The following is a 144,179-nucleotide window of genomic DNA, read 5'->3' as shown; positions in this document are numbered from 1 at the left end:
AACTGTTTTTCATTTCTGCATAATAAAAAACAATATAATGCTACATAATTTTACATTTGCAATGCCTTCAAAGTCATGTGTAAATCTAATTGCTCTAAAAAAAAAACAGTAGTGGTCTAGCTGTTTATATTCTCTGCACTAGCGGTTCTGACTAGTAAAACAATTCAGCAGAAGCCACTGATTCAGACACTTGGAGGAGAGCTGACTCCTGCTACATTGCTTCAGGAGTCAGAACACAAGTGAAAAGCACCCATATGCTGTTGCCCTTGCACCTTCAGTAGCCCTTGCAACCCTGAGTTCTTTTCTTTACACCCAGCAGCACCCACTGTACTTGGCACCCACCCTGAGGGTGACAGCAAACATCCCAGTGAATGGCGCCCCTGCACATGTTCCGTTGGGGGTGATAAATACAAATTGATTTCTGGGTTTACATAAGTTTTTCCCTGTCGTCGGGTAGAAGTGAAACTTACTAACGGCCGAGTGAATAAATGAAGCCAATGGCCTGTGCCGCACAAACGTTACCCTGTAATTATGCAAATTAGGGATCGCAGGAAAAATGTTCCAAAGCAATTGGGAAAATCTGGGCACTTAATGTCCCTAATCTAATTCTCAATGAATCCTAATGGATTTATTTTAATAAATGAAACATACTCTGGCACATCTTATTTATTACTTTGGTCTTAAAGTAGAAGGAAAGCTACCGAAGCAGTTTATTGCCAATAGATTAGCCACAAAAGTGCAAGCTATAACACTATATTTATTCTGTAGAATGTTTAACCATACATGAGTAAAAATCTATAGAAGCTCTGTTTTTTCAGGATAGCAGCTGCCATATTAGCTTGGTGTGACATCACTTCCTGCCTGAGTCTCTCCCTGCTCACTCATAGCTCTGGGCTCAGGTTACAGCAAGGAGGGGAGAGGGAGAGAGAGGAGCAAACTGAGCATGCTCAAGCCCTAGCCCTGGAGGTTTAAGCTGAAAACAGGAAGTCTGATACAGAAGCCCATGAGTACACAATAGAAGGAAAGAAATGTGCTGTTTCTTTTGACAGAGGACTCAAAACAGCATTACTTTTATTTACTGGTGTATTTATATCGACATTCTGATAAAGCTTACTTAGTTTTAGCCTTTCCTTCTCCTTTAACTCCAGCACCCTTTTAAAAGCCTTATTTATGTCCAAAGTTGGCTGTTTTTTAAATAAATGAAGGAGATATGTATTCTTTCATTACTAATGCCAGCCTCCACCCTGTAAATAACTATTATTAATGTATTGACATATATCTAATTATTATAATGAAAAATATATTATACTCACTGTAAGCAGCAGTCCTGTCCTGCTTTATGGTTGAGATTCTAGCTATGTGTATAACAGAGCATTCTGTCCCTGTTGCACCGATTAGTGATGTGCAGGTCAGGAACAACTACAGTCATATGAAAAAGTTTGGGAACCCCTTTCAGCCTGCATAATAATTTACTCCACTTTCAACAAAAAAGATAACAGTGGTATGTCTTTTATTTCCAAGTACCGGGTGTAGTATTCAGTTGTATGAAATTAAACCAAATGTGAAAAACCCGACGGTGCAAAAATTTGGGTACCCTTGTAATTGTGCTAATTTGAATGCATGTAACTGCTCAATACTGATTTCTGGCAACACTAAATTGGTTGGATTAGCTCGTTAAGCCCTGAACTTCATAGGCAGGTGTGTCCAATCATGAGAAAAGGTATTTAAGGAGACCAATTGCAAGTGGTGCTTCTGTTTGACTCTCCTCTGAAGAGTGACAGCATGGGATCCTCAAAGCAATTCTCAAAAGATCTGAAAACAAAGATTGTTCAGTTTCATGGTTAAGGGGAAGGCTACAAAAAGCTATCTCAGAGGTTTAAACTGTCAGTTTCAGCTGGAAGGAATGTAATCAGGAAATGGAAGGCCACAGGCACAGTTGCTGTAAAACCCAGGTCTGACAGGCCAAGAAATATACAGGAGCGGCATATGCGGAGGATTGTGAGAATGTTACAGACAACCCAAAGATCATCTCCAAAGACCTGCAAGAACATCTTGCTGCAGATGGTGTATCTGTACATCGTTCTACAATTCAGAATAAAAGAACATGTGTATGGCAGGGGGATGAGAAAGAAGCCCTTTCTGTACTCACACAAACAGAGTCGCTTGTTGTATGGAAAAGCTCATTTAGACAAGCCACATCATTTTGGAACAAAGTGCTTGGCAGAAGAAGAACATCGCATTCCAAGAAAAACAACCGCTACCTACTGTCACATTTGGTGGAGGTCCCATCATGCTGTGGGGCTGTGTGGTTAGTTCAGGGACTACTGGGGCTCTTGTTAAAGTCGAGGGTCAGATAAATTCAACCCAATATCAACAAATTCTTCAGGATAATGTTCAAGCATCAGTCATAAAGTTGAAGTTACTCAGGGGTTGGATATTCCAACAAGACAATGACCCTAAACACACTTGGAAATCTACAAAGACATTTATGCAGAGGGAGAAGTTCAATATTCTGGAATGGCCGTCACAGTCCCCCGACTTTAATATCATGGAAAATCTATGGGATGATTTGAAGCAGACTGCTACGGAAGAGCACTGGGGCCAGCAAAAAAAAAATGATGGTGAATTATGACTTTTAAAAGTCATAATTATGACTTTAAATCTCATAATTATGACTTTTAAACTCATAATTATGACTTTAAAAAGTCAAAATTATGACTTTTAATCTCATAATTATGATTTTAAAAAGTAGAAATTATGACTTTTAATCTCATAATTATGACTTTTAAATCTCATAATTATGACTTTTAATCTTATGACTTTTATTCTCATAATTATGACTTTAAAAAGTTGAAATTATGACTTTTAATCTTATAATTATGATTTTTAATCTCATAATTATGACTTTAAATCTCATAATTATGACTTTTAAATCTCATTATTATGACTTTAAATTGTCGAAATTATGACTTTTAAATCTCATAATTATGACTTTTGCAGTCCTGCTTGCAGGATATAATTATGAGATTAAAAGTCATAATTTCGACTTTTTAAAGTCATAATTATGAGTTTAAAAGTCATAATTATGAGATTTAAAGTCATAATTATGACTTTTAAAAGTCATAATTCACCATAATTTTTTTTTTTTGCTGGCCCCAGTGCTCTTCCGTACTCCTCCAGCAGAATCATGCATTGAAATCTGTTTTTCAAAAGGGCAAACTGATTTTATTTATATTTAATTTTTGGGGTTAAAGATATTGTTGGTTTCCCAGGTGCCCCCAGTCATGTGACTTGTGCTTTGATAGACTTCAGTCACTCTTTACTGCATGTTGGAGTGATATCACCCAAACATAGAGAGAAAGCAAAAAAAAAAAAAAAAGATGTTCTCCCTTAGGAATCATGGGTAAAATCATCATTTCCATATATACACTAGAAAATAAGGGTAACATTTAGATCCAAGTGAGGATTTAAAGAGCATATTGCAGTTTGTACACATTACATTTATTTCTAACAGCAGTGTAAGGACACGAAGATGGAAATCATTAGCGGCAAAACTTTTCCCCTGAGAAAATTAAGAGAATTAAATAACGAGGCTTCACGTCGCCGAATCTAAAGTAAGTAATAGGAATTTCGGACGTTGTCGCTGCGTGCATCAGACAATCGGATGCGAACGCTGTGTGCATACAATTGTGATGGGGAAATTGGATTGCAAGCTCATCTTAGCGCGTGTCGGAACTGAAGCGATCGCACTTAAAATCGCCCATGGAGTTCTACCCTATATGATCTTTGTGAGATGGGTCAGTCCCATCTGATTCAGGCCCAGGGGCTGACTGAATAGATCTGATTAGGCAAAAATCCATTCATTTGGAGTTGTCCAACCTGTGGCCCTGTAGCTGTTTCTCCCTGATCCAGGATTTCAACAATCTTTATTGGCTAGGGCCTTTGTTGTCCAACCCCAGCTCTAAGCAAATGATTCATTATGAAGGCTAGATACACACACACACACAGTACATAACAAATTATGCAAATAAGTTAAGAAATTATCATTAGGAAAAATGTACAACAATTTGTCTTGAAAGGTCCTTAAAAGTAGTGTTCCATGGAGCGGCTGGCAGGATGCTTTATGTTTCCCCGGCTTTTTTAATTTAATGCATAATTAAACTGGTTTGCAAACTTCTCATGTCGCCTCTTGTCCACTTGGTTCATTGCACTTATCACGCGTTTCACTGATCCTCTGTAAAAGGGGGGGGGGAGCGAAAAGAAAGTTAGCCGAAAATCCAAACACGCACGAGCTGTGCTGAAGTCATGCTGGAGAGTTTATGGATAGGCTTAAAAGGGCGGTATCATTAATTACTGGTTGCACCTTCTAACGTTGCACTGATGAGGCAGAACAAATGAGACATGTTCCTTAAATTAAGTACTGGAATACAAATAGTTGCAGTCCAACAAGGTTTTAATAACAGGAGTAAACAAACGGAAGGCTTGAGTTAATGTGCACACTCTACCTCTGTAATTATATTTAACAGTGACCTTACAAGACAAATAGCCTTCACCCAATGGTCTCTGCTACCAGCACTGCCCAACCCAGTGACACAGCAGTTCAAGCTTTAGTTGTGCTTAACATGAGTGCAACGTTGCCCATATATGCCCAGATTGGGTTGGGTAGTTTGGCTGGATCTGCCTGTCGGTTGGAGGTTCACTTTTAAACATCCTGCAATCTCACTTGATCTATCCAAATTGGAAAGCAATCTCCTGATCAACCATGCTACTAGATGCAAGATGCCGTACTTTCTGGGAGATCCAAACGAAAGGTTACCCTGGAATTCCACTGGATGTCGAGACTCGGAATTTCATCCCCTGAACATGTGGATGGGGCACTGTCAATCTAGGAGTTTGTGCCTCTTTTCTTATTAGTTTGTAAACTATTTTCAGTTCAAGCCCGCTTGGAGTACAAATCTTTGTTTAGCTCCCCACCTCATTGACAAGGTTTCATATACACAAAAACATTGGTGGAGAAGACATGAAGCCTCTGTTCCAAAAATATCTAGGAGAGCAAACATTGGCACCTATTACTCTGTAAATTTCTTCAGATGGGCCATTGTGATTGGATTAGTGGAAGAGTTTATATGCCGAGAACTTCCCACACCAGTCAGTTGTACTGAAGAAGCTGCTCGGATGAGTAGTGAAACGTCTTCATTGATTACTCAGCAAGTCCAGTTGTTTTTAGATTTACCTATACTAGATATACAATGACCTGGATGAATGAAAATCATAGGAAAGCAAACTTTGGTTCATGCTAAATGTCAACTCAATTGACTTAGCTGGGAATATACTGGTATATATGGGACCAAACAGGCATTCTACCCAAAATCTCACCATATTGGGCTTTCAGGGTGAGCCCCCCAAGACCTCCCAGGTGGATGAGCCTCACGTTCTGGGAAGACACTTTTTTGTGTGATGACCAAATAGGACATTACCCAACTTTTGGATCAGATGACAGCCAGCTCCTTATACCTATAAATAAATGACATGAGGTGACAATGTTTTACTGCTATTTTGTATAAGATTTTTTTTTTATGGCTATCAGGACCTTTAAATCATATTAAGGAGAGTCACACTGGACACATTTTAAAATGATGGGGGGGGTGATTCACTAATGGCCAATAGACTGCATAAGTTTACTGTAAATGCAAAATTTTTGCAAAATAAATCCGTCAAGGAGAAATGAGACCTTCGATGAAGTGTTGCCTGGTTATCTTTTGGTAAGTGGAGATTCTTTACTTAAAAAAATCCATGTTTTTTGTCCTCAGATTATTCCAGTTTGTTACAATTAACACCAAGCTATAGATGTAGAAAAATCATAAAGAATCTTAAAAGTTGAATACTTTCTTCTCAAGCTGTGATCAGGAGGTGTTGGCTTTCTGCTTCAGATCTGTCAGTTTTGGGTATTTCTTCTTTGACTTTCTCTTTTGCAACCTTTCCCTTTCCCGGGACACTTGGATGAGCCGAGATCCATCTATGTAGCTTGCTCGATCTCTCTCATCAGCTCTGGGTCCCTCCAGTCTGAAATAAATCAATATATATTTATTCTGGTTGTCTAGAATGTAAGCTCATATACATATATGGTGAACTGAGTTCTGAGTAACCAACCAGAGAACAAGTTGAATGTGTTAGATCCTTTCAGCCATTCTGCTGCTGCCCCTATTAAAGTTGGCATGGAACACTGCTGCAAAGAAACCCAAAACATAAGCACAAGTTCAATTAAGAACTGATATTTGGGTTTAACAAACATGCTCTATATGGGAAAGGGGATCCCATAGTTTTCATGGGAAAAGTAAGCATGGGAGGCAGTTGAGCAATTCTGTCATTGGTGGAGATTGCACCTTTGTGTTCATATTCAAAATAGTCTGAATGTCTGTAAGATACCTTAGCGTAAGCCTTTACATTTTGGCGTTTTTATAAATAGAATGAATTGTGATATTTTAAGAGAACTGTGCAGAAATATATAAACATGGGGTCTACTGGTCTCTCCTCTTGAGTTATGGACACAATGCAAGGCAGCATCCAAGTCTGCTATGTAGGTGGAATCCCAATGTACAGAACTGATGAGTCGCTAAAGCCCATTGTGAATAAAGAGCTTACTCGGCAATAATAAAAGGCGTAACAGTTTAGGAACTTGAAGAAATGAATCAATGGCTTAACCCTGCAGAACTAAAATACACAATCTTATTAGATTTGGACTTGACTTGGAGTAAAATGAAGGAGCAATTTAAAAGCCTTTGCGTGAAATCAATAGAATTCTGAACGGGAGCTTTTTGGCGCTGCTGAGACCCTAAAGCTTTTCCTTTATTGTCCGAGAGTTTAGCGGCTGGGAAAAAGAAAATTGGCAACTGTTGGAAGGCAGGTGAGAATCAATGCAGGAGTTATTAAAAAGATGCAATTTCTCAAGCGGCTGCACAGGGACCTGCCTCCTCTGGATTGTCCTCATCCCTGAGCACTAACAAGTTACTACAGGCTGAAAGATCCAATGCCCCAAGGTGCCCGCGGGTAACACTGGCTCTGGCCTTGCTTTACTGTAAGAGCAGAATGTGAAACAGAGAAGATTAGGAGGTTGGAGCAACTTAACATCAGGGATCAACTCCCAAAAGGAAGAAGAAAATGACAATCTTATCTTATCTTAAAAGAGTAAGGCATTTTTTAGAAGCTTAAGAAGGAAAGGTTAAACATAAATACAGGTCTACATAAATACACCAGTAAACCGTCAAAGTAATGCTGCTCTGAGTCCTCTGTCAAAAGAAACACCACATTTCTTTCCTTCTATTGTGTACTCATGGGCTTCTGTATCAGACTTCCTGTTTTCAGCTTAAACCTCCAGGGCTAGGGCTTGAGCATGCTCAGTTTGCTTCTCTTCCCTTCCTGCTGCAATCTGAGCCCAGAGCTATGAGTGAGCAGGGAGAGAGACTCAGGTAAGAAGTGATGTCACACCAAGCTAATATGGCAGCTGCTATCCTAAACAAACAGAGCTTGTAGAGCTTTTTACTCAGGGTTGGTGAAGTATTCTGTAGAATAAATATAGCGTTCTATCCTGCACTATTGTGGTTTACCTATTGGCAATAAGCGGCCTTCTTCTCCTTTAGGGTGGTGACACGCTAAAATTACCGAGGGAGATTAGTCGCCCAGCAACAAATCACCTCTTCTTCGGGCGACTAATCTCCCCTAAATGCCTTCCCGCCGACTAGAATGTAAATCGCCAGCGGGATGACACTCGGAGCTCTTCATTTTCTGAAGTCACACGAAGTTTCCTCGTGAGGTAAAATATAGTCCTCACTGAGAAAATTCAGCCAACTGCCTTGCATTTGTATATGAGATCCTCAGTGACTTCTAATATCCTTATAATTTACAGTAGGGGGTACATTATCCCTTATAATACACGAGTGATACTCAGAGTTCCCTGTATAACTCAGCCTGCAGCCTTGTGCCTTTATATGGTCACAGAACAACCCCTCAGTGACTTCTAATATCCTTATCCTTTACAGTAGGGGGTACATTATCCCTTATAATACATGAGTGATACTCAGAGTTCCCTGTATAACTCAGCCTGCAGCCTTGTGTCTTTATATGGTCACAGAACAACCCCTCAGTGACTTCTAATATCCTTATCCTTTACAGTAGGGGGTACATTATCTCTTATAATACATGAGTGATACTCAGAGTTCCCTGTATAACTCAGCCTGCAGCCTTGTGCCTTTATATGGTCACAGAACAACCCCTCAGTGACTTCTAATATCCTTATCATTTACAGTAGGGGGTACATTATCCCTTATAATACATGAGTGATACTCAGAGTTCCCTGTATAACTCAGCCTGCAGCCTTGTGTCTTTATATGGTCACAGAACAACCCCTCAGTGACTTCTAATATCCTTATCATTTACAGTAGGGGTTACATTATCCCTTAAAATACATGAGTGATACTCAGAGTTCCCTGTATAACTCAGCCTGCAGCCTTGTGCCTTTATATGGTCACAGAACAACCCCTCATTGAATTCTAATATCCTTATTATTTACAGTAGGGGGTACATTTTCCCTTATAATACATGAGTGATACTCAGAGTTCCCTGTATAACTCAGCCTGCAGCCTTGTGCCTTTATATGGTCACAGAACAACCCCTAAAATAATATCCTTATCATTTACAGCAGACAATAGATGATTATCTGAAACATAATTGGCAGTGTCTGTCCTCTTAATCACAGACTGGCTGTTGCAGGTGCACTACTGATGTTTTTGATATTAATTATTAAACATGAAATTTTGACTTTTATCACATTTTTTCCCCAAAGGGGCCCCTGTGATGCTGGCGGCCCAGGTCAATGAAAAACAAAAGACTATATTAAAAATGAGCTTTCAGGGGTTTTTGTAAGAAAAAAAGGACTATTCTGCTATTTAACTAGTACATATAAGTGGGAGGTGAGAAACCTCTAAGAAACGGTTTGTGCATCTTCTGGAGCCATAAAGTGGTCGCCTTGTGACTTTGCAGAAGTAAATTATCTTTCGTTAGTTTGGCATATCTCTAGTACAGGTATGGGACCTGTTATCCAGAATGCTCGGGACCTGGGGTTTTCTGGATAATGGATCTTTCCGTAATATGGGTCTTCATGCCTTAAGTCTACTAGAAATTCATATAAACATTAAATAATCCCAATAGGCTGGTTTCGCTTCCAATAAGGATTAATTATATCTTAGTTGGGATCAAGTACAAGCGACTGTTTTATTATTACAGAGAAAAAGGAAATCATTTTAAAAAATTTGGATTATTTGGATAAAATGGAGTCTATGGGAGACAGCCATTCCGTAATTCGGAGCTTTCTGGATATCGGGTTTCCGGATAAGCGATCCTATACGTAATATAGCTGTGTGGTTCAGAGGTATGCCCTCTGTTTTATGGCAGAGTATAAAAGCAATGCAGTACAACAAGAGACATACCATGAAATATGCTTTTGATTTCACCTGTGACTTGAATAACTCGGCTGTAAATTAAAAAGAGTTTGGACAACTTCCAGGCTCCAGCTTTCTGTCCATTGGCGCTAGCCTAAAGGATAAGTAAACTTTTAAAATAAGTGAATGTAAAAAAGCACTTTTGCGGTGTACATTCATTATTTACATGTACTGTTAATATGAATGAATTTTATTCCAACAGCGCCACCTGCTGGTCAGTTTCCCACCAGTCTGACCACCAAGTAGTCAAGGAAGTTGTCAGGAGAAAGAAAGAGGCTGCTCTGATGTTCTTCTGCTTAGGAAAGATTTGAGAAAGGTTTCTAATTTTATTCCTAAGCAGAATTTTATTCAGCAGCTCTCCAGTTCAACCATCTGGTTGCTTGGTTCCAAATTACCTTAGCAACAATGCATTGATTTGAATTAGACTGGAATATGATTAAGAGAGGCCTGAATAGAAAGATGAGTAATAAACAGTAGCAATAGCAATAAATGTGTAGCCTTGCAGAGCATTTGTTTTTTTTACATGGGGTCAGTGACCCTCATTTGAAAGCTGGAAAGAGTCAGAAGAAGAAGGCAAATTATTGGAAAAAAAATAGAAAAAATGAAGGTCAATTGAAAAGTTGCTTAGAATTGGCCATTCTGTAACCACCCTTTTAAAATTAAAATTTTTAGGCCTTTCATTGGCTGCCATAAGTGCTAACAAGTGGTTTCCATCTACATGGCGTTTCTCCACTGTCTTACATATACCGGTGGTAAAATATTACATGTGCTATGGGCCTGATGCAAGTTAAAGGACCAGCAACATCCAAAAAAAAAAAAAATTAAAAAAATTTGTTAGTATACATAGAAAAAAACCCACCAAGACAAATTAAACTTTAAAATTGCAAAGCCTTTATTAAGAAATAACTTTCTGAAACTCCACTTCGGCTCCTCTTCAGAAAAGGCGACAGAGCTACAATCCATCATGTGGCGCTCGATTTCTCCTCCCTGGCTATCTTCTAGGAAGGCAGGGAGGAGAAATCGAGCAACGCACGATGGATCGTCCGACCACTTTCTAAAGAGGAGCGCAAGCAAAGTAACGATGTTACTGGTCCTTTAAATTGTGATTGGTCACTATAGGTCATTACTTGTTTAGTGAAGATCATCCCAGACAGCTTGTGCCACACACAAAAATAAGACAAAGAATAAAAACAACAACAAAAATAATCCCTGTGTGTCTTTGCGCTAGAATTTCCCTCATTACTGGCCGTACCTGGGGTGCGTTTGGGTCCTGAGGAAGGATACAAAGTAATGAGTAGATTCTATAAAGAGATTATTGTTAATGTTCAATTTTAATAATAAAACGGTCAAAGGGATTTTTTTTGATTCCTCAAATGACCAAATGGCACCGATTTGCTGGAAGCAATAAAGCGGAGAGCGTTGAGGGAATCAATCGATGGCGGGAAATAGAGAGGCCGGGCTCTGGGCCAGGGAAGATAGGCCACTGAATGCTGACGTTATTGATTTTACCCACAACAACTGGCCTGGTAATTAAAATGTAAATTTGAGAAAGAGATTATGTCCTGACAGAAATGGTGGGATTAAAATGGGAGATAAAAGCTCCTCCGTGAAATGAAGTGAAAGGAGATAAAAGGAGACTATGGAGATGGCTTATTCTTACCAGCTGTGTAAGCTTACGCTAAAATCTAAATATGTCTTCTCCGCTATTATACCGGGATACGGAGAGGCAAAAAAAGGAATATTACACCTCAAGTCTATTTGCTCTAATTAGATCAGACGCTTAATCTACGTTTCCTGCTCCGGAATGAAAATCTCTTGTGGAACGTGGAGGAGCCTACGCGCAGCGCCCGAGCAGTCTATTGGGCAGCCGCCAAGGATTTCACGCTCTGGTGGGATTTTCATACATTTACTATTTAGGTGGGAATTGTGCCTTTCATTTCAGACACTACTCTCTTGTAATTAGTCTAAGGGGGTTAATCATTTAAGTCCGACTGCTAAAAACTCAAAAAATCCACGTTTTTTTTTATATGTAGTGAATTTTTTTTTTAATTTTTTGGGATTTATTATGCCCCGAGGATGGGAAAAGTCAGAATCTCAGACTTCATGTAGAAGTCAATGGGAGAAGTCCTGAACATATCCTGATCTGCAAAAATCTGAGGATTTTGTGGTTTTCGGGCAAAAATCCGAAAAAATCTTGAGTTTTCGGGTAGAAAATCTACAAAATTCGTTCAATTCAAAATTTTTCCCAAACTGGAATGTTTTGGCAAAATGTATAGATAAATAATGGTAAGTAACCAGTGCGGACTTGGTCAGAGTATATTTCAGAAAATAATGGGATAAATTCGGATTTTGATAAATAAACCCCTATGAGATGCACCAATTCTTTATGCCTCTAAGGCATGCAACTAATTCAGACCGGTGAAGGGAAAACTTGTCCCATTTTGCTTCGCAAATTTCCCGCGAAATTCGCAAAACAGCGGGGGAAAAAAATCGCAAAATGAGAATTTTGACTCCGGCTTCAATTCACAGGCATTAAAATTGACGTCGGCGACAATTCTGCCGCTGGTGACAATTCGACGCGCATTAAAGTCAATGGACGTGCATTTAATTGTTGCCGGCGTCTAAATTAGCGTCGGTGTCAAAAACAAAAAAAAAATTGACGCAGGCAAATTTTAGCTGCAATTTCACAAATTGCTGAAATTCGCTGCAAATTCGCGCCCGGCTAATAAATTAGCCCATCACTAATTCAGACTTGTGGTGTAACTAGATATTACTGGGCCCCACAGCAGATTATTTTTCAGGCCCCCAAGGTTGACCAGTTTTACCAATATTTATTTAAATTGTATATCAATTAGGACCTTGTGAGGCCCCTATACCTCCTGTGCCCCCCTGCAGGGTCTGCTTCCCCTATAGATACACCCCTGCTTGAGAATGGAATGCTCTAATTCTGACAATTTTTTTTCCTTTTCAAACAAAGTCCAGCTCACTACCAATCTGTCCAACTTCTAGACATTTACAGGAAATTATAGATTGTAAAACAATTCTGCCTTTATTATGTCCTTAACTTTGTTATAAGTTGTCTTGGGTTCAGCAGTAATGGGACTTTTCATGCAACGGACTGCGGGGCAGATACATGTGTTCACTAGTGATGATTAAGGTTGCCACGTGGCCGCTATTTTACTGGCCTGGCCGGTATAAATGATCTCAATGTTATTAATAGGGAAAAATGATAAATATATAGGAAGGTCGGTATTTTTTTTACGGAAAAAGGGACAACCTTAGTGATGATAAAAAGTTAAAACGCACCGAACTTGGAAGAACCTAGGCCTGAATGGGGTGGGGAGGGGCTGGCAAGTGCCTATAAACAGTGGCGAATCGAGGATTCGTACGATTTTCGGACCGTGCGTGTAGAGTCCCGACATTTTTCGTCCGGCGGAGATCGGTCGTTTGGTCGATCGGACAGGTTAAAAGATTACTGTCGGCTGCCGATAATATCTCTACGTGTATTGCCGATCGTATGATTTTCAGTGGGAGACTGTCACCAGCTTTGGTTGGACATAGATATTGTACAATTGCTGTCAGGGGCAGAACATTCGCTGATCTGTTCTTTTATACTTTATTTGATCTGAATGGTAAGACTTTGATCTGAATGGTTAGTGGAGGGTCAGGAGATGGCACTGAATGATCGTTCGTCCGATGTAAAGGTAAATCTGCACATCTATGAACAGCTTAATGCCATAAAACCAGGATGTGGTCCCCTTTTTATAACTCGAGACTTACCATCTCCCTCTAGTGACTGAGGAGTATATTGCATCCACACTTCTATTACCTTCTTGCACCACCTAGTGGCCGATTTATCAAGTTACACTTAAAACCCTGTATTGCAAAGACACTTAAACATAAATTAACTAATTTTAGATATCACACAGTTTCAAACAGCACACAGTAATTTTCTCCTTTAGCTATCCTGATTTGGCCACCCACATGCTGAGCCAAATTTGCTTTTTTGATTATTTGGCACCTGGGCCAAAGTTTAGACACAATGGGGGTCTATAAAGAGATTTCTGGTTCTCTTCAATATCTTCTGATTTCCCCATACTTTAAGGTGGCCATAGATGCCTAAACAATATCGTACAAAACAAATCTTCATATGATATTCGCTGCGTGTCTGGTGGGAGACGAGCCGACCGATATCAGCAGAAGACTTGGATATTGGTCGGCTCATCGATCGGGCTGCCTGGAAATTTTTGATTGGGCGCCTTTGAAGGAACATCGGCCATTGTTAGTGCTGAATCATCAGATACAGGTAGAATTCTATTGTTTCTGTATATCTGAAGATTCAGCTCCACACGTGTGTATTGAAACGAACAATCTTTCCTGGAAACATCTTTTCTAGGACGTGACATGATCCAACCGTAGCATTAAGGTGGCCATGCACAGGGAGATCCGCTCGTTTGGAGATGTCGCCAAACGAGCGGATCTCTCCCCGATATGCCTACACTGAGTTGGGCGATATCGGGCTGATCCCTAGGGCCCAACTATCGGATCAGAATGGAGGCGATATGGGAGGTTGAATCGCGGGACCACCAAAACGAACAGATGCGGCCTCAATCTGACGAGATTTTTCACTCTGCCCGATCGGCATTTAGCTGACTCTCGGGCCAGATATCGATTGGGGACGCCCCTCAGATGGCCAATAAACTGCCGCTTCGGTCTGTTGGCCACTTTTATCGGCCCGTGTATGGGGGCCTTTAAATGTTTCTTTAAAGGGAGAAGACCTCAACCAAGACAGGCAAAACGGCAGCTTCCACATGTAAGTATGACCTGATCTGAGACCCTTCTCTGTCTCTCATCCATTACTGTCCTTTAGAAATATAATTACAAATATGGAATCTGTTGCTGAGAAATTGAGAAGTTGAATAAATTGTGTTTCTTGTATAAAGGCTGCACTTGTACAGAGTTTAATTCCAATGGGCAGTGGTGCTGAGACGATGGTCTGAGATATGTGGGGACTCAGTAAAATACTTCCTAGTGATGAATTTATGAGTCTATTAGTCAACGGTCTGTGTAAAACAACATCCTTAATCAGAGTCTCTGAAACTTTGCGTCTTCAAAATCCAATTACTTGTTTGTTTTAATCATGTTTTATATCCTACTAATGACATGGGTAAAATAATCACTTCTCAGGCCCGGGATTGTATGCGCACCTCTACACTGATTAATGCTGGAATTCAGTTCGCTTTTCAATCAATGGTAACGGGAGATTTATCCAATAGTACAAGTATGGGACCTGTTATCCAGAATGCTCAGGGATCTATCTGTAATTTGGATCTTCATGCCTTAAGTCTACTAGAAAATCATGTAAACATTAAATAAACCCAATAGGCTGGTTCTGCTTCCAATAAGGATTAATTTTATCTTAGTTGGGATCATGAACAAACTACTGTTTTATTATTACAGAGAAAAAGGAAATTCTTTTTCAAAATTTGGATTAATGGATAAAATGGAGTATATGGGAGACAGCCATTCCGTAATTCAGAGCTTTCTGGATTACGGGTTTCTGGATAATAGATCAAATACCTGTACTGCTTATACCGAACATTAAATACTCAAAAGTGGAAACTGCCACTGATGTTTCACAGGCTCTCTAGAATCTCTAAAATAATAAAAAGTTTATATTGGAGCTTGGAAAGTGTCTTATGCTTAATAATGATTGGGAATTAAATGAGATATACTTACATTTTGCAAAAGTTACTACTGCACTTGCATGGAGAGCAGAAGTCCTGTCCTGCCTCTGGCTGACATTTGCCTGTAAATATGGGACCTGTTATCCAGAATGCTCAGGACCTGGGGTTTTCCGGATAATGGATCTTTCCGTAATTTGGGTCTTCCTGCCTTAAGTCTACTAGAAATTGATTTACACATTAAATAAAGCCAATAGGCTGGTTTTGCTTCTAATAAGGATTAATTATATCTTAGTTGGGATCAAGTGCAAGCGACTGTTTTATTATTACAGAGAAAAAGGAAATAATTTTTTAAAAATTGGATTTTTTAGATAAAATAGAGTCTATGGGACTGGGAGCCATTCCGTAATTTGGAGCTTTCTGGATATCGGGTTTCCGGATAAGGGATCCTATACCTGTACTTATAAAAGCATATTCTAATCACAGTGCTGAAAGCCAGTGTTCACATCACTATAGCATTGTTAGTCCTTAGTTTTCTTATGACCCTAAGCTTAGCTTCTTACCATAAACCCAGAACACACTGAGCATGTGCAGCTCCATTGACACTCTAAACATGGCCTAACAAGATCCAAGATGGCGAGCTCCTGTGAACAACTTTAAAGACCTAAATCATTGCTGTTATACGGCTACTGAACCACTTTGTTCGTACAGCAAGTTGAGTTATGTAAAATACAACATTACTAGCCATGTTCATTTTTAGGTTTTAGTTTGCCTTCAACATGATTCATTTCTAGTATGGCATCCAACTGATCATCGACAAGAAAAACAGGCCTATCCAGCACTCAAAGGAATCCACAGGGCCAAAAGTATAATTTAAAAAATGACTATTAATCAAAGTTAAAAAATATTATATAAGCCCTATGCCAGGGGTCCCCAACCTTTTGTACCCATGAGCCACATTCAAGTGTAAAAGAGAGCAACACGAGCATGCAAAATAAGGGCCGTGATTGAGTATTGGTAGCTTCTATGTGGCCTTGCAACCAACAGGAGGCTTTTTTTGGCATTGCACATGGTTTTTATGAAACTAAACCTTGCCTTTAAACCAAGAATTAAAAAATAAGCACCTGCTTGGAGGCCACTGGGAGCAACATCCAAGGGGTGGGAAAGCAACATGTTGCTCAAGAGACACTGGACGGGGATCACTGTCCTATGCGTTGGCTGTCATCTGATCATCACATTTGATGAATGGTTGGACCATCCACTCAATTGATTTGTTTGCTTGGGCCGACTGCCCGACAGCACAGACAATTGCAACACATGAAGGAATAGAGAAGCTGCAGCTCCACCATCTGTCAATGTACTTACCAACAAAGTACATCAGCAGATGAAGTTTAGTACATGGATATCCAAGGGGATTGTACAAAACAATGCATGCACTGGGAGCTTGAGTTTACGAAAACAGAATATCTAGTGCCAGAAATATTTTTTAAAAAGATCAGCCTCATTTGAAGGGGCCTCAGCTGCCTTCAAGCATTTTGGAGCCCTTTACACCTGACCACACTAAGGGCTCTTACAGACTAGCGTTTTTACCTGCGCTCCCCAGGAATTAGGAATTAGGGATGTAGCGAACTGTTCGCCCGCGAACTAGTTTGCGCGAACTTCGACCGTTCGCGTCCGCCGAATGTTCGCGAACGTTTGGGAACGTTCGCATTTTGAGTTCGCGTTCGATCGTTCGACCATTCGACCATTCGAATTCCTTCGACCGCTAAAAATCGAACGATTTCCATTCGTTCGAGCGATATTTCTAAGTCCCAAAAAACGCTGGCGACTTTTCATTTTTTTCAGGGTGATAGGCTACAAAAGAGCGTAATTTTTTTTGGGTAACCGGGTTCCCCCCTACATTTCCTAACATATGGCACAAACTATACACTGGGCTCATGTATAGGGCAATATAACAACTCAATTTTATTTTATTAAGGTTTCCCGGGCTTGTGTAGTGTAATGTATTTGCTGCAACATATACGTCCATTGAAATTTAACTTCCTGCGTATGCAAATTAGCCAACGCTAGCGCAACTTTGCTTCACTTGGCTCAGTAACGCTAGCGCAACTTCACCATCATTCGGCGACCTGGACGCAACTTCAGATTTTAGTGAATTAATGTTGTCCTGGCGAATCTACGCCTGGCGAAGTGTTGTGCAGTGAGCGAAGCCGTTGCTGGTGAATTTTCGGAGGTTAGTGAATTTGCCCCCAAGTAGGTAAGTCATTTCTATTAAAGACACAGCAATAATGCAGCCAATGTTCTACAGATTTAATGTAGAATTATGGAGTCAAAGGTCCGTTATAAAGATAAGGTCTGTTCAAGTTTGTCACTCAAACATAATCTGTATAGAGTGCAAGTCAAACATCCACAGCTTGAGGAGATCTCAAAGTGCCGCACAAGCTTGTGTATAAGTTGTAGGTGATACATTAGAGATCATGGATATCTGAGACTGGGGCGTCTGGAACTCTGCTTCCCTAATTCTTGGGGGGTTGAAGGTCTATTAAGGTGAATATAAAGGTAAATGCTTATCCTTGGAAGTACTGAAGAACGATTGCTGCAACCATATTTTCCCATACAGTTGTGTTCATAATAATAGCAGTCCAACATCACTAATCTGATCAATCACTGTTTTTGGCCAAAATTATAATTCTACATGGCAAATCATTTACTAGTAGGTGTAGTAGAGTAATAAATACCCAACACACCCAACAGTCATGACATCCTGCTGATTCTGTATCATTGAATCACTCGTTTGAGGCTTGTTCCAAATAATAGTGTGGGGTTCAATAAGTGAGCTCAGAAAGAAGTGCAGAAAATGGAAATCAAAACCTGAAAGACTTTAAAGGAAATGGAAAACTGTCACTGGAATGGATAGAATAATAGCCAAAATGGCAAAGACTCAGCCAATGATGAAAGAAGGAGTAAAGTTACCTGTGATACTGTTATAATTAGAAGACGTCTATGTGAAGCCAAGCTATCAGCAAGAAGCCCCGCAAAGTCCCATTGTTGAAGAGCTGAAGAGCTTACAATCTCAAATTTTTCTGAGTTTTGGCAATTTTTTGGCAAAGCGAAACGGTATAGATTCACTCATCACTAATGGTGGCACAAGCATCATGATATGGGGATGTTTCTCATACTGTGGTTTTGGGCCTATTTATCTCATACCAGGGATTATGGATCAGTTTCAATCCAAATACTTGAAAAGGTCATGGGTTTCAACAAGACAATGAGCCCGAACACACCAGTAACTGAGCAACATCTTTGTTCCACACCAACAAGATTAACGTTATGAAGAGGCCCAATCCCCAGACCCCACAATAAAAAACTTGTGGGGTGACACCAAAAATGGTGTTTATGAGGCAAGAAATGCAGAAGAATTGTGGAACAGGTTGTTGGAAGTTGGTGGAGTCCATGTAACACAGATGTTCAGCACAGAAAAACTGATTATACAACTCAATATTAGTTCAGTCAAGGAAAGCAAAATCTTGAAACATGTTTGTTTACCCTGTTCCACATTTTACAAGAAACCCATGGAAATATTAAGGGGACTCTTTAAAAGAGGCAAACAGTTTTGGGTAAATAAAAATATAACTAAGCAACTGTAAAAGTAAAAGCCAATGGCATTTGTCCTCTTGGGACAATCAGAACTAAAGAGCTGTGACTCCTCTGCTGATGTCCCATGAACCGGGCGACTAAATATTTAAACCCTGAAGTAAACTAATAGCCATGGTACAAAGATTTCAGTCAGGATTGTCTTCCCAACACACGCTTACCAAATATGTTACAAAATAATATCATTGGCACATGTGTTGGCTTGAACCAGGAAGATCTTCAAACTTTATAGTTCCCAGCATAAAGTCCTACATAGGTCCTACATAGCTCAGACCTTTAAGGTGGTCCTACATTGCTCCAGCCTTAAGGTGGTCCGACATTGTTCAGACCTTTAAGTTGGTCCTACATAACTCAGGCCTGTAAGGTGGTCCAACATACCTCAGGCCTTTAAGGTGGTCCTACATAGCTCAGGCCTTTAAGGTGGGCCTACATACGCAGGCTTGTAAGGTGGTCCTACATAGCTCAGGCCTTTAAGGTGGTCCTACATAGCTCAGGCCTGTAAGGTGGTCCTACATAGCTCAGGCCTGTAAGGTGGTCCTACATAGCTCCAGCCTTTAAGGTGGTCCTACATAACTCAGGCTTGTAAGGTGGTCCTACATAGCTCAGGCCTGTAAGGTGGTCCGACATAGCTCAGGCCTTTAAGGTGGCCCTACATAGCTTAGGCCTGTAAGGTGGTCCTACATAGCTCAGGCCTTTAAGGTGGTCCTACATAGCTCAGGCCTGTAAGGTGGTCCAACATAGCTCAGGCCTTTAAGGTAGTCCTACATAGCTCAGGCCTTTAAGGTGGTCCTACATAGCTGGGGTCTGTAAGGTGGTCCTACATAGCTCAGGCCTTTAAGGTAGTCCTGCATAGCTCAGGCCTTTAAGGTGGTCCTACATAGCTCAGGCCTTTAAGGTGGTCCTACATAGCTCAGGCCTTTAAGGTGGTCCTACATAGCTCAGGCCTGTAAGGTGGTCCAACATAGCTCAGGCCTTTAAGGTAGTCCTACATAGCTCAGGCCTTTAAGGTGTTCGTACATAGCTCAGGCCTGTTAGGTGGTCCAACATAGCTCAGGCCTTTAAGGTGGTCCTACATAGCTCAGGCCTGTAAGGTTATCCATGAACACAAAGGTGCCCATATATAGTCAGCCAATCAGCTTAGCCCAGTGCATTTTGCATGAAAGATCAAAAAAGTCTTTTGTCCAACTGTTGAACTGCCCCAGAAAAATATTAGACACCGTTCTGAGATTGATTTGAAGCACTAGAGACTCGCATGTGGCCTAAGCACTCGAATACAACAGATTTGTTCAAACAAAGAACATTAACCAATTTAAAACAAAGCAACAAAGAATATTTATTTGCACCTCTTGTTAAAGGTTTGCTTAGTAAGTTACCCTTTAACAAGAGGTGCAAATAAATATTTTCTGCAGTTACAATTCAGCAAGGCAGCCCTATGCAGATATCCCTTTCTGGCTAATGTCTAGTATTCTATTTCCATTTATAAATTACTTCTCGTAGGATGCCTCGTAATAATGTTTTATTCTTTTGTATACCCCCCCCCCCCGAGACCTCCTGTGGAAAGTAATTGTGTGGGTGTCATCTCATCGTAGAACTGGATTTAATTAAACAGATTTACTGTGATCGCAGAGCACCAAAAACCCATTTAATACAAAAGGCATTTAAAGCTGTATATTTTTCATCCAGGGGAAAATAAATAGCCTTTTATAAATATTCCTTTGTAGTCGACATAACAGCGGCACTAAACTACACGACTGGATGAAATAAGCCGGAGTCTCTTCTTCTCCTACAAAGTATTTGTTTATCGAGGGCCAATCGCGGCTTCCCGATCTCTCTAATAACTTCCTCGCAGCAGTCACAGAGATTACCCGCTGATCACTTTATTACTTGATAATGGCTGTTTATTTACTTTACTGCTGCAGTAACAGACAGGCATAAAGCTTCTCACAGCTGGGCAAACTCGCAGTTCTCTTCCCCAAGGTGGTCTGGAATGTGAACCTCCTAACCTTCCTTCTCGGGGACCTCTTCAAACTCATCATCATCATCATTACTAAGGCGGTTATTTACGAAGATCCGAATTTTTCTGATTAATTAAAAAAAATAAAAAATCCGACCAAACTAGAATCCACAATTTACCCTTATTTATAACTAAAAAACCACGGAAAAATCAGATCAACAAAAAAAAAGAAAACCGTGACTTTTTAAGAATGTCGCATAAAAACCTTTCTTAGGATGATCATATACAAGGTCTCTGGATATTTAAAACCCCTTAGGGTCCATCAACAGGGTGCCCATTGGGCTTAAAGGGCAAGGAAAGGCAAAAAAATAAAATCCCATTTTTACATTCTTTAATGAAAAAGAAACCTATTCCCAATATACTTTAATTAAAAAATGTGTACGGTTTTTATAAGAAACCTGACTGTATGCAGTGAAATTCTCCCTTCATTTACTGCTGTGGATAGGAATTGTCAGACGGTCCCTAACTGCTGAGCAGGGAAACAATCATACTTATGAACAGCAGGGGGAGCCCTCGCCTTACTTCCCAGCCATGCAGAACTCAAGCAGCTTTGTTTGTTTCCCTGTAGAGCAGTTGGTGACTGTGTAGAGATTTGTATTGGATTTTATTTTTGCCTTTACATCCCCTTTACTGTTTCCAACTCCAGCTGCAGGGACAAAGATCATGGAGCCAGATTTAAACAGATAAACTGAGATTCTATTTGGAGGATTATTTTGCTGCAGCCACTGGTTCTGCAGAGTTGGATAAAGTTTGTATTAAACAATACAAAAACTATAAAATCCACATTAGTTTACATGACAACACAGGACCCAGTGCAGTCTGTATATTCTGATTATTAATCAGTCTTGTTGTATCCGCTTCTGGCAGATATTATTTGACTTGTGCTGTTTTGATAATTTATGATGATCCCTAAGCAGCCCAGACCACACTGAGCATGTGCACAGTCTTGGTCTTGCAAAGATGTATAACAAAGTTACAAGATGGTGACCACCTGTGGCCAACTTTGAAAGCATAAATCATTTGTTTGATTAGGCTTGTGGTGCAGTAAGTTTGTTTATATTTAGTATACAAAATACAGCATTTCTAGCCTTATTCTATTTTAGACTTTACTTCCCCTTTAAAGACAATCCCACTTTAAAATATGAAAAGACGCCAGCGTTTTTTGTTTTTTTTAATAATTTTTACGACATTTCCGCATACAGGATATGATGTCACTGACATAAGATTGAGGAGGATGTCGCTTCATCTTATCAGCTCGACAGGTCTAAGCTGGGGAAGGAAACTCTGGCGAAAGGGGTAATGTAATGAAAAATTCTGACTTTAGTAACGATTGTTTGGCGGAGCGAAAATTCGCCTGGCGAATGGGCACAAAACTTCATTATCGATGTACTCATTCACTAGTGAATTTTCCTAAAGTCTGTTAGTAAATTGGCGATGTCCCTGCGGATGAGATTTCTGGGAAATTTTCGCTAGCGGCAGCCACTTTGTCCTTTAGTGAATCTGCCCCATTCTCTTGCTTTACTACACACACTATCCCACAGCTGTAGCCCTTGACTTGGGTGAATATTATGGAGATATAAAGGCACACACACATACGTACTAGGTATGCACCGAATCCAGGATTCGGTTCGGGATTTGGCCAGGATTCGTCCTTTTTCAGCAGGATTCGGATTCGGACAAATCTTTCTGCCCGGCCAAACCGAATCCTAATTTGCTTATGCAAATTAGGGGCAGGGAGGGAAATCTGGTGACTTTTTGTCACAAAACAAGGAAGTAAAAAATGTTTTCCCATTCCCACCCTAATTTGCATATGCAAATTAGGATTTGGTTCGGTATTTGGCCAAATCTTTAGCAAAGGATTCGGGGGTTTGGTTGAATCCAAAATAGTGGATTTGGTGCATCCCTAATACGCACTTTCATAGCTATTGATTGAAAGGATCAGTTCTTCATATCTTTGCCTCCTTTAATAGGAAGAAGCAGAAGATCAACGCCGAGGCTCATAATCGGATGCAAATTCATTTTGTTCAGGTACAATGCGTGACCGCTGCATTTAGACACTAAGGGGCCCATCAATCAGGGGAAACTGTAATTTTTGTTATCAGTCTAACACTAATCAAAAGAGAAACCCTGCCACTATCACTGACCTGTGAAACGTCCCAATTATACTCTTGGAAATGACAGCGGCACTTAACTTCCTCGCCGGGTAAATGACGACCATCAATCAAGTTTGAATAACAATGAGCCGCGGAGCTGAAAATTATTTTTTTTTTGGTATAAGAAAATCTCACCCGGGAATTTATGAAAGGTGAAAAGCAACCCAAGGTTTTAGGGGGCGTTGCGGCTGGGGGAGACAGCGTTGCATATCAAACACTAAACTGAATTTATGGGTTTTAATTTCCTAAAAAGGTGAGTTTGGAGCTACAATGCATAACATATAGCGCCAGGCTGCACATATGGGGGTCATTTTCATAAAAACATTATGATTAGTCTTCGTGTCTAATACTTATAATTTTAATTGGCAAACACAGGCCATGCACCTTGCTCTGACCTCTACGGCAGGAGGAGACGGTTACATTTGGGGGTACCTGCAGTGATTTGGGGTGTTTTCTTGAGAGAATTCAATAAACTTTAAGTTTGAAGAGTTTTATGACAAACCTCGGAATAGGCTATGAGCAAATATAAGAGGTTATTTCTACTAGGGATGCACTGAATCCAGGATTCGGCCTTTTTCAGCAGGATTTGGCTGAATCCATCTACCCGGCCAAACCAGAATCCAGATTTGCATATGCAAATTAGGGTAAGTAAAATGTTCTCCCCTTTCCACTCCTTATTTGCATATGCAAATTAGGATTCCGTTTCGGTTCGGTATGCGGGCAAATCTTTCATGAAGGATTCGGGGGATCGGCCGAATCCAAAATAGTGGATTCGGTGCATCCCTAATTCCTACTGAATAATAGTTTGAACAGAAGAACAACCTATGCCGGCATTTCCCTCCATGTCTATTACAAAAAAAAAAAGATCTGGTGTGCACACCAAATAAAATGTTTTGACCCTGCCCACTTTGTGGCTACACCCCTAAATACCACACCCATTTCACACGCCCCACAGCCGCCAGTATAAATACTACAGAGAATGGAAAGTGATGGGCAAATTTATTCGCCAGGCGCGAATTCGCTGCGAATTTCTGCGATTCACCGCCGCATAGATTCGCGAAAGCGCCACGATAATTCGTTGGCGCCAAAAAAAATGTACGCCGGCGTGCGTTTTTTTGGACGCTGGTGCATTTTCCAAAAACCGCCCGTTTCGCAAATTTTTAGGCGAAGCAAAACACCCCAAATTCACCCATCACGAACGGATAAACAGCATATAAACCCTATATGTGCCCCTAGACTTTTCAGTATAATCACTAAATAAAAGGGACAACCTAACCCCAGATGTACCAGTAAGATCACTGCAAAAATAGCCATTCCATGATTGATCTTTTTTTTCTTGAGTTGCAGGGAGCAGAGAATTGTCTGGGTGGAACCAAAGTAAAGCAGGGCAACATTCTAACTACAATTTGGGACAGCTGTGCTCTGAAAGTTGGGAGGTATGGGCTATGGCCCTAGTGCTCTGATATGTCTGTGTGGGGTTTCCCATTAACAACCACTTTGGAGTAGCCCTGCCCCTTATTGGAACAAGTGACAGCCCTAATTTCCCTGATCCAATCAGTGGGTTATGAAGAAGACAATGTTACAGCCAGTCAGTAATAGAATAATGGGGGGGACCTTTATACAAGAAGAAAAAAGGAGAATATTACTTTGTGATCTAGTGGGGGTGCAACGGGGACCCCCGCCATGTTCTTGTACTCAAAGTTCTTGACGTGTGAGCTGCGTCCTTCTGGCATTTCCGGGTATGCACTGCTCATGCCTTTCCGGCTTTTCTCCTGCATCCGCGTCTGATGTCATCGCACTGGCGCATAATTCAAATATTTAAGCTGCATGTCCCTGTTTTGCATTGCCCAACGTAAAGGTCCTTTTATAAGTTCCTGGGTGTGCTTCCAGTTATATTATTCAGTTCCTTGCTTGTCCCTGACTTTGCATTGCTGCTGCCTGCACTGACCCTTGCCTGTGTTTGACTATTCTTTGGATCATGATTTGGTGCTGCGCTATTTCTCTGTGTTTGACCTTGGCCTGTGACGCGGACTTTGCTTTTGCTTTCCAATTGGTACCGCATTGCCTGTTTTTATTGACCCGGCCTGTTCCTCGACTTCGACCCTTTCGTACAAGTTCGTCACCCTGAACTTCCTCCCTGGTTCTCCCGGAATAAGACCTGGAGGCATCTGAGTAGCGGAAGGCTCCTCCCAAAGCCAAAGACGACTGCTATAGGCAGAAGAGTGGGCTGAGACCGGAATCTTGAAATTAGTTCTGCGTTTGGGATACCGTATGTTACACTTGGATAGGAAATGTTAGAAGAAAAAAATTACATATTTACAATAAATGTGTCAGTGCCACAGCCAGTGTTGATCTACATTGTCTTTTTGCAGCACTTCTTGCTTAACATATAATTGTACAGATGACTACATCTACTTTCAGACAGATCAAGTTGTGAAATTCTACATTTCAGGGTTTAGGACACCTCATTGTGGCAACTGATGGAAATACAGAGACCCATAAATCTGTTCACTTGCCTGCCCCACAAATATCTATTATACAGGTTACAATCAGGCAAAGACTACAGTGATGTATCTGGTCCTCTCCAAACTGAACTCCCTACAGACCTTATTAGGAATCCAAATCAGGTTAACCATTGATAGTTTGGTAACCTCACCAAACAAGAGTATGTCCCAGGGGCTTAACTACCAGGGGTGCAGGGGGTGCAATCACACCGAGGCCTGCACCCCCTTGTGGCCTCCATACACTCGTGAAAATGCAAAGACGCACGAAAACTGCGTCCAGTGGGGGGCCCAGCTGCACGGCCTGGACCAGGGCCCAACTCTCCTTATTTACATTACTGGTATGTCCATTAGTGATGGGCGAATCTGTCCTGTTTCCCCTTCGCCGAGAAATTTCTCGAAACTCCGGAAAAATTCACGAAACTCATTGAAGTCAAAGGGCATCAAAATTATTTCGTCACGAGCGACAATTTTTATACGCGCAACTCTTTTATGCAAATGCATTAAAGTCAATGGGCGCCCGAACAATTTTGACGAGCAACTATTGTTTTGTTGCAGAGAATTTTCCACTTTCTCTAAAACATTCATCGACTGGTGAAATCTGGAAATTCGCAGTGAATCCATGTCTGGCGAATACATTAGCCCATTGCTAATGGCCACATTTATTCTCCCTTCTTTCACTATAAAACGGCATCTTCATTATGAAAATAATTGATTGGTGTGTTGTTTTGCCCAAACAGCTCTCACATCTCCCGATTGTTACACAATGGAATTATTTGGTGGTTTCCAGGCATTTTGGGTTCAGACACCGACTGTGTTAATGATTTTACTTACTCAGCCCTACACAGCCGTCTGCTCAAATTAAGAAACAAAACTTGTTCTGAGCAAGCGTTCGACCCCACTACTCCTTGTGCCTGTCGTGGCCTTGCCCAGAACTAGTGATGGGCGAATTTGCGCCGTTTCGCTTCGCCGAAAAATTTGCGAATTTCGCAAAACAGCGAAAAATTTGCGAAACGGCGCCTGCGTCTCGTTCGCGCCTGGCGAATAAATTCGCCCATCACTACCCAGAACATTCCCTTTTCAACTGAATTGCTAAATGGTAGGATGATAAATAATCACACGCAGAATCCACGATGGGCATCGGAGTAAACATGAGATTATCACAGAACAGCTGAGCCAGGCCGGAGTGTTCCGCACCCATTCACTTGCCATAAAGCACAATTACAGTGAGAACATTGAGCGACAAAGTGTCCAGGGGATCCCTTATCAGGAAACCTGTCATCCAGAAAGCTCAGAATTACAGGAAGTCCTTATTAAGCAATTTTTTTTTAATGATTTCCTTTTTCTGTGTAATAATAAAACAGTAGCTTGTACTTGATCCCAACTGAGATATAATTAAGCCTTAATGGTACTGATGGGCGAATAAATTTGCCAGACACGAATTCACGCAGAATTTCCACGCAAGCAAATTAATTCACGACAATTGTCTCACGCGGCAAAATTAATCGGACACCCATTGACTTTAATGTATTTGGACCAAAATGTCGCGTTCATATAAATTGTCGCTCACGTCAAAATTGATGCACATCAATTATTTTGACGCCCATTGACTTCAATGCGTTTCGCAAATTTTTTGCCGTTTCACGGATTTCGCAGTAAATGGCTCAGATTCGCCCATCACTACATATTGGAAGCAAAAACATGATTTTCTAGTAGACTTAGGGAGTTATTTACTAAACTCTGATTTTTTTAAATAAAATTGGACTTTTAAAAAAAAAAATCACAAATTTTTCGAAATTTAATAAACCCAGAGGATGGAAAAGTCTGAATCTGAAAATCTGGCATCTCAGACCTGTCGAGGTTGTATATAAGTCAATGGGAGAAGTCCCAATGATTTTTTAATGTGCACTGGGTTTCATGCAAAACCCCAACGTTTTTGGGCAAAAATTCGAGTTTTCGGGTGAAAAATCTGAAAAAAAAAACGTGAAAATCAGATTTCTAGCGTTTTTTTCCCACAAACAAAATTTTCGGGAAAGTGTATTAATAAATAAGCCCAAAAAACCCGTGCGGATTTGGTCAAGAGTTTTTTTCAGAAAATATTGAAATAAATTCAGACTCTGATAAAAAAAAAAAACCCTTAATGTATGAAGATCCAAATTACAGAAACCCCAGGTCCCGAGCATTCTGGATAATAGGTCCTAGACCTGTATTCAAATAAAGAAACAAAACATTTTTTTTCTCTGCCTATATGTTCGGGCAGGGTTAGGGCATCCCAGTAGGTAAAAAGCAAGTTAAGGGATCCCTTATCAGGAAACCTGTCACCCAGAAAGCTCAGAATTACAGGAAGTCCTTTTTAAGCATTTTTTTTAGCAACATATTTCCTTTTTCTGTGTAATAACAAAACAGTAATTTGTATTTGATCTCAATTAAGCTGCAGAAATCCATATTGGTGACAAAACAATCCTATTGGGTTTTTTCCACACTCAAATGATTTCGATTTTTACCAGATCCCTTATTTGGAAAACTGCTGGTTTCAAGGATTCCGGTTAATAGATCCCGTACCTACTCTAAGGGCTCTTACACACGGGCGGTTTTTCCTGCGCTGCGCTTTCTTCCGTTCAGCCGCAGGGGAGCGCAGGAGAAGACACACTCAATTATTGTGAAGGGGTCTGTACTCACACAGACGCTGAATCAGGTAAAATGCAACATGCTGTGTCCCACCTGCGTTTGGCGCCTACATGCGCCTGCGCTCCCCTGCGGGGGTGATGCTCATGCCACGGTGACGCTATAAAAAGAAGATAAGAAAAATGAATGTAACCATTTTGGACGCCGCACACTTAGAAACGACCGGGGTCCTGGCAATTAAACAAGCACCACGGTCGGGCCATAAAAACATAGAATCTCATCAGCTGACAGCGCAGAATAAAGTAAATTGAACTAAAGTAGGAGATAAAGTAGCTCCAGCTCCTTCTATTAAATACACTTCCCAATTAATTTCCTCCGCTATCTGGAGCTCTAACAAAACCTCTTTATGTGCCGGCCGCTCCTTCTGCTTTGCTGCAAATAAATAAAGAACAGGAACGTGAACTCTAAACTTCATTTGTCTTTCAGCCGGGCTTGATGGCTGTGCATTTAAAAACCCATTCTGTCTTATAAAGTAAAAATGAAATGTACTCAGCTGTGATGGTCACCATTGCATCTGCTATTTATATGCTAATCCCCAACATGGGAAGGACTTACAAATTATTCTGCCATGTCAATATCTCATGTGCATCAGCCACAGCCTGGCGCCTTCTTAATGGAGAATCCTCACAGGCTGTATGCCGCAGTCTTAAAGGGAAAACAGACCCTATCAATAGTACAGGTATTGGATCCCTTATCCAGAAACCGTTATCCAGAAAGCTACAGATTACAGAAAAGCTGTCTCCCATAGACTTCATTTTATCAATTTAGAACAATTAAAGAGTCGGCGATCCCCCCCCCCCAGAGTTGCTTTAGAAGGTGAAAAATATAACTTTACACTTCAATATTAGAAAAACGGTCACAAATAGAAAGTGATTGGAAAAAGTCTTTATTTCTGGTGAACAATCTGTAACCTAAGAGGCACATTTACTAAGGGTCGAATATCGAGGGTTAATTAACCCTCGATATTCAACCATCGAAGTAAAATCCTTCAACTTCGAATATCGAAGTCAAAGGATTTACCGCAGTAACTTCGAACGATTCTAAGGATTTTAATCCATTGATCGAACTAGTTTCCTTCGATCAAAAAAAGCTTAGAAAGCTTATGGGGAAGGTCCCCATAGGCTAACATTGGTGCTCGGTAGGTTTAAAGTGCCGAAGTAGGTAGTCAAAGTTTTTTTTAAAGAGACAGTACTTCGACTATCGAATGGTCGAATAGTCGAACGATTTTTAGTTTGAATTGTTCGATTCAAAGTCGAAGTTGTAGTCGAAGGTCGAAGTAGCCTATTCGACGGTCGAAGTACCCAAAAAAAAACTTTGAAATTCGAAGTTTTTTTACTTTGAATCCTTCACTCGAGCTTAGTAAATGTGCCCCTAAGTGTTTGTAACACAAAACGCGTAAGGTGTGGACATAAACTGTGGAAGATTGCCTTCATTTTCACTTAATTGGATTGGGGACAAACTCGATAAAATGAAGCGAAAACCTGAATTGCATGATTTTTTCTGTGTTTTTTCCTGTATAACTAATTCCAGCGTAGACCACAAAAACTTCCGAATAGGATAGGGACCTCTCCCATTGACTAATATACAACCTCGGCAGGTCTGAGATGCTGGATTTTTCATATTGTGATTTTTTTGCAGTCTCAGGGCTTATTAAATCCTGAAAATCCTGAGAATTTTACAGTTTTATAGTTTTCGGCATTCTGACTTTAATAAATAGCCCTCTAGGGGTTTAATTGGGATAAAATAGGGTGCAGCCCAGTAAATGTGTGGGGAAACTTCATTTGGATTGTGAATAGGGGATGGGAGAGGGACGGGCAGATTGGGCTTCCATGTTATAGGGGCATATTGTCACCCTAAAAGCCGTTTCACTACAAACCAGGCAGTTTAACAGCATTGTCTATGTCTAGTTTTCGGGCAGCGCATATCTTGTTACTATTTCCAAGCGGTGACACCAGCCACATGGGTATCAAGGGAAAGCTAACATTCAAACATATCCTCTTAATCGTTGTAACTGGATTATAATTATTTTTCATGCAAAATAAACAAAAAGTTGCCGTGGCTCCTGTCTCACATTTAGTGGTCCCAGTATCACGACTGTAGAACGTCTGTCTGTGAGAATATAACCTGTGCTATGTACTCCCTCTAGTGGGCAAAAACCAGATTTAACATGATCGTTCCTAGAATCACTGGAACATTTGATTTAATCTAATAATCAAATACCAGCGATTATCAATGGGAAAAAACAAAGACTTTTCAGATAAAGGATACGTTTTGTATACTCTATTATAGTCCTGCACTAAGGGGAAAAAATTATGCTTTAAAGTGGTTGTTTACCTTCCAAATACTTTTTTTCAGTTCAGTTGTTTTCAGATTGTGTTCCAGATTTTTTTCAATTACTTTCCATCTTTTATTTTTTTACCAGTTTCCCAAAATTGAAGTTTAAAGGTTGTTTCTCTGGTGTTTCAGTCTGGCAGCTCAGTAATTCAGGTGCAGATTCTGAACTTACAATTTGCTACATTTAGTTGATCCATTTCTCAGCAGCATCTCTGGAGTATCAGCAACTATTGTATCAATTCTAACAGCTGCCTGTAATGAAACTCAGGGATTCTGCTCAGCAGGGACAAAGATAAGAAATGTATCAACTGAATGTATCAATTTAAAACAGTTTACAGGGTCGACGACCCCCCCTCCCAGAGATATTTTAGAAGGTGAAAAAAGACACTTTATGCTTCAATATTAGAAAAACGGTCACAAACAGAAAGTGATTGGAGAAAGTCTTTATTTCTGGTGAACTATCTGGAACCTATGAACACATTTATCAAAGGTCGAGGTGAATTTTCGAATGAAATTTGAATTTCGAGCTATGTTTGTGTACTTCGACTAGGGTATAGTCCAAATTCAATTCGAATTAGATATAATGTGAAAATTTGAATATCGAAATTTATCATGTACTGTCTCTTTAAAAATCCAACTTTGACCATTCGCCATCTAAAACCTGCCGAATTGCTGTTTTAACCTATGGGGGACCTCCAAGAACATATTTGGAGTCAATTGGTTTTTTTGGGGAAAAACTTCAAATCATACGATTCAAATTCGGGCAAATATGGACCTATACGATCAAAAAAGGTCATATTTGACCAAAAAAAGAACTTTGTCTTAATTTCGGCTGGTCTTTTTGAATTCGATTTTCGAAGTTTTTTCAATTCATAATTCGACCCTTGATAAATATGCCCCTAAGTGTTTGTAACATGAAACGCGTAAGGCTGTGGACATAACAAACTCTGGAAGGTTGCCTTTATTTTGAGTGTCTGCTCCATTGTATTTTTGAACAACCTGAAACCAACTGAACTGAAAAAAGTGTTTGAAGGTGAACGAACCATTTAATCTAAGGATTTATGTTTCCAGTCTGCAATAAAGGATTTAGGAGTACACAAAGCGAGCAGATTTTTCGTCTGCGAATTGTCGCCACAGTTTAGTGAATTAATTTGCTTGAGGCAAAATGTGGAATAATTCACTCTACAATATAAAATGTCATTCCTGAACCAGCAAGTGTATTTAGTTGTAATATTGGTGTGTAGGTGCATCTCAGGTCATTTTGCCTGGTCATGTGATTTCAGAAAGAGCCAGCACTTTAGGATGGAACTGCTTTCTGGCAGGCTGTTGTTTCTCCTACTCAATGTAACTGAATGTGTCTCAGTGGGACCTGGATTTTACTATTGAGTGCTGTTCTTAGATCTACCAGGCAGCTGTTATCTTGTGTTAGGGAACTGCTATCTGGTTACCTTCCCATTGTTCTGTTGTTAGGCTGCTGGGGGGAAAGGCAGGGAGGGAGATATCGCTCCAACTTGCAGTACAGCAGTAAAGAGTGACTGAAGTTTATCAGAGCACAAATCACATGACTGGGGGCAGCTGGGAAACTGATAATATGAAATCAACTGGACCAAAAAATGTGTTTGAAGATGAACTACCCCATAAAGGGGCTATATAACCACAGCTATTGTTACATTGCGTGGATCCCGTCCAATCCAGGTTATTTGCTCTTGTTATTAACGTCAGGAGCCGTTGATGAGCAGTGGTGTATACGTTACATACACACACAGCAGTTCGTTGCTAGATATATTACCATATATATCATTTAGCAGAGCAAGCACAGGGCACAATCATGAGCACAAGGTGGTGAGCTGATTTGTTAAAACTGAGAGCAAATCTTATGCTATTGGGTTGAAAATCTTCGGCCTTTTGGAGTGGTCATTTCTGGTGCATCAACGTGACTTCTGCTCCCAATTCTTTAGGTGCAAGTTTGGTGTTTCAGTTGACCTTTGAGGAAAGTATTAGCTCCAGGGAATCACTGCATCAGTATTGAGCAAAACTATGCAAGGAGCAGCTTTAGTTACAAGTATCCTTTAATGAATATATTTTTGGGGGGCACCAATTGCACCTGGAGCTGAGAGTCATACATGACCGAATCACCCCACATTTGAGACCCACTGATCTGCCATATACATTTCAGCGAGATCAACCCTGGGCTTTTAGGAAATGTTTACACAATATTCTGATCTTGTCCTCGGTTTCATGGAAAGATCTGTATTTAAGATCATTTTGGAAGGGTTTAAATGAGGAAAGGCATTTGTATTTGAGGGTGCCAAATGTTAGGCACCCCAAGTGATTGCATTTACTTACCTGACACCCTGGGCCGGTGCTCCTATCAGCAGAAAACTCCACCGGCCGGGGGTTATACCAGTGAGCACCACGGAGTGATCCTCTTCCGGCTTCTTCTTTCTTCATATTTCCTGGGGCAGACGCATGCGCAGTAGAATGAAATAGGCGATTTCTTTGTTAAAGTTCGGCTTTTCACTGTCCTGTGCATGCGCAGTTGCAAAAAGAACCTGGAAGAGTGCAGTTTTCTGCTGATAGGGTTGTCTTGGGTGTCAGGTAAGTCAATATAATCACTTAGAGGTGCCTAACTTTTGGCACCCCCAAGTAAAACATGACTTTCCTTCTGGTTTAAGGCCTTTACAATTGAGGAGGTTATAATGGGGCCACTTGTGCTGCTAACGTTATACATTTGCACATATTGGGGGCTTTTACTGTTACCAAAAACTTTCAGCATTTCTTTGCCCCAAGAGCCTACAGATATTTTACCAAATTGTGCCATAAATGTGGGATGGAGGGGGGGGGGACACTCCAGTCTAGGTTTGCCCCTTCTTCTGTAAATAAAAATACTGACCTTTCTATTCCAGTCCCTATATACAGTGCCTCTGTACAGTACCTACAAACAGTTACACCCAAAACATTGTGAACATGGGCCGATAAAAGCCGACTAGGCCCCTCCAGACTGAGTCATGCACTTATTGACCCCTCTATGGGGTTCTTGGGAACGCTTGCCTGATACTTGCCATGGACTTCCCCTGACCAGCAGACCTTCACTATGATCCAATTGTTGGCCCCCACATGATTTAAGGTGGCCATACACATTAAGAGCTGCTTGTTTGGCGAGGTCGCCCAACGAGCGGATCTTTCCCCGATATGCCACCAACGGCAGGGCGATGGGTTAATCCGAACGTTAGTCCCTTTCCAATATGGTGCTTTATTTTAAATTACTTATAAACTCTACATTTGTTTGATGCTGTGATCCTGGGGCCTCTGCATTAGGGGTAGGGGCACTTTCAAAGAGTGAGTGTTGTGGGGCCCAGAGATTGCCAACAGATTATTTATTAATCCACGCAGTGGTAGCGCTACAAGAAAAACGAGTTCATTGTAGAATCAGTTCAAGCTCAGGTCTGATGCTTTGTACAGCCCAGGAGATGGCGCTAAAACAAAACAAATTCTGCTTATGTGTTAAACACATGGAAAAAAGCAATTTCAGTTATTTAAACCAATATGTTAGCACTGCAGCGGCACCCAGTCACCAGGTATGAGAAATGGAACCGAATTCATTCTTGTGGAGCACATGTGGTTCTAGGTACCGGTTCTTTACTCCAGATTCCCATTGCGGATTCCAAACTAGAGGGGTTGGTGGGCATGCAGATAGTCGCCCCTGTAGTCGGCTCTTTTAAAAGGCCAGTGAACAAAAATTTAGGCTCGGTGGATGTTGGCAGTTTTACCTTTCCGCTTCCAGTGCACAGATCATATGTAAAAGGAATACATCTTATTTGGATCCAATCCATGTTTATGTCACCACCAAGAGTTATTTGTAGAACACGATCCTTGATGAGAATTCTTATCATATTCAATTGTGCCCAAGATCTGGAGGTTAATAGATTTTGCAAAACGGTTCTTTAATTGGCCTTTTTTTTTATAGGAAAGTGTTCAAAATTTTGTTTAGTGGCAAATGTCTGTGCATTTATTTTTTTTGTTGTTCTGCGAAACATATGTGTTAATTTGTGAGATGTTTCTCACTCCAACCTTAGAAGTGTAAGGATGCCAGACATAATCTTCTTTCTTTGTCTAGGGGTTTACTCTTAACTAGCTGAGAGTTCAGAGCAGCCTCTTTCTTTCTCCTGACAACTTCCTTGACTACTTGGTGGTCAGACTGGTGGGAAAATTACCAGCAGGTGGTGCTGTTGTAACAAAATTCATTCTTATTAACAGCACATGTATCCCTTAATATCTTGGAATAAAGAATACCGTATATACTCGAGTATAAGCCGAGTTTTTCAGCCAACAAAATATGCTGAAAAACTCTACCTCGGCTTATACTCGGGTCAAGCACAAAAACGGTCGCCGGCATCTAAGAATAGTAGCCGGCGTCCAAGAATAGTCGCCGGCGTCCAAGAATAGTCGCCGACGTCCAAGAATAGTTGCCGGCATCCAAGAATAGTCCAGGCGTCCAAGAATATTCACCAAGAATGGTCGCCGACGTCCAAGAATGGTCGCCGGCATCCAAAAACGAGACACCGGCACCTCCAATGGGAGCAGAAAGCCTCAATTTTTTGATTGAAACTTACCAGAAGCTGCTGCATTTCTCACCCTCGGCTTATACTCGAGTCAATAAGCTTTCCCAGTTTTTGGAGGTAAAATTAGGTACCTCGGCTTATACTTATACTCGGCAACTTCAGGCGACTATAGAAAACGCATCGCCGCGTGTAAATTAGCGCAGGCAACTTTTCATTCTAGCCTATGGGGAAAAACGCTGAGGCAGTTCGGGGAGATAGTCACGCAAAAGACGAGGCGATTAGTCGCCAGGCGACAAAATCTCCCCGAATCTCCTCGTGTGGCCTTATCTTAAAGGTCTTTACAGCTAAAATAATTAAGCAAGAAATAAAATAAAATGTAATTTAGCGGATTCATCTCCATAAGGGATGATAGAATGGAAGCTTCATGGCAAAATATTGTACGGCTCCACTATACAATGAGACTGACAAATGGCTACTAAATACTTCAACAAAAATATGTTACATATTTATAGTCCAACCTTAACAGGAACTCAGCAGCTCAGACCTGGTTCTTAACTTGGCAGAAACTGGCAGGGACTCCTGAAGGGGACACACACATTGATGGAGAATGAAAAGACATTTTGAATACCAGCAGTGTAGAGCTTGCATGTAAGGCTGGTGGTGCAACCAAGTGCCCAAACTCACCCCCGTTGCTTCATATTTGACTGGAACCCGGGGAGCTAAGTCAGACTTAAAATGACCAGTTCCAGGCTTCCATGAATTTGCTATTTAAGGGATAGACATGCCCTGTCCCCATGTAAACAGTCCCAAGCCATCAGGCAATGTTATCGGGTTTTCCCTGTAGTTATTGGAGTCCATACATTCACTGTGTATCCAAAATGATGCCCTGTGAAGTCATGCTAGTGCCAAAAGGGATGACATACAAAAAGTCAAGGAACCATGAATTAAATGAACAATATTTTATTAGTTGATGAACACCAACATGCAAAAATAAGCACTAAATACAAGTTTCTACAGCAAGGCTTCCTTAAGGTTACAAAGACTAAAACTTCCTTTGCGGCTGTTGGTTGATAACGGTGCAATACGTATCCAGGGCGGCCGGATCAGGACCACGGCTGTTGCTTATGTGCAGTTAGAATGTAGGCAAAGCTCTATCGAACCCATTCCAGGCAACTGTAGGTCCAACATGGAAGAATATGTTTTGATTTCTTTGTGAATACATTCTCAAAGCAAAATGAGGCTTTAGCAGATAGGATCCCAAGACCTCTTAAAAAATAAAAAAAAAACTGAACCCTAGAACCTCAGAACTTGAGGAACCAGTCAAGCATTGCAAGTCCCTATAGCAAATAAGTGTTAAAAAAAGAAAATGGCTAAATTCTTAAAGGAGAACTTTTCAGAAGCATCAGATGTTACAAAACTCTCAAGATCAAAACTGTAAATTTCAAGTACAAATGTTTCTTTTGATGTTTCCTTGATGCAGGTACTGTTGTTGCTCGTTAATCTTTGGTCGCAAGAAAGAATGCAACCACCTAACAGTCACTGGTGTCCCCATTGTGCGTTTCTACTTGCTCTCCACCGAGCGTTCCGGTTATGTTTTTCGGGGCAAGGTTGAGAGGTCCAAGAGGTTCCTGCATCTACATGATGTAGACTTTCTCAGCTTGGGAGAAGTTGAACACCTCTTTGGTTCTGGGGCAAACAACTTTGTCATCTTGGCGAATAGAAAGCAGAGACTGAAAAGTAAGAGGGCAGACGATGAGTATATCGGAGAAAACTCTACACATTCAGAAACAGTCGTTATAAATACTACATGAAATTACAGGGCTCGTTTACTAGAGGAGTGCAAAGAATTGCCATATAATTTATTATGTTTTACCCACAGCCAGAGATATGTGTTTTTATTTAGTTGCATATAAATGGAATCAAGGGAAGGGGTATCAGGTGGTTGAGTTTTGCTCCAACTGTGTGAGAAAGACGTGTACCCCCAAGCCCACCCATATCCATTTTTTGGCCTCACCCACCTCCACCCTTCTGTTTTGCCTGGAAAAAAAGTACATTTTAGTTTTTCTACTACTAAATATCACCAGATTACTAAACAATGGTGCTCACGGACTGCCCGCAGTGGGGACATCAAGGATTTTCTCCCAGAAGTCCCAGCTACTTTATGGGTATTCCATGGGTCTCATGACTCAATGCAGGACTCTAGTGTGATTCGTCTGGCACAATATCATGTGCCTATTGCAGTCACACACAAAGCAAGTCCTATACTAAGCCAATAACTTACACCTGCCTTAATGGAGAAGGAAAGGCTAAAACTAAGTAGGCTTTATCAGAAAGGTCTATATAAATAAACCAGTAAAGCCTCAAAGTAATGCTGCTCTGAGTCCTCTGTCAAAAGAAACAGCACATTTCTTTCCTTCTATTGTGTACTCATGGGCTTCTGTATCAGACTTCCTGTTTTCAGCATAAACCTCCAGGGCTTGGCCTTGAGCATGCTCAGTTTGCATCTCTCTCCCTCTCCCCTCCCTTTTCCCCCCCTCCCTGCTGTAGTCTGAGACCAGAGCTATAAGTGAGCAGGGAGAAACTCATGCAGGAATGTCACATCAAGCTAATATGGCAGCTGCTATTCTAAACAAACAGAAAGCGTTTCTAGAGCTGTTTACTCAGGTATGGTAAAGCATTCTGCAGAATAAATATAGTATTCTAGTTTGCACTATTATGGCTATTCTATTGGCAATAAACTACTTGCCAGCTTTCCTTCTCCTTTAACCAGGAATTAGTATGAGCTGGAGCACACTGTGCCTTATGAATCAAAGCAGACACACTGATACAGGGTGCTAGGACTGGAGAGGGCAAACAGATGTAAGTACATTGTGTATGTTGTTTTAATGGGAACATTCTGGCTTTCTTTTCTTGCCCACCCATTTACCTATAGAAAATGGCTACAAGAACCACTGTTGGCCGTCGGACGCACTTACATTGTATCCATACACATATCCATTTGGGAGCATCATGGGAGGATTGTTTTCATTCATGACATCTCCTGAAATCTTGCAGACCAGCCGAGAGTTGGCACAGTGTGCCAGTGGGAGGGGCTGTGCTAATTTATTCAGCGATTTGCTGCACACGGGGCAGTCTGGATTCTTTGAAGTCCCATCCTCTTTGTAGCACTGTCTGTTTATAGGGCAGTCAAGGAACGGCAACTTGGCCAAATGCAAAGGAAGTGTGACAATTGTTTCCGGTGGTAGAACGACCCTTCGCTCCATTTCAACTGCTCCTACTTCTCCTGCACTAGACTTGAAGGAGAATTACTAGGCTTCCTTGTCATCCTACTGGGGGAATGTAATATGTTTCTTCAGCTTTTGGGAACATTCGCAGTGTATGTAATAATACTTTGCAATCAGAAAGTGTGTTTTCTGATGAAATATTAACCAAACTCCTGAGCAGGTGTTAATGATAACCTTTGCTTAACGATGTAATATGAACAAGCAAATTCATGTCATTTTAAACATTCCTTGCAATTTTTAATTACATTCTCCCCTTATATCACTAAACCAATAGAATGGTTTTGCCTTACAAAAGTTGCTCCCAAAACTCTCCCTAACTGGCCTTTAGAGTGAAGAGTGGCCCCTCAGCCTAGAGTCCTGTGCTGAACCAATTTGTTAAACCCGAACCTCGACCCACATACTTATCAGCAAGTACCTTATCATCAACCTGCTGAAGCATGCGTGATCAGAAAAAATGGAGTAAAACAGGAAGTGCTGTCATTGTAAACTGGAAGTGACATCATTAGAAGTAGGCGTGATCAGAAAAGAAGGTGTAAAACAGGAAGTGTCGTCATTGTAAACCGGAAATGACATCATTAGAAGTAGGTGTGATCAGAAAAAAAGGAGTAAAACTCGCTATTGGGAAGACCCGCATACCCGAAGAACCGCAGCTATACCCGTTCCCGAAACGTAGGTTTTTACGGGTAACCCACGGGTACCCGACCCGCTGCAGGACTCAACCTCCAAGTGGGGTCAGACCCAGCATTTGGAATCCGTTGATCAGCACGGGACCCAACACTCCAAACCTCATTCATGGCCTAACGCAGACCTCGTATGACTGAATCTGAATCCTAAATATCTGAATGAGCCCCAATCAGACCGTCAAGGAATCTGTTGCTCTGCCTAACAGACAGTTTTCCGTACTGGCAGCTAAAATCTGGAACAATGGTGGCAGTGGGTAGAAAGGATTTTTTCCTGTCCCCCTCTCTGTTTGGGGTCTGCTCCCTTTATAGTTACACAACTGACCCAAAAATTTTTTACACTGATACGATGAATATTCCATTTGTTTTACAGAGTTTGGAAGGATACGGTGTTTTAATGGCTGAGAGGCCTGCCTGAAGAGTTATAGTAAAAACAGAGTTATTCCCCAACTGATGCAGCCTATAGTTATCATAACGGAACTGCTGGATGAGCATTCGCCACCGCGCTGGGTCCAGAAGATCCTGTTTAGAAACAGCAAAGGAAACAGATAAATCGAATCAGCGGTGTGTTCATTGCATATGGTTATGATAACATCTAATATAAACACTGAATTCACTGAAGTGACCGGCACATTGAGTGACAGCTCCAAAATGCCATGGACAAATCTCAGATCAAAGCTGGACACAATTAAAATGTGCAGTAATAATGTACTGGGCTATTAAAGGGGAAGTTCACCCTTACATTACCTTTAGTATGTTTCAGAGAAACCTATTCTAAGATTGCTTTAAATTGCATCACTGTCCCTTTCTGTATGACATAATATATAGCCAAATATATAGCCAAATAGCAGGGGACCTTTTTAAACATAAAGAGGATCACCATACCAGAGGGTCACAGTGAGGTTGTGGAATGCACTGCCGGGTGATGTTGTGATGCTGATTCTGTGAATGCCTTTAAAGGAGAACTAAAGCCCAACTGAAGAAGTAGGAACCAGCAGAAAAGAAGACGGGGAGCTACTGGGGCATCTTTGGAGACACCGATCTTTACTGCTAAAGGGCTGTGGTTGCCTTGGGCTGGTACAGAAGCACAAAACACCATGTACAACATTTCTAGCTACTTCTTTAGTTAGGCTTTAGTACTTTAAAATAAGAGTGCTTAGAGGAGATACTGGTTGGTCACTTTCTTTTTTTGGCTTGCCAGCATTGTCAATAACCCTCCTCTCCCTTTAGGCCCAACTACTTTTGATAAACGTGTGAGATGATTGCTGCAGTTTCTGGTTTGGCCATTGCTCCAAACATATTTACATCACCGTCTCAAACCGGATCTCATAAGTATCTCCAAAGAGGCCGGCTTCTAGGGAACAAGCTCCACACCCAGCGGGAGAAGGTAACAGGTCCTTGTTTAATTTAGGATGGGATTATTTCATTCTGAACTAAGTAGAAATGCACAGAATCCAGGATTCGGTACGGGATTCAGCCTTTTTCAGCAGGATTCGGATTCCGCCGAACCCGACTTTGCATAGGGGCGGGTAGGGAAATCGTGTGACTTTTTATCACAAAACAAGAATTTTTTCCACTATTTCCTTTCCTGCCCCTAATTTGCATATGCAAATTAGGATTCAGATTCTGTATTCGGCTGAATCTTTCACAGAGGATTCGGCCGAACACCAAATAGTGTATTTAGTGCATCCCTACAATTCTGACAGTACATACCACTATCTGCATGCTGCTCTCTAATTAGGCTTGTGATTATGGAATTTTTGGACTGGAGGAATATGCATGCGGCTAAACAACTAGAGGTGCATGGCTTACAGTCTAAATACATATACATCATAGATGCAAAAGATGCTAGAATTCCATAATTAAAGGCCCACAACACATAAATAATCTCATTAGCAGACAAAAATGCTAATGCTAAAGGCAGACACACTGTAAAATACATACAAGACAGCTTGTCTGCAAGATGGAGATGGCCCCAGAGAAGAGTCACATAGTGTTACCTTGTATGGAGAGATGTGGGTGTCGGAAGGAAAGGCCAACATCCCCATCACCTGGCGAACTTCATCTAGTTGGCTGCCCTCTGCCTGGCTGAAATGCTTTCTTGCGTGTCTGGGGAGAGAAGCACAACAAATCGGTCAGTCTGTCTGTACAAGTAACTGTTAGAAAATGTATCAACAAGGCAGAAAAAATTATTGTTATTGTCATATCCAGGGGTCCTCAACCTTTTCTTTACCCGTGAGCCACATTCAGTTATAAAAAGAGTTGGGGAGCAACACTGGCATGAATGGGATTCCAAATAAGGGCTTTGATTGGCTATTTGGTAGCCCATATGTGGACTGGCAGCCTATTTAGCAGTACAAGTGGTTTTTATACAACCAAAACTTGCCTCCTGGAATTAAAAAATAAGCACCTGCTTTGAGGCCACTGGGAGCAACATCCAAGGGGTTGGTTTGGGATGACTGGTCTAGGCCCTGAGCGAGAACACAGGGCCCTGCAACTGCTGTAAACCAGGGCCCCACATCCAAAAGGCAGCTGATGGATGTTCCATAGGGATGGGCGAATTTGACCCGTTTCGCTTCGCCAAAAATTCGCCCATTAAAGTCTATGGGAGGCGAAATTGTTTTGACGCGCAGCGAAATTGTTTTGACGCGTGCCGCCATACAAGTCTATGGGCGTCATTTTTTGGCGAAACGAGGCGAAAAAATTTGCCCATCCCTAATGTTCCACTATAAATGGAGATCAACAACTGGCATTTACAGTGAAGCACCTGAACTTGATTTCCAAAGTGATCAGCCCTGCATTCAGCACCCTCAAATGTACATGCATTGAACGCATTTTACAAATACATGTGTATCCACCTGTTCGCTGCCACAGAAAAGCCAGTGTACGATAATCAACTCTTTTAAAATGACACACGACCCTCTACAATTATATTGCTCCTACGCCATTACCAAAAAAGTTTCCATACCTGCTAGGAATAGGGTCTCAGTTAGTAGCTAGGTCTCGCGTATAACAGACAGAGAAATGGCCGGCTTATGCAGTCAGCTTCCATCTTTGCTTACATAGCTGCATATTTTATTGGTTTTATAGTTGTAACCATTAAAGCGGAGGGCTGCACGTATTCCAAATATGCTTTCACGCTGATCTACTGAAATGCTGCTTAATGTAATATATTTATGTAAAATTGTATATATGGCTGTTAATACATTGCATTTTTTTCTTGAAGGCTACCATCAATTGTATCTTAACAGCCCAGATGTCATGTTAGAGGGTAGTCAGCAGCCAATAGGCAAAGCTTTCATGCTTATTTAGTCTCCAGCTGTGCCACAAGAAAGTTTCGGTTCCATGTTTTGCTCACAGAGATAGGCGACCCAGCAATCACGCTTCGGCTCTTTTTCAAACAGATACCAGACAAACTGCTTGCTCAGCAAACGCATTACTTTTAGAGCAGAATGCCTATAAATAACCTAGCAATCATAAGCGAAGCTGGGTATAAACAGGCACATGTTTGTTGAGGTCAAACTGATTTTTGTTCAGTTTTGATGCCCAACTGGTGAGTGAAATTAGGCTGATCCAATAATCTGGATCTAGGGCAGGAGTGTCCAACCCACGGCCCGAGGGCCAAATACGACCCGGGATGGATATGAATGCGGCCCAGCTTGAACTTCCGCCAATCTAGGAAACGTCATGTTGCAATGTCACGCACAAAGAGCGTATGTACACGGTCACTAATTGTGTGCATGTGTGGTTTTAATTTTACATGGGGTGCGATGTTTGGCTTCCTAGAGCAGGAAAAGCGGTTAACAAGTGAGCGTTCGGTTACTTACAGAGGCAGGTAAGCGTTCTTCAGCGGTATCTCCTGCTATGCCAGGGATATACATGCTGTGCCTACATTTGTGAGCAACTTTTTCCAAGAATGAACACACTAAGCGTAAAATTAGAACCAAATTATCTGATGAGCACCTTGAGAATTCATTGAAACAACTTACATTGAACCAGATATTGATACATTAGTTTCTCAAACACAATGTCAAAAATCTCACTAGGTTTAGGATACCCGCTTTTCTTTTACTTTTAAAATAGAATAAATCAAAAGCTAGCATTGGTGTTTGTGTGTATTTCAAGTGTGGCCCCAGAACATTTTTCATCTTCCAATGTGGCCCAGGGAAGCCAAAAGTTTGGACATCCCTGATCTAGGGCAAAATGTAGGGACCTGCACAGACTGTATCCTCACCCAGTAGCATTATATACCCTTCCTGATATCTGAAGGCTTCCCAACCAGATATTGATTATGGAGATCAAGTTGGCAACCAGGCTTATTATTCTTCTCATACATGGGAAGATCTGCTAATCTGGTGATTTCTTAACTCACATGCTGATCTGATCATTGGCCTAATTTTCGGTCAGGTATCAGTTGAAGTCAGAAGCTTCAACTGGCTAGACTAAAGGTGGCCATAGATGTAACAATTATGATGTTTTTGGTGCCTTCAAAGGCGCCCGATCAAAATTTTCCAAGTCTTCCGCCGATATCGGTCAGCTCGTCTCCTGTCATAAACGCACCGAATATCGTATGAATATTCATTTAGTACAATAATATCTGTGTGCCTATGGCCACCATAAGGCTTGCTGAGGCTTATTTATTTAGTTACCCTTCTAACTTTGCTACCTGTTGCTCTGGGGAGGGAGATACGAGATAATTCCTGTTGTATATATCTCTACTTACAGTTATCTTTGAGAAGTGGCACATTATATGGAGAGCAATCTTACTTCATTAACACAATTTGATGATTCCATGGGGGAAGGAGAGGGTGGTAGATTGTGTGCAAACCAGGCTCTCATTACATTTACAGTACAGGTTATGCATAGAACAATATGGCATTTTACAAGAACTGAATCTTCATAATCCTTTATTTATACAGCATGGATATAGCCAGGGCCAGATTTATATATAGGCAACCGAGGGCAGGTGTCTATGGCTGCAACTTTAAAATGGTGGCTCTCAGGAGCCTATATAACAAATACATTTTTAAAGAAATAAGAAGCCTCCCCAGACGCCGGAAACTTGTGGGCAAATCTGGCGGGCAGGGTCTGTAGGAGTGCACTTCTAGCGCTCATCGGTGGAAATGACATCATGTCACTCCAGGTGTGTGAAAGTTCAGCGCTTTAGACATTATACATCATTCACATCAGCCCCTGCCCCAAATGACTTTACAGACTAAGCCCCAGAGTGTTAAAGTCACATGACATTAAGGGGCTGATTTATTTAAAATATGAGATCACGGTTTCTTTGCAATTAGAAGTTTTCACAGTAAAAAAAAAAAAACAACTGCAATGATTTTCTAATTGTTGTTTTACAAACTTACATTTTTCAAAATGAATTAAAATAAAACTGGAATGATAAAATTCAGCAGCTAAAAGCTAGCGGACCTCTGTAGAAGTCAATGGAAGTGTATTTTAAAATTAAAAAAAAAAGAAAATGCTACGCAATATAAGGACGAGTTTTTTTTTTTTAAATTTGATCAAGTTCTCCCGATTTGAAAGTTTCTTGTAAACACGCTGATGGAGAAAAACCAGCATTCATGCTTTTTTCAGGTTTTTTTTTTTTCTTCAAACCCGAATTTTATATGTCTCTAAGGGTTTCGATTAAGTTTTATGAAAGCCAGATGGGACAAATGCTGAATTGGGAATGCTGGAATACTGCCGATTTCCCAGCATAATTCCAAGTTGGTCTAATACAAGCAAATGTCGGATTTCTACAGAAAGAAGGAACAAGCTGTTGTAAATTACACAAGATATAAAATGTAAATGAATGTTTTTTTGCAACTTTACTAAATATTACTAATTGCTTTCTGGCACATAAGAACTACATTCAGAGGATTGTGTTCTGCTGAAATGTTGATCAGTTTATCACTCTTTAATTTCAGCACAAATTTCCTTACCGAACGGCATCCAGCCTCTTGTTCTGTCGAATCAGTTCAATAAACTCTTGGATCCTCAAACTGAATTCCAGGCAGCTCTGAAAAACAAAAATCAAGAATGGTCACTAGGGTCGACACTATTCCATATACAGCTATGGAACCTGTTATCCAGAATGCTTTGGACCTGGAGTTTTCCAGATAAGGGATTTTTCCATAATTTGGATCTCCACACCTTCACTTAAAAATAATTTACATAGTACCAAAGTAAGTAAATGACACATTAAATGGATAGATACTAAGTATAAAAGTAAAAGTAGGGAGGGGTGTGTGTATGGATGCTGGGTTTTCATTTGGAGGGGTTGAACTTGATGGACTTTGTCTTTTTTCAACCCAATTTAACTATGTAACTATGTAACTATGTAACTATAACGTTCTGCCATCAAGGAAAATATGATTGAATATATATATATATATATATATATATATATATATATATATATATATATATATATATATATATATATATATATATATATACACACACACACAACACACACACACACACACATTAAAAAAAAATATTTTAGAAACCGTAAAGTGTTTTATGAATCAAAACAAACATGAAAGATTTTACCAAAAAGTATAAGAAATCATTACGTTTATGCAAAATGAAAAATGACCAAACCATGCGGATTACATGTATTCAAAGTAAGATTCCAGAATGCCTCACAAATATTTAGTAAGCGTAATATATCTCCCCCTCTGAAGGGAGTTTGTACCCTATCAATAACTGAGTTCTAGAGGCAAAGCACCCCCTTTACTGCATAGTTTAAAATGTTTGCCAATGGGGGATCTAGAGCCACCTTTATCTATAGCATTCAAATGCTCCCTTATTCTATCCTTAATGGAGAAAGAAAGCTAATGAAGCAGTTTATTGCCAATAGATTAGCCACAATAGTGCAAGCTATAACACTATATTTATTCTGCAGAATGCAGCTCTAGAAGCTCTCTCTGTTTGTTTAGGATAGCAGCTGCCATATTAGTTTGTTGTGACATCACTTCCAGCCTGAGTCTCTCCCTGATCCCTCATAGCGCTGGGCTCAGATTACAGCAGAAAGGGGAGAGGGAGAGAGGAGCAAACTGAGCAAAAAAATGTTATCCCCAACCAAAGGTGCGGCCTAATAGAGCCTGCATTCTGGTTGGGGATAACTAATTTTTCTTTTAAAGAAAATGCCCCCCCCGCTAGCACTAGTCTATCCGCCCCGGGAGGGAGCTCCCGGTGTGAGCAGCCATGTTGTGTCACTTGCATGCGCATAATGAGCAATTCGGGCAGCTTTTCATTATGCGCAAGCGAGTGAACGGACATGGCTGCTCGCACCAGGAGCTCCCTCCCAGTGTGGATAGCCTAGCGCTGGTGGGGGCTTTTTTTTTTTTCATTCCTAATTTTGTAGCAATTTCTTGAATGGGTTTTTTCTATTTTTGCAGCTTAAGGATGGCTTATTTCACTTGCATGGAGAGCTCCTTTGGCCGCATGTTGTCTGTTCACAGGAAAATATTCCACATGCAAGCACCCCCCCTCAAATCAACTCCAGGGCTTTTATTTGCTTCATTGATAATGACATAACAAAGGAATTGCCCACACCTGCCCATGAAATAGCCTTTGAGTCAATTGTCCAATAACTTCTGAACCCCTGTCCAATTACTTTTGAGCCCCTATAATGAAGTGATTGTGCAATTTTTTTGTTCAACCCACTGAATTAAAGCTGAAAGTCTGCAGTTCAACTGCATCTGAATTGTTTCATTTAAAATTCATTGTGGTCATGTACAGAACCAAAATTAGAAAAAAAGTTGTCTCTGTCCAATTATTTATGGACCTAACTGTACTTTAGTTTCAAGCTTACCTGCACATGATATACCCATAAGTGTGGCATCTAAAAATTCAATGTCAGGATTTTGGTTTGAAGTGAAAATCAAATTTAGGGAGTTAGTGTTTTTTCCGAAAACATTTTTAAACGGTCTGGTGAACCACACCAAATAAATATGAGATCATCAATGTAGCGACCGTACCAAGTGATACAATCGCTACAAGGATTACTATGTCCAAAGACATGGATATGTTCCCACCAACCCGTATAAAGGTTGGCGTAGGATGGTGAAAAGGCAGCTCCCATTGCTGCTCCACGTCCTTGGAGATAATATGATCCATCAAAATAAAAATAATTAGGAGTCAACAAAAACTAACAAGCTTGTTTTGCCTTCAATACAGATTAATTATATCTTTGTTGGGATCAAATACATGAAAATATATGAACATGGACGCATAGTTTCAAAAAGAAAATTATAGAAATGTTAATGAAATACAAAGCACTAAAAATTCCTTTCAAACCATTGTTTACATGGTAATTACATTTTAAGAACAACTTTTTGGTCTTTTATCTCCACGTCCCGGAAGAATGTGAAAGAACGGAACTGTTCCTTTTTGTGCACTTGCAACCATCTGTGTTTTAAGAGTCCAAAACTGGCAGTAAAAATTAAAGACAACGACATACAACAAATGTCATTGTTGGCAGCACTAGTCTCAGAAAAAATAAACTGAATAAGCCCAACAACTTTATCATGAAATTCCGGAGATCTTTTTCACTTTTTCTCATCTCTTATTTTTCTGCAGTAGACAACACATGCCAGAGGGGATTAAGGGAGGTGGTTTATTAAAGTTAAATGCTAATAAAGACCAAGCAAACCACAGTACATTACTGTAATAGCCTTTGTTTGTAAGTATGAGTTGTATGTATGCCTGATGCATGTAACTTGAAGACTCCCTGTACATTTGTTGTGAGAGAGGTGAGGGAGCTGCCAACTCATTACTACACTGGGACAATTACTTCCAACTTGCACGCCAAAATAATTAGACTTAGTTCTGCCTAACGGTATAAAAGAAAAAGAAATCACAGCAGAAGAATGCATTTTATTTTTTTTAAAATAAAGGTCTCAAAAGAGAAATTGACTTTAAAGCCAAATTGTCCTGGTGAACATCATCATGTATCAGCACAGACATTTAATAACTTTGTACACTGTAGGAATCATGTGCCGATTTGGGCTAATGAACTATAAAAAGTTTAATTTGTCTTTAAACAAATTTTGCACAGGGAGCGTTTAATCCATTCCAGATCATAAACCCGACATGTCGAGTGTGATGAGGAACCCGTGGTAGAGCAAATCCAGTGTGAGGTGGTGGTAAGAAGAGAAAGCCAACGGAACATATCTAGATAAGTGCTGCCATTAGGGCAGAGTTACTTATTCTTTATTGTCATTTAAGTATAATTAACTGAAGGGCAAGTCTAAGTTTTAGACATGTTATATTGTGAGCATGTAGAATGGATACTCACAAAAAAGGTTTGTCTACTGTATGTTCTTAGCAAACAGGTTCGACCCAAGTTCAGAAACTAAATTTTTTTTGTTGTTACTCTTATTGGGTTTGGCAGCTGACTCTGCCGATATTTGAATTACGAATAATTGAATGCTTTGCTTGCCTTATGATCCTTTCAATTCTCTTTATAAAGTGTAGTCAATGATTTGACACACTACAATAAACTTACCTAAAAGGCTACTGGAATACAGTAGAGTGACAACAATGAACAAATTTGTAGGGATTAATCCAAGGCAACCAAGATAACAAATCTAAGCACAGTACGATAGCCATCACTAGGCCAATGCTTACATAATAAATATAAAAATACAAACATTTATTTGGTTTCACAAAACAATCATAAATGTATGCATAATAAAATAAATAAACACCAAAAAAGACAGAGGTACCTCAGTGCTCCTCCTTCCTAACATGTTTCATGTCATTGGATGCTTTATCAGAGTAGGTAACTCAATGCTTACCCCTAACTGACCTCAAAGTTGGGTCTCCAGGAGAAGGAACAGGTGGATAGCCTTTAGCCAGTGTCCCTATCCACTGATCTAGGACTCCTGGAGTGGGGGGGTGAGCCCTATAGTTGGAGATCTACCAGAATTAGATACTGGAATTTAGGATTATCATGAAATGGAAAACATGTTATAGACTAATATGCACCGCATATCAGTTGGTATCTCTGTTCATTTATGAGGTACCTAACTTGGCATGAAGTAGTGGGGTGGCAGAAAGTGTAGCTTGCTACATATATTTTAAAATATAAATATAAAAAAAAAAATATATATATATATATATATATATATATATATATATATATATTTATATTAAATATCTATGAACTATTTGTGAGATGTTTTTTTACCTCCCCCTATAGGTAGGTTTGCCACCAGGCCAGTATTTTACCGGTGAAAACATCTGCCAGGGCCGGTATTACACAGTTACTGGCAATGTAGTTGGCGGTAAATTTGTAATACCCCAAAGTGCAGCCCCTGATCAGCCCTCACCCCACCCCCTTAAGCCCCTCATCCAGTAAAAAGGTACCCAACTCTTCAACCTACCCAAAGACTTTCTCGACCGTCTGGTGATGTCATCCCACCCCTTTACATACATAGATTTTAAAAAGGTGGCAACCCTACCTATAGTTGATTTTATTTCTATAACTAAACCAAGTGACGTGCTGCAGATGGTTTCATAGTGAAAGATGCAGCACTCAGATCAGTCTACAATACATACCTTCATTTTCCTAAGCCTTGATTTGTTATCATGGCACCAGGCCAGGCAAGTCATGGTTTCTTGCCTTTCCAGAGACTCCTCCACTTCCTTGGCAGTCAAAAACATTTCAATGTTCACCAAGTCCTAAGGAAAAATAAAAATACAGGATAAGATTTAAGTATACTTAAAAAATATACTTCTAAATGCCCAGTCCATAGTATATATTAAAAAATGACAAACTGAAAAAAATCCATTACAACTTTAGTTAAAGGAGAACTAAAGTCTAAAAATTTAAAAAAACACGATGTACTGTATTTTATATACTGAATTAGGCATACCAACACAGAGGTTCAGCAGCCCTATAACAGTAATGATCTAGGCCTTCAACGTTGTCCCCAGGAGCTCCCCATCTTGTGACAGTGAACAAGCTCAGTAAGTTTTAAGCATCTGTTGAAAAGTTAAGCTTACGGTTTGCCGGAAATCACGCACAAAATTACGTTCATCTGTCACAACAGCTCATAATACAGGGTTAAATTTTTGATATAATGCAATATATATGTAATGTATATGCCATGTAATATGAACCGCAATGCATTACTAATTATCCCTAGTGAGGCATTTTCAGATCTTCCCTTCGAAAAGGCTGTTGAGGGTCTTGGGCTAGAGTCCTGCAGAGGGTCGGGTACGCGCAGGTTACCTTTGGTACCCTGCAGGTTGCAGGTATAAGTTTCGGGTATAGATGTGGGTCGGTGGTTCTCCGGGTTTGCGGGTCTTCTCAATAGCGAGTTTTACTCCTTTTTTTTCTGATCACGCCTACTTTCAATAATGTCACTTCCGGTTTACAGTGACATCGCTTCCTGTTTTACTCCTTTTTTTTCTGATCACGCCAACTTCCAATGATGTCACTTCCGGTTTACAATGACAGCACTTCCTGTTTCTTGATGGTTAGTGGGTCTCGGATCGGGTTGCGGATAAGGTACTTGCGGGTCGGGTAGCGGGTCCAAGTGGGTAAGTATGCGGGTTGCGGGCAGGACTCTATCTTGGGCTATACCTGCCTTTATATAAACAAGATGTTCGAGTTGATACAGGATTTTTTTTTTAAATAAAGGAAGGCAAGAGATAGTAACATACTTCAAAAAATACCCCCCCCCCCCTCCGTCTATTATAGAAATAATTCAAACCTTCATTTCAAAGTAACCACTAGGAAAGGACAGACAATTTACATCTAGTGCTGCTCTTTAGAGTTTAAAATGACTCTCTTGGCTATAGGGATTTATCAACACCCTTTATATAGCCTTTATAATTACAATTAATTGGTGTAAAGAAATATTCCGTATTACAACATCCCATTTAGAATGAACATTATAAAAACTTCATTTATTTCCTCAATATGCACAGGATAATGGATTTTGTTGCAGAATGTCACGGAGAAGGAAGCCATAAACAGCGAATAAAGCGATGGAGATTTCTGTTATTAATTGGCACCATAAAGAGACATTAGTTCCAACTTTTCGATAACTGTTGTAAATAGGCAAAAAAGGAATGGAAAAGGGCAAGTGTAAGCGGGCTGCAATACACACATTGGAGGAATTACATATACGAATATGTCCCTAATACAGTACAGTTAAGAATATTAACAGGTTAATTGAGAAAATACATGCCAACGGTTGTATCTGTCCCATGAAATAGTGTCATCTGGTGGGAGGTTTTATTACAAAAAAAAAATGGAGGAAATCTTGATTGGCCCTACCAATTAATGAAGCATCCCTCAGACAAGGAGTGCCCTGGTTTTATTCATGATTTTCTTCAGAATGTCCTTTTGAAGAAGTTGTTTGCCTTTAAAATTAACTTTTAGGGATATTTTTTGCAACTGGTTTTGCTTTTTTTTTTTTTATTATTTATGATTTTTGAGCTATTTAGCTTTTTATTCAATAGCTCTCCAGTTATCTGGTTGCTACGGGGCAAATTACCCTAGCAATTATGCATTGATTTGAATAAGAGACTGAAATATGAGTAGGAGAAGGCCTAATAGAGTAATAAAAAAAAGTAACAGAAATAACAGTACCATCATAGCCTTACAGAGCATTTGTTTTTCATTTTTTTCTTAAAAGATGATCCACCCATTTAAAGTGGACCTGTCATCCAGACATAAAAATCGTTATAATAACAATCCTTTTCAAATTAAACATGAAATCCAATTGAATTTTTTTTTAAAGCATTTGTAGCTGTTGTAAGCTCATTTAAAACTCAGCTGTCAATCAAATATTGTCTGCCCCTCCTCTATGCCTAAAGGCGGGCCAGACATTTACTTTCACTTTCCATTCAGCACTTCTTAGATGTCACTGCTCTCCCCACATTCCCCCGTTCTCTTTACCATTTAATTGTGTAGCCAGGGCCTGGTTATGGACATCAGGTCCCCCATTCTGGTGCACAAACAAGATTCTGAGATGATACAAGACTTGTCTTAATAACAGTGTGCACAAAATGGCTCCTGCCTGCTTGCTATATTTATGAGTTCACAGACTAAAGGAAACAAGATTCAAATAATTTATTTAGTGTACTTAAAAGTTAATTTTGCTTGACTAATGTGATAAAATAGGATTTCTACATTTTTTTTTGGGTGACGGGGTCCCCTTTAATAGACTTGTTTTTGGACTCATTCCTTACTATGCACTACATTATACAGGCAGGAAGCCATTGTTCTGCCCAGTGTAGTGTTTGTTAAAAGAAGCCAAGACTTCCATAGTAGCACAATCCCATTTACAATCAGTAAAATCTTTCTCCTTACAGACATAAAACCCATCAGGTTGTGCCGGTGTTGCGATGCTATAAATACGGAATAAATGGAAAAATGGTAACAGCAGCTGGGGGTGTTGTAGATGACATTTGGTATAGTCTAAACATGTTCCATATGCACCTTAATAGCTCTCCGTGCCATGGACAGAGCTGTGGAGGTCGAGTAGTGGAGCCAGAAGCAATTTTGGGTATCTCCATCTCCAACTCCTAATAACTAACTACAACCACTGAAAATAATCAAAATCAGATTTAAGAGCTTCTATGAAGGAGGATTTGAAGCAATTCTGTTTCTAAGAACAATACTTACATCTTGAATTTTATTTAACAGGTACTCTACAGCTACATGCCAGGTTCAACTAATATATATGTTGTTTTAGGATTTCCAATTGTTTTTGGTTTATGTAGATTCATTTTGATTTAGAATTAACAATGGAGGTGGTTTATATTTTTGAGCTTTGGCAGTGATACAATGCTTTGTATGTTGTGTACTTCATTTCTTTCAAATCAACATGGAAAATACATTAGGAACCGTAACACCAAAATATGAAAGCATTTTAAAGTAATTAAGATATAATATTCTGTTAGCATACACTGGTAATAAAAGCTGTGTTTGCTTGAGAAACACTACTATAGTTTATATAAACAAGCTGCTGTGTAGCCATGGGGACAGCCATTCAAGCACAGGATACACAGTAGATAACAGATAAGTACTACTATAGTTTTTATAAACAAGCTGCTGTGTAGCCATGGGGGCAGCCATTCAAGCACAGGATACACAGTAGATAACAGATAAGTACTACTATAGTTTATATAAACAAGCTGCTGTGTAGCCATGGGGGTAGCCATTCAAGCACAGGATACACAGTAGATAACATAAGTACTACTATAGTTTATATAAACAAGTTGCTGTGTAGCCATGGGGGCAGCCATTCAAGCACAGGATACACAGTAGATAACAGATAAGTACTACTATAGTTTATATAAACAAGCTGCTGTGTAGCCATGGGGGCAGCCATTCAAGCACAGGATACACAGTAGATAACAGATAAGTACTACTATAGTTTATATAAACAAGCTGCTGTGTAGCCATGGGGGTAGCAATTCAAGCACAGGATACACAGTAGATAACATAAGTACTACTATAGTTTATATAAACAAGTTGCTGTGTAGCCATGGGGGCAGCCATTCAAGCACAGGATACACAGTAGATAACAGATAAGTACTACTATAGTTTATATAAACAAGCTGCTGTGTAGCCATGGGGGCAGCCATTCAAGCACAGGATACACAGTAGTAACAGATAAGTACTACTATAGTTTATATAAACAAGCTGCTGTGTAGCCATGGGGGTAGCCATTCAAGCACAGGATACACAGTAGATAACATAAGTACTACTATAGTTTATATAAACAAGTTGCTGTGTAGCCATGGGGGCAGCCATTCAAGCACAGGATACACAGTAGATATACTTAAGTTGTTGGTGTAACTGTTCCTTTAAAAATAGAGGAGTCGAGTTGGAGTCTGAAGTACAAATATGTTATCCAGAATGCTTGGGACTTTCCGGATAACGGATCTTTCTGTACTTTTTATAGTCTACAAGAAAATCATATAAACATTAAATAAATCCAATAGGCTGGTTTTGCTTCCAATAAGGATTAATTATATTTTAGTTGGGATCAAGTACAAGTTACTGTTTTATTATTACAGAGAAAATGGGAATCATTTTTTCAAATGGAGATGATTTGGATATAATGGAGTCTATGGAAGACTGACTTTCCGTAATTTGGAGCTTTCTGGATAACTGTCAAAGGATTTTTGTACAGACTTCACAGCTCTAGCCACGGAGCAAGATTGCCAGCTCTGAAGCTTTATCTGAAAACAACAAAGGCCACTTGACTATTTTGATGGTGGCACAAAAATAGCTTTTTACAAATCAAGACCAGGCAAGTGACCATGGCGTCTCTATTTTCTCTCTTATACCACCACTGCACCCCTCTTATATATGTATTCTGCACTGGCGAATCAAGTGAAGGGGAAACAATCTGAGCCAGCAAATGACTAAAGAACAGCTGCTACAGTATTTCTAGCTGATGAGCCAAAATATCTAAAATAGCTCCATACAGGAAATAATCGAGCTCTCGCCCAGATTTGGCCAGCATCATAAATTCCCCAAATACAGAAAATGTGCTAACCACGAGAAAGTCTTCGAAGCAGCAAGAAGATAATGAAGTTTGTGCAATGCACCATAGACCTACTGAGCATCACTGACACATCTAATCCTGGTTGACCATCAGCATTGCTTTTGGGTATATAAAGGACTTTTTTTAATATCCAAAAGGGGAAAAGCTACAAAATATTTATCCAGATGAAGAGGTGAAGGATTCTGTTGTAAAAGTAGAAGTTAAAATAACTGGAAATAAGAGAATGCCTACTTGTTATAATTGATAGCCGGGTACTAGTGATGTGTAGGTTGATGCGAAACCCCTTGTCATCCACAGTAGTGATGTGTGGGCCGACTCCTGCACAAAATCTTCGGGAAGTGGGACCTAGTACTGCCGGCTTCCAGCGCTGGAATTTATAGACTTGCCCCCGACCAGCACATCACTAATCCACCGTTTGACCACTGGCTGGGCAGATTTGGATTAAAATGTGGCCAACCACTGCAGGTTAGGTTTGGGTGCAGGTCAGACTAGGGAAATACACTGCTCACAAAGATTTTGTATCTTGGAACCAGAGTCACGCACAGTAAGGTAGAGTCCTGCGCAGAACCAAGACCCAGATCCGACCCGCGACCTGAACCGCAACCGGCATATTTACCCACTTTGATCCGCTACCCGACCCGCTACTGCCTTATCCGTAACCCGACCCGAAACCCACCGACCACCATCAAACAGGAATTGATGGTGCTGCAAACCAGACGTGACATCATCAAAAGTGGGTGGTGACAGAAACAAGTTTTGTAAAACTTTAAAAGGAGTAAAAAATAGACAATATTACATAAGATAAGAAATTTAGAGGAGACCCGCAGCTGAAATTCCTCCCCACATTCCGCAGGGTGCCCGCTTTTTTTGCAGGTTACCCGCAGGTACCCAGCCCGCTGCAGGACTCTACAGTAAGGGGCAGATTTATCAAGGGTCTAATCTTAAATCTAATTTAGAATTTTCAAGATTTTTATGTAACTTGGCACTGCAATGGAAATCTTGAAAATTACCACAGCTCACAGGTGGCCACAGAAATAGGTTGCTGTTGCATTCTTAAATTTTTGTCCTGATCAGGGATGGGCGAATTTGACCCATTTCGTTTCGCCAAAAATTCGCCGCCGGCGAAATGTCGCAGACGCCCATTAAAGTCTATGGGCGTCAAAAAAAATTTGTCGCGCGGCGAAATTATTTTGTCAAAAGACGCGCGTCTCCATACAGGTCTATGGGCGTCATTTTTTCGGCGAAAAAATTCGCCCATCCCTAGTCCTGATCTAATGAGCCAAAAAAAAAAAAAAGGCAAAAGTTGGCTGGGAGCAAACTACAGCATACCGTGGCACCATACACTGTCTCGTCTCGGTCTGGAGCGGCGCTTCATATCTATATAAATACACCTACACAAACTAGATGATTAATAAATCATTATCCATATAAATTTTAATCCCCTTAAAGGGAATCTCTCTTTTATGGTGTTTACACTGCAAATAATTCACGCTACCATGTAAAATTTCATAACTCAACAACTGTATTTTTTTGTTGTAATATTGGTGTGTAGGTGCATCTCAGATCATTTTGCCTGGTCATGTGCTTTCAGAAAGAGCCAGCACTTTAGGATGGAACTGCTTTCTGTCAGGCTGTTATTTTTCCTACTCACTGTAACTGAAGGAGTCGCAGTGGGACATGGATTTTACTATTAAAGGACCAGTAACATTAAAAAAATGTGTTAGTATACTACGAAGAAAAAACCCACAACACATATTAAACTTAAAAATCGCACAGTCTTTACTTAGAAATAACTTACCAAAACTCAGCTTGCGCTCCTCTTCAGAAAAGACGACAGGGTTAGATCCATCATGCGGAGTTCGATTTCTTCTCCCTGGCTATCTCCTATAAGGAAGGCAGGGAGGAGAAATTGAGCGCCGCACGATGGATCATCCGATCACCTTTTCTGAAGAGGAGCGCAAGCGGAGTTTCGGTAAGTTATTTCTAAATAAAGACTTTGCAATTTTAAAGTTTAATACGTGTTGGTGTTTTTTTTCATAGTATACGAACAAATTTTTTTAAATTCTTTTTTTTTTTTTTATTCGTCTTTTAAGTGCTGTTCTTATATCTACCAGGGAGCTGCTATCTGGTTACCTTCCCATTGTTCTGTTGTTAGGCTGCTGGGGGGGGGGATATCACTCCAACTTGCAATGCAGCAGTAAAGAGTGACTTAAGTTTATCAGATCACAAGTCACGTTACTGCGGGCACCTGGGAAACCGACAATATGTCTAGCCCCATGTCAGATTTCAAAATGAAATATAAAAAAAATCAGTTTGCTTTTTTGAAAAATGGATTACAATGCAGAAGTCTGCTGGAGCAGCACTATTAACTGATGCATTTTGAAAAAATCATGTATCCCTTTAAAGGCAGAGTACTGAAGGCTTTTGCTTTTAAAACACAGCATACAGAGGAAAAAAAAAAAGAGGTTTGAAGCTTGGATACCAGTTGTTTACAGAGCTATAAACTTCATGGATCCCCACTTTCTCCAATGTCCACCATGATTATCCAATTTATAGCAACCTAAAGGTCTGGTTCTCCAGTTAGAATACGGAGCAATAACATTAGAAGCATTTACCGTGCCAGGTACAGAGATGGGAGGATAATGGAAACACCAGGCATCAAATCGCTGCTGCTGTTCAACCATGGGTTAAGCATCTGGGTTTACATTTGAAAACATCAAAACAGCAGAGAGTTCAAGAGGCACCGATGTACGACTGAAGGTATTTTGCTTTCAACCAAAGTAAATGTCGCCCGCTAACTGCTGCTGCGCTTCTCAGAACTGCGGCGAAGGAAAGCGGGGAGCCTTCAAACGAGCGATGAACCTGATTTATTTTGAATTGGCATCCATAGAGATTATTTGGAAGTGCATAAATATGTCACGCTGTGACAGTTCATTCTTAGAGGAAAAAGGGAAGAAAGAAGAAAACTCTGTGGGGAACTGTATAATTCAGTGTCATGAAAAACACAATAATCCAGGCCCAAGAATGTTTGTTATTAACATAAAAATAAACTTGTTCCAGCGCATTTAAAGTGGATGCATTTCCGAAGAAGAAGAAAAAACCACGTACGATTGAAATATTCTGAATATGACAGTTATCTGGAATAGCTCGGGGCTGAACAAAGAAACAGTCAGAGTATAAAGCAGCATTATCAGCTGTTAATAGAAAAGGCAAATATGTAAGAAGTTGAATTCTCAGTGGAAATGACTTTAGACCATGTTCATATTCAGCAGAGCGAAATAAACACGAGGCATCAGCCACAATGATTCAAGAATGTACTCTTATTACTGGGTGGGTCGCAACTGCCAGAACATCACCAGGCCCGTCTCCTATGCCACCCCCTAAGCAACCCAACTTTAGAGTCTGCAATTTTTTGTAGCATTGGGGGAAGACAAGAGCTCCTTCCATTTAATGGCCATAACACACAATGATCTACGCCACTAAAAAAAAGTTTAAAATACCATTGCCTCAAATGTCTGTGCTCTTCTTTTGGTCTTCTAAATATCTTTCCAATGAAAGCCATCATGGTTCTTGGGCAATGGTACAGTTGAGCCCTTGTGACTTTTAGGAATTCAAGGGGCAGTGTCAAATCAGCTGAAAGTAGGGATGCACCGAATCCAGGATTCGGTGCGGGATTCGGCCTTTTTCAGCAGGATTCGACCAAATCCTTCTGCTCGGCCGAACCGAATCCCAATTTGCATATGCAAAATAGGGGTGGCAGGGAAATTGTGTGACTTTTTGTCACAAAACAAGGAAGTAAAATATTTGTTCCCCTTCCCACATGCAAATTAGGATTCGGGGCCAAATCTTTTACGATGGATTTGGGGGTTCGGCTGAATCCAAAATAGTGTATTCGGTGCATCCCTAGCTTAAAGTCATGACTGTCATTTCAGATGGGAAATGGCATAGAAGGCAAAACCAGTTACCTTATATAGAATTAACAAACATCAAATGATAACAGATGGTGCTCTGCTCAGCTAGTTAAAAGTTAGGCACTCCCAAGTGACCAATTTTACTTACCCAACACCCTGGCCGGTGCTCCTATCAGTAGAAAACTTCACCGGCCCATGGTTATTCTAGAGAGCACCACGGACCAATGGGCTTCAAGCTTCGTCGGGTCTTCTTGCCACTGCGCATGAGCAGTAGAGCAAAATGCCGAACGTTAACAAAAAGTTGGCTATTTCTTTCTACTGTGCATGCGTCTGCCCCGGGAAATTTAAAAACCGAAAAAGCAGGAAGATGATCACTCTGTGGTGCTCGCAAGAAGAACCCTGGGCTGGTGCAGTTTTCTCCTAATAGGAGCACTGGCCCGGGTGTCGGTTAAGTAAAAGTAGTAACTTTTGGCACCCCAAGTAGAAAATTTAGATTATTGTATTATAATGGAGTCTATGGGAGAACGCTTTTCCGTAATTAGGTGCATTCTAGATAAAGGGTTTCGGGATAATGGATCCCATTCCTGTACTGCAATGTTTTCATTTTGTGCTTTTTATTTTACACTCCATTAACCCAACATTTTCGTTTTGCATAACATAAATAGACAAATAAAAAGATTTGCCAGTGACAAAATCCTTGCCAGGCAAATGCATCCTAGAGCTCAAAACTTCAGAATTTTTGTCAAATTCATCTATACAATTTAGGGCTAGGATTCTATTTTTTTTGAAGATTCAGTCTTTGGCCAAATCTAAAAGTTATACATGTGGAGCGTGTCTACCAGAATTATCTCAAAATAATATCTCAATGTTTATTTAGAAGACCTCACTTGTGAGTATGGGCCAAGTTGAAAGCAGCCTTATTGTTAGGCGTCTTATGCAGTGGGGGCCATCTGGCCTATAGCAGTTGCCTAAATCCAAAGCTTTGCTAAAGAGAAAGGAAATGATAAACATATTTCTGCAAAGACCTGCCAAGTTTATTTTAAATAATTCTTCGTTCCATTCTCATCCCCGTCACGTCGTTTATGCTCAAATCTCCAGAGATTTTCCGTTTGAAGGAAAAAACATTAATGCAAGCCATTATTTGTGTCGCTTCCTAACGATGACTGTCATCGAGAATTTTCACAGGGCCGCTCTGCAACTTTGCCCTTATCACAATTTGAAAGGAGCTGCTGTGGCACTATTTATTTCAATCTGCTTTTCTCCTGGTGCCAATCATGTCCTTGGATTTCCTTGTGTGTTTTTTTTTGTTTTTTGTTTAACTGTTTTCTTGTGTCATGTTATCCTTTTAGGATAATCTATCATGTAATCATAAAACAAATGTGTAATTCCAATACTATAACTCTGCCCAGAACTTTGCAAAATGTAAAATTAAAATGTTTGCTTAAAGGGGAACTATCACAAAAATGAAAATTTAATATAAGCTTCAGCATACTGAAATAAGAAGTTTTGTTAATATAATTAATAAAAAAATTAAAAATGCTGTACCGTTTCCGAAATAATCAAGTTTTTCTTTACTGTCCCTCTCATAGAATCTATTTCTCTTCATTCTATCTTCATGCAGGAGTTGGGTGTCATAGACAGTTAGATCCAATAGACAGATAGATCCAATAGATTTTATAGGGGAGCTCATTTTTCCTAGAAGATGTATTAGAGCTCACTCTATTAACCCTTTGCCTGCCAAGCACGTACGGCGTACGTGCTGGCAGGCAAATGCTCAGGCTGCCAAGAACGTACATTGTACGTTCTTTAGCAGCTGAGCGCTCTCTCTGCTTCGGCGGCTTTTGCCGCCTCCGCAGAGAGTGGGGAGAGAAGACAGCCCCCTAGGCAACGAGGCTGGGGGGCTGTCAAGTCGGATCTGCGACTCGATTGTCGCAGATCCGACTTCAAAGTAGCAGACGCATCGCATGGAGCGTCTGCTACTACACTCACCTTCTTCCTGCCTGCAGAGCCGCCCACGCACTTCCTGCTGCGCAGCAACTCTGCAGACACGCTGCCAGGACTCCTCCAAAGAAGACAGCGATTCTCCTGCTCCAAAAACGGTAAGTGCACGTTTTTTTACACACTTACCTGCACCTACACATACTTACAGTACATTTATGCATTTTAGTAAAGATTGGAATTTTTTTAAATTTTTTTTTTTTAATTTTAGCACACTTGGTCCCTTTTGTACAGTTATTTACACTTATTTACACTTATTTACATGTATTTGCACACTCAGATAACTTTTATTAGTGCACAAATATGTATACACAAACAGGTGTTTTTTTTTTTTTTTACGAATTCATTATACTGTTATCTTTTGTTTTTTTTGCCTAAAAACGTGTTATTTTGGCAGCGTGACTATTGGATAATCGATTTCGGCCACTAATTACGCTGTCAGAACAATTATTTTGTTATTTCATTGATTTACGCTATTTTTGTGGTTTTATTGCAATTTTATCCCTGCATTATTGTTCCCTATGTATCTTTAGTATCGTTTTGCTGTTTGGTGCTTTGGTATAGAAAGATAGATTTTACTTAGTTTGATCCGCCAAAATATGTGCTTTCCAAAAATATATGGGTTTCTGGGGGTCTTTTTACAGTTTGGGGGTCTTACGGCACATAACGTACAGTTAGGGTTCTCTTTTCTGCAGCTTAGTTGGCTAGCGTGAAAATTCATAGTTACGTTTTTCATTTGGGGTCCATACACAACACATACTTTGGTAAATCTATACATATTGGGCATCAAACTATTTATTAGACCTCTGACGTCCATATTTAGAGAGATTTTTCTTTGTACGTAAAACATTGTGTCCGATAAATGCGGCAAACTGCAACATTTTTAGGCGATTTTCAGAAATGTTGTAAAAACCTATATGTTTAGAAAAGCTTTGCAGTTTGGTAGTTTCGTGTAGAAAGACGTCGTTATCTTTGTTGGAATCGGCAGAATGTGTACTTTCCAAAAATGTATGGTTTTGGGGGGTCATTGCTGTTAGGAGGGTCTTGAGGCAAATAATATGAAGTCAAGGGTCTATGTTCACAGAAGGCGAATGGGCAGCGGAGAAAACTCATATTCACTATTTTTATTTGGGGTCCGCACATGCCAGCTGCCTTGGTATATCTATGCATATTGGGCATCAAACTGTTCAGTAGACCCTTGGCATCAATATTTATGGTGTTTTACAATTGTATGTAAGAAATTGGGTGAGATAAATGCGGCCAATTGCAATATTTTTAGGCGATTTTCAGAAATGTAAAAACAGTTGCTTTTATCGCCAAATTTAGGAAAGGCTTGCGACTTGGTACTTTGGAGTACAAAGACATGCATACCCAATTTGGATTCGCAGGAATGTGTACTTTCCAAAAATATATGGTTTTATGGGGTGAACGCACTTTTTTCTACCTTTGCCCCCCCCAAAACAATGTAAATGTGTTGATTTTGCAGTACCTGAAATGACAGACCATATGGGGGTCTTTGTTTTGGGGCCCCTATACGCCACGTGCTTGGGTACACCTATACATATTGGGCATCAAACTGTTCAGAGGACCCCAGGCTTTCATATTTGGGGTGATTTGTCTTGATACCTAAAAGTATGTGGGTAATACAATGCTGCAGGGTCGAAATTTTGAAGTCATTTTTGGAAATGTCCCCAAAATCACCAAATTTAGGAATGGTTTGCGGCTTGGTACTTTGGAGTACAAAGACATGCATACCCAATTTAGATCCGTGGGAATGTGTACTTTCCGAAAATATATGGTTTTCTGGGGTGAACTTACTTTTTTCTACATTTTCCCCCCTCAAAACAATGTAAATGTGTTGATTTTGCAGTACCTGAAATGACAGACCATATGGGGGTCTTCGTTTTGGGGCCCCTATACGCCACGTGCTTGGGTACACCTATACATATTGGGCATCAAACTGTTCAGAGGACCCCAGGCTTTCATATTTGGGGTGATTTGTCTTGATACCTAAAAGTATGTGGGTAATACGATGCTGCAGGGTCGAAATTTTGAAGTCATTTTTGGAAATGTCCCCAAAATCACCAAATTTAGGAATGGTTTGCGGCTTGGTACTTTGGAGTACAAAGACATGCATACCCAATTTAGATCCGTGGGAATGTGTACTTTCCGAAAATATATGGTTTTCTGGGTGAACTTACTTTTTTCTACATTTGCCCCCCTCAAAACAATGTAAATGTGTTGATTTTGCAGTACCTGAAATGACAGACCATATGGGGGTCTTCGTTTTGGGGCCCCTATACGCCACGTGCTTGGGTACACCTATACATATTGGGCATCAAACTGTTCAGAGGACCCCAGGCTTTCATATTTGGGGTGATTTGTCTTGATACCTAAAAGTATGTGGGTAATACGATGCTGCAGGGTCGAAATTTTGAAGTCATTTTTGGAAATGTCCCCAAAATCACCAAATTTAGGAATGGTTTGCGGCTTGGTACTTTGTAGTAGAAAGACATGCATACCCAATTTAGATTCGTGGGAATGTGTACTTTCCGAAAATATATGGTTTTCTGGGGTGAACTTACTTTTTGCTACCTTTGCCCCCCCCAAAACGATGTAAATGTGTTGATTTTGCAGTACCTGAAATGACAGAACATACAAGGGGGGGTCTTCCTTTTAGGGCCCCTATATGCCACGTGCTTGGGTACACCTATACATATTGGGCATCAAACTGTTCAGAGGACCCTAGGCTTTCATATTTGGGATGATTTCTCTTGATACCTAAAAGTATGTGGGTAATACGATGCTGCAGAGTAGATATTTTGAGGTGATTTTTGGAAATGTCACCTAAATCACCAAATTTAGGAATGATTTGCGGCTTGGTACTTTGGCGTAGAAAGACATGCATACCCAATTTGGATTCGTTGGAATGTGTACTTTCCGAAAATATATGGTTTTCTGGGGTGAACTTACTGTTTTCTACTTTTGCCCCCCCCAAATCGATGTAAATGTGTTGATTTTGCAGTACCTGAAATGACAGACTATATGGGGGTCTTCATTTTAGGGCCCCTATATGCCACATGCTTGGGTACACCTATACATATTGGGCATCAAACTGTTCAGAGGACCCTAGGCTTTCATATTTGGGGTGATTTGTCTTGATACCTAAAAGTATGTGTGTAATACGATGCTGCAGGGTAGATATTTTGAGGTGATTTTTGGAAATGTCACCTAAATCACCAAATTTAGGAATGATTTGCGGCTTGGTACTTTGGCGTAGAAAGACATGCATACCCAATTTGGATTCGTTGGAATGTGTACTTTCCGAAAATATATGGTTTTCTGGGGTGAACTTACTGTTTTCTACTTTTGCCCCCCCCAAATCGATGTAAATGTGTTGATTTTGCAGTACCTGAAATGACAGACTATATGGGGGTCTTCATTTTAGGGCCCCTATATGCCACATGCTTGGGTGCACCTATACATATTGGGCATCAAACTGTTCAGAGGACCCTAGGCTTTCATATTTGGGGTGATTTGTCTTGATACCTAAAAGTATGTGTGTAATAAGATGCTGCAGGGTAGATATTTTGAGGTGATTTTTGGAAATGTCACCTAAATCACCAAATTTAGGAATGATTTGCGGCTTGGTACTTTGGCGTAGAAAGACATGCATACCCAATTTGGATTCGTTGGAATGTGTACTTTCCGAAAATATATGGTTTTCTGGGGTGAACTTACTGTTTTCTACTTTTGCCCCCCCAAATCGATGTAAATGTGTTGATTTTGCAGTACCTGAAATGACAGACTATATGGGGGTCTTCCTTTTGGGGCCCCTGTATGCCACGTGCTTGGGTACACCTATACATATCGGGCATCAAACTGTTCAGAGGACCCTAGGCTTTCATATTTGGGGTGATTTGTCTTGATACCTAAAAGTATGTGGGTAATACGATGCTGCAGGGTAGATATTTTGAGGTGATTTTTGGAAATGTCACCTAAAGCACCAAATTTAGGAATGGTTTGCGGCTTGGTACTTTGGCGTAGAAAGACATGCATACCCAATTTGGATTCGTTGGAATGTGTACTTTCCGAAAATATATGGTTTTCTGGGGTGAACTTACTGTTTTCTACTTTTGCCCCCCCCCTAACGATGTAAATGTGTTGATTTTGCAGTACCTGAAATGTCAGACTATATGGGGGTCTTCCTTTTAGGGCCCCTATATGCCACATGCTTGGGTACACCTATACATATTGGGCATCAAACTGTTCAGAGGACCCCAGGCTTTCATATTTGGGGTGATTTGTCTTGATACCTAAAAGTATGTGGGTAATACGATGCTGCAGGGTCGAAATTTTGAAGTCATTTTTGGAAATGTCCCCAAAATCACCAAATTTAGGAATGGTTTGCGGCTTGGTACTTTGGAGTACAAAGACATGCATACCCAATTTAGATCCGTGGGAATGTGTACTTTCCGAAAATATATGGTTTTCTGGGGTGAACTTACTTTTTTCTACATTTGCCCCCCTCAAAACAATGTAAATGTGTTGATTTTGCAGTACCTGAAATGACAGACCATATGGGGGTCTTCGTTTTGGGGCCCCTATACGCCACGTGCTTGGGTACACCTATACATATTGGGCATCAAACTGTTCAGAGGACCCCAGGCTTTCATATTTGGGGTGATTTGTCTTGATACCTAAAAGTATGTGGGTAATACGATGCTGCAGGGTCGAAATTTTGAAGTCATTTTTGGAAATGTCCCCAAAATCACCAAATTTAGGAATGATTTGCGGCTTGGTACTTTGGCGTAGAAAGACATGCATACCCAATTTAGATTCAGGGGAATGTGTACTTTCCGAAAATATATGGTTTTCTGGGGTGAACGTACTGTTTTCTACCTTTGCCGCCCCCCAAAACGATGTAAATGTGTTGATTTTGCAGTATCTGAAATTACAGAACAAACGGGGGGTCTTCCTTTTGGGGCCTCCTATGCCACGTGCTTGGGTACATCTATTCATATTGGGCATCAAACTGTTCAGTGGACCCAGGATTTTATATTTGGGGTGTTTTACATTGATACCTAATGATGTGTGGGAGATATGTTGCTGTAGAGTGGAAGCTTTGAGGTCATTTTTCAAAAAATTCACCAATTTCTATAAAACACTATAACTTTAGGAAACAATTGCAACTTGGTGGTTTGGAGTACAAAGATATTTCTACCCATTTTTGATTCACCAGAATCTGTTCTTTCTAGTAATGGGTAGTTTTCTTGGGTAAACCTACTGTTAGTGGAATGTTTGGCCTTGAAATCAAAAGTATGCCGTTTGGGGAGTGTTGCTTTGGAAATTTGGTTGTGTACTGCTTGTAGATTTTGAGCTATACAAGTGAGAAATCTCCATAAAACTATATATATTTGGTATTGTCGCGTTCAGGAGACATAGACCTTTCTAAATCAGCTGTGTTCTCGTACGTAAAATGAATGATGTTTCTGATATATGTGATTGTTCTTCGTGCAACATGATTTTTTTCATTTTATTTGACACTTAGAATCCAATATTTTTTTAGAGAAGTAGAATTACACCAAAATTCTTGCATATTGTGAAAGTTCAGGTTGTCCTGAAAAAAACAATATATTGTTTTCCTGGGTTAACTAAAAGACCACCCCAGGAAAGGCCCTTAAAGTGAAAGAGTGCAAAATATCTAAAAACTGCTTGGCAGTAGATGTTCGCATCTAGGACAAAACGGCTGGCAGGGAAAGGGTTAAAATCACCAGACATCATGTCTCTCTACATGTAGGATTTGTCCAAAATGTATTTTGTTAGATTTAGTTTGTACTGAAATCCGTTATTTGAGTGAGCTCTAATACATCTACTAGGAAAGGAGCCCCCTATAAGATATTTTGGATCTAAAAGTGGCTATAGACGCAAAGATCCGCTCGTTTGGCAAACGAGCGGATCTTTCCCCCGATATTAACAAGCAAGGCTATATCGGGGGTAATCTGATTGTTCGGCCGTATGGCCGAACGACCCGATTACGATGTGCAATGGGCTCCGGCGAGATCGGTCGGGTCAAAATGAAACCTGACCGATCGACGAAAGCGGTCGGCACTCTCCACACACGATCCAAAAATCCTCGGAAAATCCTGGAATCAGTTACTTGAGTGAGCTCTAATACATCTGCTAGGAAAGGAAGCCCCAGCTATAAGATATATACTGACACCCAACTGCTGCATGAAGACAGAATGAAGAGAAACAGATGCTGAGAGAGGGATAGTGAAGATAAACTTGATTATTTCAGAAACGATGCAGAATATTTAATAATTGTTTTTAGAAAGTTTCTTATTTCAGTATGAGCTTATATTAAATTTTCATTTTTGCAATAGTTCCTCTTTAAAAAAAAAAAAGTTGATGGGACAACAAACAAGGTTAATGCCCCACCTTGCCCCAACTTTCTTAAGGTGGCCGATAAAGCTGCCGATATTGGTCGTTTGGACCGATTTGACAGCTTATCTGCCCGTGTATGGGGGCTTCCGACGGGTCCGCCCGATCGATATCTGGCCACGATATCGATCGGGAATGTTTGATTTTTAACCGACCGACCCGTCGGAGACCCTTGGCGCATCGTAATTCGATCGTTCGGCCATACGGCCGAACGTTCGAATCACCCCCGATATAGCCATGCTGTTTAGTGGCATATCGGGGGCGATGTCGCCAAACGAGCGGATCTTTGAGTCTATGGCCACCTTTAGAGTGGCATGCCCATCCAATCAGACCAGTTGCTCCTTTACCTACATTTATGTTATTTTTATTGTCTCTCACTTGGATCCATTATAAGGTTATGTCATAGGTTTTCAGTATTTTATTATTTGTTGGTCACAGAGAAAATAAAATCTGCTGCCATCTTGCTTGCGTCACGGTTACAGCTAGGAGGAAGTTCCACTATGATGTTCGATCAAGAGAAAAAAATAAAGAGCTTGGTCTCCGGTGATTAAAGGGCTTATACTTTGTTATATAACCATATCTTTTGTTGCAAGAGTTTTTCATCTAAACCTCTGATCCACAAATATGGAGATAATATTTTTTTCCGAGGACTTTCATCATAATTTGCACTACTGAACGCTCCGTAGCTTTGGCAACCTGAAATCCTGGGAGGAGTATAACAGGGTTATATTCTACTCGTTTAATAGCAGCAAAGGAGTTTGCTGCTTACGGGTCACCATCAAGAACCCCTAGCCAAGAGAAAATTGGATTTCTGCCTACCAACAACATCAGGTCAATATAATGGCAGAGTCTAAATGCAACGTTGGAATTGTACAAACAAGTTCCACGTAGCGTTTGCCAGGTATCATTGTTGCTGAGCCACAAATTCTTCCATTAATCTAATGGATAGGTTAAGAAAAAGAAATATCATGAATATATGTTCAAGTTTTGATGAAGGTATAATAAATTGGACCCACTAAAATAGTATATGGGATTAGTTATGTGGAAACCAATTGTTCAAAAAACTCTGGGATGGCTGTCTCCATTAGACTTCAAAATTTTAAAAAAGATTATTACCTTTTTTTTTTCTGTACAGGTATAGGATCCGTTATCCGGAAACCCGTTATACAGAATGTTCCAAATAATACATTTTTTTTTTAAATGATTTCCATTTTCTCCGTAATAATAAAACAGTAGCTTGTACTTGATCCCAGCTAAGATATAATTAATCATTTTTGAAGGAAAAAACAGCCTACTGGGTTTATTTAATGTTTACATGATTTTCTTGAAGACTTAAGGTATTAAGATCCTAATTACAGAAAGATCCCTTATCCAGAAAACCCCAGGTCCGGAGCATTCTGGATAACAGTTCCCATACCTGTAATAATAAAACAGTATTGTGTACTTGATCCCAACTAAGATACGACTGCTCCTTATTTGATACACTACAATCCTATTAGGTTAAAATTATTTTTAGTAGACATAAGGTATGGAGATCCAAAATACTGAATAAAAGAACCCTTATCCGAAAAAATCTCAGGTACAGAACATTATGGATAATAGGTTCCCATAACTGTAACAACATTTAAAGGGTTGTTCAAAAGAGCAAGTATAGATATGGGACCCGTTATACAGAATGCTCGGAACCTGGGGTTTTCTGGATAATGGATCTTCTGTAATTTGGATCTTCATACCTTCAGTCTACTAGAAAATCATATAAACATTAAATAAACCCAATAGACTGGTTCTGCTTCCAATAAGGATTAATTATATCTTAGTGTGGATCAAGTGCAAGGTATTTTTTATTATTAAAGAGAAAAAAAAAATTAGTTTTTAAAAATTTGGATTATTTGATTATAATGAAGTCTATGGGAGATGTTCATTCTGTAATTCAAAACATCTGGATAACGGTTTCCGGATAACAGATCCCATAGCTGCACTCAAAGTCAGTCCTACGAAGTTTTAATCTTGGAGAGTCCCTTATCTTTTAGAGCTTGATGACCCAATACTACATAAGCACAGATATTTAGCTTTCTAGATATTTTGCTTTAGGTTACTTTTCCATTCACTCATAGCCCCTCGGATTTTCAACAATGAACCCCATTTCCTATCCACTCCACCATTCCAGTCCAAAGGTTCCACCAGAAATTTGGGGTGAAAGCTTTGATGACCCTCATAATTTTGTACTATGACTTAATCACTGATAAGTTACATTAATTCTTTCCTCTATCTGTAACCTTGGTATAAGTGAAGAACTGGTACCATCACTTCTTTCCCTGCTGAGATACAGAAAAAAAATATGTTCCATGGACAGCAATAAAACAGTGCCCCTAGTGGCCCTTCACTGAGCAATGCAAAAACATCAGAATTCTATTCTCCTTCTCTCATTCTCACATTCTCTCCTTCTCATGCTCTCCTTCTCGCTCATTCGCTCCTTCTCTACTTCTCATTCGCTCCTTCTCCTTTCCTTCTCCCCTTCTCATTCATTCCTCATTCTCTCCTTCTGCTCTCCTCTCCTTCTGCTCTCCTCTCCTTCTGCTCTCCTCTCCTTCTGCTCTCCTCTCCTTCTGCTCTCCTCTCCTTCTCCTGCTGCTCTCCTCCTTCTCCTGCTGCTCTCCTCCTTCTCCTGCTGCTCTCCTCCTTCTCCTGCTGCTCTCCTCCTTCTCCTGCTGCTCTCCTCCTTCTCCTGCTGCTCTCCTCCTTCTCCTGCTGCTCTCCTCCTTCTCCTGCTGCTCTCCTCCTTCTCCTGCTGCTCTCCTCCTTCTCCTGCTCTCCTCATTCACTCATTCTCATATTCTAATTCATTCTCTCTCTCAGGCATCGAGAAGTGCACTATATTGTTCTAAAATGTGTATTTTCCCATAAAAATCTTATGGTGGCAGCACAGGAGACATCATGCCTTTAAGGCAGGAAGCAGAGGGAAATGCTGGAGCATCCGGGAAAGAATTTCCCAATATTTAATAGCATTTGATTTTCCAGGCAATATTTACTTTGATTTCCACTAATTGCAGTGTTATCCAACAGAGTCTGAGCTGCCCTCTGGGGCCTTTGAGAAATGTTCCTTTTTAACATCTCGGAAGAGAATGCTTGGAGCAAAACTAAATAACACACAGGAATTATTCATAACACACTTGGATCTGTAATGAGGGGCTGCATGAAAGGGAATAAATGACAGATTTTCCAGATAAAACCCATTTACACAGACACACAAAGCACACAGACAAGGGTATCAATTAGTCACTTAGCACTTTGTTCATTTTAGGCAAGCAATATGAAATAATGAGAATTATATATTTGCATTTGGGTTTCACATTGCCATTAAAATGCAGATGGGGGAGAAACTGTAATAATTTTATCTTGCCAGCTTAAGCGGTGAAGGCGTATTTCAAGCAAACGTCTGCATTTCTACAAGCACTTTAACATGGTGAATATACAAATTAACTGAAAAAGAAGTTACATTTGCACGTTAATGTTTTGGAAACAGTTCTTTTTTCTAAATTTCTGCCAATATTTACCATCCTTTACTCAGATATTTGTTTTATAAATGTGTGAGAATGATGAGTATTTGCATATTTACTGTATAAAACTTCTAATCAATGCCGATACCCTCATCATTCTTATTTCCCATTGTGTTTGTCTAATGGAAGCGCCGGTAAACATATCATTATTGTCATTTTTTTCCCCTATCTTTGTTTTGCTGAAAGTTTTAGGCACAGATTGTTATTTTAGTTAAGTCTAGTCTGCCATAGGCTCCTACAAGCCTCATCTATACATTGAGAGACAACTCTAAATATAATCCTGTGTAGGTGTTCCACTATGCCAAATACAACATTATCAGGGTTATTTATCAAAATCATTTTTTGGATTTTTTAAATTAAAAAAAAAAAAAGGTCCAAACTAAAATCCATGATCTGCCCTTATTTATCAATAAAAAACTGGAAAAAATTGAATCAGGAAAAACAGTTACTTTTTCAGATATGACAACTAAAAAGTCAGAATTTTTCTTGGAATTGGCGGAAAAGACCAAAATGTTCAGATTATCGCACGAAACACAGCACAGACAATAATATCTTCAAACTGCAAATAGGACCTCTGCCATTAACTTCTACGGGACCTCAACAGGTTGATGGAGTATTTTTGGATTTTTTGCAGCCTCGGGGTAGAATAAATCTCGAAAAAATTTTGCCCCACTAAAATTTCGGATTTTATAGTAAAAAAGTAAAAAAACAAAGTAAAAAAAAAAACAAAAAAACAACTCAAATTTTAAGCATTCTGACTTTAATACATAACCTCCTATAAGCATGGTATGTTGAGTCTTTCCAGGGCTAGGGGAGAGGGTCTTCAAGGGATACTGTTATGGGAGAAACTCTATTTTCAAAATGCCTTAGTTAATAGCGCTGCTCCAGCAGAATTCTGCACTGAAATCCATTTCTCAAAAGAGCAAACAGATTTTTTTATATTTAATTTTGACATCTGACATGGGGCTAGACATAATTGTCAGTTTCCCAGCTGCCTCCAGTCACGTGACTTGTGCTCTGATAAATTTCAGTCAGTCTTTACTGCAAGTTGGAGTGATATCACCCCCTCCCTTTCCCCCCCAGCAGCCTAACAACAGAACAATGGGAAGGTAACCAGATAACAGCTCCCTAAAGCTGGCCATTGATGTTGAGATTTTTTAAAGATCTGATCGTCATCGTGAGTCCATGATTATCTCGAAACGATCGTATGAATTGTCCATCAACTAAAAAGACCAATTTGCCAGGAAAACAAAAGGGAGCTGCCTGCTTGGCCCTGCAAACATAAGATAGATTGCACTGGGACCGACAAAGATTTTTTAAACTGGCTCATCAATTTCCTGACAGATGTCGGCCAAAAAATCGGAAGATGTTCGATCGTTCGAATCCCACTAACCGCACGATAATTTCGAAGGATTGGTCGGACTTCCCTAAAATCGGTCGTTCGGCAAGAGAAATCTTTGCATCTATGGAGAGCTTAACACAAGATAACAGCTGCCTGGTAGATCTAAGAACAACACTCAACAGTAAAATCCAGGTCCCACTGAGATACATTCAGTTACATTAAGTAGGAGAAACGACAGCCTGCCAGAAAGCAGTTCCATCCTAAAGTGCTGGCTCTTTCTGAAATCACATGACCAGGCAAAATGACCTGAGATGCCCCTACACACCAATATTACAACTAAATACACCTGCTGGTTCAGGAATGAAATGTTATATTGTAGAGTGAATTATTTGCAGTGTAAACAGTGTCATTTAGAAATAAAAACTACATCATAAAAATCATGACAGAATCCTTTTAAATCTGGTAGACTCCCGCCAGTTGACAAGGCTGTGTACCAGCAGGGGTGTGGCCTAGTAACCCAGCAATGAAGTAATGATGGGTGGTGGATTTGAGACACTGGGTGAAAACTAACCAGTCAAAAAGACTGGTAATGGAACATTCAATAGATAGCTATATCAATATAAATTGCTTATAGATTGCTCACAGCCTGTGCAGAGTACAGGTATCAAACTGGAACCAGTACAGGAATTCCTCTACACCAGTGCTCTTCAACATATTACACGTAGTAGGCCAATTATTTCTTTATATGAATGAGTGCCAGATTAAAAGGATGATTAATAAAGTGAAGTCTATGGGGCTACAAAAGTACTTTCAATGGCCACATTCTGCCTACAGGCCTCAAATTGGACAGCCCTGCCCTATACTATGCAATATTGCACCTTTTTTAAGGAACAGTAACACTCATAAATAAAAATAAATAAAAAGGCTTCAAGTAATGACCATATAATCTAGTGTTGCCCTGCACTGGTAAAATTGGTATGTTTGCTTTAGAATCTCTACTATAGTTTATATAAACAAGCTGCTGTGTAGCCATGGGGGCAGCCATTCAAGCACAGGATACACAGTAGATAACAGATAAGTACTACTATAGTTTATATAAACAAGCTACTGTGTAGCCATGGGGGCAGCCATTCAAGCACAGGATACACAGTAGATAACAGATAAGTACTACTATAGTTTATATAAACAAGGTGCTGTGTAGCCATGGGGGCAGCCATTCAAGCACAGGATACACAGTAGATAACAGATAAGTACTACTATAGTTTATATAAACAAGCTGCTGTGTAGCCATGGGGGCAGCCATTCAAGCACAGGATACACAGTAGATAACAGATAAGTACTACTATAGTTTATACAAATAAGCTGCTGTGTAGCGGTGGGGTCATTTATCTGTTTTTTATAGTTTTTTTCAATATTTGCCTAAGTTTACAAATGTTTTTGTTATTGCTACTTTTTATTACTCATCTTTCTCTTCAGGCCTCTTCTATTCGTATTCCAGTTTCTTATTCAAACCAATGCATGGTGGCTAGGGTAATTTGGATCCTAGCAACCAGGTTGCTAAAACTAAAACTGGAGAGCTGCTGAATAAAAAAAGTTAAATAACTTAAAAACCACAAATAATACAAAAATAAAGTCAAATGCAAATTGTCTCAGAATATCACTCTTTATATAATACTAAAGTTAACTACAAGGTGAACAACCCCTTAAAGCCCCTTTTTAAGAGGAATGTCTGAATCTGCCTCCATCCTTATAATACTCTTAAAATAGAACTAAACCCTAAAAATGAATGAATGTGGCTAAAAATGCCATTTTATATAGTGAACTTATTGCACGAGGCTAAAGTTTGAGCTTGTCAATAGCAGCAATGATCCAGGACTTCAAACTTGTCACAGGGGGTCACCATCTTGGAAAGTGTCTGTGACACTCACATGCTCAGTGGGCTCTGATTGGCAGTTGAGAAGCTAAGCTTAGGGCTTGTCACTAATTATCCAGCAGAAAATGAGCTTCCCTGGCTGTAATATAAGCTGATGCTACAGGTTTGCTGATTATTCAATTCTGATGCTAATTGCACTGGTTTCTGTGCTGCCATGTAGTAATTATCTGTATTAATTACTAATCAGCCTTATATTGTGACATTTCTATTCTATGTGTACTGTATATTGTGAGTGGGTCCCTAAGCTCAGTAAATGACAGCAGTACAGAGTAGAGTCCTGCACGGGTCCATTTTTTGGAACCCGTACCCGACCCGTATCCGCAACCTGCAATCCGCAACCCGGACCCACAACCCCCATTCTTATCCGATTGGATCCGCTACCTGACCAGCAAGTACCTTATCCGCAATACGGACCCGCTGACCATCAAGAATCAGGAAGTGCATCATTGTGAACCGTAAGTGACATCATCGGAATTAGGCGTGGTCAGAAAAAAGGAGTAAAAATCGCTACTGAGAAGACCCGCGGCCCAACCCGCAGAACTGCCGACCCCCGTTTATACCCGGAACTTCTACCCGCAACACCCAGGGTGTCGCATGTTTTTGCTGGTAACCTGCGGTCATCCGACCCGCTGCAGGACTCAGCAGAATCAGCAGAAAAGAAGATGGGAGCTACTGGGGCATCTTTAGAGACACAGATCTTTACTGCTAAAGGGCTGTGGTTGCCTTGGGGTGGTACAGAAGCACAAAACATCATGTACAACATGTTTACCTACTTCTTGAGTTAGGCTTTAGTTCTCCTCTATTACATACCTCGAGTCGCAGCTGAAAAACCGCATACTGCAAGGAATCTAACTTTATGTCTCTTCAATTGCACTAAAAGAGTTTCTCACTTAAACCACCTTACTATGTGCATTATAGCAGAAATAAAATAACTACAAACATGCACCTGTATATCTGACAAGCTCTAGCCACTGTAATACATATAAACAACAGCAATAAACTGACAAATACCCCCATCTGAAAACCTGCCGTGTGTCTGTCTACATTATTAAAAACTAAAAAAAAAAAAAAAAAAACACCTCTGATTCCAGTGCTGGAATCCAAGGTCATAACGAAATTCAAATTTCATCATTACTCAGTCTAACAAGCCTGTGCCGATGAGCCATCTTTATGGACCATTCTATCAAAATCATTTGTTATGGCCGCTTCTATTTCTCCAGCTCTGTTTATCACCTCATTAGAGAGCTGAAAGCCATTAACAAATTACTCCAATAGTCAGATTTGATTAGCACAGATTTTCCTGTCGGCACCTGTTGACGTACGGCTTCCAGCCTCATTATTTTCACAGGAAAATCTGATAACTACACAAAGGAATTCACAGAGGGAAAGTTCGTGTTTTTTTTTTTTTTTTTTTTGAAGCAGGTTGTTCAAGAAGGTGATGAAATGAAACGTATTAAAACTTGATGATGTGGAGTTGGGAAATGAAGTGGAGGTGAATAATGCAGGTTTTTGTGAGCTTTGGGTATAGGCTGTTTTTGTGTATGTTACCGCAGTGCCTCCGCTAATCTTAAAGGGATACTGTCATGGGAAAAACGCATCAGTTAATAGTGCTGCTCCAGCAGAATTCTGCACTGAAATCCATTTCTCAAAAGAGCAAACAGATTTTTTTTTATATTCAATTTTGAAATCTGACATGGGGCTAGACATATTGTCAATTTCCCAGCTGCCCCAATTCATGTGACTTGTGCTCTGATAAACTTCAATCACTCTTTACTGCTGTACTGCAAGTTGGAGTGATATCACCCCCTCCCTTTCCCCCCAGCAGCCAAACAACAGAACAATGAGAAGGTAACCAGATAACAGCTCCCTAACACAAGATAACAGCTGCCTGGTAGATCTAAGAACAACACTCAATAGTAAAAACCCATGTCCCACTGAGACACATTCAGTTACATTGAGAAGGAAAAACAGCAGCCTGCCAGAAAGTATTTCTCTCCTAAAGTGCAGGCACAAGTCACATGACCAGGGGCAGCTGGGAAATTTACAAAATGTCTAGCCCCATGTCAGATTTCAAAATTGAGTATAAGAAAAAAACATGTTTTCTGATGACAGGATCCCTTTAACAGTAAGCACAATCATAAAGCAGTCTCTACCGGTGTATCGCACATAATGGGGGATATTTAAAAAAATCCTAATGTAAAAAAAAAAAAAAAAAAAAAAAAGTCTGACCAAACTAGAATCCACAATTTATCCTTATTTATCAATAAGAAAACTTGAAAAAAATGGAAAAAACGCATCACAGAAAAAACAGAATTGTTTGTGTTTAAAGCGTGAAAGCCATAATAATTTTTTTTTTGAATGTTTGTAGAAAAACTAGCGGCAAACCCCAAAAACGCAAAACATTTTGTGAGGGTTAAAACATCTTCAAATGGTTAAAAGAAAACTATACCCCCCAACAATGCAGGTCGCTATAAAAATATACTGCATAAAACAGCCCATGTAAAAAACTGCTTCATGTAAATAAACCATTTTCATGATAATATACTTTTCTATCATAAATAGAAAACTGCCATTTTAAAAAATAAAGACAGCCCCCTGGGATTGTATGATTCACGGTGCATACAAACAAACTATACATATTAGGTCACATGAGCCAATTAACAGACAGAGTTGTGTCTTTTGCTTCCACACTTCTTCCTGTTACAGTTAGAGCTGCAGTATTTCTGGTCAGGTGATCTCTTCCTGTTACAGTTAGAGCTGCAGTATTTCTGGTCAGGTGATCTCTGAGGCGGCACACAGACCATCATGAAATGGTGGTTCAAGGCAATGTAGAAGAGGGCAGTTTTTAAACATACATACCAGTTTGGTAAGATTCTTTAATATACCACTTAAAGAGATACTGACACCAGAATTTTTTTTTTTTTTTTTTTCCAATATCTATCATAATATCATCTTTGAATACTATTTATAATTTTGCCATAAAAGTATCTGCCTGATGCTTTTACATTACCTTTCTTACCCCCTGTTCCTCTATGAGGAAGCTGCCATATTTGCGCAGCAGGAGTTTGTTAGCATTCGAAACTCTAACTGGGAAGGGACAGTCAGGTTGACAAAACAGTCAGGTTTAGGAATTTCAAGTGACAATTACTTACAAAAGCAGAACTATCAGCGAAAAATGATCAACATGGCCTATAGGTAACTTTTCATGATTCATTTTTTGAAATAAAATGTTTAGTGTCAGTATTACTTGAAATTAATTTGTTGCTTAAGTATTCATTTTGGGGTATAGTTTTACTTTAAGGGGACAGCTGCCACTAACTTTTACAAGAATTCGGCAGGATTTACATGGAGTATTTTCAGATTCGGACTTGGTACAGATTTGGGGCATAATAAATCGCAAAAAATTGCATCTTTTTTTTACCGCAACTTTTTTGGGTTTACGGTGTCAAAACGGACGCAGTGGGGGGGGGGAAAATAAATAAATAAATCACACCTTAATAAATAACCCCTTAACAGTATGCTTTAGAACAGAGGTCTCCAATCTTTTTTACCCGTTAGCATGAAAAAATTCCTGGGGGGGCAACTAAGAGCTGTGATTGGTTATTTGGTAGCCCCTGTGTACAATGGCCATCTAAATGAGGCTCTGTTTGGCAGTACTAACAGCAACAATCTCACATTCAGAGCGCAGACCGATTTACACTGGAGTCGCTTGTAATAATATCAATTCATCTTTATTTTAGCATACAATGTGATCCAAACAGTGGGTGTGCAGAAAAATCCTACGCGTTTCGTGCCTCTATACCAGGCACTTCCTCAGGGTAGGTGTGAAGTAGTTTTACAGGGAAGGTGTTTAAGTAGCTTTACAAGTCAATGTCAATAAACATTTAAAGGTAAAGTGCATATAAAAAGAATTTATAAAAGTGTAAAAAAAAAAAAAAAACATAAAACCATCAATCAAGTTGTTATATGTGATATATAAAGTGCTAGTGCTATATAATGACCTTAGAGATCTATAATTGTGACGTATATGGTCATAATGACCTAAATATTCAAAATTACAAGGTGAATCCATTATAGATTTCATATGAAATATATAAAGGATTCACCTTGTAATTTCATATGAAATATATAATGGATTCACCTTGTATTTTTATTATTTAGGTCATTATGACCATATATGTCACAATTATAGATGTCTAGCACAGGCCAGTGAGCTTTTCAGCCAATGGGAGCACTGACCCCGGGGAATCAGGTAAGTGATTATAATCACTGAGGGTGCTTAACATTATCCCTTTGCTTTAACCTGTGATCTCAATGCCACAGAAATAAGATAACTTCAACGCTTACCTCGATCTCACTTTGTCGGGCTAGTTTCACAGCCGTGTTGTAGTAGCCACAGCGCAGGAGATGTTCCACCATCATTCGGTCCATACGCTTCTTTTTCCACATATTGATGGCCGCCGTTTGGTCACTGCTGTGCTCCTTCAGGTGTTCAATCCGCCGTTTGCACAGTTTGGCGCTCTCATCCTCTGCCTGGATCGATTCCATAGCCTGTTTTATAGACCACCAAGCACACAGATGTTAGTACAATACAGTTCATGCGCTTCCCCAAGGAAATTCTTTAAATACAGACTAGGAATCTATTCTAATAGAGCATTGAGCCATTAATTAGAAAAACAGAAAAGTTAAGTCTCATTCTCTAGTTGGATGAGACAGCTGCCTACCCTAATTTGCATATGCAAAAATTTGCCTGGCCTTAAGAGTGCGAATGAGCGAGCAAAGTTACGCCTGCGCACGTTACTAAATTGTCGAAGTGCCTAAAAACGGTAACTATGGCGAAATGTTGCCAGCGTTAGTCACTTTACACTTTAGTAAATCTGCCCCTATATGTCCATGAAGGTTTTCATTCATCCAGGTCATGGTATATCAAGTAGAAATAAATCTAGAGCAACTCAGTTGAACTGAAGAAGCTGCTCGGATGAGTAGTAAAACATTTTTAATGATTAATCAGCAAGTCCAGTTGCTCTTAATTTACTTCTACTAGATATAATTACTATATTTATCATAGAGCGGATATAACACACTTGCTATAGTAATCAATCATCAGGATCACGCGGAAAGGCATTTAAAGAATCTGGAAATACCTGAAATTCTAGTTCATCCCATTAGCTGCACAGTGATAGAATTATAGGCATGACTTGTGTGCATAGGCAGCACTGATGGATTCTCAAAATATTTGGAAGGCTGTTAGGTTTAGCAAAAAAATGTGGGTTCCCATGACCCATGACTGGATAACAGGTCCCATACCTGTACTAAAACCACTGCATTCTACAGAGAGTTTATCTGTTAACTATATTCAGGTTTCTAAAGCAAACGCGCCGTTTGCACAAATGAAAAGTATAGAAAACACTTTGTTTTGGTGTTACTGGCCCTTAAAACTTTCCCTTTAACCATTTATTCTAGCAAGCGTCAGTTCAGCTATGCCTGTAGCAGATGGCTAATGGACGGTCAAATTTCCAGGGCTGTCAAGTTCAAATAATATAAAATAAGGACTTTGACAGAGCCCTCCGAGAAAATAAATGTTCCCTTGTTAAGCTTGTTGGCTGTTATTTTCTGAAACAATGTTCAGTGTACACAAAGCACCATTCAATCACGCACAAAAAGCACTCGGAATGGAATTCTGCAGCCCAAAAATGTACTTGTTTTGACGGATTCCTTTACAGAATTCAGGTACACAGAGTGCAGTACAGACACACCAAACACAAGATTTCATGGGCTGAATCATTATATGAAGAAGGAAACCTGGTTCACCGTGTATAAAGTTTGGCAGAGAAACTATGGGGCAAATTCACTAAAGGGCGAATTTTAAACAGCAAATGATCCGCCACATTTCGCCAGATGAAAATTCGCTATCACTACACTAGTTCACTAAAACTGCGAAGTTGCGTCTGGGCAACCGAACGCTGGTGAAGTTTTGCTAATATTAATTCGTTAGCATGACCATTTCATAGTGAACTTTCGCTAGCGTTCATTTCTGCCTAGCGAAACTTCGTTAGTACTCTAACGTTTAGGTCAATTTGAATAGGGTGGGTACATATAGATCATATATATGTCTTTATTAGAGATGTTGGTGCAAATGCTTGAAGTGGCCACTTATTATTACACATGTCCAAGGAAGCAAAATAAAGACAAAAGAGATCCTCTAATGCCCTAGACATGACCGCACCCTATTAACAAATGTGACATGCCCCTCAAATGGTTATAAAAATGTTAAAACAAATTTTTAATAGTTAAAAACTTCCAATTTTAAAATATGAAAAAACGCCAGCGTTTTTATGACTTTCCAGCATACAGGATATGATGTCACTGACATAAGATTGAGGAGGATGTAGCTACATCTTAATTACCCAGGTCTAAGCCTGTGAAGGAAACACTGGCGAAAGCGGTAACAGTCTGTAAAATTGAATTTGCGGAGTAATGATCGTTCATCTGAGCAAAAAAAAGCACCTGGTGATAGCGATGGTCTCTTTTGCTAGTGAATTGTCCTCTATGGCTTTAAGTTAATTGGAGGATGGGATTTCACTCTACAATACAACATTTAATTCCTGAACCAGCAAGTGTATTTAGTTGTAATATTGGTGTGTAGGTGAATCTCAGATCATTTTGCCTGGTCATGTGATTTCAGAAAGAGCCAGCACTTTAGGATGGAACTGCTTTCTGGCAGCCTGTTGTTTCTCCTACTCAATGTAACTGAATGTGTCTCAGTGGGACCTGGATTTTAGTATTGAGTGTTGTTCTTAGATCTACCAGGCAGCTGTTATCTTGTGTTAGGGAGCTGCTATCTGGTTACCTTCCCATTGTTCTGCTGATGGGCTGCTGGGGGAGAGGAAGGGAGGGGGTGATATCACTCCAACTTGCAGTACAGCAGTAAAGAGTGACTGAAGTTTATTAGAGCACAGGTCAGATGACTGGGGGCAGCTGGGAAACCGACTAGGTCTAGCCCCATGTCAGATTTCAAAATTAAATATAAAAAAAATCTGTTTGCTCTTTTGAGAAATGAATTTCAGTGCTGAATTCTGCTAGAGCAGCACTATTAACTGATGTGTTTTGAAAAAAAAAATTTTTCCAATCCAGAAAAGCGCATATTGCTTATAGGAGGGGGGGGGGGGGGTAAGCAAATCCTCATCAGGAAGTAAATTAAAAGTTCTAAATGTGACTTGTGAAAGTTAAACATTACAATGTACCAAATACAAATGACTGGAGCTTACCTTTCGCTTAAGAACACTTAATTTTTCAACTACGCCATCAAGCAGACTAACAACACTGTCCACGGCTGAGCAGCTGCTCAATGTTTTCTCTAGTTCAGCCACAACCATAGTGACGTGGCTCGTCTCTCGGTCAATGTTCTTCTGGGCAGCCCGAAAACGCTTGTTTAGAGTCTCATACGGAACCTACAAAAAAGCAGATGTTTCACTTGAGAACACAATTGCACGCTTGCCTTTCTTATATATGTATTATTTGCTTAACATGATCTAAATAAATTATCTATATATAATACACAAAAGCCATGAATATCCTGTAAATTATATCCTTATAAACGGTGAGTTCTGATGTCATCAGTTATAAACGGTGAGTTCTGATGTCATTTCTGTCACATGACTCAATGAAATTTGTGTATTATAATAAATAAAGTACCCCCAGTTGTAAAATATGTGGATATTAGAAGTTACCTCGGAGTTCCATGACCTGTATAAAAACACTCGGCCTCCGGCCTCGTGTTTTTATATGGTCATTAAACTCCTCGGTAACTTATAATATCCTTATATTTTACAAGAGGGGGTACTTTATTCACTATATAATACACAAAAGCCATGAATATCTTGTAAATTATATCCTTATAAACTATATGAATACTGATGTCATTAGTTATAAACGGTGAGTAGTGATGTCATTTCTGTCACATGACTCCCTGAAACTTGTGTATTATAATAAAGTACCCCCTGTTGCAAAATATGAGGATATTAGAACTTACCTCGGAGTTCCATGTTCCAAGAAGCCTTCAGCCTCGTGTTTTTATATGGTCATGAAACTCCTTGGTAATTTATAATATCCTTATAATTTACAAGAGGGGGTACTTTATTCACTATATAGTCTGGTTTTGCTTCCAATAAGGATTAATTATATCTTAGTTGGGATCAAGTACAAGCTACTTTATTATTACAGAGAAAAAGGAAATCATTTTTAAAAATCTGGATTATTTGGTAATTCTGGACAATGATATCCCGGATAATGGATTTGTAATGCAAAACAGAACCTCCTATAGGCTTCCAGTCCACATAGGGGCTACCAAATAGCCAAACATGGCCTTTTCTTGGCACCCCAGGAACTTTTTTCGGGGTTGCGTTGATCCCCAAATATTTTTACATCCAATTATTGCTCATAATTGATAAAAGAAAATGTTCGGGACCCCCGGGTTACAGTATAAATCGATCTACCAGGACACAGCAATGATTAAAGGAGCAGCTCAGTTTCACTACTGAAGCAAATAAGAAAGTGCTTTTTTGTCTTTGATTTTATTATTTTTATTTGCGGAGTTTACATCCATACATCACAATCTGGAGACACACAGCAGGGCCCAATCCCAGAGTTATGATTTGATCTTTCACCTGAAGGTTAAAGGAGAACTAAACTCTTAAAATGAATGTGGCTAAAAATGCCATATTTTATATAGTGAACTTATTGCATGAGGCTAAAGTTTCAGCTTGTCAATAGCAGCAATGATCCAGGACTTCAAACTTGTCACAGGGGGTCACCATCTTGGAAATGTCTGTGACACTCACATGCTCAGTGGGCTCTGATTGGCTGTTGAGAAGCTAAGCTTAGGGCTCGTCACTAATTATCCAGCAGAAAATGAGCTTCCCTGTAATATAAGCTGATGCAACAGGTTTGCTGATTATTAAATTCTGATGCTAATTGCACTGGTTTCTGTGCTGCCATGTAGTAATTATGTGTATTAATTACTAATCAGCCTTATATTGTGACATTTCTATTCTATGTGTACTGTATATTGTGAGTGGGTCCCTAAGCTCAGTAAGTGACAGCAGCACAGAGCATGTGCAGTGAATCAGCAGAAAAGAAGATGGGGAGCTACTGGGGCATCTTTGGAGACACAGATCTTTACTGCTAAAGGGCTGTGGTTGCCTTAGGCTAGTACAGAAGCCCAAAACATAATGTACAATATTTCTACCTACTTCTTTAGTTAAAGGGATTCTATCATGATTTTTTATGATGTAGTTTTTATTTCTAAATTACATTGTTTACATTGCAAATATTTCCCTCCACAATATAAAATTTCATTCCTGAATCAACAAGTGTATTTTTTTCAGTTGAAATATTGTTGTGTAGGTGCATCTCAGGTCATTTTGCCTGGTCATGTGCTTTCAGAAAGAGCCAGCACTTTAGGATGGAACTGCTTTCTGGCAGGCTGTTGTTTCTCCTACTCAATGTATCTGAATGTGTCTCAGTGGGACCTGGATTTTACCATTGAGTGCTGTTCTTAGATCTACCAGGCAGCTGTTATCTTGTGTTAGGGAGCTGCTATCTGGTTACCTTCCCATTGTTCTGTTGTTAGGCTGCTGGGGGGGAAGGGGGGTGATATCACTCCAACTTGCAGTACAGCAGTAAAGAGTGACTGAAGTTTATCAGAGCACAAGTCACTAGGGATGCACCGAATCCAGGATTCTGTTCAGGATTCCGAATTCGGGCAAATATCTTGTGCCTGGCTGAACCGAATCCTAATTTGCATATGTAAATTAGGGGTGGGTAGGGTAATCACATGACTTTTCGTCACAAAAGAAGAATTTTTTCCACTTTTTCCTTTCTGCAAATTAGGATTCGGTTCGTTACTTGGCCGAATCTTTCACCAAGGATTCGGTTGAATCCCCAATAGTGGATTCGGTGCATCCCTACAAGTCACATGACTTGGGGCAACAATATGACAATGTGTTTAGCCCCATGTCAGATATCAAAATTAAATATAAAAAAATCTGTTTGCTCTTTTGACAAACAGCTTTCAGTGCAGAATTCTGCTGGAGCAGCACAATTAACTGATGTCCTACAAGGAAAGCCTCAATCGCAGTTAGTGGCCCTTATTTGAAAAGTGAGATACACAATTGCCATCTGACTAGAGCCAACCTGTCAGAATGGGCCCAAATCCTTACAAAACAATATGCCAAATTTTTATAGATTTAACCCCCCAGAAAAAACATAAAACTCAAAGCTGTAAAAGTCTGAGGCATAAATAATCCAGTTTTACTTTTATTAATAAACTTTTCTAATGTAAAGCAACATCACCTTAAAAGGCAGATTTAATAACTGAACCCAAGGTTCTACATTCAGCCCTGAAAACTATTCATTTAACCAAGAATTGGAAATCATATTCTTTCTGAAGTGGGTTGAACGTGAGAGTGTTTTTAAGCTTCACTGGAATAAAGCATCCCCATCATTTCATTTCTGCCTTTGTAAAAAGCCTGGCCCCCATCAGCCAAAGAATCTGACCTCATACTCGAGTTTTTCTACTTCATTTCCTCCCATTGTTTAGATAATTAGAGCCAGGCACATTCTCCCTGCCTGCAGGTATAATTAAGAGAAACAGAAAAAGATATTCTAGAATAAGCAATTTAATGACAAGGAAGTAAAGAAAAGCTAGAGTAAGGATTCATTTCGTTTTTAAAGATTTTAAAGCTAAAGGACTTGTGTTGAAATTGAAATAACATTCTGCCTATTGTTTTAATTAAAAAAAAAATCCATATTTTCATATTTTTTTTTGTCATTATAACGCACTAATTTGAAAGTTGGGTATATTCACTGAACTCACCCCCCCTTCCTTTATAAACAAGGCAATTAGTTCAGAGCTGCCTATCTAGCTTTAAACAAACAACCCTCTCCCTTATCTAAGCCACAGCCTTTGAGAAGCTCATCATCGGGGGGCTTCTCAGTGAACTGGTAATTTGCTTTATTGGCAACTTTTGTGTTCTTTTGCATCAGAAGGGACGGGAAGTGCAAATAAAGCCGTATTCTTTCAGCCAACTTTCAAAAGGAGTGTAAATATCACTTTAAACTAGGGATGCACTATTTTGGATTCGGCGAACCCCCGAATCCTTTGCGAAAGATTCGGCCTATTACTGAATCCGAATTTGCATATGCAAATTAGGGGTGGCTTCCTTGTTTTGTAACAAAAAGTCACGTGACTTCCCTCCCGCCCCTAATTTGCATATGTAAATTAGGATTTGGTTTGGCCAGGCAGAAGGATTCGGCCAAATCCGAATCCTGCTGAAAAAGGCAGAATCCTGGCCGAATCCCTAATCGAATCCTGGATTCGGTGCATCCCTACTTTAAACATACTTATAAGTAGGAATGCAGCAAATCCACTATTTAGGATTCTGCTGAATCCCCGAATTCTTCATGAAAGATTAGGCCGAATACCACACCGAATCCAAATCCTAATTTGAATATGAAAATTATTGATGGGAAGGGGAAAAGTGGAAACAACATTGTTTCCTTCGTTTTGTGACAAAAAGATACATGATTTCCCTTCCCCTCATTTGCGTATGCAAATAAGGATCCAGATTAGGTTCAGCCAGGCACAAGGATTCGGCCGAACCCGAATCCTGATGAAAATGGCCAAATCCTTGCCAAATTTCGAACCGAATCCTGGATTTGGTGCATCCCTACTTTTAAGTTACTAACATGGCACAGTACAGATATGAGATCCCTTACCAGTTATCCAGAAAGCTCCAAGTTACAAGAAGGCCATCTCCCATAGATTCCATTTTAACGTAATAAAGGGGAACTAAAGTCGAAAATAGAATAAGGCTAGAAATGCTGTATTTTGTATACTAAGCATAAACATGAACTTACTGCACCACAAGCCTAATCGAAGAAATGATTTATGCTTTCAAAGTTGGCTACAGGGGGTCACCATCTTGTAACTTTGTTATACATCTTTGCAAGACCAAGACTGTGCACATGCTCAGTGTGGTCTGGGCTGCTTAGGGATGGTCATAAATAATCAAAACAGCAAATAATATCTGCCATAGAAGCTCATACAACAAGACTGATTAATAATCAGAATATGCAGACCGCACTGGGTCTGTGGATATTAGGGATGCACCGAATCCAGGATTCTTTTTGGGATCCAGCCTTTTTCCTTCTGAACCAAATCCAAATTTGCATATGCAAATTAGGGGTGGGAAATCGTGCGACTTTTTGCCACAAAATAAGGAAGTAAAAAATGGTTTTCCCCTTCCCACTCCTAGTTTACATATGCAAATTAGGCTTCGGAATTGGTTCAGTATTCGGCCAAATCATTCGCAAAGGATTCAGGGGTTCAGCCGAATCCAAAATAGTGGACATGATGCATCTCTAGTGGATACCAATCTCTACACGGTTGCCGGCTGCTTTACAGGGAAACAAACAAAGCTGCTTGAATTCTGGGAAGTAAGGTGGGGGGACTCCCCTTGCCATTATGAAAGTATGATCTTTCCCTGCCGAGCAGTTAGGGACGTCTGAAGTTCCCTATCCGCAGCTGTCAAAGCAAGTAAATAAATGGAGAATTTCACTAAATACAGTCAGGTTTCTTCTAAAAACGGTACACGTTTTTTAATTATATTACAGATAGGTTTCTTTTTCATTAAAGAAAGTAAAAATGGGATTTTATTTATTTTTTTGTCTTTACATTTTCTAAAGTCAAATTTTAAAAAATATTTCTTTTTTCTCTATAATAATTATTGGAGGCAAAACAATCCTATTGGGTAAAAGGTTTTTTTTTTTTTAGTAGACTTAAGGCATGGAGATCCATATGACAGAAACTGCCAGCTCCCAAGCATTGTGGATAACAGGTCCCATATCCCATATACCATTGAGTAGTACTTAGCTTATGTCAGATACACACAATGTATTGCACATGCTCGGTACAGGTATGGTACTTGTTATCCACAATGCTCGGTACCTGGGGCTTTCTGGATAACAGATCTTTCCATAATTTGGATCTTCTAGAAAAGCATGTAAACCATTTTTCCTTCAATAAGGATTAATGACATCTTAGTTTGGATCAAGTGCAAGGAACGGTTTTAGTATTACAAAGAAAAGGGAATTTTTTTTAAAAAAGAAATTGGATTATTTGAATAAAATTGAGTCTATCGTAGAAGGCCTTTCTGTAATTCGGAACTTTCTGCATAACTTTTTCCCGGATAATGGATCCCATATCTGTACTACTCCTTGTGCACTGCCTCAACACTTGCAGGGATCATTGGCACAGGATCATTGCCTCTGATGAAAACTACCAAAATCAGTGGTTTTGAAAGGGGTTGTTCACCTTTGAGATAACTTTTAGTATCATGTATAGAGTGATGCTCTGAGATAATTTGCAATTGTTTTTCATTTTTTATTGTTTGCAGTTTTTAAGCCATTTAGCTTGTTAATTAGCAGTTCCCTGGTTTCCAATTTCGGCAATGTGGTTTCTATGGTCCAAATTGCCATAGCAACCATGAATTCATTTGAATATAATGCGTTTGCTTTAGAAAGACAATTATAGTTTATGTAAATAGGCTACTGTGTGGCCACAGGGGCAGCTATTCAAAAATGGCTAAAAATGGCTTCGGATTTGGTTTATTGATTTTGGGCATATTTGCTGATGCAACAGGCCGGATGGGATGATGGGAGTTGCCGATAAGGTGGTGTTGTTTATTGATATAAAAACCACAGTTTTTGTTATTATGCCATTTCCAGTTTCCAATTAAAAAAAAAAAAAAAAACCCTACAGTTCCATACTAAAACCTTCCTCAGCATCGTTTTGCAAAACAGAACGGTTTTCATGAAAAGACCAAACTGCCAGCAGACTCACACATGACCTTTTGTTCCAAATCAGTTCTTACTCTGCAGCCCTTCCTCTAGCACACGGGCGAATGCTTTCACCTACAGCCAACTTGTTTTCTGTGCAGCGATTCTGTGATGCCATTTTCCAAAAACTATCCTTTTAAATGTGCCGCGTGATGCAGAAAACCTGGTGGCTCTTAGAACAATCAGGGCCTTGGAATTAGGGATGCACCAAATCCACTAATTTGGATTCAGCCGAACCTCCGAATCCTTCACGAAAGATTTGGCCAAATACCGAAACAAATCCGAATCCCAATTTGCATATGCAAATTAGGGGTGGGAAGGGTAAAAGTTTTTTACATCCTTGTTTTGTGATGAAAAGTCATGTGATTTCTCTCCCCATCCCTAATTTGCATATGCAAATTAGGACTTGGTTCGGCCTGGCAGAAGGATTTGCCCGAATCCTGCGGAAAAAGGCTGAATCCTGGATTCGGTGCATCCCTACTTGGAATAAACGACTGTGATTCTGATATGTGATCTGTTATCCAGAAACCCGTTATCCAGAAAGTTCTGAATAACAGAAAGACCCACTCCCATAGACTCCATTATAATGAAATAATCCAAAGTTTTAAAAACAATTTCCTTTTTCTGTGTAATAATAAAACAGTAGCTTGTACTTGATCCCAACTAAGATATAATTAATCCTTATTGGAAGCAAAACCAGCCTATTGGGTTTATTTAGGGGCAGATTTATCAAGGGTTGAATTTAAAAAAAAAAATTATGGTTAGAACTGTCAAATTTGACGAAGGAGATATTCAAATTTGATTTGAGTTTCGAGATTTATCATACTCTGGCCTAATCTGGCCCTTTAATGTGATGGTTCACCTTGAAGTTGAATTTTAGTATGTTATAGAATGGCCAACTCTAAGCAACTTTTCAATTGGTCTTCATTATTTATTTATTTTTTACAGTTTTTTTTCATTATTTGCCTTCTTCTTCTGACTTTTTGCAGCTTTCAAATGGGGGTCACTGACCCTATCTAAAAACAAATGCAAATTAAGGCTACAAATCTATTGTTATTGCTACTTTTTGTTGTTCATTTTTCTATTCAGGCCTCTTCTATTCATATTCCAGTCTGTTATTCAAATCAGCGCATGGTTGCTAGGGTAGTTTAGACCCTAGCAAACAGATTGCTTAAATAAAATCTGGAGAGCGGCTGACTAAAAATCGAAATAACTCAAAAACCACAAATAATAAAAAATGAAAACGATTAGCAAATTGTCTCAGAATATCACTATCTACATCATATTAACAGTTAATTTAAAGGTAAACAACCCCTTCAAGAACTCGAATTCAACTAGTCGCCACCTAAAACCTGCTGAAAAGCTGTTTAAGTCAATGGGAAATGTCAAGGGATGAATTTGGAAGTGTTTGCAGCCTTCCTGACAAAGGAAAAAACTCGAATCGAGTTATTAAAATTCTAATCGAATTCGATTTGAGTTTTCAGGTTGAATTAATGCATCAGAGTTTGAAAAATGTAATTTTTTAAATAAATTTATGGGAGTTTTTAAAAACTGACATGAATTCGAAATTCGACCTTTGATAAATGTGCCTCCTAATGTTTATAAGACTTTCTAGTAGACTTAAGGTATGAAGATCCAAATTACGGAAAGATTTATTATCCAGAGAACCCCAGGTGCAAAGCATTATGGATTACAGGTCCCATACCTGTACACAGTCTCAGATCCCTGAGACTTTTTATACACTCCACACAGTTTTTATAGAGGTCTCTAGAAAATTAACCCCATACGGCATAATGCATATATTCCAGGGCAAAAAATTCACATATCATATATAGATTTAAAGAAGTACTGAAATCCTATAAAAACATAACATGGCTAAAGATGCTGTATTATTTCAACGCTAAGCTTACTGCAATAGTCTAAAGTTTCGGCAATTCTCTATAAAATGATTCAGAGCTTCAAAGTTGTGCACAGGAGCTCTCCATCTTGGATTTTGGTAAAAGTGTCAGTGACAACCTACATGCTCTGGGAAAGCTTAGGGGTTATCCCAAATCAAGCAGTAAATGAGTTTCACATATAAATAGCTGGAGCTACAGGTTTGCTGATTATTAAATTCTGATGCTAATTGCACTGGTTTCTGTGCTGCCATGTAGTAATTATCTGTATTAATTACTAATCAGCCTTATATTGTGACATTTCTATTCTACGTGTACTGTATATTGTGAGTGGCTCCCTAAGCTCAGTAAGTGACAGCAGCACAGAGCATGTGCAGTGAATCAGTAGACAAGAAGATGGGGAGCTACTGGGGCATCTTTGGAGACACAGATCTTTACTGCTAAATGCTTGGGTTAGTGCAAACCCCAACACACAGGGGCTGATTTATCAAAGGTAGAATGTTAAAGGGGTTGTTCACCTTCCTAACACTTTTTTCAGTTCAGTTGTTTTCAGATTGTTCCCCAGAAATAAAGACTTTTTTCAATAAACTATCCATTTATTATTTTTTACCGTTTTTTCCCAGAATCTAATTTTAAAGTTGAATGTTCCTGTCTGGTGTGTCAGTCTGGCAGCTCAGTAATTCAGGTGCAAATTCTGAACTGTTACAATTTCGCAATGTTTAGTCGATGCGTTTAGTCGATGCGTTTAGTCGATGCGTTTAGTCGATGCGTTTAGTCGATGCGTTTAGTCGATGCGTTTCTCAGCAGCATCTCTGGAGTATTAGCAACTATATATCAATTCTAACAACTGCCTGTAATGAAACTCAGAGATTCTGCTCAGCAGGGACAAAGATAACAAATGTATCAACTAAATGTATCAATTAGGAACAGTTTACAGGGTCGGCGACCCCCCCATCCCGGAGCTGCTTTAGAAGGTGAAAAATGATACTTAACACTTCAATATTAGAAAATAGAAAGTAATTGGAAAAAGTTGTTATTTCTGGTGATCAATCTGAAAACAACTAGTTGTTTGAAGGTGAACAACTCCTTTAAGAGCTTTTTTTTTAATAGTATCTTATTTAAGTAAAAACAGGAACATCTAAAACTAGAGTGAATATTACCGACCCGAAAACTAGAATCAGATTTGCCTACTTGAATGTCAGGAAGGCTAATAACATCTTCAAAAGGGTCACTGGACCTCTGCCATTGACTTCTACATGAACTCGCCAGGTTCTAGGTGGCAAATAGCCAAATTCGAGCTGTTCCCAAGGTCGAGGTATGATAAATCTCGATTTCGAATTTGGATTATTTCCAACCTGAATTCTGACCAAAAATCCAACTCGAAAATTGAAATTGATAAATTGAACCTTAATAAATCTGCCCCATAATGTGTAGCATTTCTAGTCTACTTCTTTATTAAACTTTAGGCCTCCTTATCTCATTATTCAAGCAGCCATGTAAGAGACAGGCTTTACAATTCTTATTTGCTGTCAATCATGTACAGAGAGCGTGTGGGAACAGCGGGGGGCTCTTTATAACCGTTCTATTTAAATACAATGTTTTCTCTTTAGAATTTAATCTGATGGATTTCCGCAGTGTCAGGTCTGCATGCTGCTGAATAATTGAGCTGTATTTCATCTTTCTGTCACTCAGGGATCAAAATATATATATATTTTTTTCAAACAGCCTGAAAAACTAAGCAAGGTAAGAGAACGTGGTGCAATATAATACTGGTAGGATATCCTTTATACAGAAACCTGTTATGGGGAAAGTTCCAATTAACACAAAGGCCACCTCCTACAGAGTCCATTTTAATGAAATGTCCTTTTTCTCTGTAACAACAGTACCATGTACAGGTATAGGATCAGTTATCCAGAAACCTATTATCCAGAAAGATCCAAATTACGTAAAGGCCTTCTCCCGTTGACTCCATTTTATTCAATTAATCCAAATTTTTTAAAAATTATTTCCTTTTTCGGTGTAATAATAAAACAGTAGTTTGTACTTGATCCCACCTAAGATATAATTAATCCTTATTGGAAGCAGAACCAGCCTATTGGGTTTATTTAATGTTTATATGATTTTTTTAGTAGACACAAGGTATAAAGGTCCAAATTACAGAAAGAACTGTTATCCGGAAAACCCTAGGATTCTGGATAACAGGTCCAATACCTGTACACAGTAGTAATCTTTACAGTTTAACTAAACAGTGTCTCTAAAACTCTTCCAAAAAGAGCAGACCTAGCAATTTGGGAAGAGCTGCATTGTGGACCCTTGAAATGACATTGGCCACAATGTAGTTTAGAAAGTAGGATCCCTGATTCTGTTTTTTTCAGCAGGATTCTGCCTTTTTCAGCAGGATTGGGCCGAATCCTTCTGCCCTGGCCAATTCAAATCCTAATTTGCATATCCAAATTCGGTGCGGGGAGGGAAATCGCGTGACTTTTTGTCACAAAACAAGTAAGTAAAAAATTTTTCCCCTTCCTACCCCTAATTTGCATATGCAAATTTCCATTTGTAAAATTAGGATCCGGATTGGTATTTGGCCGAATCTTTTGCGAAGGATTCGGCCGAATCCAAAATAGTGCATTCCCATTCAGAAAGGCACAATGTCAGCACGTTGCTCAGAGACAACTTACGACTTCAGTTTCCTGTGATTGTCCATTATGAACCGTGTCAGCACTCAATTCCCAGAACCTTGGACAAATTGTGCTCACCCCTCTAGCCAAAGGTAGAAGAAATGCATGCTGGGTGTTGTAGTACAGGTATGGGATCCTTTATGTATTAGAGCTCACTCTATTAAAATCACCAGACATCATGTCTCTCTACATGCAGGATTTGTGCAAAAGGCAGTTATTTTGTTACATTTTGTTTGTACAGGTATGGGACCTGTTATCCAGCATGCTAGGGACCTGGGGTTTTCCAGATAACGGATCTTTCTGTAATTTGGATCCTGATACCTTAAGTCTGAATTTGCTTCCAATAAGGATTTATTATATCTTAGTTTGGATCAAGTACAAGCTACTGTTTTATAATTACTGAGAAAAAGAAAATCATAAATTATTTGAGTATAAAGGAGCCTATGGGAGGCATTTTTTCCGTAATTCTGAGCTTTCTGGATAATGGCTTTCCCGGATAACAGATCCCATGCCTGTACTGGAATCAGTTATTTGAGTGAGCTCTAACACATCTGCTAGGAAAGGAGCCTCCCTATAAGATATATTGGATCTAACTGTCAATGAATATCTGACACCCAACTGCTGCATGAAGACAGAATGAAGAGAAACAGATGCTGAGAGAGTGAACATAAACTTGATTATTTTAGAAACGGTACAGAATTTTTGTATTTAGAAAGTATGATGAAGCTTATATTAAATTTTCACTTTCACGACAGTTCCCCTTTAGGAATATTTAAACAAACATATACTAAGCCTGCCAGTACGTTACACTCATTTAGATGTAGAAGAATTGTGCTTAAAAAAAAAGTAGTGTTTCCGGCTGATTTATTGAATATTTCTGCAAAAACCCTAATAATTCCTCCCTTTTCTTCCACTACCTGCTCCCTGAATTCCCAGGCTGTGCAGGGAAGCCGGCGACACTCAGCTTACTGCACTGTGGGACAGGAACCAATCAGCAGCTAGCAGGACCTGATAGGGAACTGAAGCCTGTCTGCGCTTGTGCGACTGCAGAGCTGTGATTGGCTGTCCCCCTCCTACTGTGCTTCTGGCAGGGACCGTTAGGACACGCCCACCCCTCATATGAAACCGGGACCAGTGAATATCTATAGGGAGCTCCAATAAAGGGGCTATTTTTAAAGATACTATTTTTAGCACCATGTAAAAGCAACACCATATATTACTTATAGGGATGCACCGAATCCACTATTTTGTATTTGGCCGAACCCCGGAATCCTTTAAGGATTCGGTCGAATACCGAACCGAATCCTAATTTTCATATGCAAATTAGGGGTGGAAAGGGGAAAACATTTTTTTTCTTCCTTTTTTGTGACAAAAAGTCACATGATTTCCCTCTCTGCCCCTAATTTGCATATGCAAATTAGGATTGGGTTCGGCCGGACAGAAGGATTCGCCGAATCCCAAACGGAATCCTGGATTCGATACATCCCTAATTACTTAGAATTGCCTACAAAATTAGTTTTTTTCACTTATCCTATATATCTCCATTAACAGTTAGAGCTCCTTATCCATTATACCCCCCTCCCCCTCAGCAGTGGTAGGACCCACTTCCTCTATAGTTACATCTCTCATTGGGGCACAGAATTGTCTCTCACTGATGAGGAGCCGCAGATTAGCAGAGGGAGGGACCCTTGTCCCAGACAAAGAGCTACTTTACCCTTCCCTGTCACATACACCCCTAGCAGAGAAGCCCCCTCCTTTCTAGATCCCCATGATTGTACAGGCTGAGGGGTGAAAGCGAAATGAGTTAGCCCCGCCTCCCAGCTGTCACAAATACAGAGAGAAGGGGCGCACTGTTAGACTGGAGACAAGAGGCAACATAACACACCTTTAAAGTTGGATATTCCTGAACCTTCAGAGCCATTGAGAGCTGAGCAGCTGATTCCTGGACCGCCATCTTGGATTGGGAAGGGGGAGGGTCTGGACAGAATTAGCAGGAGACTACATGCCCACAGTCCTCATGGGAAATCAGTGGCATCCCATACTACCTAACAGTCTCGCTTCTCGCGGGACGGACCCGATATTCTTACTGCAGCCAGCAGTCCCGGATTACTGTTTAAATCGTCCAGCTCCTGCCAGTCAGCTAAACTCCTGACATGACAAGTCTCATCTCGCGAGAAGGTGACACCACGCAGTGACGTGAGGCGGAAGTAGAGCGTATATGACTAGCAGACGCGCACACGCTGTCAGTAAATAGTCTGTGCGGGATGTGGCAGCCTCGGGTTTCTGGTTACACGGGTTTCACCACCTACAGCTCGTAGCTTTGTTAATGAATATAAACATTTTTTCGTGATGGTTTCTGCCCTTACCCGCCGGCACAGAACCTCTGTTCAGTGGCATTACAGGTTTACAAGGGCTGATTTAATCTCAAGCTCTGCTGTGTATCCTGTGCTTGAATGGCTGCCCCCATGGCTATACAGCAGCATGTTTATATAAACTATAGTAGTACTTATCTGTTATCTACTGTGTATCCTGTGCTTGAATGGCTGCCCCCATGGCTACACAGCAGCTTGTTTATATAAACTATAGTAGTACTTATCTGTTATCTACTGTGTATCCTGTGCTTGAATGGCTGCCCCCATGGCTACACATCAGCTTGTTTATATAAACTATAGTAGTACTTATCTGTTATCTACTGTGTATCCTGTGCTTGAATGGCTGCCCCCATGGCTACACATCAGCTTGTTTATATAAACTATAGTAGTACTTATCTGTTATCTACTGTGTATCCTGTGCTTGAATGGCTGCCCCCATGGCTACACAGCACCTTGTTTATATAAACTATAGTAGTACTTATCTGTTATCTACTGTGTATCCTGTGCTTGAATGGCTGTCCCCATGGCTATACAGCAGCTTGTTTATATAAACTATAGTAGTACTTATCTGTTATCTACTGTGTATCCTGTGCTTGAATGGCTGCCCCCATGGCTACACATCAGCTTGTTTATATAAACTATAGTAGTACTTATCTGTTATCTACTGTGTATCCTGTGCTTGGATGGCTGCCCCCATGGCTACACAGCAGCTTGTTTATATAAACTATAGTAGTACTTATGTTATCTACTGTGTATCCTGTGCTTGAATGGCTGCCCCCATGGCTACACAGCAGCTTGTTTATATAAACTATAGTAGTACTTATCTGTTATCTACTGTGTGTCCTGTGCTTGAATGGCTGCCCCCATGGCTACACAGCAGCTTGTTTATATAAAATATAGTAGTACTTATCAGTTATCTACTGTGTGTCCTGTGAATGGCTGCCCCCATGGCTACACAGCAGCTTGTTTATATAAAATATAGTAGTACTTATCTGTTATCTACTGTGTATCCTGTGCTTGACTGGCTGCCCCCATGGCTACACAGCAGCTTGTTTATATAAACTATAATAGTACTTATCTGTTATCTACTGTGTATCCTGTGCTTGAATGGCTGCCCCCATGGCTACACAGCAGCTTGTTTATATAAACTATAGTAGTACTTATCTGTTATCTACTGTGTGTCCTGTGCTTGAATGGCTGCCCCCATGACTACACAGCAGCTTGTTTATATAAACTATAGTAGTACTTATCTGTTATCTACTGTGTATCCTGTGCTTGAATGGCTGCCCCCATGGCTACACAGCAGCTTGTTTATATAAACTATAGTAGTACTTATCTGTTATCTACTGTGTATCCTGTGCTTGACTGGCTGCCCCCATGGCTACACAGCAGCTTGTTTATATAAACTATAGTAGTACTTATCTGTTATCTACTGTGTGTCCTGTGCTTGAATGGCTGCCCCCATGACTGCACAGCAGCTTGTTTATATAAACTATAGTAGTACTTATCTGTTATATACTGTGTATCCTATGCTTGAATGGCTGTCCCCATGACTACACAGCAGCTTGTTTATATAAACTATAGTAGTACTTATCTGTTATCTACTGTGTATCCTGTGCTTGAATGGCTGCCCCCATGGCTACACAGCAGCTTGTTTATATAAACTATAGTAGTACTTATCTGTTATCTACTGTGTATCCTGTGCTTGACTGGCTGCCCCCATGGCTACACAGCAGCTTGTTTATATAAACTATAGTAGTACTTATCTGTTATCTACTGTGTATCCTGTGCTTGAATGGCTGCCCTATGGCTACACAGCAGCTTGTTTATATAAACTATAGTAGTACTTATCTGTTATCTACTGTGTGTCCTGTGCTTGAATGGCTGCCCCCATGACTACACAGCAGCTTGTTTATATAAACTATAGTAGTACTTATCTGTTATCTACTGTGTATCCTGTGCTTGAATGGCTGCCCCCATGGCTACACAGCAGCTTGTTTATATAAACTATAGTAGTACTTATCTGTTATCTACTGTGTATCCTGTGCTTGACTGGCTGCCCCCATGGCTACACAGCAGCTTGTTTATATAAACTATAGTAGTACTTATCTGTTATCTACTGTGTGTCCTGTGCTTGAATGGCTGCCCCCATGACTGCACAGCAGCTTGTTTATATAAACTATAGTAGTACTTATCTGTTATATACTGTGTATCCTATGCTTGAATGGCTGTCCCCATGGCTACACAGCAGCTTGTTTATATAAACTATAGTAGTACTTATCTGTTATCTACTGTGTATCCTGTGCTTGAATGGCTGCCCCCATGACTACACAGCAGCTTGTTTATATAAACTATAGTAGTACTTATCTGTTATCTACTGTGTGTCCTGTGCTTGAATGGCTGCCCCCATGACTACACAGCAGCTTGTTTATATAAACTATAGTAGTACTTATCTGTTATCTACTGTGTATTCTGTGCTTGAATGGCTGCCCCCATGGCTACACAGCAGCTTGTTTATATAAACTATAGTAGTACTTATCTGTTATCTACTGTGTATCCTGTGCTTGAATGGCTGCCTCCATGGCTACACAGCAGCTTGTTTATATAAACTATAGTAGTACTTATCTGTTATCTACTGTGTATCCTGTGCTTGAATGGCTGCCCCCATGGCTACACAGCAGTTTGTTTATATAAACTATAGTAGAGTTTCTGAAGCAAACACACCAGTCTTACCAGTGCAGCACAACACTACATAATTTATTCAGTACTTAAAAACACTTACATTTTTTGATGTTACTGTTCCTGTAAAGGAAAACTATACCCCCAAGATGAATACTTGAGCAACAGATTTTATATCAAATTACGTAGCATATTAAAGAATCTTGTCATACCGATATATATTTAAGTAAACATTGCCCTTTTACATCTCTTGCCTTGAACCCCCATTTTGTGATGGTCTGTGTGCTGCCTCAGAGATCACCTGACCAGAAATACTGCAGCTCTAACTGTAACAGGAAGAAGTGAGGAAGCAAAATACAGAACTCTGTCTGTTAAGTGGCTCATGTGACCTAACATGTATAGTTTGCTTGGTTTGTTTGTGTGCACCGTGAATCATACGATCCCAGGGGGCGGCCCTTATTTTTTAAAATGGGAATTTTCTATTTATGATTACTACTAAGAATGTATATTTTTATGAAAATGGTTTATTTACATGAAGCAGGGTTTTACATATGAGCTGTTTTATGCAATATATCTATATAGAGACCTACATTGTTTGAGGGGACTGACTGAAATTCAACAAAAGTAATTTTGAGTTTTTAGGCACCTTGATGGGGACATTACAAGGTGCTGATGTTTTTTTGTGAAAACTATTGCTTACTTTTTACAATTTAGGGGTATATTTATCAGAGTGAGTTAGAGATAGTCACAGTCCTATAGAGTGAAATTCTGCCACTCTCCATTCATTTCTATGGGATTTTTAGTATTTATCAATGGGTGAAAGTTCATCCTTTGATAAATAGGCCTTTCAATATCCCATAGACATGAATGGAGAGTGGTGGAATTTCACTCTAGAGGACCGGGCGATCTCTAACTCACTCTTTGATAAATATACCCCATAGAGACCAAACAATGTGGGAGGAGACAATGGGTAAAATTGACTTACGCTGCCCCCCTACCTGTTGGTGGTGGTGGTGGTTCCCATTTGCCTCAGGTAAAATTTTACTCAATGTTTTTGCCCAGACCGGTCAGGTTATTCACAGTTTAGGGACAAAACAACAGCATGTTTTTGTGCAAACAAGCACTATATACTGTAAGGGGTAATTTAGGAGAAGTCTGGCTAAAAGTAACCAAAAGTTATCTTGAGTTTTTAGCATGAGATGGTTCAAGTGTTTTTTATGTTAAAACTAGCAGGACTGGCAATCTGTGGGGCTGCTGTAAATCCCATAGAGAGTCACTATTTAGTGGGCCGGAGGGGGTGTTTGGGCTTCTGGGTACTTGAAATGCCAGGGGCATATTTTGTATTCCAGTCCATACCTGAAAACTAGGGACAGATTTTTCACAATTTAGGGACAAAAATTATCTAATTTAGGGCCATTGATGAAATTCGCCAAAAGTAATAATTTTTTTACACATTTATTCCACAGTGGTGTCATTGGGTCCCTGTTAGTGATGTGCGGGCCGACCTGATACCTACGGGCTGCGGTTGACCTCATACTGCTCTGCACGGGTGGTGGGCGGGTTCAGCTCTTCTCCTGCTTTCCCCGCTCTGCCATCTTCCAATGCCGGCTGTATAGTCGCACGCCTGCTTGCCCCGCCCCTATAAAAGGAACACGGAAGTGCAGGTGCGGGCGGCCGCAGGCTGAAGGCGTGTGGGTTAGGACCGGGTGCCGGTCGGGAATAACCCCGACCCCCACATCACTAGTCCCTGTGTTCTTCTGCAAACAGGGACAGGTTTTTCAGAGATAAGAATGTTGGGACTGGCTGGGATTAAAGCCAGGAACCTGCAGGTTTCTGGCCAGGAGAACAACTGGTGAGTGCTTTCATGTCTGATTTATTCTCAGGTTTTTACCTTGCCCTCCTATTTCAACTCAGCAGCTTTATTGGTTAGCCAATCAGAGTTGGCTGAGACTTTAATGAGTTTTTTTAAAACTCCCATGAATTCAAAACCAATCGAAATTAATTTTATAATTATATAAAAAAAAGTACTCCAACTCTAGACCTGCCGAGTTCATGTAGAAGTCAATTGCAAATGTCCCGTTGCTGGGTTTCGTTCAATAATTCGAAGATTTTGTTGGTTTTCAGGCCTCAAATCCGAATAAGTCGGAGATTTCAGGCGACAAATCCAAAAAATCTGTACAATTCAGATTTTAATTTTCACTGAGTTTTTTCCTGGACAAGATTTTTTTGGTAATATTTACTGATAAATAGGGGGGAAAGCCTGTACAGCTTTGGTCTGAGTCTTTGCCCAAAAATAGTGAGAACTTTTCCAATTTTGATAAATGACCCCCTTTAATGTAATTTAATATTTTGAAAAGAAACATTTTGGTGTCAGTATCACTTCTACTGCAGGTTATCCGAAACCCATTATCCAGAAAGATCAGATTTACAGAAAGGTCAGGCCCTCTCCCATTTATAGTCTGCTAGGGTAATTTGGACCATAGTAACCAGATTACTGAAACTGCAAACTTTAGAGCTTCTGAATTAAAAGATAAAAAAACACAAATAATACAAAAATTAAACCAATTGCAAATTGTCTCAGAATATCACTCTCTACATCATACTAAAAGTTAATTCAAAGGTGAGCAACCCCTTTAAGCCTTTTGGGACTATAAATGGTGGTCTAGTGCAATCAATTATAGATAATCCTGTCCTTTTTGAATGACATGACAGATAATTATTGATTGAAGATATATATTTATTTATGTACCTACATCTGGATAAGGTGTGGCTGTACTTTCCTCTTTTAACTTGATGTTTTTCGCTTATGAATAAGTGCACAACACTAAGGGGCAGATTTATCAAAGGTCGAGGTGAATTTTCAAATTTAAAAAATTCGAATTTTGAGCTATTTTAATGTACATTGACTATTTGAAAAAAATTTGAATATTGAAATTTATCATGTACTGTCGACCATTCGCCATCTAAAACCTGCCGAATTGCTGTTTTAGCCTATGGGGGACATCCTAGAACCTATTTGGAGTCAATTGGTGTACTCTGAAAAATCAGAGTTTTTTTCGGGAAAAACTGTGATTCGAATTCGATCGAATGCCATATTACTTCGATTCGTACGATTCAAATTCAGTTGAATATGGACCTATTCGATCGAAAACTGACCTATTCAGCCAAAAAAAAACTTTGACTTAATTTCGGTTGGTCTTTTTGAATTCAAATTTCGAAGTTTTTCAAATTCGAAATTCGACCCTTGATAAATATGCCCCTAAACGTGACAAGCATACTTTTAACAATGTTCGAAAAAAAGACGTTTTAGTTTTCAAACCCATACAGGTATGGGATCCATTATCTAGAAACCCATTATACAGAATTCTCAGGCCAGTTCCCAGAGACTCCATTTTATCCAAATAATCCAATTTTTTTTAAATTATTTCCTTTTTCCCTGTAATAATAAAACAGTAGCTTGTACTTGATCCCAACTAAGATACAATTAATCTTTAGTGGGGGCAAAACCAGCCTATTGGGTTTATTTAGTGTTTACATGATTTTCTAGAAGGTATGAAGATCCAAATTATGGAAGGATTCTTTATCTGGAAAACCTCATGTCCTGAGCATTCTGGATAACAGATCCGATACCTGACCTACGAGTCATTGGTCCGGTGCAGAGCAAACCTTCAAGTTGTGGCTGTCTGTATTGGGATTGTAACCTGCCTCCTTTTTTATCCGTCAATGTTGCTCACATTATTTTTAGCTGTTTGCTGAGAACCTGTTTAAATTTCGCACTGTTGCACGACCCTCAAATTCCTTGTAGCACAAGCTGCTACGAGATTCACTATTATCTCTGCATAAAAGCTTTTTTGAAAGATTAGAGGAGAGTGTGGAGAAATGAAGCAATAATTGCAGATGATTTCTACAGCCTGGCTTAGAAACATTTTATGGAATCCAAATACTCAGTAATGTGAGCGCTTCTCTGTCACACACACTGATGTATTCTATAGATTTTTTTTAAAATTAATTTGTAGGTGAAAGGGAAACTAGACTTACAGCTGAATATATATAATGTTTTACTTGAAGATGAAAAAAATCCTTTTATTTAGGCACACAGTTTTAGAACCTATTTTTTTTTTAATTCTGATTTAATTTGAAACTTTATTTGTTGGTGCTTTAAAACAGTGTTATCCAAAATATGCACATGTAGTCATTTAACAATAATCTGTGAAATATGTATCCAAGGTCATTCTAACAATAATCTGTTCCTTTAAGAGCTTTAAAGTAGAACTCAACCCCCCAATTAAGAAAAGCCCCTACCTACTAACATAGATAGACCCCCTCCCTGCTTCCCCCCCCAATGCCCGCATACTTTAATGTCTCTAAAATATTTCTCAGCTAACAATGCAGAGTAAGTGCAGTGGAGCTTGTGGGCACCATTTTCCGGATAGGCGGTCTTCATCTGTAATAGAGCGCTAGATTGTCACATACGCGGTTGGAACAGTCTTCCAGTTTATTCCGACTGCGCATACGCAAAAAGTGCCAGAAATTGCCAAAGAGGAGGTCCCGAATTGCCAAAGAAGAAGACCCACATTGCCAAAGAAGAAGACCCGCATTGCCAAAGAAGAGGACCCAAATTACCAAAGAGGAGGTCCCGAATTGCCAAAGAAGAAGACCGCATTGCCAAAAAAGAGGACCCGAATTACCAAAGAGGAATTCCCGAATTACCAAAGAAGAGGACTTGAATTGCCAAAGAAGAGGACCCGCATTGCCAAAGAAGAGGACCCGCATTGCCAAAGAAGAGGACCCGCATTGCCAAAGAAGAGGACCCGCATTGCCAAAGAAGAGGACCCGCATTGCCAAAGAAGAGGACCCGAATTGCCAAAGAGGAATTCCCGAATTGCCAACGAAGAGGACCCGCATTTCCAAAGAAGAGGACCCGAATTGCCAAAGAAGAAGACCCGAATTGCCAAAGAAGAAGACCCGCATTACCAAAGAAGAGGACCCGAATTACCAAAGAGGAATTCTTGAATTGCCAAAGTAGAGAACCCGCATTGCCAAAAAAGAAGACCTGAAAAAATCCGAAGATCTGGAAGATGGAAGAATAGAGCGCTAGATTGTCGCATACGCGGTTGGAACAGTCTTCCAGTTTATTCTGATGCGCAAAAAGTGACAGAAATTGCCAAAGAGGAGGTCCCGAATTGCCAAAGAAGAAGACCCACATTGCCAAAGAAGAAGACCCGTAATGCCAAAGAAGAGGACCCGCATTGCCAAAGAGGAGGTCCCGAATTGCCAAAGAAGAGGACCCGAATTACCAAAGAGGAATTCCCGAATTGCCAAAGAAGAGGACCCGCATTGCCAAAGAAGAGGACCCGCATTTCCAAAGAAGAGGACCTGAATTGCCAAAGAAGAAGACCCGCATTACCAAAGAAGAAGACCCGCATTACCAAAGAAGAGGACCCGAATTACCAAAGAGGAATTCCTGCATTGCCAAAGAAGAGAACCCGCATTGCCAAAAAAGAAGACCTGGAAAAATCTGAAGATCCGGAAGATGGCGCCCACAAGCTCCGCTGCGGTTACTCTGCACTGTTAGGTGAGAAAGGACTATCTAGCTTAGTAGGTAGGGTTTTTTTTAAATTGGGGGTTGAGGTATTTAATGATTCGCCCCCCAAAAAAAATAGTCTTAAAATTCTGATTTATTCCATTTGCTGTGAATGTTATTACAAAGCCAACATTGCATTCATATTAATAACTGCCAAGAGGCACTCAAAGAAGAAGAATGTGCAGCAGCATCATGAAGATTTAACTCTTCGGACTGTTCCACCGAGTACGTGTGTAATAACATCGGGTTATAAGCTAATGTCACCGTATTGTGCAGATTGAAGGTCATTGCCCACCTTTAACTCGACTCCTTTTGATAAGCATTTGTCAGAAATAGCAAGGCCAACTGCATAGTTTCTTTATAGAACAGATGGCTGAACCACCATCATCTGTCAGAGGAAACAACATGCATCCTTAGTAGAACACAAGAGGGAGCATGTCTATCTTTAACCTTTAAGTACTGCAACTGTATGCAGGCAGTTTTAATTGCCGAATGTCAGCTCATTTTTTGAGAGGGGGGTGATCTGTATAAATATTTATACAGTCTATGCATTTTTGAGCTGGCACCATTTCAATAACAAGATGCCACTGTTCCTTTTCAAGGAGGAGGGAGTTTGAATTATCATTCTCCCAAACAAGAGCATATGTTAATTAAGCTTAGTGACTTGATTTAGACGTGTCGCAAAATGCATCAAGAAGCTGACACGGAACCGAAGCGCGTTTCAAACTCGGAAAGGTTTTGAAATCCCTTCAGTATCAAAGGAGGAACACAAAGTACTCAATTTCCCCAGAGCATAACAACATCTCCTAATGAATAAAAGTGCTCAAACCAGCCAAGAAATAGAAATAAGGAACAAAAAAAAAGACAGTTACCAAAGGGTTCATTAAAAAAGTCATTAAAAAGGGATTTTCAGCATTAGGTTAACATGTGTTTTATATTTTACTAGATCGGGTGATTCATTGCATAGATGTCTGCTCCAAGCTTGTTGGATTTTTTTTTGGGACCCGCAACAACGTGGATGCAGCGAGGCAATTGGGCGTGTTTCCTTATTTTCTGAAAAATTCTCATTTTGCCTCTAACAACCACACTGTTGCTGCTACTGACCACTTGTTTGCTGCTGATGGAACCAAACAGAAGGTGCATATATTCTCTCAGTGCTGCACATAGGCATAAAAAACAGATTGTTGTCAGTGAACAAAATATCCAATAAAATAATTTAAAGTTAATGAGGGTCAAATGTATAAAGTCAACAACGTGGAGTGACTATCCGTTTTAGTGCCAAGGGCCGCCATCAAAAATTAGGGATGCACCGAATCCAGGATTCAGCCTTTTTTCAGCAGGATTTGGATTCAGCCGAATCCTTCTGCCCAGCCGAATCGGAACCCTGATTTGCATATGCAAATTATGGGCGGGAGGGAAATCACATGACTTTTTGTCACAAAACAAGGAAGTAAAAAATGTTTTCAGCTTACCTCCCCTAAATTGCATATGCAAATAAGGATTAGGTTCGCTATCTGGGCTGAATCTTTCACAAAGGATTCAGGGGTACGGCTGAATCCAAAATAGTGGATTCGTGCATCCCGATCAGAAATCATGGGGTCCTGTACGACTAAAATTTTTGGGCTCTGCCCTCCACCACGGGCCCCCCTAGCTCCCCCATACAGCCACACAAACATGGGCACTAAAAACCAATTGGTGGGCAGGGTACCCCCAACAAGTTAAAAAAAAAACAATTGGTGGTCAGGGGCCCCTCATAAAAGTAAAAAAAAACTTCACTGGTGGCCAGTCCCCCCCTACAAGTTAAAAAAAAAAACATTGGTGGCCAGCGTCTCCCCTACAATAAAAAAAAAAACCAGTTGGTGGTCAGGGGACCCCCATAAAAGTTAAAAATAACTTCACTGGTGCACATGCCCCCCTAGAGGTTTGAAAGCCCTATCGGTCGCCAGGGTCCCCCCCCCACAAGGTAAAAATAAAACATAGATTGCCAGCCCCCCTACATGTAGACAAACGCTTTGTTTTTACAGAGTGAGTTAAAGGTTCAAGGACACAGTCTATGTTATTCTTTTAAAGGGGAACTCTGGCTTCCAAACCAAAATTTGATAAAGAGGTCCACATAACACAGAAACCCCTAATATACCCATCACAGATACTTGTATCTGCAAAAAGTATGAATAAATGCCATTTTCTATGCTGAAATTCAGCTGTTTAACTTTCTTCTCTTTCTGCATCATTTGAAATCCTGGCAGGGAAGGAGGGACTAAACACTGATGTTACAAATTGTAACAACTTCTCCACAGCTTACAGACAGCTTGCAGGAACTACATAACCCACCATGCATTGCACTATGATGTTCCATTCCTTATTGAAATCTCGTGTGCAGGGAATTGTGGGGTTTGGAGGATGCAGATGGCTGTTGATACAAAGTAACAGTAGTCAGACAGCTCAGCAAAATAGTCAGACAGATCAGCAGAAGAGCGGGGGGCTAAGCTTAGGGAATGTTCCAAACTAGGGATGCACCGAATCCACTATTTTTTATTTGGCCGAACCCCCTAATCCTTTGTGAAAGATTCGGCTGAACCGAATCCAAACCCTAACTTGCATATGCAAATTAGGGGTGGGAAGGGGAAAAAATGTTACTTCCTTGCATATGCAAATTAGGGTTCGGCTGGCAAGAAGGATTTGGCCAAATCCGAATCCTGCTGAAAAAGGCCGAATCCCGAACCGAATCCTGGATTTGGTGCATCCCTATTCCAAACCATTCCAAACCATTCCAAACCATTAAAAATCATGAAAAGTCTGCATATTTTTTAATTGATGTATATTGCAAAGCTGCTTGAAATTATGTTTACTTTTCAAAAAGCTTAAGTTATGTTTGTGTGGAGTTCCCCTTTAACAAGGCTCTCATATTTTTCCATGGTATTTATTTGCTCTAGTTTAGCTTTAATTAGAGTGAGCTGTAGGCCCATAGCAAGACACAGAGTAGCTAAGGCCCTCTTGGCTGCCGGAAGCATGTGTCTGCAGAGCTTATTTTTTTGTTTATAATGGCTTTTAATCGGCAGGTTGAGCTACAGCCCCCGAGGGTTCCTGGAGATTTCTGTAGAAAAGATGGCATTTATGTAAGATGACTTCATCCTCTGAAGCGCAATAGAGAAGTTGCTTTATCACATTTATGTTTCCAAAGAGCAGTCGTGTAGCATCTTGTTAACAGAGGGTTGTTGTGTTTTTTAAGTACCTTCAAAGATTCGGTGATTGGTGGCGAGCCTTTCTTTTTGCGTCTCTGCGGCTTCAGGATCGAATATAATAACATGGTCTGTGTTCTACGCAGAGAAGCTCCCACAGAGCAAATGTGTTGGAAAGGCTGCCAGTGAGTTTGTTGTGTGAAAGGAGTTTAGTGAGACACATGTGGAAGCCAAAACCTTGTTTTGTCAATGCCGGATGCTGGAAATGATGTCAACTCTAAATTGCTGGACACCACCGCAGATGTTTTCAGTTTCAGCTGTACAGTGTGCAACTCAGCCACTTCTGTAGTTCAGCAGCTGCTTGAGGACCATAGACACCCCTGATTTATATAATTGAATTCTCTTATATGGGGTCCAAACTTTTTGTCAGGACTTACTGAGTTTCGAACTACGCATGCACTTACCTGTTGTCCATTGGAGGTCTTTAGTGTTGTTCTGCTATGAGTTTCTCATATTGTATTCCTACCTTCTGCTTCATCTCTCCGCCATTCTCGTTATCCCCATTTGTATCTCATTATTCAATCCTGAGCCTTTATAAGCCTGCCCCTGACTTTTGCCCAGTGCTTGGTCATTAAGCTGTTTATGTGATCTAGCCTCTGGTTCCTGTGAATTCCAATCTTGTATCCTGTTCCTAGTCCTATTCTAGTTCCCTGCCTTGTTCCTGATTCCTAGTCCTGTTCCCGTTCCCTGCCTTGTTCCTGATTCCTAGTCCTGTTCCCGTTCCCTGCCTTGTTCCTGATTCCTAGTCCTGTTCCCGTTCCCTGCCTTGTTCCTGATTCCTAGACCTGTTCCAGTTCCCTGCCTTGTTCCTGATTCCTAGTCCTGTTCCCTGCCTTGTACCTGATTCCGAAACCTGTTCCAGTTCCCTGCCTTGTTCCTGATTCCTAGTCCTGTTCCAGTTCCCTGCCTTGTTCCTGATTTCTAGACCTGTTCCAGTTCCCTGCCTTGCTCCTGATTCCTAGTCCTGTTCCCTGCCTTGTACCTGATTCCGAGACCTGTTCCAGTTCCCTGCCTTGTTCTTGATTACTAGTCCTGTTCCATTTCCCTGCCTTGTACCTGATTCAGAGACCTGTTCCAGTTCCCTGCCTTGTTCCTGATTCCTAGTCATGTTCCCTGCCTTGTTCCTGATTCCTAGATTCTGGATTGTGTCTCTGCTTGCCAATTTCCAGCATACAAGTCTGTATATTCATTGTGAGCACCATTACTTGTGTAATCACTTGTGTAAGTTTTCTTTCACCTTTATCATGGATTGTGACCTCAGTACTGCTGTGTATGGTTACACCCTGGGTTACCCAGTCTTTTGGTTCCCCACTTCCTAGTACTCCGTGGTGTCTCCCCGGGGAAGATGTGACACTTTCATGCATTGCCAGGACCCCCTCTTCTCCAATGTTATTTTATCTTGTAAACCCTTGCATTACCAGCACACCGTACCATGGCCAGAATTAGATCTTGGAAGTAGAGACAGGATCTGTGGGCACATTATTAGTTGGGGCACAGTTTTATTCAAATGAATGCCCTGCATCAACTTCTAAACTTAAAGGAAAACTATACCCCCAAAAATGAATACTTAAACAACAGATAGTTTACATCCAATTGTGGCATATTAGAGAATGTTACCAAACACAAATACATAATTAAGTAAATATTGCTGGTTTACATCTTTTCCCTTGAGCCAACATGTTATGATGGTCTGTGTGTTGCCTTAGAGATCTCCTGACCAGAAATGCTGCAGCTCTAACTGTAACAGGAGGAAGTGGGAATAAAAGACAGAACTCTGTCTGTTAATTGGCTCAAGTAACCAAACTTGTAAGGTTTATTTGTGTGCACCACGAATCCTAGGATCCTAGGGGGTGGTTCTTATTTCTTAAAATGGCAACTTTCTATTTATGAATACCTAATGGCACAAACTACTAAAAAAGTCATGTTTTTATTAAAAAAATGGTTTATGTAAATGAAGCAGAGTTTTACATTTGAGCTGTTTAATGCAATGTATTTTTATCTAGACCTACATTGGGTATAGTTTCCTTTAAACATCCCCCTATTTTTTTTATCTTGAACTCGCAGAGGAATCTTTTAAATGTTATTTTACTCAGGTATTTTAAAAGGGAAGAGATTGCCTGTGTGTGTATGATAAAAGATTCCCCTAAACAGTAGTGCATGGACAAGCAGGGAACTGGAGACAGGGATGTTCAGAGAAGCTCCAGGAGGCTGTGCCTAGGACCCCAATTCATGTACATCCAGCACTGCATCATGGAGTAAAATGTCTCTAGGGCTAGCTATATCACTGATTCATATGCTTGTTTGGTCCCCTCACACAGATTTATTATTTGTTTTATAGTTGTACCATAGTAATTGTGTAATTAGTTCCAAGGGCTACGAGCTGGATGGATTAATTTAACTTCATATACAGGTACACATTAATTTAGTTGTAGTTCTTATTGTCGATAAATTGCTTTTAGTACTGGGACATATATCTAATACTCTGATTGGATTTAATTCAGTACTAACTTTGGGACATGCCTAACAAATCTGACTGGCTTCAGTTAGGTACTTACTTTGTGAATACCCTAAAGCTCTTATTAACTACAGGTTGCTTCTAGATTTAGGAAAGTTCTAATACTCTGATTGGCTACAGGTTTCTTGTAGCTCTAGGAAAGTCCTAATACTCTGATTAGCTATTGGTTTCTTCTAGTGCTACAAAAGTTCTAATACTCTGGCTACAGGTTGCTTCTAGCTTTAGGAAAGTTCTAATACTCTGGCTACAGGCTGCTTTTAGCTCCAAGAAAGTTGTAATACTCATATTAGCTGCAGCTTCCTTCTAGTGCTAGGAAAGTCCTAATACTCTGATTGGCTACAGGTTCCTTTTAGTACTAGTTACAGGTCTAATTCTAGGAAATCCTAATTTTCTGATTGGTTATAGGTTGCTTCTAGCTCTAGGAAAGTCCTAATTTTTTTATTGGCTACAGGTTCCTTCTATAAAAAAAATGTATAACTTGTAATAGAATATTTTTGACCTATTCTATTTTAGGATAGGCCCATTTATAATATACTAAAAGTTAATTTAAAGATGACTTTCATCTTTAATATACAATACCCCACAGGTAGAGCCCTTTCCCCAGACACCCTCTTGCCTGACAACAAACACTTACACCTGTCCCCTGACAAATATATCCTTACTATGCACATATTTCCACAGCTGACTCAATTTACTATACAAATACCCCAGTTACTGTCCCAACCTCTGACCCCTGCTCTCCTTATCTATTGTACTCACTACAACTCTCTCCTTTTAATAACTCGCTACTGCTATCTGTTATACTCACTGCTGCTCTCTGTTATACTCGCCACTGCAATCTGGTATACTCGCTACTGCTCTCCATTTTAATCGCTACTGCTCTCCATTATACTCTACTGCTATCTGTTATACTCACTACTACTATCAGTTATACTCACTACTAGGGTTGCCTAGTAGTGAGCTTCCTATATATTTATCTTTTTTCCCTATTAATAACATTGGGATCAACCATCATTTTTACCGTCCAGACGGGTAAAATACCAGCCAGGTGGCAACCCTACTCACTACCCCACACTTTCAGCCCCTTCCCTTGACACCAGCTCTCCTTACTTTACACACAGTCCTTGCTATACACACAAACACACACATAATCCAACGCCTTCACAGAAAGCCAATACATTCATGGAGTCCAAAAGAATTTCAAAATGTATTTACATTCCACCTGTTGTGCTTGCAGGTCCTACAAACTTTAGGACCCCCTCCTTATCTCAATACATTGAAGTGCCACTATTCCTCGCCGGGAAGTTCTATATCCCCAATGTTTCTAAATCCTCCAAGGAACTGCAAGATATTCGTCTGGTGGGCAATTTATCCAGCAGTGTAATAGGTTCACTCCTTCTGTGTATATACAGTATGTGTGTGTGTGTATATGTGTTTGTGTGTGCTGGGTGGTAGGGGGGATATAAAGTTTGCCTGCGTGTGAGCCCCCCTGTATGTCCCTGTCACTGGCTCATAGAGCAGAATGGACTTGTTAATCTCAGGCTGATCTTGTCTCAGTGCAGAGCAGAGCTCAGGCAGCGACACACACCACTCCGGGGCTGGGGCAGTCTTCTAAAGGTTTGCTTTCTCTTTCTTTCCATACTACCCCCACCCCATCCCCAGCACCCTTAATCCATATATCCCCCCACCTTCCCTTTCCTTGTGTCCGGGGAGAGTGAGTGGGAACAATGTGGATGTGCTGGAGAGAGAGCGGAACATGAAGCCCTGTTGGTTCTCCATGCAAATGACCACTTTGCCTATAACAAAAGCCTTGATGTTAGGCATAGAGAGAGGGGGGAGAGAGAGAGAGAGGGAGAGAGAGAAAAAGAGAGAGAGAAAGGGGGGGAGAGAGAGAATCCTCTGACACAATGTAACAACCTCAGGCCACTTTCGCCATGTTTTTGTTTATTCATGTTTCCATTCCGCTTATCCAAGACTCCATGTGGTCCTCCTCCTTCCCATCCTTCTGCCCAGGGATCAGGGAATATTGTATTCTAATTCCTTGTTTTCTTTCCAGGAATGATGGCAAGGGATGCTGGGGGGGGGGGGGGGTGTTGCTGCTGGGGAAGGGGAGGGTTTTGTGTGTGAGAGAGAGAGAGAGAGAATAAATATGTGGAAGAATGTTTAAATGCAGCGGGGGGGTAAATACTTTGGCTTTGAAAAGAAGAAAAAAATCTTTTTCTGTTTCCATCACCTGTTTGAGAATATAATCCTGCCTGCATTCACTTGTAACATGTTTTATGCTTTAGATGGCAAGCTCTTGGGGGCAGCTTTGACCAGGTTACTAACCGGCAACCTTACAGCTGTTTTTTTTTTTAAACAACTCCCACCGACCCATAACAGCCTTTAGCCGCTATCAAGGGTTTGTGGGAGTCGTAGTTTAACACCTGCTCTTTTGCTTCTTCATCTTCAGAGAGACAGATCTGTACTGGTTAATCATCTCACAAATGAAATTGAGCATGTTGTTGCTAAGACACAGTTTATGGCACCCCTGAAAGGGTTAAATTACCCCCCCCCCCCCCGGATACATATACACACTCACACACATGGGTACACTGGAGTATGAATGCGGGGAGAGTGCGTAGAATTCCCAGTATCCAATAAAAGTCACAATAAAGGTTTGTGAGTGGAAGTGCGGGGATCCTGACAGTGATCGGCTATGATGGAAGCAGAAGAATCAGTGTCAGAATAACTCCACATCAGGTCATTAGCAGCAGGAAAATTAATAGTTGGAGCTTCTTCGCAGAGCGACGGAGGGAGCTGCCGTGCCATAGCGTTGCTGGAAGAGAGTGGGATTTGGCTCGGATTTTTTTTTTCAACACCCCCCACCCAAAGGAGGTGAGTTGATTGGGGACATTGGAAGGATGATTTTGTTTTCGGGCTGCGTGTCGGTGTTTGAGTTGAGAGAGAGCGAAAGGCTTCATGTTCTGAAAGGACAACAATGTCTGCCGGTGGCCAGCACTGTGGGCTGTTTATTGGCACAAGTCACACCGATCTTGATGCTTCCGCTGCCCAAACACAAGGGGTGTGAGTGTAAAGGGGATGAGAAACAACTGCATTATCCTCTGATTTTGGTTATTGTTGCCATTAGCCGGGCGTATGTATGTGTGTGTGAATGCACGGAGGAAACAGCCAGTGTGATTTATTATTTTATTTCTGTGTAACGTGCCAGAGAACACACCGAGATGCGGCTTCTTTGCAATTTCATATTTCCCCATCTGTCAGTCCTTTGCCATCACTTGCGCTCGCACATAGGGAAACGTTAGGGGGTTTTGTCCTCCTCGTGGGATATTTCAGAAACTTTGCCAGGTGCAAACGAAAGAAAAAAAGAAAGACTCTAAGAGGGTTATTTATTAAAGTCCGAATGCCAAAAACTTGAAATTTTAGGGTTTTTTACTATAAAATCTGAATTTTTAGTGGGAAAAAACTTTTATACCCGGGGGTACATTTACTTAGCTCGAGTGAAGGAATAGAAGAAAAAATACTTCAAATTTCGAATGTTTGTTTTGGCTAATTCAACCATCGAATTCGACCTTCGACTACGACTTCGAATCAAATGATTCAAAGTAAAAATCGTTCGACTATTCGACCATTCGATAGTCGAAGTACTGTCTCTTTAAAAAAAACTTCGACCCCCTACTTCGCCAACTAAAACCTACCGAGGTACAATGTTAGCCTATGGGGAAGGTCCCCATAGGCTTTCTAGCAATTTTCTGATCGAAAGAATTTCACTCGATCGATGGATTAAAATCCTTCAAATCGTTCGATTCGAAGGATTTAATCGTTTTAAATTTTTCCTTCGATCGATCGATCAAAGTATTTGCGGTAAATCCTTCAACTTCGATATTCGAAGTCAAAGGATTTTACCTCGACGGCCGAATATCGAGGGTTAATTAACCAACCCTCGATATTCGACCATTAGTAAATGTGCCCCCTAGTGATGAGTGAATAAATTCACCTGGCATGAATTTGCGCCGAAATTTCCATGTTTCGCCGCCGGCGAATAAATTCACAAAACTTCCCGGCAGCAAAAAATTTTGGACACGCGTCTGAAAAGTCGCTTGCATCAAAATCGCCTTGCGTCAACGCTATTCAGACCATCATTGACTTTAACACCGGCGTAAACATTGACGCAAGCGACTTTTCGGACGCACGTCCAAATTTGATGCAGGCATCAATTTTCGATTTTCACGAATTTTTAGAGAGAAATTCACCCATCACTAATTATACCCCGAGGATGCAAAAAGTCCAAATCCAAAAATCCGGAATCTCGGACCTGCCGAGGTTGTATATAAGTCAATGGGAGAGGTCCCAATCCTATTTGGAAGTTTCTGTGGTCTGCGCTGGAATTAGCCTGAAATAGTTGGATTCTGGCTTTTGGGGAAAAAGCCCCCAAAAAAACTAGCGAATCAGAAAAATCCTCAGAGAAAATTGTACAATACAATTTTTCTTTCTTTTTTTTTTTTTAGGTTTTTCTCCTTACCAATTAATTTGTGCTTTTTAAAGGTTAAGCAACCCTTTAAAACAAGTGAATGTAAAAATTGAGGAGAGTGTTGTTTTTATTCCGCACCACCTGCTGGTTAGTTTCTGACCACCAAGTAGTCAAGGAAGTTGTCAGGAGAAAGAAAGAGGCTGCTCTGATGTTCTTCTGCTTAGGAAAAAATTAAAAACCTTTCTCAAATCTTTCCTAAGCAGAAAATCAGAGCAGCCTCTTTCTTTCTCCTGACAATTTCCTTGACTACTTGGTGGTCAGACTGGTGGGAAACTGACCAGCAGGTGGCGCTGTTGTAACAAAATTCATTCATATTAACAGTACACGTATCCCTTAATATCTTGGTATTAAAAAAAATAAAAAAAAAATAGAATAAAATCCTCATTCATTTTGCATTCACTTATTTTTAAGGCTTAATTATCCTTTAAATAATAAACAAGGTCAAGTTGTGGATTCTAGTTTGGTCGGATTTTTTTTTTTATTTAAAGGGGTGGTTCACCTTCAAACTGTTTTTTCAGTTCAGTTTTCAGATTGTTCACCAGAAATAAAGACTTTTTCCAATCACTTTTTATTTTTTACCGTTTTTCCAAAATCGAAGTTTAAAGTTAAATGTTCCTGTCTGATGTTTGAATCTGGCAGTTTAGTTATTTAGGTGCAGACTCTGAACTGTTACAATTTGCTACATTTAGTTGATACATTAGTTGATCCATTTCTCAGCAGCATCTCTGGAGTATTAGCAACTATTGTATCAATTCTAACAGCTGCCTGTAATGAAACTCAGGGATTCAGCTCAGCAGGGACACAGATAAGAAATGTATCAACTAAATGTATTAATTTAGAACAGTTTACAGGGTCGGCGACCCCCCTCCCAGAGCTGCTTTAGAAGGTGAATATGACAGTTTACACTTCAGTATAAGAAAAACGGTGACACATAGAAAATAGAAAGTAATTGGAAAAAGTTTTTTATTCTGGTGATCTATCGGAAACCAAATGAACTGAAAAAAGTGTTGCAAGGTGAACAACCCCTTTAAGGGCTCTTACTGACGAGCGTTTTTACCTGCGCTCCCCTGCGTTCCGTTTTTCTGCGTTCAGCCGCAGGGGAGCGCAGGAATAGACGCATTAAATTTTTTCCAATGGGGCTGTACTCACACAGGTGTGTGTAGGCGCTGAACGCAGGTTGAGACACAACATGCTGCATTTTTCCTGCGTTCGGCTCCTACATGCGCCTGTGTGCTCCCCTGCGGCTGAACGCAGAAAAACGGAACGCAGGGGAGCGCAGGTAAAAACGCTCGTCCGTAAGAGCCCTTAAAAGTCAGAAATTCGGATTTTAATAAGTAACCCCCTAAGTGTATCAAACAAAACCCAACACACAAATATTTAATACAGCTTTGCAGTTGGTCAACATCACTGTTATTTCTTTAAGTCAGTTGAGATGCCGCCGGTGCAACCCAAAAATATAATTTTCCCTGCTCAGCTCTGTATTGCAGTCTCCTCAGATCCATGCGGTTCCCCCCCTAATGCCTAGCAACCAAGGAGCAGTCTAAATGCCATGCTGCAGGATACAAGCGTTACAACCATAAAGATGAAAGGCCGTTCAAAAAAAAGGACCTGGTGTGATATTTCTGTGGCATAAGGGAAGTTGTAAAACTGCACCCAGGTAAATTCCAGGCACCAGTTGTAAGTCACTTGCACTCGAAACCTCAACTTACCCCTGCCATTGAAATTCATACAACTGTCATCCCAATCGCTATTGGAGTACTGTTGGGGGACATGTCCTAAGCAGAACAAGGTTGTTGCTGGGGGAAGAGTGATATGGCCAAGGTTGGGGTTTCTGACTGTTACATATTCAAGTCCAGCTTCACCATGTTTGAATAGCTCAAATGATTCACAATTGCGTTATCTTAGGGGACATATACCCCCTGACACCCTCTGATCTTCTGAGCCCTTTTGCAATTTACATGAAAACATTTTTTCTTTTGTTTTCCCGATATTATCAGTCAAACAGTGCAAACGTGATAAATATATGAACACGGGTGCCCCCTGCTGTTCCAACCAGGCAAGTGCAGACAGTTAGGTCGAAGTGAAAATTTGAATTTCGAGATCATTTTTCTGTACTTCGACTAGGGAATAGTAATGGGCGAATTTGCGTCGAATTTTCGAGTTTCACCGCCGGCAAATAAATTCAAGAAATTGCAGCGAAAATTCGTTGGCGAATATTTTTGATGCCAAAGACAATTCTGATGCCGGTGACAATTCCACCACTGGCACCCAATTACTTTAATGGGTGTCAGAATTGTCGCTGGCATCAAAAATATTCTGACGTCGGCATAAAAAAATCACGTTTTCCGACTTTTTCGCCGTTTCGTGAATTTTGTGTGAAATTCACATTTTTTTTCACTAAAGCAAATGGGAGAAATTCGACCATCACTACTAAGGAATAGTCAAAATTCGATTAGAATTTGAAAAAATCAAAAAACCGAAATTTATCATGTACTGTCTCTTTAAAAATTCGACTTCGACCATTCGCCATCTAAAAATTGCTGTTTTAGCCTATGGGGAACCTCCTAGAACCTATCTTGAGTCAATTGGTGGACTTTGAAAAATCAAAGTTTTTTGGGGAAAAACTTTGAATCGTACAATTCGATTGTGCTATTACTTCGATTTGTACAATTCGAATTTGATCTAAAGCGGACCTATTCAATTGAAAACTGAGCTATTTGGCCAAAACATTTTTCCGAAATTCGACTCTTGATAAATCTGCCCCTAAGCATCACCTGATGCTTCTCTGCTCTATTCTAGTGCTCAGTGTGACATTAACAATTAATGATTCTCAGTGTGACATTAACGATTGTAACATAAGTGAAGTTCTGTCTGTTCCATGCCCAGACAGAACAACAGGGTACAACTGTAGTACACATACAAATTCACACTTTGACTGCTTATGTCATGAAAATGAATGGAAAAAAGGAATTTGTGTAAATGGCAAAAGTGCTGAGGAGAGTAGTTTTACACTAAGTTGCATCAGTGGGTACCATATATACTCGAGTATAAGCCATCCCGAGTATAAGCCGAGGTACCTAATTTTACCTCCAAATACTGGGAAAGCTTATTGACTCGAGTATAAGCCGAGGGTGAGAAATGCAGCAGCTTCTGGTAAGTTTCAATAAAAAATTGAGGGTTTCTGCTCCCATTGGAGGTGCCGGCGTCTCGTTTTTGGATGCCGGCGACCATTCTTGGACGCCAGCGAATATTCTTGGAGACTATTCTTGGACGCCGGCGACCGTTTTTGCGCTTGACCCGAGTATAAGCCGAGGTAGAGTTTTTCAGCATATTTTGGGGGCTTAAAAATTCGGCTTATACTCGAGTATATACGGTATATCTGGTGCCTAAAACACCATTGTAATAGCTGTTGTGAGATGCAGGGAGTTGTTGGTTAAAGGGATTCTGTCCTGATTTTTATGATGTAGTTTTTATTTCAAATTGACATTGTTTACACTACAAATAATTCACTCTACAATATAAAATTTCATTCCTGAACCAGCAAGTGGCAATAAATAACTACTTGACTTGACTTGACTTGAAAGAGCTCAGCGCTAACAAAGTTTCATGCCCTTTCGCCAGGCGAATTTGCGCTCAGGCGCTACATTATCGCTTTTGCCGGAGTTTCCTTCACCAGCTTAGACCTGGCGAACTGATAAGATGAAGCTTCATCCGCCTCAAACTTATGTCAGTGACATCATATCCTGTATGCCGAAAAGTCATTGAAACAAGAAAAAACGCTGCATTTTTTTCATGTTTTAAAGTGGGATTATGTTTAAAAGTTGTAACTGTTAAAAGGGGTTTTTCACCGTCTAAACACACAGTTCAGTTATTTTCAGATTGTTCCCCAGAAATAAAGACTTTTTTCAATTTCTTTCCATTATTTATTTTTTACAGTTTTTCCAGAATCTGGAAATTTAAAGGAATGGTTCAGTGTGAAAATAAAAACTGGGTAAATAGATAGTCTGTGCAAAATAAAATTTTTTATTTATTTTAGTTAGGCAAAAATGTAATGTATAAAGGCTGGAGTGACTGGATGTGTAACATAATAGCCAGAACACTACTTCCTGCTTTTCAGCTCTCTTGGTTTCCACTGATTGGTTACCAGGCAGTAACCAATCATTGACTTGAGAGGGGGGGGCACATGGGTCATAACTGTTGCTTTTGAATCTGAGCTGAATGTTGAGGATCAATTGCAAACTCACTAAACAGTTATGTCCCATGTGGCCCCCCTTATAGTCCCTGACTAACTCAGAGTTAGAGAGCTGAAAAGCAGGAAGTAGTGTTCTGGCTATTATGTTACACATCCAGTCACTCCAGCCTTTATACATTACATTTTTGTCTAACTAACTATATTAGATATATTTTTTATTTTGCACAGACTATCTATTTACCCAGTTTTCATTTTCACACTGAACTGTTCCTTTAAAGTTTAATGTTTGTGTCTCTGGTGTTTGAGTCTGGCAGCTCATTAATTCAGGTGCAGACTCTAAACTGTTACAATTTTTCAACATTTAGTTGATACATTTCTCAGCAGCATCTCTGGAGTATTAGCAACTATTGTATCAATTCTAACAGCTGCCTGTAATGAAACTCAGGAATTCTGCTCAGCAGGGACAAAGATAACAAATGTATCAACTAAATGTATCAATTTAGAACAGTTTACAGGGTCGGCGACCCCCCTCCCAGAGCTGCTTTAGAAGTGGAAAAATGACACTTTACACTTCAATATTAGAAAAACGGTGACACATAGAAAATAGAAAGTAATTGGAAAAAAACGTTATTTCTGGTGATCTATCTGAAAACAACTAGTTGTTTGAAGGTGAACTACCCCTTTAGATATATTTTTTCTCATAAAATTTTTAAAACCATTTGAGGGGCATGTCACATTTGCTTTAGGGTGGGCTCATGTCTAGGACATTAGAGGATCTCTTTTGTCTTTATTTTGCTTCCTTGGACATGTGTAATAATAAGTGGTCGCTTCAAGCATTTGCACCAACATCTCTAATAAAGACGTATATATATGACCTATATGTACCCATCCTTTTTAAAGTGACGTAAGCGTGTTAACAAAGTTTTACTAGGCGCTGAAGAATTTTTGATAGCATTGCATTTTGATAAATAAGTGTATGCGCTGCAAAGTAATGTCTGACGAAGTTGCCCGAAAGTGTGGTGGAGCCTTCCGAGGCGAAGATTCGCCCTTTAGTAAATTTGCCCCAATGACTCGTTTTATATGTATATATTGGATTATGGTTTTTAGCCAGTATATCAGGATTTCTTGCAGTTTATCGCTATGCAGTCCAAAGTCAAATTTCTTCTCTAATTTACAGCTAATTCACGGCTTCTAAGATAGTTGTGGAGCTGCACGGAGAGGGATCCCCTCGGTGGTTGATGTGTGATCAAACCCAAGGCTTTTTAATTTGAGATGTGAATGTTTTTGCTCACTGGCATCTGTAATGGTGTTCTGCAGAAAGTAAACAAACGTATCCCTTGTGGGAGCTCTAGAGAGATCTGTGTCACTATTACTCATAGTCCTCCCTGTATATCAAATCTTTAGTCTGAGGATCTCAAACTTCTGTCTGTTTTTAGCTCCCGCCCAGCAACTGGCAAAGGAAATATGCAGAGAGCATCTTGAGTTTAACATTCCTGATTAGACCTTTATCCTAAAAGTATTGATTTTTTATTTATATGATAACTAAAGCCAGATATGTACATGAGTCACTATCTAGCTGAAAGCACTGGACATTATCACAGACGTTTCAATGGTTGCTTTTTTGCTTTACTCATTATGCAGGAATATTGTGCCTACATGGTCTGTATTCAGGTGTTTAGTGACCAGTAAAGGCTACTTGCTGACTGGTTGCTGTGAGTTACTCTACCTCTTTGCACCTCTTATTACACGACTTTACAAATCTTCACGCTGTGTGACTACTGCATGACCGCCACATATTCCATTTCCCTCTCCTGATCATAGCAAAAGCCTGGGGAAAACAGGCCATAGGTTCAATCCAGTAGTAGCTATCCATTAAAGGACTTGTAACATCAAAAAATTTAAGTATTTTAAAGTAATACAAATATAATGCAGTGTTCCCCTGCATTGGTAAAACTGGTGTGTTTGCTTCAGAAACACTACTATAGTTTATATAAACAAGCTGCTGTGTAGCCATGGGGGCAGCCATTCAAGCACAGGATACACAGTAGATAACAGATAAGTACTACTATAGTTTATATAAACAAGCTGCTGTGTAGCCATGGGGGCAGCCATTCAAGCACAGGATACACAGTAGATAACAGATAAGTACTACAATAGTTTATATAAACAAGCTGTTGTGTAGCTATGGGGGCAGCCATTCAAGCACAGGATACACAGTAGATAACAGATAAGTACTACTGTAGTTTATGTAAACAAGCTGCTGTGTAGCTATGGGGGCAGCCATTCAAGCACAGGATACACAGTAGATAACAGATAAGTACTACTGTAGTTTATATAAACAAGCAGCCATGGGGGCAGCCATTCAAGCACAGGATACATAGTAGATAACAGATAAGTACTACAATAGTTTATATAAACAAGCTGCTGTGTAGCTATGGGGGCAGCCATTCAAGCACAGGATACACAGTAGATAACAGATAAGTACTACTATAGTTTATATAAACAAGCTGCTGTGTAGCCATGGGGGCAGCCATTCAAGCACAGGATACACAGTAGATAACAGATAAGTACTACAATAGTTTATATAAACAAGCTGCTGTGTAGCTATGGGGGCAGCCATTCAAGCACAGGATACACAGTAGATAACAGATAAGTACTACTGTAGTTTATATAAACAAGCAGCCATGGGGGCAGCCATTCAAGCACAGGATACACTGTAGATAACAAATAAGTACTACTATAGTTTATATAAACAAGATGCTGTGTAGCCATAGGGGCAACTATTCAAATGAGAAATGGCTCAGCATATAATAGATAAGCTCTGTAGAACATAATGGTGTTTTCTTTTATCTACTATTTAACCTGTACCATATAGCCTTTTTTCCATTTCCCCCATTGCTACACAGCAGCTTGTTTATATAAACTATAGTAGTGTTTCTGAAGCAAACAGATCAGTTTTAAAAGTGCAGGGCAGATAATATTTTCATTACTTTAAAACACTTTCATATATTGGTTTTACTGTTCCTTTTAGGCACACATTAAATGGGAGTAGCGTTCTATTAATGCTGTCATTGATATAGTTTATTATTTATATATATATTCTGCACCTCCTGGTTTTTCATAAATCTGTTGCTGATTGTTGAAGAAAACCCGTACGTCCATTGTACTTGCGTTCATATAGTTCATATATATGTACAAGGACAGTGATATGCACTGCAACTATATCCTTCACCTGTATAACTCACCTTGAAACTTTGTACCTTTATATGGTCACAGAACAACCCCTCAGTGACTTCTAATATCCTTATCATTTACAGTAGGGGGGTACATTATCCCTTATAATACATGAGTGATACTCATAGTTCCCTGTATAACTCAGCCTGCAGCCTTGTGCCTTTATTTGGTCACAGAACAATCCCTCATTGACTTCTAATATCCGTATCATTTACAGTAGGGGTTACCCTTATAATACATGAGTGATACTCAGAGTTCCCTGTATAACTCAGCCTGCAGCCTTGTGCCTTTATATGGTCACAGAACAACCCCTCAGTGACTTCTAATATCCTTATCATTTACAGTAGGGGGTACATTATCCCTTATAATACATGAGTGATACTCAGAGTTCCCTGTATAACTCAGCCTGCAGCCTTGTGCCTTTATATGGTCACAGAACAACCCCTCAGTGACTTCTAATATCCTTATCATTTACAGTAGGGGGTACATTATCCCTTATAATACATGAGTGATACTCAGAGTTCCCTGTATAACTCAGCCTGCAGCCTTGTGCCTTTATATGGTCACAGAACAACCCCTCAGTGACTTCTAATATCCTTATCATTTACAGTAGGGGGTACATTATCCCTTATAATACATGAGTGATACTCAGAGTTCCCTGTATAACTCAGCCTGCAGCCTTGTGTCTTTATATGGTCACAGAACAACCTCTCAGTGACTTCTAATATCCTTCTCATTTACAGTAGGGGGTACATTATCCCTCATAATACACAAATGATACTGAGTGCCCTGCCCTGTATAATTCATCTTGCAGTCTTTATAGACTTGTACAGTAAGTACATTTAATGTCTATATTCTCTATAACCTATCCTTGAACAGCAGCTTAATATTCCTTGACAAATTTTCCTGATTGTAGTTTGACATTTTCTTTTGACACCCCGGCTGATGATTTCAAATGTCTTCAGTAGCCCCGGGGTGAGATGTTACTAAAAGTCGGCATTTATCAGCATACGTGGGAGAATTTATAGGTTAGTGCAAAGAAATTTTTTTCACTTTTTATCTGCTGCTTTCAAGGGCCATATCAGAGGGGCGGGGGATCATTACTGTAATCTATTTTCTTTTCTTTCTTGCTCTGTGTGCAGGTATATATGTTCATGCATTGTAGAAAGGACATGTGATTTTGCTTTTTCAATTGTTTTTTATTGAAGTGTTAACATAGACATTCAGATATATCACAAAATATCGATATTATTAAAGGGATACTGTCATGGGGAAAACATTTTTTTCCAAAATGAATCAGTTAATAGAGCTGCTCCAGCAGAATTCTGCACTGAAATCCATTTCTCAAAAGAGCAAACAGATTTTTTTATATTCAATTTTGAAATCTGACATGGGGCTAGACATTTTGTCAATTTCCCAGCTGCCCCAGTCATGTGACTTGTGCCTGCACTTTAGGAGAGAAATGCTTTCTGGCAGGCTGCTGTTTTTCCTTCTCAATGTAACTGAATGTGTCTCAGTGGGACCTGGATTTTACTATTGAGTGCTGTTCTTAGATCTACCAGGCAGCTGTTATCTTGTGTTAGGGAGCTGCTATCTGGTTACCTTCCCATTGTTCTTTTGTTTGGCTGCTGGGGGGGATAGGGAGGGGGGTGACATCACTCCAACTTGCAGTACAGCAGTAAAGAGTGATTGAAGTTTATCAGAGCACAAGTCACATGACTTGGGGCAGCTGGAAAATTGACAAAATGTCTAGCCCCATGTCATGGGAATTTTTTTCCCATGACAGTATCCCTTTAACAAGAGAATCAATACAGAAATGTAAACCAGTTAATTAGTTAATAACTTATCGCTCTGCTTTGAAAGAAAACAACCTGCCAGAGTTTATATGTGGAAAGATGAATGGGTAGCAATATAATCTTAAAAAAAGTAGAGTTAAAAAAAAAAAATCAAATTGTACATTACAAATTGTACATAAATGTTTGAACTTCTTCAACTTCAGCAATTTGTAGATTATTTTGGTATATAGACCAACTATCTAAAAAGCATTTTCTAATCTTTAGATCTCCATATCTGAATCTAATCGCTTCCTGGAGGCAAAGAGATCTCATATCTGACAGAATTTCTTTCAATACAGGAGGTTCCTCTGTAATCCAATGTAATAATATGGATTTAAGAGCTGCTGCTAAAACCAAAAAAATACAAATTCTTCGAGTTTTTTTTAATGTGATTCCCTTTGGAGTCAGGATTCATTTTACATTATTTGTATAAATCCAAAAAAGCTAAATGTGGGGAGACATTTATTTTATTTTGGAAAGAATTCTTTAAAGGGATACTGTCATGGGAAAAAAAACTTTTTCAAAATGAATCAGTTAATAGTGCTGCTCCAGCAGAATTCTGCACTGAAATCCATTTCTCAAAAGAGCAAACAGATTTTTTTATATTCAATTTTGAAATCTGACATGGGGCTAGACATATTGTCGATTTCCCAGCTGCCCCAAGTCCTGTGACTTGTGCTCTGATAAACTTCAATCACTCTTTACTGCTGTACTGCAAGTTGGAGTGATATCACCCCTTCCCTTTTTCCCCCCCAGCAGCCAAACAAAAGAACAATGGGAAGGTAACCAGATAGCAGCTCCCTAACACAAGATAACAGCTGCCTGGTAGATCTAAGAACAACACTCAATAGTAAAAACCCATGTCTCACTGAGACACATTCAGTTACATTGAGAAGGAAAAACAGCAGCCTGCCAGAAAGCATTTCTCTCCTAAAGTGCAGGCACAAGTCACATGACTGGGGGCAGCTGGGAAATTGACAAAATGTCTAGCCCCATGTCAGATTTCATAATTGAATATAAAAAAAATCTGTTTGCTCTTTTGAGAAATGGATTTCAGTGCAGAATTCTGCTGGAGTAACACTATTAATTGATGCTTTTTGAAAAAAACATGTTTTCCGATGACAGTATCCCTTTAAATACAATTCAACTTCGTTCCACATAGCTTTTATTTTAGGGCAATTCCAAAAGTAATGGAACACCTTTATGTTGTATTCTTTACACACTGAGCAGAAGGACTATGTTGACCCATCAGCATTTTGTAAATAACACATCTTGTAGCCTAAGGGGCAGATTTATCAAGGGTCTACGTAAAAAATATCGAATTCGAACTTTTTTGATTGAATTTGGGTATTCTGTGGTCGAAGTAGAATCGTTCGATCGAACGATTAAATTCTTCGGAACGAACAATTCTATTTTATCGTATGATCGAATGATTTTACTTCGACTTCCAAAAACTTAGAAAAATGCTGTAGAAGGTCCCCATAGGCTAACATAGCACTTCCGTAGGTTTAATTTGGCGAAGTATTGAAGTCGAAGATTTTTTAAAGAGACAGTACTTTGATTATTGAATGGTCGAATATTCAAACTATTTTTACTTCAAATCGAATTTGAAGTAAATTCGAAGTCGTAGTATCCTATTCGATGGTCGAAGTACCCAAAAAATGAATTGTTCCACTGGCACACTATAGAGATGTGTCTGACCATTACAGTTCTACATTAGGCCACCTAGGAACATTTTTTGCAGCTTCCATCTTGGATCAGTACAGACGGATAGTTCTGACAAAGACAATGCATGCCAGTGACTAGCATTACATACAGCCCTCACTCACAAAGGAGAATGTCAAACACTCAGAGTAAGAGTGGAATACATGCTAGCACTAAACAATTGAAAGAAAATAATGATAGGATCACTGACAATCTGATGATCCCAATGATATTAATCCCAGACCTTCATTTCTCCACCACTGAAATAAAACTGTAAATAAAAGATGGATGGTGGTGGGTGCTGGAATTTAAGGCAGACTTGCATGCTTTATTGAATTCATTACTATCAGTGCAGTTCCAGTAACATCGCTATGCGGACTTCATTTATGGCCTGTCTGAAACAAAGGCTACTTAAAGAAGGAGACGCTCGCATTTGCATGAGGATTGTTGGCACTGGTGAATTATTAAAAATGGCCAGAGGAGATTTACAGGGTTATAAAGACTTCGGTTTTCATAGACATAGATATTGGTTTAATTTGGGATTAAAGGGGAACTGTTGGGCTCCTGTGCAAGGTTTTAGGCTTCACATCCTAGCAAATGTAGAGCTTGTGGTTCTGTATAATGTGGCAGGGCTAGTGTTATAGAAGAAGGGCCAATGACAATGTAGCAAGGCTGGGGCACTATTTAAGGGAATAGAAATGATAATATATATTATATTACCCCTAACATGTAACGTATCCAACATTTTCTACTTGTCTCTGTTACTATGTAATAGGCTCTTATGTGGTGCTACTAATTCCTATTTCTGTAAGGGAAAAAAAGCAGAACAGGCCCTAATTCTTCAAACATTTTTCCCTTGTCTCTGCCCTTATATATTAGGTATTTATCTAGTACTACCAATCCCTAATTCTGTAAGGGAAATAAAACCAGAGCAGGCAGTAACCCTTCCAACACTTTCCCCTTTTTTTCAGTACTGATAGATACATACAGTATTAGTAACCTATCTACCAATCCTTAATTCTGTAGAGAGAGCAAAGAGCAAACATTAACTCTTCCAATCCTTTCCCTTTCCCTCTGTGTTAATATTGTGTTGTAATAAAAACATAAAAACCCTATATATTAGGCTTCTATCTAGTGTCACCAATTTCTGTAAAAAGCAGAGCAGGCAGTAACCCTTCCAATACTTTCCTCCAATACTGTCTCCATTTATATTAGAAGGCTAACACAGACATAACACAAAAGAGAGGGCATAGTAAACAAGTAATGTGCCCCCACTTCTATCTAGGATGTGAAGAACACACACACAAATAGCAAGTGGGCTCTTGAACTGAATGTTTTCTGCTGTGTGATAGTTTGTGTTCTTTCTTCTCCTAGAGAAGGCTGCCAACATCACATTTTTCATTGGGGACAGGTGCCTACTCCAGATTTTGCAGAGTGTGCCAGTTTGAAGAGCGTTGGCCCAGCTTCCAGGCCATAAGGGAACTCTTATTTCCTTAGGTTTTCTTTTTAATTCCAGATACAGATCTGTAACCAATACCCCCCACCCCCAAACTGTACACTTTCCACATAATCTTTTCATGTTTTTATTGTGCACCCACATTTTCTGTTGCACCTGACTCATGCTGCAAACCCAATACAGCAGTTTGAATGTCCAACTGCCAAACAGCAGGGCTAAGTATTTTGATGCAGGAAGGAATATTCATTTTTTTACATAGTTGGGTTGAAAAAAGCCCAAAGTCCATCAAGTTTAACCCCTCCAAATGAAACCCAGCGTCCATACATACACACACTGACCCCTCCATACACTCACATAAACTGCACATACCAATATCTACTCTAACTGCAGATTGTAGTATCACAATAGCCTTGGATATTCTGCTTGCTCATAATTTAACTCTTCCCTCCCTCTAACCAGTTTAGTTGCACTTAGTCTCTGCACTCTCTCCAGCTCATTTATATCCCTCTTAAGGACTGGAGTCCAAAACTGCCCCCATACTCCAGATGAGGCCTCACCAGGGACCTATAAAGTATGTGCGTTCAATGCCCTCCTCCAGGTCATTAATAAACAAGTTGAAAAGCAAGGGACCTAGTACAGAGCCCTGCGGTACTCCACTAACAACACTGGTCCAATTAGAAAATGTTCTATTCACCACCACTTTGGGTAATCTATACTTCAGCCAGTCTCTATCCAAGTACAAATACTATGATCCAGGCCAATAATTCTTAATTTAAACAGTTACCCTCTGTGGTATCAAATGCTTTAATATCCTTATATTTTACAAGAGGGGGGTACATTATTCACTATATATATATATATATATATATATATATATATATATATATATATATATATATATATATATATATATATATATATATATATATATATATATATATACACAAAAGAGACGATCAGCACTCACAGGTCTTAAAAATATTAAATAATAATTTATTATAAAGTGATAGTCCATACCTTTATAATAAATTATTATTTAATATTTAAAGACCTGTGAGTGCTGATCGTCTCTTTTGCATTGTACGAAGTATTTGCTGATGGTGCACCCAGGCATTTATACTGCTTTTTTCATGAGTGCCGGCATTCCTTGGATTATACTGTATATATATATATGCAGAGGGCAAATTATTTACTATACAGGTATGGAATCCATTATCCAGAAATCAGTAATCCAGAAAGCTCTAAATTACGTGATGACCATCTTCCATAGAGTTTGTTTTAATCAAATAAGTCACATTTCTAATAAATAATTTCCCTTTTTCCTATAATATTCAAGCAGTACTTTGTACTTTTTCCTAACTAAGATATTATCAATCCTTATTGGTGCCAACACAATACTATTGAGTTGAGTTTAAACAGATTTTTTTAGTAGACCTAAAGTATGGAGATCCAAATAACATAAGACCCCCCTGGAGAAAACCCCAGGTCTTGATCATTCTGGATAACAAGTCCCATACTTGTACCATATGTTTGGTCAGGCTATTTATTTCCCTGCAGAAGTTTAGGGGGGAAACCAAATGAATTGTTCCTGCTATAAAAAAATGCAATTTATGTCCCAGCTTGGATGGACGTGTCTCAGTGATTTCATATTCACATTGGACTGTTGGAAACACTCCTTTCTATAATCTTGTAATGGGTTTATAAACACAAAAAACTATTTTTGAGGTGTCATTTTGGGTCCAGGCCTCTCAACAATGAGATAATTAAGAAAGCGATGTACTAATCCGGGTGTTATAATATCAATATCAGAGTTATTGGCCAAGCTGGCTTTCCATTTTGGATAATTAGCTCTGCTTTGATCACATAGTGTGGCAGTTCAATGTACTTCTTTGGTTCCCCACACTCTGACCAGTTGTCCTAATGACCATGCTTTGCACAACCGCACTACAACTCGGCCCACAGCAGACACACAACCACACTGCTTACCTGCCTAGTTGCTCATCCACCTGTACTGATGCAAAAACCTGCACCGCAGAAATGAGGACCTAAAAACTCAAAGCTATTTACAGTCAGTGAGAAGGCACAAGGCACAAGGTTGCCATCTCATCCGTGTAAAACCAGGCACAGAGACTGTCAAATTTAACTGGAGATAAATTCTGTATGTGACACAATCCTGGAGCTTGTGGTGCTTCTAGTTCCCATAAGGCAGCAAACCCTATGCTCTTACCTGTCCTGTTATCTATTTACTGCCCAGTACAGTGTTGCCTGATCAAAGTTTCTCACCTTCCTTCAAGGTAAAAATAAAATCCCCAGTCTGCAGCAATTATTCTTCTTAAGTGTCCACATTCCAAGGGACTGATCTGGTCACCCTACAAGCTCTCCATTATGCATGAATAATTAGCAATTAAGCTGGTTGCATGCTGCACGTTGCGTTGACCCCTGGGCTGCCTTGCAGTATGGCTAAATTATCTGCTAATTAACTCTTCAACTTGCAGATTCCAGATGCTTCTGCTTCTATAGTGCTGAGGTGGCAACCCTAAACATATTTATAAACACAGAGCTAGCCCACTCTACTGTTTGACATACCGCAAACTCATAGCACAAATTAAAGGAACAATATTGGGGTCATTTATTTTATACAAGTATGGGACCTGTTATCCAGAATGCTCAGAGTTTTCCGGATAATGGATCTTTCTGTAATTTGGATCTTCATACCACAAGTCTACTAGAAAATCATGTAAACATTAAATAAACCCAATAGGCTGGTTTTGCTTCCAATAAGGATTAATTATATCTTAGTTTGGATCCAGTACAAGCGACTTTATTATTATTATTACACTGAAAAAAGTGTAATTATTGTAAGTGGATTATTTGCATAAAATGGAGTCTATGGGAGACGGTCTTTCTGTAATTCGTAGCTTTCTGGATAACGGGTTTCCGGATAACTGGTGCAAACTGCAAAAAAAAACAGGCGCAATTCTTCATGTTTTCTGCACTTTGTGCCCTTACTGCACATTGACAATATTCTGCAGGTCTCTGCACTCCATACTTCAGAGTGAGAGCCCTGTGTATCAACTTGGTGGTTCTGTATTCTTGAGGGATGTATAAGTTAGAGAACACTGGCCAATGCAGGTCACATCATTAAGGACAGGGCTGGTTTGCTTCGCCCAATGATTCACTTGTACTTCACCTTCACATTTTTAGCTGGTGTGGGTCTTTTTGTTGCTAAAGAAAATATTGGCTTGCCCAGACAGTAGCCTGTTTGTATGAACAGTAGCCAAGTCTTGTATATTTTGGGATAAGAATACCAAAAAGAGTCAGTTTCAATGCTTGGAGCCTTTGCAGCAATGTCATTTTCCAAGGATTTTAGCAGAAACTTGACTCTGTAGTTAGTTTCCCTTGTCTGCTCCCCCTGCTGGCAGCATGCAGAATCTATAAATAGTTGTTATTGGCCGGTTTCAACTATAAATAAATATGAAATAGTGCTTAAATAGATACATTCAGCAATATAACAAAAGTGACGGCGTCTCTTTAGAGTCTTTTATGCTTCTGCTCTTGCTTTCTGTAAAAACAGAAGACTAAAACTAAAGGGTTCTAGTCCTGCCCATAGTGGTGAGATATAGAGAGTGTTTATGCCTTGAGATAAATGTGTAATTTTTAGTTACACTTACAGAGATTTTGGAATTTTTTTTGAAAATGTTATCTTCACATTTGTTCTTGTCATCAAATGGTGAAGCCTCTTTCCTTTGTAAAGCAGCAGTTCTTTCATGCTTTATGGGTGAGATTATGGCTGATGCCCTTCATTTGCAACTTCAACGCCAATTGTGGACACTCAGTTGTGTCGTCCTGACAAGTATCAGCCGGCAGGTCAACAGATGAACATTGTGAGATTTGGTCGTCTATAGGGATGTTGAGATTTGTTCATCCAGGTCCATGAAAGATCTGACAAGAAGCAGGAAAGAGTTGCTCCTCTAACTTCCTAATCTGCTAATGCACCATTCACTCACCTATAGGGGTCATCTTATTGCCTTACAGCAGTGATCCCCAACCAGTGGCTCAAGAGCAACAAGTTGCTCGCCAACCCTTTGGATGTTGCTCTAAATGGGCTCGAATCAGGTGCTTATTTTTGAACTCCAAGATTGGAGGAAATTTTTGGTTGAATAAAAAACAAATGTACTGCCAAATAGAACCTCCTTTAGCAGCCAGTCCACATAGGGACTACCAATAGCCAATCACAGCCCTTATCTGGCATCCCCTGACTTTTGTCAGGCTCATCAGAGTTGAATGTGGCTCACAAGGAAAAAGGGTTGGGGACTTCTGCCTTACAGGATGGTCTAACAAAACCCCCCAAAGTACCAAGATTGTTGGGATGTGTAGCGGAAACCAAGTGCCAGACCAAACAGGCCTAGGGCAGCAGAATTTGGGGGTAGCACACTACCCAGCCGCATTGCAATGGGTTCAGATGCACTGGGGAGATGCAGAATATTTGCTAGCTCTTTAAATCTCCCGTGGCAAGCCCCATGCTCCAGACCTGACGGGATAAGACTTGAGCATCAATGCAACAGTTATATGAAGGGGGGAGTTGGGAAGGGGTCTACGAGTGGCCCCGACATAGGGGCACCCTATGTATAAATCCAGCCCTGAAACCAGACTTGCATGGCCTGCACTAGAGCAATCTCCATGACCTGGAACTACAGATGAGAATATTGTCTTTTATACTAAAGCCAGATTGGAACTGAAATCAGAAGGCTCTGGTGCTTGGAGGTGAAGCTTCTCTTCATTTAGTTACTTTAAATCAGTGATCCTCAACCAGTGGCTCGTGAGCAACATGTTACTCTCCAACCCCTCGGATGTTGTTCCCAGTGACCTCAAAGCAGGTGCTTATTTTTCAATTCCAGATTTGAAGGCAAGTTTTGATTGCATAAACACCAGATGTATTGCCAAACAGTCTCCTGCAGGCTGCCATTCCATATAGGGGCTACCAATCACAGCCCTTATTTGGACCCCCAAGGAACTTTTCCATACTTTGTGTTGCTCCCCAACTCCTTTTACATTTTAGTGTGGCTCATGGGTTAAAAAGGTTGGGTACCCCTGCTTTAAATGATTATATATAAATGGAATTACTTTTGGGCAAAACAAGCACAAGCAGCTGATGTGCAGTTGGAGGTGGGTCAGAACTTCCTTGACCAGCTTTGGAGCTAGAGCCTGGAGCTGGCAAAGTCAAGCCAACGCTAAGATTAAAGGAAAAAAACATGTTTTTTTCAAAACGCACCAGTTAATAGTGCTACTCCAGCAGAATTCTGCACTGAAATCCATTTCTCAAAAGAGCAAACAGATTTTTTATATTCAATTTTGAAATCTGACATGGGGCTAGACATATTGTCAATTTCCCAGCTGCACCCAGTCATGTGACTTGTGCCTGCACTTTAGAAGAGAAATGCTTTCTGGCAGGCTTCTGTTTTTCCTTCTCAATGTAACTGAATGTGTCTCAGTGGGACATGAGTTTTTACTATTGAGTGTTGTTCTTAGATCTACCAGGCAGCTGTTATCTTGTGTTAGGGAGCTGTTATCTGGTTACCTTCCCATTGTTCTTTTGTTAGGCTGCTGGTGGGGAGGGGGTGATATCACTCCAACTTGCAGTACAGCAGTAAAGAGTGATTGAAGTTTATCACATGACTTGGGGCAGCTGAGAAATTGACAATATGTCTAGCCATATGTCAGATTTCAAAATAGAATATAAAAAAATCAGTTTGCTCTTTTGAGAAATGGATTTCAGTGCAGAATTCTGCTGGATCAGCATTATAACTGATTCATTTTGAAAAAAAAAATGTTTTTCCCATGAAAGTATCCCTTTAACATAAGAGCAGAGTTGTTTAGCAAAGGAGCTAAAATCTCTCTTCACTCAACAGGATCATTTCTCACACTAGGTAGTGTACATTGTATTTCAGCTTTTATGTTTTATCAACATTCATCAAGCAGTTTTTGTTTTTCACATGAGACGCATTAGTACATTTGGTGCTCCTAATTAAATCTTAATAAAACCATATCTGTGTGTGTGTGTGTCGAGGCGCCTTTTGTTTGTTTGGTTATTACCATATTTACAGATCTCCTCTTTTCATCTCATCTGACATCGGCGGCTCGGTAGCCTTGCATTGTTACATAGTTACATAGTTACATAGTTAAATTGGGTTGAAAAAAGACAAAGTCCATCAAGTTCAACCCCTCCAAATGAAAACCCAGCATCCATACACACACACCTCCCTACTTTTAATTAAAATTCTATATACCCATACCTATATTAACTATATAGCGCATACGGAATCTTCATTCATTTCTATATTGCTCCAGTGATAACAATCAGCAACATTTCCCTGCTCTGTGGGACCTGCACTGCTGTTAACGGCACGGCTTGATGCTGCTGCCACTTAGATATGTTGGAAGAATGAAAATAAATGAGACACAGTCAAACTCAGCCTCTTATTATATGCAGGAGCATGTTGTGAAATTAACTGATAATAGAAAATCTTGCTTTAGCGCAGTTGCGTGCCACTGGTTTTCCTCATTTCCTATTGCCCTGCTTTTTCCTCCCTTATTTACTAAGCTTTGATATGTCCCAGTCTCTGCCCTGACTCCACTTCACAATCTTATGGGGTTATTTATTAAAGTCCGAATGCCAAAAACTCAAGTTTTTTTCTATAAAATCCAAATAGTTAGTGGAAAAATAAACCCTCAATTTTTTTGTGATTTATTATGCCCTGAGGCTGCTAAAAGTCCGAATCCAATAATACTCCATATCCAAGCTGTCGGGGTCCTGTAGAAGTCGATGGCAAAGGTCCCACTTCAAATTTGAAGATATCATGGTCTGTGATGAGTTTCGGCCAAAAATCGGAAAAATTCTATGATTTCGAACGATTTAGCAAAAAATGTGAGCTTTTCGGGTTTTTTTCCAAACTGATTTTATCAAGTTTTTTCCAATGATAGATAAGGTCAAATCGTGGATTCTAGTTTGGTCTGACTTTTTTTACTTAAAAAATCGGAAAAATTTGGATTTTGATAAATAACCCCCTTAAATTCCCTATCTTTTGCCTCATTAGCTACTCCTGTCTTTAACCCCCTCTCTAATGTTTGCTATCACTACTCTTATTCTTTGTTGGCTTTTTTTACTCTCTGTATTGATGCCTTAAGGCCCTCATCATTGATGAACGACCGATTTCAGTGCAATCCTACCAATCCGTCAAATTACCGTGAGGTTAGTGGGAATCAAACGATCGTGCATCTAACGATTTTTCGTCTGAGACCGGTCAGAAAATTGATTGGCCAGGTTAGAAAATTTTCATCGGTCACAGTGAAATCGATCTACTGTCCAATTGTTTGCAGGGCCAAGCAGGCAGCTGCCCTCAGTTTTCGTGGCTTCAACTAGACAACATCGCTTGAAATGGTCTTTTTAGTAGATGGACAAATTGTACATTCAATGATAGTTTCAAGATAAGCTTGGTCTTATGAGAACGAAAAGATCTTTTAAAAATCCTAACATCTATGGCCAGCTTTATTCACTACCCCTCCTTCTCCCTCCCTTCCTCCAACTTTTTCCTTTCCTTCACACCCACTATCCCCCCAGCCTGGGCTTTACCCCCTCAGGTCCCTCTTTATAACTGGCCATACATGTGATATCTGCTTGGCTGAGTTGGGCACCAAACGAGTGATCTCTGTCTGATTTCTGTTGTATTCGTATCTTTGTACCCCTCAAATGGGGCCTCAGTTTTCTTGCAGTGCAAGTGATCCCTCTTTTCTCTAGGTCAAGTCTTGTGTATGGAGAGAAAACAGATATCCAAATGATTTTCATACAGATATCAGTCAGGAAGGTCAGTTGGTGGGTATATCCACCTTAATACTTCTCAGTCCTCTGCATCTTCACCTCGTATCCTGCTCCATCTATCAGTTGTCTTCTTCTCCCTCTTCCCCTCTCTTAACTTCTCTGCCCTCCATTGTTTATCTTGTTCTCTGACTTCTACACTGTAATTGTCTCTCTTTTGTTCCTTATCTTTTCTATCTCTCTTCTTGTTTTGTGTTTCTTCCAACTTACCTCCCACTTCTCCAATGTATCATTCCCTGTTCTGTTTTTTTTATCTCCTCACTATTATCCCACCAATTTCTCCCTCCCTCTCTATTAGGAATGCTCCAAATCCAGGATTCATTTCAGGGTTCAGCTGGGATTCCCTGAAACCAAGTGCCTGGCCGAACCGAATACAAAACCTTAAAGTCACAGCTTTTTCAACGCACTAATAAGGAAATTTTTTTATTCCCCGCAGTTCTTTTGAACTTTTCCTTGCCCACAATTGTTTATGTGAATTAGGATACGGATTCAATTTGTGATTTGGGCAAATCCTTCATGAAAGATTTATGATCCAGCTGAATACGTGTGCCTCCCACTTATGTTATTGACCTCCAACTTTACCTTTTTATCGCTTTACCTCTCCATATTCTTTCTGTCATCTATTCTTCCTTATAGTTTTTTCATTATTAGCATTATTAGTCCCCTTTCCACTCTCTCTTTGTCCCTTTATCACCAATTTTCCCCATTAAGTTTATCTTGCTTCTCTCTACTTTTCAGCGTCTTCTATGTCCTACCTTCAACCTCTCAATCCCTTTCTTCTCCCTCTTTTTCTCTGTCTCCTGATTTCTGTCTACAACTTCTTCATTTCTCACTCACTTCTACTCCTCCTCTACTCCACTAATTCCTCTATTAGGTTATCCTCACCCAAATGCTTTTCTGGTCTTTTCCTCTGTTTATCTTTTCCTTCTTAATTACATACTTTATCAAAACAAGAGATCATCTTATAGAGCTGGGGCACTTTTAAGTTAACTTTTAGAATGTTATAGTATGGCCTATTCTGAACAACTTTTTAATTGGTCTTAATTTTTTATTGTTTATAGGTTTTAAATGATTTGCCTTTTTCTTCTGACTCTTTCCAGCTTTCAAACATGGTTCACTGACCCCATGTAAAAAAACAAATGCTCTGTAAGGCTACAACTTTATTGTAATTGCTACTTTCAATTATGCATCTTTCTATACAGGCCTCTCCTATTCATATTCCAGTCTCTTATTCAAATCAGTGCATGGTTGCTAGGGGAATTTGGACCCTAGTAACCAGATTGCTGAAATTGCAAACTGGAGAGCTGCTGAATAAAAAGCTAAATAACTCAAAAACTACAAATAATAAAAAATGAAAACTAATTGTAAATAGTGTCAGAATATCCCTCTCTACATCATACTGACAGTTAACTCAATGGTGAACAACCTCTTTAAGTGCAATGTGCTTAGGAACTAATAGCAAATTCTCTTTGTTGAAACCACTAGTCCCTAAGATCTGGGAGCTGCTGAGAGTTGTAGTTCATGCACAGGTGAAGGGTTGCAGCTTGCAGGTGCCTGGGGACTGCAGATGTTTTTCACTCGCCGCTGTTCACTTCTGTGTAACAAACTGACATTTGACAACTCATTGAATTCCAAGTAGACAAATCTCAGAATCTAAAGAAAAATCGCATCTATTTGTGCTGCATTTATTGGATGTTTTCATTGTAACACACAGAGATCTGTATCACATAACTGACAGACGGCGCTACAATTTATAATGATGTTTTTTTGGTTTTAATGTTATTTGAACCCTCAGAGACCCACAGCTGAGCTACGGGCTTTCTCCCCTGGGAAACTTCTGCCTATCTCCCGACTTTGTTAGTTTGCCAAATTTGACAGAAAATAATGCTCCAAGCCTTTTGTGCGGAATAATAACCTTAAATGCTTTCTGCCTGTAATTTATCTTTTTTCTTCTAATTTTCTATCTGTCACATTTTCCCAGCCACAAATAAAACTGGCTGCAAATGTGTTATTTGGATCCGTGAGGGAACTTCCAAGTGTGCCAAAATCTAAGTAGTTACTTGCTAGTATTGTTTAGATAAATGCTGCTTGTCACAGGGGGTCACCATCTTGGAAAGTGTCTGTGACACTCACATGCTCAGTGGGCTCTGATTGGCTGTTGAGAAGCTAAGCTTAGGGCTCATCACTAATTATCCAGCAGAAAATGAGCTTCCCTGGCTGTAATATAAGCTGATGCTACAGGTTTGCTGATTATTAAATTCTGATGCTAATTGCACTGGTTTCTGTGCTGCCATGTAGTAATTATGTGTATTAATTACTAATCAGCCTTATATTGTGACATTTCTATTCTATGTGTACTGTATATTGTGAGTGGGTCCCTAAGCTCAGTAAGTGACAGCAGCACAGAGCATGTGCAGTGAATCAGCAGAAAAGAAGATGGGGAGCTACTGGGGCATCTTTGGAGACACAGATCTTTACTGCTAAAGGGCTGTGGTTGCCTTGGGCTGGTACAGAAGCACAAAACATCATGTACAACATTTCTAGTAATCTTTGGGACGTCTTCTGGCACTTTGGCAATTTCTTTGGCTTTCGGCACATGCGCATTTGTTTGGGACCAGAAGATTGTGCCAACTGCGCATGCGCCGATAAACCGCTCTCTTCCCGAAGATTACCGAAGAGAAGAAGACGGCGTCCATAAACTCTGATGCCTGAATCTGCAACGATGGGTGAGTAAAGAGTTAGGAGCATTTACCCATGGTAACACCTAGGCTGGGGGAGAGCAGGAAGGAGGGTCTATGTAGGGTAGGATTTTAATAAAAATGGTTTGGTTCTCCTTTAAAGTAATTCTGTCATGATTTTTATGGTATAGTTTTTATATCTAAATATTTCGTAACACTGCAAATAATTCACTCAACAATATAAAATTTAATTCCTGAACCAACAAGTGTATTTAGTTGTAATATTGGTGTGTAGGTGCATCTCAGGTCATTTTGCCTGGTCATGTGATTTCAGAAAGAGCCAGCACTTTAGGATGGAACTGCTTTCTGGCAGGCTGTTGTTTCTCCTACTCAATGTAACTGAATGTGTCTCAGTGGGACCTGGATTTTACTATTGAGTGCTGTTCTTAGATCTACCAGGCAGCTGTTATCTTGTGTTAGGGAGCTGCTATCTGGTTACCTTCCCATTGTTCTGTTGTTTGGCTGCTGGGGGGGGAAGGGAGGAGGTGATATCACTCCAACTTGCAGTACAGTAGTAAGGGCAGAGACACGTGAAGATTTGTGGAGATTTAGTAGCCCGGCAACCAATCACCGCTTATTCGGGCGACTTATCTCCCCAAACTGCCTTCCTGACAGCTAGAATCTAAATTGCCAGCGGGATGGCACTTGGGGCGCTTCGTTTTCCGAAGTCGCACAAGTTGCCTCACGAGGAAGCTTCAGATGACTTCAGAAAACTAAGCGCTCCCACTGGTGGGAAGACTTTTCGAGGAGATTAGTCGCCCCAAGAAGATGCAATTTGAAACCTAAATCCCCAAATCTTCGCTTGTGTCTCTGCCCTAAAGAGTGATTGAAGTTTATCAGAGCCCAAGTGACTGGGGGCTCCTTGGAAACTGACAATATGTCAGATTTCAAAATTCAATATAAAAAAAATCAATTTGCTCTTTTGAAAAAGTTATTTCAGTGCAGAATTCTGCTGGAACATTTCTGATGACTTTTGAAAAAAAAAAAAAAAACTGTTTTCCCACGAGAGTATCCCTTTAAAAAACGTAAGGCTATAAGGGTTTCTAAGTTCAGCTGACAATGCCAAGTTTTGCAAAAAAAATAATTTCTAGGATTTGATTTCTTCTCTGTTTAATTTCTTATGAGTGGCAAAAGGTTGAACACTAACGATGTTGCTTGTACTTTACATTCCTGCCATAATGGAAAGGTGCATGGAGCTGTGAATGGAGACAGAACAGCAGTTAATTATGTTCTAATGATGCTTATAAGGACATAAGGGTACGAGGGCCAGAGTTAATAGCAATGCTGTATCTGTGAGAGTGCGGCACCTCCAGTTGGGAGCGGCGCCTCGCAGGTTAAAGTTTCCCGGGCCGTGCGCTCGGAATATTTCAAAAATAAATAAATTGAGCCGAATGAAACGAAACAGAAATCAGCGAATGCTCCATAAATACCCACTGCCTCGGCCTGATAATAATGTTCTAATGAGGATTCTCTTAATGAGATTAAAATCAGCTGTTGGTTATTTGAGTCTGTGTATATTAATGAACGATTTGTTAAAGTCACACAACGTCCCAATTCTTTATTTGCTCATTTAATAAAAATGTAAATTCATTTCCTCTGACTTGGTGAACCCCCAACTTCTAAAAAGGCATCAATCGCTCTTGTAGATTCAGCCTTGTATAAAACTGGCCATACACTGGAGAAACGGCTCATAGTAGCTAGTGGTATCCAGACTAATGGATCTTTGGCCAGATTTGACCACCCAGGTCATTTTGAAAATCAGAATTTTGACTTCAGAGCTAACGATCGGATCACACCAGTGGGAGGACCATATTCACAGCCCATTGCAGATGTTGCCCACCAGGGTTTGCCAACTAGCCAGATTAGTAGCTAGCTGAAACCCACCCAACTATGGTAGGGTTATTTATCAAAGTCCAAATGCCAAAAATTCTAAAATTTGGATTTTTTTTCACTATAAAATCCAAATTTATAGTTGGAAAAAAAAAACTTGAAAAATGTATTAGTTCCTGAGGGTGTTAAAAGTCCAAATAAAAAAAGTACTCTAACTCAGACCTGCCGAGTTCATGTAGGAGTCAATGAGAGAAGTCCCAAAGATATCCTGATCTGTGCTGGGTCTCGTGCAATGATCCAAAGATTTCATGGTTTCGAGTTTTTGGACGTCACATACGGAAAAAAAAAAAATTCCCACACAGGAGATTTTCAGAAAGATGGATTGATAAATAAGGGGAAAAAAATCAGTGCGGATTTGGTCGGACTATTTTGGATTTTGATAAATAATCCCCTGAATGTTGGCCCTGTAGACTAAAACATTTCTGACTCAGTTAGGGCATAAGTTTGCCTGTACAGATGCATATTTCATCTGGTAGAGCAATTCCTCCCAACGACTTCAGTGGGAACTGCCTGATGCAACTTTATCAAAGGTCAAGGTAAATTTTAGAATGAAAAAAAATCAAATTTCAAGCTATCTTTTGTGTCGCCATCTAAAACCTGTTGGATTGCTGTTTTAGCCTATGGGGGACCTCCTAGAGTTTGGAGTCAATTGGTGGACTTTTTTTGGGAAAAACTACTAATCGAATTCGATCAAATGCGCTATTACTTCGATTCAAACGATTCAAATTCGGCCAAATACGGACCTATTCGATTAAAAACAGACCCATTTGACAAAAAACAAAACCTTAGACTTAATTTCGGTTGGTCTTTTTGAGTTCGAATTTCAAAGTTTTTTCATTTGACCCATGATAAATATGTCCCTTACAATCTAAAGCCCTTTATTGCAGTGTGTTTTCAAAAAGATCTGTTGTGTCTATCTATCTGTCCCCCCATATACTGTAGGCTCCCTTAGATTAGACTTAAAATTACCATACACATGCGAGGGTTTTGACCCAATTACCTGATAGACCATATATGGGACGTCCACATATCTATGGGTGACACTGGGTGAGTTAAAAATCCTTTGAGCGACTGATAAAGTCCTGTCTGCATAGGCCCCATTATAATCAAAACCTTGGCTCTTGACTCAACAAAATGAATGAAACAAATCAAAAGTTATGAAGGCCACCCCGGCTAGAAAAGCTTGTCCCTGTATATTTCTCCTTTCAAATTTGTATTTAAAGGAAAGGTAACACCAAAAATGTAAAGTGCTTAAAAGTAATTAAAATAGAATGTGCTGTTGCCCTGCAGTGGTAGAGTTAAAGGGCATGTAAAGTCCAAATAGAATAAGGCTAGAAATGCTGTATTTTGTATACTAAACATAAACATGAACTTACTGCACCACAAGCCTAATCAAACAAACGATTTATGCTTTCAAAGTTGGCTACAGGGGGTCACCATCTTGTAACTTTGTTATACATCTTTGCAAGACTAAGACTGTGCACATGCTCAGTGTGGTCTGGGCTGCTTAGGGATTGTCATAAACAAAGCTGCTTGAGTTCTGCATGGCTGGGAAGTAAGGCGGGGGCTCCCCCTGCAGTTCATAAGTATGATTGTTTCCCTGCAGAGCAGTTAGGGACCGTCTGACAATTCCTATCCACAGCAGTAAATGAAGGGAGAATTTCACTGCATACAGTCAGGGTTCTTATAAAAACTGTACACATTTTTTAATTAAAGTATATTGGAGAAAGGTTTCTTTTTCATTAAAGAAAGTAAAAATGGGATTTTATTTTTTTGCTTTACATGCCCTTTAAAGTGTTTGCTTCAGAAACACAACTGTAGTTCATATAATCAAGCTGCTGTGTAACCATGGGAGCAGCCATTCAAGCTGAAAAGGCACAGGTTACTTAGTAGATAACAGATAAGCTCTGTATCTGAATACAGTGATATTCTATAGGGTGTTGTTATCTGTTATCTACTGTGTATCCTGTGCTTGAATGGCTGCCCCCATGGCTACACAGCAGTTTGTTTATATAAACTATAGTAGTACTTATCTGTTATCTACTGTGTATCCTGTGCTTGAATGTCTGCCCCCATGGCTAAACAGCAGCTTGTTTATATAAACTATAGTAGTACTTATCTGTTATCTACTGTGTATCCTGTGCTTGAATGGCTGCCCCCATGGCTACACAGCAGCTTGTTTATATAAACTATAGTAGTACTTATCTGTTATCTACTGTGTATCCTGTGCTTGAATGGCTGCCCCCATGGCTACACAGCAGCTTGTTTATATAAACTATAGTCGTACTTATCTGTTATCTACTGTGTATCCTGTGCTTGAATGGCTGCCCCCATGGCTACACAGCAGCTTGTTTATATAAACTATAGTAGTACTTATCTGTTATCTACTGTGTATCCTGTGCTTGAATGGCTGCCCCCAAGGCTACACAGCAGCTTGTTTATATAAACTATAGTAGTACTTATCTGTTATCTACTGTGTATCCTGTGCTTCAATGGCTGTCCCCATGGCTACACAGCAGCTTGTTTATATAAACTATAGTAGTACTTATCTGTTATCTACTGTGTATCCTGTGCTTGAATGGCTGCCCCCATGGCTATACAGCAGCTTGTTTATATAAACTATAGTAGTACTTATCTGTTATCTACTGTGTATCCTGTGCTTGAATGGCTGCCCCCATGGCTACACAGCAGCTTGTTTATATAAACTATAGTAGTACTTATCTGTTATCTACTGTGTATCCTGTGCTTGAATGGCTGCCCCCAAGGCTACACAGCAGCTTGTTTATATAAACTATAGTAGTACTTATCTGTTATCTACTGTGTATCCTGTGCTTCAATGGCTGTCCCCATGGCTACACAGCAGCTTGTTTATATAAACTATAGTAGTACTTATCTGTTATCTACTGTGTATCCTGTGCTTGAATGGCTGCCCCATGGCTACACAGCAGCTTGTATATATAAATAAATAAGTTGTGTTTATTTTTTTTAAAAAAATGAAGCCCTTGAGACAAGGAAAACTGGATTAGACCAATATTTCCTTATTCCTATACAAGGGCACTCTAGCAATAGTCACAATTACATTAAAATCCTTTACAGTTATGCTGTTACTATGACTTTAAAGATGTGCATCTTAAATGGGGTCATTAGGAATATAGAAAATATTTCTTTCACCAACATTTATATTATTACTCTTTGCCCACAGCCAAGGTGCATCTAGATGGAGGATGAACTACTTTCCACAAAATTCCCTTTCCTGAAGCACTTACCTCCACTGGCAGCAGATTGACTGATACAAGGAAGACGAGGTTCCCTGTAACTGAGGTTCAAGGTAAGTCTCTGCTATAGAGAAGCCACCAACAAAGAAGAAGTAATGCATGAAAATTCCTTTTTCAAGGGTGATAGGCTGAAAAAGATTGTACATTTTTTTTGGGGTACCCTCCTTCCCCCCTACATTTCCTAACATATGGCACCTAAACTATACACTGGGCACATGTATAGGGCAAAATAACACCTCTATTTTATTTTATGAAGCTTTCCCAGACTTGTGTAGTGTAATGTATTTGTTGCTACATATACGTCCATTGTCCTTTAACTTGGCGCCAGATACAAATTAGGCATCGCTAGCGAAAGTTCGCTTTGCTTGACGAATTGACGCTAGCGCAACTTCGCTACCTTTCGCCTCCCTGATCGCAACTTCGGATTTTAGTGAATTAGCGGCACCCTGGCAAAACTTCGCCTGGCGAAGTGAGGCGAAGGCGTCGCTAGCGCATTTTCGCCACTTAGTGATTTTGCCCCTTGGAGAGAAGCTTGTGTTCTGCACCAGGATAATGATTGTATGGGCTAAAAGTAAGTCAGAGAGCAGTGCCTGTAACTTCCCCTGTTATGTCCAACAATACCAAGAAGTTGCACATTCCATGATTACTATTGGCTGTTGGATACTGTGGGGTCTTCCAGGCGTTTGTGTAATTGTGTAATGAATTGCAGGGTACTTGGAAAGGACAAGTTACACCAGAAAATGAAATTTACTTTTATTCCTCTGAATGTGATGTTTGCTTCTCCATCATGTCTAAATAGCACAGCCCGGAACAGCCAGCATGAGAGTGGAGAGAGGGGACCGGACTGGGAGTAGGAGGCAGAGAAAGTTCCTACTCTGTATACCCTTAGTTCCAGCCCTGGTTCCTGTGTGCGCTTCTTGTCTGATTCACTGTTCCTTGACCCTTGCCTGTCCTTTACTTCTGTAGTATCGCTCCTGTTGTATCGCTGCCTGAACCAACCTTTACCCGTTTTCTGACTATTTGGATCCTGACTCTGTACCGCACTGACTGATTGTTTATTGACCCCAGCCTGCTTCTTTGGCTACGCTCTGCTCTTTCACCTTTACTCCAGTCACACATTTAAAATTAATTTATGTAAATTTTATGAGAGTGCTATTCTAAGAAATTTTGCAGTGTACATTCATTATTTATTTTGTTTTTATTCCAAGATATTAAAGGATACATGTACTGTTAATATGAATGAATTTAGTTACAACAGCGCCACCTGCTGGTCATTTTCCCACCAGTCTGACCACCAAGTAGTCAAGGAAGTTGTCAGGAGAAAGAAAGAGGCTGCTCTGATGTTCTTCTGCTTAGGAAAGATGTGAGAAAGGTTTCTAATTGTTTTCCTAATTATACAATTCGGAAGTCTTTTTCCACACTAGATTTTTTCATGTAAACGTTTTGCTGAATACGGTAAAAATGTGCATGGGAGTTTGGTTGAAGTCATTTTAAGAAAATAGTGAGACATTTTCCGATTTTAGTAAATAACCCCATAAGGGGTTTTTCTTGGAGTTTTAAAGGGGAAAAAACACAATGTGAATTCAAAAAATTTGAATTTTTCATGATTTAATAAACCCTGAGCCTTTAAAAGTCCGATTAAAAAAATACTCCTTCTCAAATCTGCAGAGATCGTGTAGTCAATCTCGGATGTGCCGTTTACAATTGAGATTTCATGATCTGCGGTGGTTTTCGTACAATAATCCCAAAAAATTGTGGTATTCGGACAATAATTCAAAAAAACTCCAAATCTGGAAAAATCATACAATTCCGATGTTTTTAAAGTTTTTATGGAGTCTTTTCCCGCACCAGATTTTTACATTTATTTTATTTGTTGGTATATACAGTAAAAATGTGCACGGGAGTTTGGTTGATGTGGTTTTAAAGGGCATGTAAAGGCAAAAAAATAAAATCCCATTTTTACGTTCTTTAATGAAAAAGAAACCTTTCTCCAATATACTTTAATTAAATGTGTACCGTTTTTATAAGAAACCTGACTATGCAGTGAAATTTTCCCTTCATTTACTGCTGTGGATAGGAATTGTCAGACGGTCCCTAACTGCTCTGCAGGGAAACAATCATACTTATGAACAGCAGGGGGAGCCCCCGCCTTACTTCCCAGCCATGCAGAACTCAAGCAGCTTTGTTTATGACGATCCCTAAGCAGCCCAGACCACACTGAGCATGTGCACAGTCTTAGTCTTGCAAAGATGTTTAACAAAGTTACAAGATGGTGACCCCCTGTAGCCAACTTTGAAAGCATAAATCATTTGTTTCATTAGGCTTGTGGTGCAGTAAGTTCATGTTTATGTTTAGTATACAAAATACAGCATTTCTACCCTTATTCTATTTTAGACTTTACATGCCCTTTAAGAAAAAAGTGAGACATTTTCAGAATTTTAGTAACTAACCCCCTAAGGCTAGGGTGTCAGTCATTAACAAGTTCATTGATTTTAATGATAATAAGACAAAAGCATTGGATACCACAATTGTATATTTTGCAGTACCACCCAACCACACAGGAGAGCATTGGGTTATTGGAAGTAGATAATATTTACACCAATGTAGAAAACTGCCTAAAAAATGGAAAGCAGAGGTTTCTTGAGATGGGATTCTATTAAAATTGCATTAGTTATGGAATAGATCGATGTCTACCCTTGACCTTTTCATTTTATTATTATGAAGATGGAAAAAAATTGTTTTTTTCAGGCTTATTTTTGCAGATAGGAGACGAGTCATTGCATCTAGATGAATGGAAGATTGTGCATTTGGGTAG

The 144,179-nt window shown here is 39.8% G+C and overlaps 1 protein-coding gene across 1 annotated transcript; it reads right to left on the bottom strand.

Moving 5' to 3' along the window:
* Positions 1-36,025: 36,025 nt before the first annotated feature.
* Positions 36,026-94,389, bottom strand: maea.S (macrophage erythroblast attacher S homeolog). The gene is given in 9 exon segments (NM_001091888.1): positions 36,026-36,811; positions 38,057-38,252; positions 39,434-39,567; positions 41,046-41,154; positions 44,985-45,061; positions 49,615-49,737; positions 78,123-78,326; positions 81,044-81,226; positions 94,133-94,389. Coding segments are annotated over 9 exon segments (1,191 nt in total). The 5' UTR covers positions 94,202-94,389; the 3' UTR covers positions 36,026-36,715.
* Between the last annotated feature and the right edge of the window lie 49,790 nt (positions 94,390-144,179).

Source organism: Xenopus laevis, chromosome 1S (genome assembly GCF_017654675.1).
Source record: "Xenopus laevis strain J_2021 chromosome 1S, Xenopus_laevis_v10.1, whole genome shotgun sequence".
Classification (NCBI taxonomy): domain Eukaryota; kingdom Metazoa; phylum Chordata; class Amphibia; order Anura; family Pipidae; genus Xenopus; species Xenopus laevis.
This window is presented reverse-complemented; position numbering and strand designations above follow the sequence as displayed.